Raw genomic sequence first — 103,810 nt, 5'->3', positions numbered from 1 at the left:
CGGGGCTGCTGGGGGGCGGCCAGGCACCAGGGGTTGCTGCTGGGCCCTGGCCCCACTCCTCAGCAGCCCTGCCCGGCCTATGTGGTGCTCTGGGGCCCTGGAAGGAAACGGTGTCCCCTGAGCTTCTGGAGTGGGTCACGGTGGAAGGAAATGGTGTCCCCTGAGCACTTGGAGAGGGTCACAGCACTGCCAGCCCCACGCATTGCGTTTCCTCTTCACCATTAAGTCCCGACACAGAGCTACTGCAGGTGTTGGCGAAACTCTGGCCCCAGGGCTGGAAATCAGGGCTGAACTCTGATTTAACTAGATCTTCTGTGACTTGCTCCATTTATGAACCACCTTCGCTCCTATGGAACTATTATTTTGTTGATTTTTTTTTTTTTTGCCATGACCTTGTCCCGCTGCCACTTTAGCTTTCATGGCCAAACAAAGCCAACAGTGTGCTGAGGCAGCATGGCTTTTGACACCCAGGCTCCGTCCCTGCTCCCCACTTCCCATTTACCCTCTCGCTGGGCATCACCAGTTCCCAGCAGCAGCCCCCAGATCACGCAGGTCTCTTCCAGGGCTAGGGAGAAAGGTAAGTACAGCAGAGGGGACACACATGGACACTGCTGATACATTTCAGAGAGAATGCTTCGAGTGAGTGAAATAAGTCGCCAGCTGCCTGTCCCCAGCCCCTTAGGGCGCTGCACAATGTCCCAGCCAGCCAGCTGCAGGCCCCTCTGCCATCAGGTCCTGGCTACCACCACCACACCCCACTTCCCAAAGCCCCCTGGCAAGATGCTGCAGAAGTTGTTCTCTCCCTGCCCTCCAAGGGAGGTCCAAAAATTCTGCTCCAGCCACCGTGCTCAGGATGCGGCAGGAAATACCTTGGTGCCTGCCTCCCTAAGGAGGAGGAGGAAAGCTGGCCCCCAACAGGTTTGAGAAGAGCACGTTACCTTCTAGAAAAATCATTCTGGGACTTGCCATTGGTGGTGTAACAGCTGCCAGGGCTGTTTGCCTGAACCTAAGCCGGGAAGCTGCACGCACTGTTCTTGGTGGAAAATAGAGCACAGTAGAAGGACAGAAAGGAGAATATAATCCAACATAGTGGAAGAAAAGAATGAACAACAATGACCTTCATAAGCACAGGCTGAATGTTATTTAAGAGGATTTTTCTTCTATTATGTGCTTTACTCCATATACATTTGATAAAACAAACCAGACATAAAAAAAGAGCACCCCTCCCAAAGCACTTTGTAACTGAAAGCACACACCTACACTATTAAAGGGGTGTGTGTCTGCGCACATGTGTAATAAATGCCAAGGAGCATGCTGACTCTAGTACTACAGTACTACTTTTACAGCCTGCTATGAAGAAGCCAAAAAAGATTAAAAGAGTGAAATTACCCCGCGAAGGATCTGTAGCTCTCCTTACGCACAGAGGAGAAGGGAAAAGGGCGGCCAAACTGCTTGCTCAGCACCAAGAACCTCTTAGGACAGCAAGGGCCACCCAAAGTTAGCCTAAACAAACTCGGATGTACACATCGACTCATCTTCGTAAATCTTACATACAAAATAACTACACAAAGCAGCTTGATCATTGTCATTAGCAGAAACTGCTCGCTGGGCTCAAAGTAGTCTGCTGTTCCAAAAACCAGTTCTGCTTTCACAGTTGCTTAAATGGTGCCTTACCAGCTTTAGCATTTTATGCATGAAATATCATATTTCCAGAATCTCTCTGTAAGCTCCACCTCTCCTATTCGGACAAACCTTGCGTCCCTCTGCCTGTCCCTCCAGCATCAGAGCTGCCCAATGCCCCATTCCCACCTTCCTGGGCTTTGGGGGACCACACCGCACTCCTTTGGCTCCCCAAAATGTGGCATTTCTGGGAACCACTCCTGATTAATTCTGAATTAGCGCTTATTGCTAGAGGTCAGTTCAGAACTTTAAAATTTGTTGCATTTTATTTACTTACTATATCTAGAAAATAATCTTGAAATATTTTTCTCCTTTTTCTGTCAGCTTTGTGTTTTAGCTCTACCACAACTCGGCTATGATTTAGCATTGCTTGGCACTGGGGAGAAAAAAAAAGCCACGTAGGACTGTGGGTACAGTTATTCATTAATGGACAGTTAGCTGCCGCCTAAAAATCTTGCAAAGCTAGCAACATGCAATACATTAACACATTTCCTTTATAAACCATCATATCCCCCACCAAACAATTTCCTGTTCTTAGTATAAACAATACTACTTCTAATTTTATTCACTAGCATTCTATGCCTAAAACACAAGAAGGCATGGAGACGAAAGATTTTGCCTTTTGTGAACCCAAAATAAGAGTAGTTGTTATTACAAGTGAAGTATGAGATGTGCCGTTTGCAGCATCACAGGAAGAAACTGGAGACAGTGAAGCCTGTAACTCATGAACAGAGCCTTGCCTTGCTTCTGCACGATCTATCCCAATAATAAAGCACTGGAGAGGCCAGGCTCGCATCCAGACTGTTTCATGGTTATGTGAGGGCAGGAACTGATATGGCCTAATGAGAGCTTAGCAGTTTGGAGAGAAGACTGAATTAGCAGATCTGCAAAATACCATGTGATTAAAGGCGTATGAAGATCACAGACTGCGGTGAACTGACAGACAAACGGAATGATAGCAGGCAGAAGTCAACCAGGTAAAAGATGCAGATGGAGAGGGATTAGGACAGCAGGCTGGAAAGAAAAGATAATGAGAGGATTTAAAGGCAATGCTAAATTTAGCAACAGAGACTTTCAAACAATGAGCAGATGATCAAAGTTACCCAGTCTTCTGCAGATTTTATTTTCGTTCAAAATACAGCACAGAAGACTTTTGATTCTCACAGACAATAGACAGTCTGAAAATATATCTAAAACCAGGCTTTAGGACACTGTGCCTAAGATGGTCTCATGTAGAAACACACTGCTAACTTTTCATCTAAATGGGGCCTGCCACTTCTAAGGTGTATCTTCAAGTTAGAACAAATCTAGCTTTGAATTCATATATATATATTTTTCCTTATAGCTCTTAAAAATATATACATTTACTGCTATTACAAATCTTGATATTGCAGCTTGTGTGGTAACTACTGCATATAAAGGATGCTAACTTCTGAGAGTCATTTCTCTGACCTACAGCACTTCACAGCTGACTCATTCTGCTGTAAAATCAACTGTAAAAGCAGCATCCCATTTTTCAGCACCAAAATTACTACCAAAATCAGCCTCTACAGCAATCACCCTTATTCAGTTGTATGTAACTACTACTCTTGCACAAAGTATTGAAGTGTTAATAAAACAGTGGTTACTGAAAATCATGATGCTTTCTACCCATACCATGAGGAAAACAATTACAGAAATAAACTTCTAATATAGTGTATCTATAGAGGTAACACAAACACACAAACTAAGACACAAAGATTGACGATATGCAGTACAAAAATTTTATTGACATGAGTTTGGGATGACTGTTTTACATATAAAGGTGAACTGGTAGGAAACAGTTTTGTCATTTTTTCCTCTTTCGGATTTATCTTGAGAAAAAAGCTACTGTGGAAATTATAGGTGTGACCATGTCCATAGCTCTCAAAACCATCTCCTGATAACTCAACAGAAGGCAACTAAGTCTGACCTCAAGATAACTCTACGTTTTTCTCTACATACCCAATGAGGTTTCTAGACAGCGAGTGTTGCCACATTATAACAATGCACAAGTAAATAACTGTACTACCATAAGGAGAGACTGGGGAAATATTCCCTTCATAGAGACTCTGTCCTGGGAATATGTTCTGCCTCTGTAGTGGGGAAAAATGAAAAAGACTTCATTTTCACTGCAACTCAAGTATCATTTCACAGCAATTACATCTTAAATCCACAATAGAAATTGATAATTACATAGTAACTCATGTTATCGCTACTCCATTATCTCTCATAATACTGTAGTTATGCTTGTGCTCAAATTCCTTTCCATTAAAATTTGTTTCTGTAAAACACTATTATTTCTTGGGTACTTTAAAAAACACTAATGAAGCATATAATTTATTTTTTTTTACAGTATACAAGAAAAACTAAGTTAATAAATGACCACATTTTCTTCAATTTATCAAAGAATAAGAGTCTGAGAAAAATAACTTTTATTGCATTTTAATTTCTCAATCTCTTTAGTTTTTTTGAAAGATAGAAGTTGTAACACAAATTCATGGCATTTAAGATGAAGAGAAGCTTGGGAGAAACAGAATTGCAATTCAGCAGGCAGATGATGGGGAAATCAAAGTATTTAATATGGCTTGTAGCTGAAAGTAATTGATCTGCACTTCTGATCATTTTAGTTATTGCCACATTCCATTAATTTTTCATTAACTGAAGATAAAAACATGTCTTTAAAATGCATGTACAATAGCTTTAAGCCAGTACTGTACATATTGTGCAACTCATCTGAATGCAATTTAACACGTGAACTTAATAGAATATATTTATGTACAGTATATACACAAACAGAATCTTGTGGTAATACCCCTGAATATTATCACTTAAACAAGAGTCATTTTCATAACAGAAAAAGAAATCTATGAAGGTGGCAAAACTGCCAGTTTCTGACATTTAAAACAATATAATTTCCAGCTGATTTACATACAAATAAAACTGTGGTCCTGTACAAACTTTACATTACAGGGAAACAGTTTATTTTAAAAAAGTATTTACAAATTTGAGTACTTGGTTCTTTGCAATAGACATGATGCGAACACAGAAAATTGTATGGTAGGCAGGTTTACTTATTAGATTTTTCTATTTGTTCTTTTTTGTGCAAATTCCAAATCTCTCTTTTTGTGTTGTTATCTGCCTCTATTTGCCTTGTATTACTGCTGCTGCTTTTTTTAGTATTCTGAGAAGGCTGGGTGATTTTACTTCTAGGTACAGGAAGAAACGATTTAACTCTTGAACCACCCAGCTCTGTCTTTGATTTACTGTTGCTGCTTTCTACAGTTCGACTGCTGCTGAGAGGACGGGTTCCATCCTGTGAATAAAAGAAAGCATTTTTTGTATAAATAATTATTGTAACTTGACCTGAAAAACAACCATCCAACCCTCTGCCCCTACAAAACCTTTATTATTTGCAATCCTTTGCAGTTTAATATGACAGTGTGTTACTACTTGGTGAACTAACTATGGCTTTTTTTTTCTTTCTGCGATTGAAAGGAAATATCATGAGCATATTAAAATACCCAAAGAAGAAAAGTCAATGAGGTTTTTGCATTGGCATTCAAAAATCTTAAATTTAAATCTCAAATATCTCAATTTTCAAAGTAACATTTTTTTTTCTTTCATCATAGCAGAGAAATGGCAGCTGCAGCCACAGCTAAAAGGGAGAAATGGGCATTTAGTTATGCCTTACATTGTTAGAAGGAATTTTAAAAGTAAAATAAATTCACTAGGAACAAATTATATTGGAAATGAGCAGGTCAGCTGACTTGCCAAATTATCTAAGCATCGCTACTATATAAAGCTCTGATTTGGGCTGTCTGAAATTAATGTGTTTAGAGAAACAGTCAAAAGCAGTATACCTAAATGTGGATCTGCAATGTTAAAATTGTTTCCATTCAGTGGAGTCTGTTCTTTGGATTTCAAGTAAAATTACAGACAATATTTTTAGTATTTTGAATATTTGAATATGAAAAAAGATGATGGTCAGGGTGGTAAGTCATCTCATCTAACTTCAGTTTTTTTAATGCTTAGGTGCACAAGTTAAACTATTTTCAGGGCTACCATTGTACTGGCAGAGAATAGGCAGTGTACCTCCAAAAAACAATTTACCACAGTCAGACAGTGTCTGGGTTGATCTCTAGAGGAACCCAAGTCTCTGAACGCCTGTTAAGAGAACACGGACAACAGACTCTGTGCTGGCTAAGATTAATTGAGCTGTATGGTCACAAGTACTCTCAATGTTCAAAAACAATAAAGAAAAGGGAATTATCATCCAAAGAATGAAAACTAAGGTGGAAATAGTATATCTTTACACTTAGTAGGGTTGTTTAACCCTTAAACAATTATTTTTAATTTCTGCAAAAAAGAAGAGCAGATAGAGGACCTGATATATATGTCAGTAGTATTCAGTGTACCTTCCCACTCTGAAGCTGCTCTTAAGGTAGTAAAGTTTGTTCACACTTAGACTATCTTTTTGCAGAGCCACCAACCTTATAACAGTGTGTTGCTTTTGGGATCTCGTAAATAATATGCCAAGACAACTGTAGAGCAATAGATAGCTAGGCAGAGAAATAAAACTTTTAAACAAGAAAATCCTACTTTTCAAAAACTCTGATTATATATCTTCTCAGAATCTTACCCACTGAGAGCTCTGACATCAGAGTGACTCAATTCTACTTAGATAAAAACACTTAGGAAAATATTGGTTTGAAATCTTACGTATTTTGGTAATCACTGCAAAAGTGGGTACAAAAATAAACCATGAGCCAGCAATCTTACATCAAGAATTTAAAAAAGTTTTCAGCTTTTGCAAACTTTTAAAATAGATTTACTTTTAAAAAAAGAAAAAAAAAAGAAAAAAAGAAACCAGAGCTTTTATTTCTCTCAAAATCTGATACAAATAACTTACAATGTTGCAGGAATGTTAACAATACTTGGCCTAGGGAGATGGCTTCATATCAACATGAAAAACGTGTAGCAAATACATCCATTGTTTAATAAATCTTCGTTTCCATTAAGACACATGGAAGAAACTTGGCATGGTGTGTCCAGCGAGTTTCCTAAGAATCATGACAGTTTATTCTCATAATAAACAGGGCACTGGAACATTCATTCTTTGTATCCAATCAGGAACTCAGATTTTAGAGACACCTAAACTCTAGAAACTTTCACTACTACTACAAAACTCTTCACCTACCTTTTGTTTTGTTGTTTTACTTGGGTTAGTACCACTTGCTGAAAATACAGGATTGTTCTGAGAGTTGTTGAACATCAGTAGTGCATCCTTAGAATCTGCAATCTAAAAAAGACAAGAAAATGATGAGTTCTTTATTATTGACACAAGAAATTATGTTTCAGTTTGCCAAATTTTGGAATCTTGACTTGATTTTCATGTAGTTGCATAACGAGAATGTATAGTAGCAATGCATAAATATCCAAAGAACAAGTAAAATAACTTTCCTTTTACTCTCGACAGAATTTAAAGGGGAGGGAGGGAAGGAGAAAGAGAGGGGGAGAGAGAGAGAGTGTTAACATTGACCATTGTCAGAGAAGACTGAACATCTTTTCCAGAGCAATAGTATTTAGTGGAGCTTAAGGGCAGTTTCCTGTTACATTTTATCAAGCTTCAGGGATGTCACAGGAAGGAATGATCCTGTTCTCTTCCTCCTGCCATGTTTCTTTTCTGCTATATTCCATCAAAACTTATGATCATGAAGTAACAGATACAATCTGATCAGCCTTCTGACCTTGCTGAAAACTAGGTATTTTATCCTGGGGCATGGTGACCCGATTCACTCTGCAACTGCAAAAGTACTCAATCCCATCATAACAGAGGCAGCAGGAACATGCAGTGAAAGCACAAATTAGAAAGTTGATGTGCTTATTTTGATGGCAGCCTGAAATTACATCACACAGAGCAAGCATACAACAGCACCCTTACTTCCGTAAGCCTCTACCAGGCAGTTAGGGAATTAACAGAAATTACAACCATGGATGGTTCCACCCATGATGAGGAAACCGAACAAAAGACAGTGACATCTATCTCCTTCCTCATCTAACCCACATTTCCTTGAATTGTCAACAACCAATTACGTTTTAAATGTTATTAAACACAACTTTAAGTTGGTTACCATTTCTTTAAGCACATCCCATTCTTTCAAGGACAGATACCGTAAATCCCTGTTAGCTGACTTAGTGATTAGCTGACCAGCTTGGAGAATGTGACTCATCCAAGTATTGCAAATACTTTTTTTTATTAAAAAAAAAAAAAAAAGAAAAATCAATCAAAACAAACTACAACCAACCAACTCCCCCCAAAAACCAACCAACCAAAACAAAACAAAAATCACATAATGAAGGATTTAATTAAATACGTTGAAAAATCTTCCCAAACATAGCATTTCTTAACAAAAATGTGTTTGTCTTCTAAGGATAAATAGAATATTTAATAAAGCAAAACTAATGAAACTATTGTTCAAGGAGATCCTAGAGGATATAATGGATGGCCTAACTAGACAACAGCCTAGGACTGAAGAAGCGTGTTTGCTCTCTCTGTGTTTCCAAAGACATGGATCAACTACTCCAGTCTGAACACAGCCTGCTGTCACAGACATCTACCTCAGCTGTGCCAGGAGGAAAACAAGGAAAATAAAAAAAATAGCCATAGCTACAGGGAGATCTGGATGCTTTTGTTATGGAAGGAAAAGTGAGAAAGATCCACATCTCTACCTTCTGCTCAACAGGCCTCCCATAACCCCCCAAAATCCATTCCAGCATAGAACTTAGTCATAGACTTATGAGTCTTGCAAGCCGCCTTTACCCTCTTCTGCCAGAAAAAAGAATTGTGCCAATCCATTCTTTCTTGCATGGGGCAGCAAAACGTAATTTTGCCTACACAGCAGATGAGCTTTGAGCCAGTTCTATGATGGCTAATGAGATTACATTAAAAGAAACAAAATGTGCAATGCATACTAAGAAAAACTTTCTCTGTCTTTAGGACTGCAAAAAAATTTCCCAGAGGAAGCAACGATAACATGAAAGATAAAATGGGGAACAGTAATGCAGAGAAGGCTATTGTCTGCAGCGCTTATGAACTAATAAATTTCAGCCTCTACTGCAAAAAGCTCTGTGATACAAGACAGTGAAGGTGTAATTTAAAATAATGTGTATTAAAGCAGAACTCCCTCCTTCAAATGTATTATTTATTAGTTGACTTTGGTTTATTGCCAGCTAACTTTACAATTTTTTTTCAGTTCAAGCAGTGCTTGTAAGTTAAAAATTTATTTTAAGCATGTAGCAAACAGCTGCATATGGTAATTATGTAAATTATTTAAAAGCCTTATGTTTACCTTGCTTATATCAGGCTCAGATTTGCTGGAACACATACTTTGAAGTTCCTGCACAAGATCTACTTCATCATCAGAACCAAGGGACAGTCTTTGCTCTAGATTTAATGTTCTCAATTGATCCTTCTCTGAAGACCTAGTAAAAAAGATAAAAGATAAATCCAAACCCAAAACAAAGCACAAACAAACCAAGATATAGAATTAAAAAAATAAATACTATAAACACCTGGAAAACAGTAATTTCTTTCCAAATGTTTTTACTACTACAAACAGGAAAAATATCTAATTCCTTGGCAGTAACAGTTGTAAATATTTGCTCTTATCATATTAGACCTCCTGTCTATTCAAATTATTCTCTCTAACCCAAAATTCTAAGAAAGGATTCTTCTGCCCACTGTATTCAAAAACTTTCCTTTTTTTTTTTTCTTTTTTTTTTTAATGGAGTAATCAATTTTATTCTCATCTCTTCATTGGACTTAATTCCAAACATTTTGATTTTAAAAAGCCAGCATACTGGAAGCATAAAGTATTCTATGCTCTCTGTTCCTGTGAATATGGTGGCATAAAGGTTTCAGACTAAAGTCAAATCTCAAATGCAGTTCCATGTGACTAATTCATACCCTTTCTTAGAGAAACTCAGTATTATTTAGACTAAAGTGCAGGTATCGTACAACTTCAAATTGCCATTCAGTAAGCTAAAACAGCCAGAGGAGCTTTTCTTTTGTTGTTTGTTTGTTTGTTTTTTAAAATACAATGCCAAGTGAAAAAAGCATAAGGTTGGCTTTTTATGGCTGAATAAATGTTACATAGTACTCTTAAGTCATATGTTATTCTGTTACATAAAAAGAACACAAAGAGCTGCAAGGTTTGAATTACAGAAACTGATTCTAAAATTATACCTAAGTGTACAAATTTTATTTTCTCTCAGACATGAAAATTAAATAGAATTCTTTTATTCAGATGGAAAGACAAAACACTATCAAATACAAACTCTTCATCTGTTCGTTGTTAGGTGCTGGGTTACAACACCATTTCAAGATCTTTATTGTTTTCTACTTGTTACAAATATCAAAGATTAAAACTTACTTTGTGGCAAGAGAAGCTCTTTTCTTACAGTTTGGTTGCAACATAGTCTTAGATTTTACACCTGCAGAAAAGAGTGTTTGACTTATTAGCGTATTATTATGTCTGCTGAATTCTTCAAAAAATCTGTGATAAATGGGGAAAATGTGTTCCCATTTACTGGCTAATTACATCAATAAAGTCTTCCAAAGTTCAGAATACATCCCTTGAAACTGTTCAGAGTAGCATCAGGACCATATGGGACTGCTAAAATAGCAAAAGTGATGCCTTTTTGTGGAAGTCAGAACATCAGATTTCTCTGTAAAGCACCATTTCTGGTTCTCTCAAACAGAAATCACTTATGAATGGGAAAAGATTCAACTTCATTTAAGAAAACCCAAATAATCTGCCCTTACTTTTAATAGGAACAACAGAGCAGAAATGAAAGGCTACTAAAATTAAATTCACCGTGCTTTTTTATTTAAAAAAAAACAACTTATTTACAGATATTAACTCCACTCCAAAAGCATCTCTGCGTACAAAGTACAGTGCTAACCATCCTACTTCAGTTTATGTTCATCTGAGTTCTCCAAATCATAGTGGGATCTTAGTGGGATTAGATTAATCTTAGTGGGATTAGATTTGTTCACAGTTCAAACAGAGAACTAGAAAGCAGAACTGGGACATTAGATTTGTAGTTCAGCAAAAGCAGGTTTCTTTCTGAACAAGAGCTGAAGAAATGAATAGTTCAATTTAACATTAAAAAGTACCAGGCATCAGGTATTTCAGTCTTTTATGTATAAGGCAATTGAGACTAAAATCTTCCTGTTTTTAAAATGAAGGAAAAAAAAAATCCTCTCTAAATTCTTCCCTAACTCTCCTGTCTAAAGGAGAGTTACCTTCATTTTCAGAAAGCAAAAACAAGTAATTTGGTTTTGTCCTCTAGAAGTTTTCATGTTCGATATGGCATTTGGTTACAGCATTCCAAAGTGTCCCTTCTAGACAGATGTGTACTTGCAAAAGAATGAATGCTGCTTCTACATATATCCAGATGATATCCCTTTGTAATAAACTGCTTGTTAGATGGCTTATGATCTTGAGGTGAAAACACATTTCAAAAGTGTCAGCTACTAGTAGAGCTTCCACATCTATACACACCCATAAACCCAGTGACATAATGCCTTACATGATATAAAGATTTAAAAAACAAAACAACCCTCTAAAACATTGTGCGTGTACTCTAAATCAGGTGCAGATTTAAGGGATGAAGGAGGGAAGCAATCAAGTAATGAAGCTTCCTCACAGCCAGTAGTGAGGAAGGGAATGACAGAGCATCACTCTCAGCAGTATGATGTGTAACCTGCTCTATCTCCCACCATCAGACCCAAAGCCTACCTCATTATCAGACACCAGGAAGGGCATTATAAAAAAAAAAAAAAAAAAAAAAAGGAATTGAAATTGATTAGGTTACCTCATAGTGAAAAAGAAACAATTTTTTTGGGGAAAAAAAAGTCATTTTTTTAAATGAGTAAACAAACACAAGTGCTATTTTGTAGCAAATTTTTAATTCATGATGTGGAAAAAAGTTATATTCCTATCTACTCAGTTTAAACCCCCACTTTTTTGTTTGTTTGTTTTTTTTGTTTCCCTACAATTCAAATAGAAAACTTTACCTTCAGTATTTGTCTCCTGCTTATTCCATGACTGGGAGGATAAGTGGCCTGACTTTTTGCGAGGACTTGTACTCACTTTTCTCCAAGAAGCATTCTCTCCTCTTTTCTTACCACAATTTTTGTAGCTTGAAACCATGGATAAAGGAAAGTTTCCACCCTTAAAATCTGCTATGTAATTATCTAACTCTGAAACAAAAATAGAACAATTTTAGAAAGAACTGTTGCAAATGGTGCTTCTTTGACTAATTTGTACAACTCTGTTATGTTTTGTGGAAGTTTTGCAAAAGGAACCAAACAGTTAAAAGCCCCGTTTTGGCAATATACTACTACTTGCCTTTCTGATTGCTCACTCTTACCTGTTCTGGGTAGAGGGCAGCCATGTAAAACAGCTTTATTTAGCAATATACTGAGAGCAGCTTTAACAACAGCCTGTTGACCTTGACTGGGATTTTTTTTGGCTATTGTTTGTCCTGGTACAGACGGTCTCTTCACAGAGGCTCTGGAGAGTATTGCTTCTTGAACTCTGGGAGCTATCACAGCATTCCATAACTTGGACATCCACCTGTAGGTGCACAAACAATCCTTCAGCCTCAGAGAAAATTATCAACCCTCCAGATTTTGTGAGTAATACTTTGAGTAGCACATCAGAGTTTGTGCTTTCAGGATGCACATATATTTTGGACACCCCTTTGTACCCAATATCAGCAAGGAACTGATTTTATTAAGGCAGGCTTTATTTGTTTGCTTTATATTCAATTATTTGACTTATTTTTTTTTCAGATGGCTTTGGCAAACTGTTTACCATCTGATGCTTTTCCTCTTTCAAATGAGAACATAAACCATCGTTTTCTTTCTAAAGCTTAAAGAAAGAATGTCCCAGAAAAATGAGTATTTGTGTATTTTAAAAAGAAAAAAAAAGCAAGCAACCAACCAACCAAAACAAAAACAAAAACAAATTCTCCTTCACCTTTGCCAGAACATGGAAAAGTTTCCATGCTTGCAGGTGTTCATTCATAGCATATTTGCTGCCAGGGTGGGAAAAAAGAGCTATTCAGTCCTGATCGCACCCTTTCTAGTATTCTTCCATTTCCAAACTCATCCAGTTTGCACGACCTTTCTTTTCATACAGCTGCCTTGCTCTCTCTCTCCTTTTGTTTATTTGGTCTATAGTGAATTGTGTTTCCAGGATGCTGTGGATTTTCCAGATTGTCTGGTTTAGAGACTGGGTCAGATTACAAAAAAATTGATTCAATGGGATGTGGTTCTTGTGGGATTTTTGCTTAAGAGAGAAATATTACACCTTTTTAGCACAGGAGTGAAAACTAAGTGTATTAGCAAATAAATTAGTGGTATTTGTCACAGGGGAGAAAGGCTAGCAGTTTCAGGACTAAGGCTTATTTCACACTATATCAATCTTTTTAAAATCAAATACAACTTTTTTTTTTCTCCCCTCCTTATTACCATCTTGTGGGAGGTAGATGAGTAAAATTTAGAGCTACATAGATTATATCAAAGGCCTATATGAAATTACAGGCTATAATGATGCTTCAGCTTTGCAGAAATCCATTCAGAAAAAATGAAGGCTAAAAAGTCTGTTTCACTGAGGTGAACCATATTCTTCATATGCTGATACACAGAAGCCATCTTATTACCCAAAATGATGGCTTTTTGGCTGGTTAGAAAGAAAACTTTTTTTTTTTTTTTAAATTTAGAATGCTTGAGTCATTTAATATATATTTTTCATTAGTTATGAAGCATAGATTGAATTTTTATGACATAATTATACTCTAAAGTGCTTGTATAAGCTTGGTAAAAGTTATATTAGTTCACAAAAGAATTAGTACAGTTAATAAGCTGTAAAATGCATATTTAAAATATTCCTTTAAGCTTCTTAACATGATGTTGTAGATACATTCCATATAGACACAGTTTGCTTCTGCTAGCTGACTTAAGCTATGAAAATAAACACCGGTTTACTATAAATTGCTGAACTATAACTTTATCTCTCACTTTTTGCTTATGTAAGCTTCTGACAGTCTGCAATGTTGCTAGTAGGAATAGTCAGAAATGAATTTTGCAGAGATAAAAATTAATTTAGCCCATTTAATCTAACAGTTAATGGTTAATGGGCTTTACAGTGCCATCCTCTCTTAATAAAATTCCAGCCTGGTGTTTAAATTCAGTCCTATGTTTGGTTTTCATTTGTGCACATTTTGATCAAGTCCCCAGTTCTTTGATGTATCCGATATTTTGGAAAGATATAGTATCACTCATCCCTGAAAAACAGCTGTAAAAAGAAACTCTTCCCCATCGGAACATCATCATTAATTTTCTAGATCATAAACAAAAAAATGCAGCTAAAATTTTCCTCATTTATTCAGTCTACTCTCCAAAACATGTGAAGCTACATGAAACAGCACACAGCATGAAACAATTTCCTGTTATGCCTTCTCTCTCCCTCTCCCTTTCCAGTTGTCTGGTTTTACTACTTACCTTGCACTAACACCCAGCCCAGAACAAACCCAGTTTCCAGATAGCTGGCTACTATGTTAATGAATTGAACTGACTCAGCAAGGCTTTGACAAATGCAAAAAGCAGCAGAATAGCAGGGGAGAAGAGGGGCAAGAGGACAGGAGTGGCTAATTAGATTGAAATATCACCAACCAGTGAGCTGTTAATTAAACCTATTTATTGCTAGTTATATGACTACACTATTAGGCATCACGCTGCTAAACCTGAAGTGTCTAGTAAGTGCTCACTACAGCTGCTCTTTCTGATTGTTTACTAGTAGACAAAAACTGCATTAAAATGAAGAGTCAGGTGGCATATCACTACTGTAAAAGATATTATGGAGATGTGGTAATTACATCAAAATACCTCGTTGTGAATCTAGTCAAGGTTACCCAGGACAAATCCAAACTGAGAAATGCATATTTAAGGTATCTAAGCAACACGTTTTCTGCCCTCTGCTGATACCATTACAATAAATAACTGATTAAGACATTTCAGTGGACACGGATCAAGAGGAAGACAGGAGATAAATGCATGGTGTACTTTATTCATTTATTATTTCATAGCAACCATAACATTTTCAGCCAATGCTAAATCCACATTTAGAATTTGATAATTACTCTGGATATTAGAAAACCTTGCCCTTTAGAAAGAGGTGAGAAAATAAACAAGCAAAATTTATCAAGATCTGGACATAGAAAAAGGTGAGAAAGCTAGTGTATGCACTAAGAAAAAGACCTTGAACTAAGGGTGAGCAGAAGCTGGTAGGGGGGACAAGTCAGAGAGGGAACAGAAGGGACAATCAAGGAGAATGCTGTGAAACATGGTGAGAAAAGTAACATCACATACTCCAAAAAAGCACATCATTTGAGTTCTGAGTAAGTCTGAATCTTAATTAGGGCTCGTTACCTTTCTAATATAGCCAAACATCCTATAATGAAATCAATATACCTTAAACTTCTGTAAGTATTTCTTGTTTCACTTGCTAATATTTGCATAGGTTGGAATGTGAGCAGATGTTCAAGCAATATGTACCAGGCAGGAAAAGACAAATTTTCATCATTCTTCTTTGATTTCACTGGACATCTAACCATGTGCACAGCTAAAAAGAATGTATCTGCTTTATTTACTAAGCTAATACTTCCGTGAAACTGTATGTGTTTAGAAATGATACCAGACATTAGAAAGGGTGAGAAAGCATTCTACTTCTCCATATTTCTCTCATATGTAACTTCAAAAGGAAACTTTACCAACTTGTCAAGCTCAGAATTCTTGATTCTTATTTTGATCTGTTCCCTAATGAAAAGTTTTCTTTACGGTACCGTCTTGGAATGAAGAACAGAACCCTTAAAGGGTTGAGCAAAATTAGCCATTCCCGTACACACACTATTTTAGAAACTCTGTGTTGGAAAATAACTGAAAGGTCACAACAAAAGACTGATTTTCAACCAGTGTTAGACACCCAGTTCCCACTTCTGTCCTTCAAAATTGCCCTTCTGGTAATTAAATACCAAACAAAAGTCTTAAAGCTTTCAGTAACTTCCGCTAAAATACTTCCAAGGATGGTGAGTCAGATGAGTTTGGGGAGAAACATAACTGCTATATTGGTAGGAAATATTTGATTGGCACTGAAGAGGGTCAAACAAGAAATAGAAATCTTACTTCACTGTTGCTTGGCCATGCCCTGGCACCACTGGACAAGAGAAGAAATGTTTTGGCCCCATAAGAGCTTCAGGTGCTCCAAGACGTGATAAGCAAGAGTTCAGCTGGTGCCAAACAGCAAGAATCCAGTCTATGACCTTGCACACAGGATCACATGGAGGAGGTACTTTGCCTCTGAACTGCAGAGAGAGAAAAGATGACTGACACAATGCAAGACCTCTGCTGTAAACACTTATACTGAAGCACCAAGAAGGCCTGTTTTTTTTTTTTCCTTTTTTTTTTCCCCCCCCTCCTCCTGTCATGAGAACCAGAACAGACAAAAACTGGTCAAATTTTTCTATGACATATACTGAAGTCTTCTTGTATCAAACCTTATTTCCCCAACTATGACTCCTTATCAGTGAACTGACATGCCCCTACTTTGTTGTGGGAAACTGAGACACAAATTTGACTGCGTTGCTTTTTATATGGTGTTTAACATTAGAAATACAAGAGGCATTTACCATATCCTATGCAATATGTGTAATAAAAACAGGCCACATAAAAGAATATACCATCACACTGAGCAGGAATGTCTGATCCAGGCATATACTCAGTGGGTTTCTAACTTAGTTTTATATTTAGTAGCAGTGAAGGAAAAATGCCTTCCTGTAAGACTTACATTTTTAGTATGCCTTGTTAAAGGAAAATTATTTGATGCCAAAAAGATCTTCTATCTCATCTGAGTCCAAATTGCAGTCTTCATCATCCTAATCCTAGGATTATCCTCTGGAACAGTTTGAATTAAAGGAAGCTTTAAAAGATGCACTAGGGATAGTATTTGCCAGCATTGAAGCCAGAGCTTCTTGAACAACTAAGAGTCTACAGGTGAACAATTTAATATTAATGTAGAAAAACACTTAAACTGTTCCAAATACATCTCCAAAACAAGGAAAAAAAGAACTTTTAATCTGAAAACATGAATATTAATGCACAAGTAAGTTATTAAAATAAAGAGCAAGTATCTATGAAATAGTCTACTGTTGTACTGTTGAAACAATGAAGGTGCTTTTATTTTCCCTTAGATTTTTAAAACAGATTAATTTTTCTTCTACTTTTTACATTGGTCTCCCCTATTTTAAAACTCAAATCATTTGGCGCACACACGTGTTAAAAAACAAAAACCAAAACCATGTTAATACACTGGGCCTTCATAGTCATTATTTAAGATGAAGATACAAGAAGACATGCTGTTTCTTTTTGTTTTTGTTTTTTTTTCCTCCAAATAGCCACCATCAGCAGACATGCTTTACAGAAAAAAAAAAAAAAAATGAGCCAATTACCCAAATTCTGTTCAAGTTCAGTCAGAGGTAGGAACCTATTAACTGTTAGACTCTTACCTATGAGACTAAGGACTGCTGTTAGACTAAACAAAATAGCCTGAAAATGACATGTTACACAACGCTGCAGGTAGTCAAAGCAGTTTGATCCAGTCCATGCCTACAACCAAGTCAAAATACAGCAGCTTCTGCAACTGCCAGCTTTGCTGTATTTCTTGGCCTTGTACTTAAATGAAGAAAAGTCCTTCTCTCTGATCTTTAATGACCTAGGATCAAAGTGTTCCTTGTCCTTTCATAAAGGGACTTAGATCACACTTTAGATATTCTCCAGTGTAGGCTTGAGAACACAACCTCTATCCTTAAAGGATGAAGGAGAATTCTGATACATACTTTTGCACTGTCCTCTGGTCTGTATCTCATTCCAGCACTACAGCATATTTGCAAGACAGAAGTTTCAACCATCCTACCTTCTTGCCTACACACAATTGCTACTCTCCTCCATCCTTTGCAAGGATTCTGGAAATCATTCAGACTCAGCCAGACAACCGCTCATAACAATTCCAAAGATTTAAAACTTATGGGAAAAAAAAGTAAACATGAGAAAAAAAGAAACTGTAAAAAGTAATCTAAGAGGAGTAATCTGGTAAGAGTTCAACTGATACATTCCCCTTTATTCTTTATATTCTGTATTCCTGTTCTTGCTATTAGAGTATAACTAGGAATGTTTTAAAATTTCCTCACTATCATGACTGAAATTTCATCTTTACAATCTCTACAAATCAGTAAGCTTTCATAAATGAGACTGTGATAGATGGCACAGGGTACAAAAGATGACATCCCCAAGGATAACCAAGATATGTACAGCTGTACACTCTGAACTAACACTAGGTCTGCTGTCCCAGATCAGGACTCTGTACTACTGAGTTCTTCCTATTCCTAGAACAATCTCTCTTTTTAAGCCTGTCCAAAACTCTGTGGCCAAGATTATCTTCCTTTGCAGATGTTCTGATTAAACTCCCCTCCCCCTCTCTAACACTGCCTGTCTACAACAGCTACAATTACACTGGAATGTTTTTTTTCCAAATAACGTTCAAAATTCCAGTTCTGCTTTTGCCCATGGTTTTTTTTTCTTTTTTTTTTCTTTTTTTTTTCTTTTTTCTCCCATTTCCTTTCCATTTATTTACTCATTTTAAAACAGGCTTCCCATCTTTATTCTCTTTGGTCTTTTGTTCCAACTTCAGCAGGCCTATTGGCTCAAAACAACCTCCTTACTGATGTTTCTCACCTCTCTTTCCTGTTTGAATTCCTTATGAAAACTCTTTTTGCTGCATAAAGCTTAGACAATACACATGGGGCATATAACTATCCTATTTTAGATGTACAGACAATTTATTGAGAAAGGGTTTTAATATTTGCTGAACAGATTCTTCCTTATCATGCTCACACAGAAGATGAAAAAAATTACTGAAGGAGATTTCATATGGTGGATAAGCAACTACATGCAGTATTATTCTTGTAGCCAACCTGTGTGTTTATGCCACAGTTACATACCTTCCTATATCAAGTCAAGCATGACATTTACAGATAGACAGTCCAAATATTCTTGGAAATATATCTTTTTCCTGAAACAATTCCGTTATCTGATCAGCTTTTTACATTACCACTGTACATATTTCATAGACTTAATGATAAACAAAATCAGTGAAGCTGATTCAAATTGTGCTTACCTTGTTTATAACTTTTCTTCTTAAAAACCTTTGAAGCAAACCACGCATTGGTTCCCCATCCCACCTAAGCTGAACCCAACGGAAATGCTGCTGGACTAGCAAGTCAGAGCCATGAAGATGACACTTCGCGATTGTCCCCAGTAAAAAGCAGTTTTCATGAAAGTAAAAGGCACCAGAAGCTCCATTTGCTAAAAATGAAACATAAAACATTTTACTAAAATACCCAAATGCCGCTACCTGATTTCGTATTAAGTAACTGTGTGTTGCTTTTATTAGAAAGATAAAAACAAACCACAAATTATCCTTAAAATTTAACATCCTGATTTTAGCTAATCGTATTTTGCAATAAACCACAAAAACTGAATAAATTATGTTTTTCTCCTCCAAGTTCCCCTCCAAGTGTCGTGCATTATAATAAAACCATAGTAAAAACATTTCTCCATACCAAATTCTTTAAAAATACCTCTTTGAATAGTGCAAGGATTTTCCGAACTACGGTTCTCAAGAGGTGTCAGAAAATCTCCTAGTAATTCAGATAAAGAAGCTCTCTCCAGATTTTCTAAAATCACAATGGTTGTCTTGCTTACAGGAGGCTGTTTAACTGGGACAAGACAAGCTGAAATATAAAAATCCCATTAATGTCTACTTATGAAAATTGATTTTTATTTACGTATACAGTTTTAATGCTACTCATACAACAAAGGCTTTTTTATATTTTATTTTTCCTTTTAACATGTTCTACAATATATTCAAAATGAAAAGCATAAAAACAATGGAAAGAATCTCACACTGTGCAGTAAGGAAAAAAAAAAAGCTAAAAATAATCCTGAAATGACTATAATGGAATCTTCATATATAGAAAGGATTTTAGGACACTGAAAATAAATAGCAAGACGATAGCAGAGATCTCTGGAAACATTTCTTTCATTTGCTGCTAATACGTCTTAAGCTTTTAACATGTACTCTTTATTCCATGCAGTGATAAATGGATAAAGAACATTCCATGTTCATATGAAACTTAATCACTTGATGAGATTAACTATTTGTTTGCTACTATCCTCTCTTCAAAAGGTCACTCCATATCTCTAAGAAACTTCTAAACAATCAAAGCTAGTTTGAGGCTAGTTTGATTACAAATAGTAGCATCTGAATCTAACAGGCATTAAAATTATATATTTCATTTTTTCACATTTCAAATATTTTCCGTTATTTTTTTTCTGATTTCAACACCTTATGGCCTAAATAGCCATTGTTATAGAATCATAGAATGGTTTGGGTTGGAAGGGACCTTAAAGATCATCTAATCCCAACTCCCTTGCCATGACACCTCCCGCTAAACCAGGTTGCTCCAACCTGGCCTTAAACACTTCCAGGGACAGGGCATCCACAACTTCTCTGGGCAAACACTTGTCTTTGCAAGTATTCCCGTAACACAAAATCCCAGAACAACGTTTCTCTAATACAAATATTAAACAAAACACTTGTCCTGAGTGTCCTTTGCTTTATTTCAGAACTTTTTGAAGGTGATTCAAAAGATGGTTGTGAAGGAAAATGTTGAGTAACAGTGCAAAACCAGAATGGCTATCAGTTATAAAAATAATGTAAATCACAAATTTTTTAAAGGACATTAAAAGCAAAACAAAACAAAACACACACACAAAAACTCCCAAAGAAATCAAAGAATTTAATGGGTGAAAACAAGAGAGTACCATGATCTTCAACACAATACTGAAAGCGCAAGGACATAGGAAGTCTGGAAAATAACAGGCACATCAAATTATGCAGTCTCAGCTTGTTTTGTTTAGGAAAAATAAACTTTGATAAAGAACAAGAATGGTCTCCAAATACATGGTATACATACATGGGGTGTAAATGTTATGAGGGGAAAGAGCTAGCTAAAATAAACAAACAAAAGAAATCATCATTTAAACCATACATTAAAAATTCAGGCTGGAAATCAGATTTTAAACATGGGAATGTAGTCTGGAACAGACTTCCAGAAAGACTCATTGAAAACAAGAAAAAAAAAAACAAACAACAAAAAACGAGTAGGGAGATCTAGCTAGTTTTCAAAAATGTATAATATGTTGTTAAGAAACTGTAAGATAGTTGCTTGCAGTACCTGGGCATTGAATTCAGTGATGCACTCACTGTTCTTCACTTTCGCCTAAATTAATCACCTGCACTTAGGGGCAAAACTGACACCTCTCTGAGTTTCTGTTGATTAAGAATGATATTAGAAACAGATCAGTTCTAATTACTTGTATCACTTAGGCTTGAACTTGCTCGGTATTTACAATGCTAAAGGTAACGGTACTTCCAAATATGAAATTTTCCAGGAGAAAGCAATTGACTGAGTTCCAGCAGACAAATATACACTTCTTCAGGTGTTAAAGCTGGGCAGCAACACATTAAGTGTTTGTGCTAGGTGAGAAGGAGATTGAGATCAGTCTTTGAATATATTTAGGTTATGACTGAACTGAAGACACTGATGTCAGACCTGTTGGTGATCATAAAGAAATCTTCAGATATTTCAATGCCACTGAAGGAGAAGCCAAGACCAAGAGGGCTTTTCTGGAACCTATAATGCTCTTTTATTTCCAAGAGACCACATTCTTATGTGTCTGGAAAGCTTTTGAAGTTCTATGAGGAGGACATGAGGTTGCATGCAAAATCCCAGAAGTCAAAAGACAACAAACAAACAAACAAAAACAACAGCCAAACAAAAAACACCCAAGAAGATTTGACAAGAAGATTCTTCCAACCAGCAATTCCCTGAAGTTTTGGCTCACTGAGTACTTTGGTTTCCCATCCTACATGACCTTCACTGAACCATACTCATTTCTGCAGTGACTGACTGTAGCTGATGATTGCTGTTTGCATATTTGCAATTTCCTGACTATACTGCCCTGTTTTACTAAGAGGATATGGCTGGGAGGACAGGGAGGACAGGTTTACCAAGTCCTAAATAGAGTCCTCTGGGTCTGATGAAACCATTTTGAGAGAGGAAGAGAGAGCTCTCCTAGGGGAGAAGATGTGACAAAACAATGGGGAAAGAAACAGATATCAGAACAGACTCAGACAGCTGCACAATGCTGAAATGCAAGCACAGGCTATTAAGAAAAGTGTGTTACTGACTTGGAGTAAAGCATTCAAAAAGTAGCTTTCCTACAGACGCAGAGGCTAGTAAATAAACCAGACCATGAATGAGTTTCTGGCCTGCAGGGTAAACACCAAAGCCTAACTGAATTCTAAGTGTTCTTCTTCTCTCCCAGCAGTGTGGTGGCACTCAAAACGGTATGTGGGAATAATCACTGGCACACGTTACCTCCCAGCTGTGATTGGGATTTCCTGGGAGAGCAAAAACTGACATAGACAGAAATTACACCAGGAATTACAGAATCATGGAATAATCTGAGTTAGAAGGGACCCACAAGGATCAGCAAATCCAACTCCTGGGTCTGTACAGGACCACACAAAAATCAGACCATGTGTCTGAGAGCACTGTCCAAACACCTCTTGAGCTCCAGTTGGCTTGGTGTTGTGACCACTGCCTTGGGCAGCCTGTCCCGGTGCCTGGCCACCCTCTGGGTGCAGAACCTTTCCCTAACACCCAGCCTGACCCTCCCCTGTCCCAGCTCCATGCCGTTCCCTTGGGTCCTATCGCTGTCCCCAGAGAGCAGAGCTCAGCGCCTGCCCCTCCGCTCCCCTCGTGAGGGAGCTGCAGGCCGCCATGAGGCCTCCCCTCAGCCTGCTCTGCTCTGGGCTGAACAAACCAAGGGTCCTCAGCTGCTCCTCATACGTCTTCCCCTCTAGACCCTTCACCATCTTCGTAGCTCTTCTTTGGACACCCAATTGTTTCCTGTCCTTCTTATACTGTGGCACCCAGAACTGCACACAGGTCTGCCAATATTGAGAAGGAAAAGTTAGGGGCTGATCCTCTCAAAGCTCTGTCTCAAAGTTTCACCATGATAGAACATGAGACTGTATCCACAGACATACCAATTTCAAATGCCTAAAACCCAGGCTCTTTCAATAGAGAAAGTGAAACATAAAATTCACAGCTTGTGAAATACAAGGCCATCTCAAAAAGTAATGACATGTCACATTTATTATTAACGTGAATGAACATATTGGATGAAAGGTAAAATTTAAATCCTAGCACTCTAGAATAAGCCAGAGTAATAAAAGAAAGGCCCAGCATTTTTGGATGAAAATTAAGTCTTGCTACCAAGGTTAGATTCAAACTATATTGCTGTTTTTTCTTAACAAAAAGTATAACTAAAAACTTATAAAACAGTAATGGAAAAAAAAAAGGAGAAGACTTCAAAGGGGTGAAACCAGCTGCATAGCTGAGAACTGCTTTCAAACAGCAAAACTGTATTTGAGCCAAAATTAATTTGGACAGTACCAAAGAAGAAAAAGTGTCCTATCACCCTTCAGGCTCTTATATTAATACCTTGTGTGTAATATGTTATATATTACAAATTATTTTATATTTCATATACATTGCTGTATATTATTATTTTTATATATTATTATTATTACTGTATGGTTAATATGATGGCGAAATAAAAGAAATCCCAGCTTAAACGTATGAGTATGCAGAATGCAGTACAACCTGCTTATGAACAAACCCTCCAGAGAAAATTTTATCTGGTCCTTTACTTCTAGCATTATTCTATTCCTTTTTTTTATGTCCTCCTTGCTACATCTGACTGATCCATGTGCCTCTGTTCTTCTGGTTCCATACTTATTTTGACCATTCTCAATGTCGTCCTACTTTGGCTACTGTGACCTTTTTTTCACTCTTATCAATCATGCATCGTGAACACACACAGGTACAACCTATGGAGCACTCTGAGAATACTTCATTGTGGAGCACCCAAGTAAAGGGAACTTAGCATACAAGTAATTATTCCCATCTATTAAAAGAAAACTATTCATTTTAACAGAAATTTAACTTTATCCTGGAATAATGAGATACAGAATACAAGCACACTAACATTTGCCTGCCCCGATGACAAAAATTGGGCACAGAACCTCACTTAAGTATCCAGTGAACACGCATATATCAAAAGCAAGTGATCTGGCTTTTTAAGAACTAGTAATTATAACTTCTCTTCCCATATATATTTAAACATTTGAACAGTTACAATAAGGCAATAATACTTTCATTTTTCATTCAGTAGGTTTGAACCATAGCAATCAACTTAAAGGCTCACAAACAAAGGGAAAAAGGAACGAGACAGAAAAAAAAACATATAACGAACTATTAATTTTACTTAAATGTCATGAACTTTTGACAGAGCTCCCTACTGGATTGTCGTATTTATTTCTACCTCAGTTTAGACGCTTACCATTATTCCCCAAGTAAAATCATGGAAAACCATGAGTTCTGTTAAAACATGTCACCCACTATGCAAAATGTTTTAATGTATTTATTTTCTTTGTACAATTAAAAACTTTCCTACAAATTACCAAAGGCAATCAATCTGCTGAAATAAGCTTACCGCTACTGATGAACAGTTCTGCAAGCTGCTCCTTGGAGAAACCAGCATCCACTTCAACTTTAACGATATCACATGTAGATCCTGCAGCCACCTGTTTTTGCTGTGTTGAAAATGTATGGATCTGGTGAAATGGTACATACTCCAATTTGCAAAATGATTTACGATATATGTTCGTGTTAATACCTTCATGCAGGCCGCTATCTGATATGCTATGTAGTCTTGCAAACTTCCTTCTGGACCATGGAAGATGACGTTACGGTATTGTTCAACCTACATACGGACAATACGTTATTCTTGAAAGTTCATAGACTTGATTTTTATTTTTTTTTTCTTTTACACACATGAGAATCAGAGCCTAATAAATGATGAAATTCTTTGTTTTGCAGTACTGGAGTTGATAATTCTTACTATATAAGATATAAAAGACAATGTTTGCGTACCACAATATTTTCAAAGGGGAAGTTCCTATTTATATCTTTATTTGTAAAACCATATGAAAAAAATATTCTTTTCATTAACTTGAATATTCATGTAAGAAGGATATGTCTAGGAATCACAGATAATCACATTTTCACATTAGAATAGATATATCAAAATAATGTTACAATCATTAAAGAGTAGTTTAAGTCACTGCAAAGGACTTATGGACTTAGTGTAAGGACTTTATTTCCAGTTGAAATGGGTTAATTATAAAATTATGACATAGCAGAATAAAAATTATTTTGTCTATCTTAACTGCAAAATTACTTCATCTATAAAAAATAATTAAGAGAATACACACACATCATTGTGCAATATCGTTGAACACAGCAGAAATCTATGACATACAACTGCTCTTCTAAGCAACCTAAAATGTTATCCTAGGACATAGCAGAATTTATGTAGTTTTTTAAACTAATTCTGATTTAATGATCAATGTTAAAACAAATGATCTAAGAAAGTTAACTCACATTACCCAATTATCCCTACATTTTCAGATATTAAATAACTTATAGGAGTTACAGGATATGTGTATATACACACATATATACACACACACATATATACACACAGATAGATATCTTTTATATATATAAGCTGATAATAAAATTAAAGGCTCAAATAATTGCTTACATGATTTCTAATTTACTTTTCCCTCAAAAAGTAGAATGAAATCACTTTGGAAAGAAATAAGATATCAAAGATGTTTTAATATATTTTCTTAAACAGTAAAGTTAATCAGATGGCAATTGTTTAAAGAATGAAGGGAGTGCCCTCACATGACTAAAATTATTGGGAGAATGTTTAGTGGGAATTTTATTTTAAAGTAGCAGCTTTCATCCTACTTAATTTTTTAGAAATCTTGATGTTCCTAGAGTAGGAGGCTTTTTTTAAGTCACCTCTATTAATGTAACAATTTCACATATGAATAGCATGTGGAGAGAAGTTAGCTTGGTACTCACCAGGCGGAGGTAATTCTGAAGAGTCTGAAGATGGATCATAGATGCATAAGTCACACTATTTAGGCAGCCTTCTTGAGGTCCTTTAAAAAACAGATAAGCAAATAACGTTTCTAAATCTCTCATGTTGATAAGCATGTATAATGGATACACATGCTTTTTATACTGTTTCTACAGCGATCTCCTAAAATTACAGGCTATGCAAATTAAAATAACAAAGAAATGAAAGGCATCTAGCTACACAGCTTCAGAGTTATCCATGACATACGTAAAATGGCTACTACCATACAATCAAAAAAGACAGTAGGGCTTTTGTGTGCCACCATATTTTCTAAATGTTGTAAGCCCTTCCAAATCAAGCTAAACAATTGACCGGATATGATTTTTCTAAGGACTGAGTAATGTTGAAGAACAAAACCAGCAGTGAATGATTCTCAAATTATGTATTTCATGGAGTGTTTAAACAGTCAAAACTGAAAAATATGAATTGAAAATTACCAATCAAAAACACTGTGATATGTTCAGCTCTATTCTTCTTCAGAAAGTCCCATGGTGGTTGGGAAAAAATCTGACCTGTTGACCATGAAATGTTTCCTATCAAAAAGAAAAAATGAGAGATTCTTTGCATCTATGTAAAGTATCTTATACTTACACATATACAATTACTTACAGATTGTTTGTATACACTGACCAATTTGACAAATAGACCAGTCTCATGTACTAAATTATACTTATACTATTATTTGATATATGACTGATGATACTGATGTTTTCTGCCAATTAATAGACAAGTTAATAGCTAGATTGTCTTTACATCTTTACATGTAATACACTACCCTGTAAGTAAAAGAACATAATTTGCACAGTCAAATAGGAATAGATTTATTTTGTTGTTGGTGGTAATTTTTTTTTCTTTGGAGAGAGGTGGAGAAGATGATATACATGAATTTTCAGTGTCCTATGCAACTGTTAGTACTACCACATTCTGGTCAATTTTCTCATTATTTTGATTCTTTTAAAATATTTTTATATTATACATTGATAAGTGAAGCTACATAAAACAGGGGTAGTTCTGTTCTACCTAGGCTGATGATTTACATTCTGGATTCACTGTACAGTCTGGGTGTACTGTACAGATGATAGTGTGGGCTTTGGTTTAACTCCGTTTGTTTCACATATAATACAGATACCTCCTCTGGAGTACTAAACCGAGTAAAGGACTAAATGTCGTAGGACCTTATGGTTGGTCCCCAAGATGATGTTAAAGTACCATACACAGTTAAAACAAAAGCATACTTTCATGCCAGCAATGTTCAAAATTTCATACTTAGTATTGGCCTTTCTTAGTCTGACATCTAAAAGATCAAGAAACCTAAGATATTTTTATCTTACTCTACTTCTTTATAGTAAGTAATACTTAAACAGTGAGTATAAAAATGTTTTATTAAACGAATGTATAGACATGAAAGCACTGATAACATTCAGCAACTGTCACAAGTAACTTTTAGTATATTTTAAACTATGGCATGAAATAAGATTTCACGAATTCAGGAAAACCATTCATTTTTGCTTTTATTACACCAATAATCATACCTAGTTTGACAGATAATATACTGCTTGCACTGAGACCAATGCTGGATTCTGCAGCACTATTATATGACAGGTCTTCTAGGCTCCTCCATCCATCAGAAGCGATTGCTTGGAAATGATTTGTCACTGCCTGATTTACTGCTTTCGAAAAATCATCCCATGATGTCTGTTTGCGGATATTTAAAGCACATATTGTGTTTTCTGTATCAAATTCCTCTGTACCACAATGGGCTGGTTCAATGCCACTGACTGAAATCCTTACAGGTACATTAAGAGCATCTATTGAAAAACAGAAAAACAAAAATGAGAAAAACTGTAAAACTCAATAAAAATTACATTATTAAAGACCAGTAACACCTCATATTTAAAAGGAAAGCCATAACATAACTCCTGCTACAGAAGAGCAGATGTAAAAGCAGAGCGCAAGTCATCACCACAAAATCAGAGCAATAATGAAAAATAAATATCAAGGTGTCTATTACAAAAAAATCAGTATTATCATGCTCAAATAATTAGGGGAAAGATGAAATTTACTTAATCTTTGTTTTCCTCTTCATAGACCAATTTATTATAAGTTAAGACAGTAGCATGCTTCTTAATATTTCAGTTTATTGTGGTTGTGCGCATTTTATTATCAATGCAGAAAGGAATTTATTGGCTCTAGTGCATAACTGGAAAATACAGTCAGTTGGGCCAAATGTCTTTAAATAAAATCTAAGAAAATTAACTTAGAACTGTGTATTTGATTTGCTATTGAATAAACGCTAATAAAATTTTAAAAGAAGAAAGTAGAAAATTTACATCCACATACAAGAAACATACAATAAAACCAATTTAGTTATTTTGAAGCTTACTCTTTGAAAACTGGAATAAAACTCAAGAGAAGCAGCAATCTGTATAGATTAATCAGATTACTAAAAATGAAAATGAAACTATTTTCAAGCTTACTGCAAAACCAGTACATTTCAGAAATTATTCATGTAATCTAAAATAAGTGCAATGCAAAAAAATGATGTCAGCTTATCCTGGAATCTTGCAATATTATCTTGGTTTTGGTTTTGAGTTCAGAAGCCAAATCTTCAGCTGATACAAACCAATGAGGATTTTCTGACTTCACAAAAGCTCTGATTTAAATACATTAGCCAACCATAGGGAAAAGATCACTCAGGGGCATCCTTCAGATATAGGATTGTGAGAAATGTATCAAAGACTTGCCCTTCTGATGTCTGGACTTCATGGAAATGAGTAATGACTAGAAAAAACAGAGGGGGTTCTCTACAAGGGAACAGCCCCCTAGGATGGAGTTACAGTGTATGCCAAAACTTCAGTGCAGGTGACCTCTACAGAGTAGCTGGCAATCCTGGCCCCCAGTCATTCAGATAGGTCGGTGCACATCTTAAGTGTCCTACATGCATGTAACTCCTTACAGTGAAAACCTTACTGGATTGTGAGGAAGGCAGAGGATGGCACATACCCAGTTTACCCAAAATGCAGTCTTGACTTGGTGAGGTGTCCATCCATATCCAACAGCATTATTTCCAAGCTTCTACAGATCAGATACTGTGTGTGCATGTGTGGGGGGAGCTAATTATGATTGCGGTGATGTGAACTACAGGCTTAACAAATGAACTATATGGGAAATGCAGTGCAAAGGTTCTGACCTGATAAAAGCAGTTGGATTCATGATAAGCCTGACCAGACTGACAGGAGATTAGGACTGATGAAAATAATACAAGCATCTATTTAGCAGGCTACAGATTCAGCCATTGGAAACTAGCTTCAGTCTGATAAAGAAGTAGACCATAGAGGAGAAGTTTCTATCATAAAGTGAGCTGTGCACCTATGGTAAAATGGTAGGAACCTAGATGTTATAATAGCTGAAGATGAAAATCAGAAACAGCTCAGAGAAAGCTTCTTTAGTTTGTTGATAATCAATGAACTTCACTAATTGCAGACCTACACCCCACAATGCAAACACAAAAGAAAGTGAATAAATCAAAGCATACAAATCTACAAAGCTGGTACTTCTGACTATACAGAAAAATAGAGAAAACAGAAATTGTGAGTGGATGGACTAAGTTGTAACTCAAGAAATACAGGGGTAAGCCAGCTCTACTGGCCATTAAGAAAACTTACAGACAAGGAATTAGACAGGTTCCAAGAAAAGAACAATCTTCTCACAGAAGTTATTCATGTGGGTAAGAAGAAATTGCTTGAAATTTTCTCTAAGACTTGCGTTGAATAATAAACAAACAATCCCTAACACTATAAACAAGTGACAATTAAAACTGTGCTTTTAAAGACTAGATGATTGTCTTAGCCTGAGGAAATATGACAGCTATCCAACACTCAGTGATTTTTTCTGCAAGAATTTGATTAAAAGATGAGAATGAAGGTCAAAGAAGATAATAGCTTTGGAAAAATTAGCTACTAATATTAAATTCAGAAATTTTACAAGGATATGGATGCATATGTACAATATATACCATCTTTTCAAATGGATTAAAAACATGAAGATATAAATCATGTGACACTCTCCAGCAAAATTTTATCATACGCTTTTGCAAAATTTGGAGAATAGTAACTTGCTGAAGTAAGAAAATTTTGTGGTGACAAATTTTTTTATCCCACAAGGTTTTTACTAAAACGATTTTTATACATTATTGATAGCAATTACTTACTTAAGTTTTCTAGGAGATGTTTACAATCATCAGTAGCAACATCATGCAATGTTCGATTACACTTATCTTTTCTTTCAGCCTCTAGTCCACCATGGCTACAAAGGATTTCTAGACAGTTCTGCAAAGGTAAGAGCTGTATTATTTAATTGTCCATTTGCTGCATTGCAGAGTTCTACCAATATGCAATTAAGACTCCTAACTGAAATTCACATACATGCATTTCCAAAGATCAGCTACAGAAATTCTATATATGAGTGTCCAAGCAATATTCCTCATTGAGCTGAAAACAAGGTGTAAAAATATTTTATACACCAGTCTTGAAAGTATCAAACGAAGATTTTGAAAAAGCACAACATAACACAACCAGGCTTCTACAGTCTTCAAGCATCAAGTGCAGATCCATTGAAATGAGCAGTTCTTAACATCTGGCCACTAGTTTAGATATTCACATAAGGCAACAGAAGCCCTACATCACAATACAATACAACAGAGACATTTCAATACATCCTGTTTTGAAAATCTGTTCCTCGATGTTCAAGCAATACTAAAAAGGCAATTCTAAAGCTTAATAAAGACTAAATCAGGAAACTATTCAAACGAATCCATAGAACCAGTTTTCACTTTCCATTTCAGCAAGTATAAGATTCCATTATGCCTGACATCTTACTGGTACACAGCAAAAGAAAAACAATCTTTTAAAATCACCTTGCAAGCCTCTCCTTTGGCAGATAAACCCAAATTTCTCCAGGCATAGTAGCAATGCAGTGAAATAATAACAATGCATTTATACTAAACTCAGAGCACAAACATTTTGTAGATCATACAGTGTAGATACCAACAGCATGATTGCCTTTTAAACTTTGAAGACTGAATATATATATATATATATATATATATATACACAGACACACACGCACATATATATATATATATATATAGAGAGAGAGAGAGAGGGGCATGGTTGACAAAAGCAAAAAATCATTACAGTTCATTAGAAATGAGCTACAAGCAGATAAATTTGAATTGGTATAATCATACCGTAACCAAAAAAAATCAATTATATGGGTGTTTCAAAACTAGGAAAAAAAAGCCCTCACAAAACTACATTTCAATTTTTGATTTGAAATCAGTGGTCAGAAGACCAGTTAATTCCTGATTTTTAATGATCACCCATTCAACAACAACACAGGTGGCTTGCATGAAAGCATTGTCATCTTCAGACATGCCTTCAAGGACATATCCTAACCAAAAAATATGCCATCACTAATGATACTAATTATTATTATATTGTTAAACTCTGAATCTAATTGTAGAAGAGAAACAAATCTCAAAAATACAGAGAAGCAGCTTATAAATGTTCCAATCGTTCCAAGTTTGGCTTTTGTTACCTGTTTCGTAGCTGCTGTTACAGAAAGAAATCTGTCAGTACATATGATACTCTGACACATTTCAGTCATTTAAGCCCTATCTTCCCGTGAGATAGATTTTACTATATAGCAGTTCCAGCACTTGCCAAACATTTCAAAAATTAATTAGGTCACTAAATTCTCCATAAAAAAAATAAACAGGAGGAAGAAAAACAAAACAAAACAAAACAAAACAAAATCCTGTATATTCTCATCAGGTTTGTAAGTTAAGTGTTTCTCATATGAATGTAATGAGTGGCAGACAGCAGAATGGGGAGGATTAAACTGTGAGGCTAAAAGTAGGAAGTAAGAAGGGAAAAAAAGAGGTGGGAAAGAACAAAAAATGAGGCTTATTTCCTCAGCAGAATAAGAAGTTTTGTTGACCTGCAGAGCAGCAACAAGCAGCTAAGATGCCTTACAATAATTCACCTGTGAACGTCTTATGCCTAACAATCTTGAACTGCTGTGCAAGTGCCAGAACTGTTTACATACAACTATCATGTAGTGTCATGAAGGACACAGCAGAGGCAGTACAGATAAAGGATTAGAGAACAGAGATGAATTGTTAATAGTACTTAAAAGATGTATTAAGCATTCTTTAGCTTCTCAATAGCCCAAACATTTTTCTTGAGTCAAAAAATGCATTAAATAAAATAAACAAACATACCTTAATATACTAACTCTCAAATCTGTGCCTATTATAAATTTTTCATAGCAAATTTATCAGGAAAAAAGCAAATATAATGGCAGATATTGAATTAGGCATGCAATCACAAGACACTTTTTGAAATATTGCACTGCATTATCCTAATTCACTCTGTTCTGTGTTTAGTAATTGTTCTTTATTTTCTCCTTGGGTAAAAGTGTCACAGTAAGATCTGACTGACAGCTGTCATATAAATAAATCAATCTTCTCAATAGTCAAGAACACTATTCCATGTCCAGAAACGTTCCTGTGTGTAATCAGTTAAACCTGTCGTATTTGTCTCCATATTATCAGTTTTCCTGCCCCCAAGCTTATTAACTGCCTGATAAAAAGGCTGCCCAAAATAAGTAATTAAATAATGTATTATTGCACAGATGTGATTAATATTTCTTTTCCTGCAGGGAAACTGTTTGTAGTTAAATTGTCCCTAACTGCAACTGTAAACTATATCCATTTAACATCTTTGTTAAATACATGTCACCCAATAACCTGGCATTTAGGGTGGGATTCACTTCAGCTTAACTTTGAAAGTCTGAATCTCAGGTATTCGTGTTTCAAAGTGAAATCCAAAGTATTCAAAGTATTCAAAGTGAAAAAAGGATTTATCTTGCCTAAATTCTAGCACATTACTGTAACTTGTTCACATAGACTGACCTTAAAGCCTTTTGATGCTGCTATGTGAGCAGCAGTCCAACCCTCTTTGTCAGCATGGTTGATGAGGTCTGCAGAAATAACAGGTTTTCCTCTACTGCTACAGCCATCTTCTCTCTTCTCCAAATCAAAGTAGTCTGAATTAGGCTCTATATCAGGTAAAGAGTTCCCATTGTTTGGCTCTCCATAGTACATCAGGAGCTTGAGACTGTCAACATTACCAGAATCCACTGCTGCGTGAATGGGTGACCAGCCATCCTGAAGAAACAAAAGCAAAAAGCACACTCCCACCAGACACATAGGAAAATGTCTGCAGAACTCATATCAGCAATGAATCTGAATGGAATGCTCTGTTTGGAAATTGACAAGATAGGCAAGAGTGACAACATAATCTTTTGGGAATATGGAGTTACTTGTATATGTTTGCGGTGTAGGAATGAGAGGGAAGGAAATGTAGCACACTAATTTTGCAGTTTCCTACAAGGACAGGGCAATAGATGGAGACTTCAAGGCATTTAGAACAGTGTAAGTAACAAAGGACTGTACTTGCTGTTAGAAGACTGCTTCCTTACTACGTATCAAATTAACATGACTAATGATCAATAATCTGTATCATATCGCGTTAATCAATTTACCAGATATTTTCATGTGTTTGACATCTCAACTTTCTCTCATCTCAAGTAAAAAAATATTTACTTTTGAAACCCATCATAAATGAATCCAAAAAATCCCTTATATGCTTAGCAAAATGTACTGTGAAGCTAACACTCTTTTCTGTTTCTGGACAGCCTACACCCCACATTTACTGTCATGCTTACTTCAAAATCTTCAGGAAAAAAAAATCAGGAAACTACCTGAAAAGAGCAGTACCCAGATAGTACCTAGATGTTAATTTTGAGACAGTCCTCCTCCTTTTCTCCTGCACACTTGATTTCTTTTTTGCCATATTCTGTCATTTGTGATATGAGACATTACAATACTGGCTAGCAAATCTGGGGGGTGGGGTGGGGGTGGTGTCCCTCGAAGACAACAATACCTCATAACATAAAAGGTGGAAAAAAAATCTTTATCTCCACCTTTCCACCTTAAAATAATTCAAAACGGAAGAGTCCTGTTTTGCATGTCTGGTGCTGAAGAAGTCTGTAGAGCAAATTGCAGACAGAATCTGAAGTATGTAAAATGATATGGAAGTCATGTACCTCAGGAGATTTTAGACAAAACACACAGCTTAACAAAAAAGGAAAGTAGGATGAAAAGAAAATAATACTAATTTCAAATGACATGACATATTCCAGCTTTAAAGAAAATTTAAATATTTCCTAGGTGTTTGTAATTATTCAGGATTATACAACGTATTTTAACTTATAAACTACTTTCACTTACACTGGTTTTTACTGTTCGATCTGCTCCTCCTTTCAACAAGAGCTTAATACAATCATTATTTCCATTTTTGCAAGCCAGGTACAAAGGTGTCTGTCCTCTTTCAGCAGCATGGTTAATATCAGCCTGATACATAATTAATAATTCTGCACACCTACAGCAAACAATAAGGTAGTACAATTATCCCATATTTGACATTCAAAAACTTTAAAACTTACAATATTTAAATATCTATTTTTTTTTTGGGGGGGAGGGTAAAGTACTGATTGTAGAGATACAGATCAACCCATGATTTTATTCATCACATATACATATGTATATAATTTTATACTAATGTACAATAAAGATGGAAAATCAAGTTACTTTAAACCCATAAATCTTAAACTAATGTAGATGTATTTATTGTTATTATATAAATGTTATTTAAAACAATTTCACAAGGCAAATAAAAAACTTTATGACAGCTGAGCAATAAAGTAGCATTTCTTTTGTGACTATTGATGTTTAAAATAGTTTCAAGAAGAAAACAAACAAAACACAGCAACTCCCATTCCTCTTATCAAATTACTGGGAGCTTTGTTTGTTGGTTGCGCTAGCTTTAGATACCAGCAAATGAGAAGCAAACTGGAAGAGACAGCAAAAGGGACAGGATGGTTTGGGGTGTGTTGGCAGCAGCTGCTGGAACAGGGAGGATAGAAGACGAGGTGCAGTGCTGAGGAGAACTTGAGATTCATCAGGGGCCTGAGTTTGGATCCGAGATCCTGTACTTCCTCATGACCTTGTAGCAGTAAGTCCAGTTCTCTTCCTGATTCTTATAACAGGGTTGTCCCCTTTTCCCCTTCCAAACCCAGCTTTTCAGCAACTCTGAAGACTTTACAAAAATCTTAATTCTCTCCTGTTCCCTCTGCAGTTCAAAAAGGTTTTAACGTAAGATAACTCCCCATCTCCCTTGCTAGGTATTTATCAGTCTATAAAAATAAAAGGATAGCAACATTGAAGCCTGAGAGCAACTAATGCAATGCCATATAACTAAAGGTAAGGAAACCATATTAGAGTAAACAGGATGACAAAATATTTTAAACAATATTTTATATATATGTAATAAAATAAAATATTACATATACATGAGAATGTAAGAAATTACAAAGGAAAAAACAGAAGCACTTAGAAAAACCTACTCTTAGTAAGGGTTTTATTTAGTCAGAAAATCAATTGTTCAAGACTTTTTTGTTTTACTCCAGTGTGAATGACCAAGCTGCATTTTCTGAAAATGTTCAAATAAACTGAAAGAAAACAAAATTAACATTCTACTTTATCATATGTTGAACATGCACCCTAACCGTATCATCACAAACAAAGAAATTGTGTTAAGATCGGCTCATAGCAAGACACCTCCATGAAGCACCTGCAGATTGAGTTTTGAGTCTGCTGTGTCAGAAATACCTGTACTGCCATTTTGCATTGTATTCAAGCTGTTGTACTGTATGATGCTAGCAGGTTCTTAAAAATCTAGCAGTTCTAATTCTCTGACACTTCAAGGAAGACTAATTGCAGGTTCGTAAATAACAGCTTCAAGAAGACATTGTTGAATATCCTACAGTGTTCCCTGGGGGACTAGATGACTCTGGAAATGCTACGCTCACTTTTTATGTTAAGAGCAGTTAAGGTCAGCTTGGTTTGGACCATATGGGAAATGCTTTTCAAAGTGTTACTTGAGAGCATTTTCTGAATTACCAAACAACCCCAAAGAGCTGTCAATTTTTTTCCTGAGTCCGTAACTATGGCTGGAACAACAATATTGTCCCAGTTCACGAGTAACGTTAACTGACATGTCTGTCACAGGGGACTGGCTAGCAAATCTACCACAGACAAATAGTGTGTAATTGATAGTAGTTTATTGTTGTCAATAACCCCAGATTCTTACTGCTGTAGAAACACGAGTACCACCGACTATGCAACAGAACACTCAAATGAAAACAGACTACAACACTGCCCCAGATTTTGCCTATTACAGACTTTTGCTGAGCCAGAAATTTCAAGTGATCAACAAATAAAAACAGCTAGAAGCATTTGCAGTCTCTGATATTTTCATCTGGCCCTGTTATTATTCTACACTCACTTTTACGATTTGGTTCATGTTTAATATCTAAGAAAGTCAAAGGAAGAAAAGCGTTTCGGGATTTCATGCTACATAATAACTCTCAGAGAAAAAGAATATGAAGTCTGAAATATCATAACAGCAGACAATATAAAGCAAAGTGTGAGGCTAAGTCATAAATAAACAGCTTCCTATTGAAACAAACAAAAAAATCTAAGATATTTATTTTAGTGAGAGAAAATAAGTTGTACCTTTGATTCATCTTATCAAATCACATACATGTTTTACAGATTCTATGTAAAACACTGAAACATTTCATTAGATATGTATTTTTGTGCTCAAAACACCTACTGGTGTGTTTCTGGTTTAAAGACTTCCAGCAAAAGGTATTCCTTAGTTGATAAGCTTGAAGTTCTCTAACAAGTGGCAACAATCTCTGATATTCCTTATACACCCATGGAAGATCATAAGAAAGGATAGGGACAACCTAGTGGGACAAGGCCTATCACAGTGTAACAACACTCTAAGACTTTGACTCCTATATGTTATTGTATCACAGAAAAAACAAATGTTAAAATTCAAAACTAAAAAAAAATAAAATCAAAAATTGAAGATAAACAAAACCAAACATATATAAAACAAATGTAACGTCTGTAATAAAGACCCCTAGTCATACTGATGTACTTGATACAGTTGCATCTTTGCATCTGTAAAATAGCTTTATTCTGGATAAGGGTGCTCTGGAAGAGGTTATCTAACAGCTGCTTCCAACTTTCAGTTCTATTTCCTATGATTCCGTGATACACAGTAAAGCTGCAAAAAAGAAACACGGGGTTAGCTTTCAGCTCCTCCACTTAAAGAAAATGGAGGAAAAAAAAATCATCTGGATGAATTGTTGTGTACTGGTTCTCAATATAAAGAGATGACAGAATTCTCAAACCACGCTGTCATAAAACACCAATCTTTCTAAAACAGGAGCTTCAAAGATAAAAGGAAATTACTGTGTGTTCTTAGAAATATTCTTTGACTCATACATAATTTTCTGTTTTTCAAAATTACTGATACAAAAACTTAGACATTAAAAAAACTCTTTTGGTTGTTTAAAGTATTTGATTCCATCACTTTTAAGAAAATTTAGATAAATGTTCTTTTGTCTCTATATATGATACATCACATTTCTCTATGCTTCAAAAATTTAGTGCACAAATGATTTCTTTCCTTCTTCCTCTGTTAAACCTGTATTATGGCTGAGAACATGAAGAAAATTAAGAAATTCAAAGGTATGACTACCATGTAGACCAGCATCACATTGTGGTTACTAAGACTAAACATGTTTAACAATCTTAAGAGCTGCACCTGGAAACAAAAAAATGGGTAAATATTGAAAACATAACAGTATATGAATATGAATTTGAGTGGTTGCTTTCAGTAAATAATATTTAAATGCACTTACAGTTAAGAATACAATAGGAGTGCAATGTAAGGAAAGTATATAAAGTAATGTAAACAGAATACAAAGAGAGTAATAGCTGATGAGAAAAATATTAAGACTTCACTTACTTGACATGTCCCTGAGCAACTGCTGAACACAAGGGTGTAAAGCCATTTTTATCAGCAGCATCAACTTGTGCTTCTGCAGTCAGCAGCAATCTCACACAATCTATAAATTGAGAATAAACATAGACTGATGCAACAAAAACAAGTGGTTAAAACTACCAGAAGATGAAACCTGCTCAAGGAGCATCATCTTGGAGCAATAGCTGCCAGCCTTTATGACTACACGCCACACATCTTAGCAAACCAAAGTAGAAGCTCAGGAAGGAATTTGCAGGAGAGAGATAAGGAGAATTGCTCCCTTGGGGCACCACCGCTCTACTGCAAAAAGGGCCTGGATTGGATTCTACTGGGATCCAAAAACATGCCCATTAATGGCAACTCCCATTGTTTGTGTTAGCTAAATTTAGGTATTTCTGAAGCTGGAAATTTGAATTAACCAGCAGCCCCCAATGGCAGCACAGTCCCACTGGCAGCCATGTGACAAGTCCCCAAAATGACAGCCACAGTGGAAATGCTCACAAACTGCACGGAACTCAAACAGCAGGCTGGCAAACCTTCTTTTAGGACACTTTGACATGGGATTGCAATGACTAATAAGATCACAAAAGCAAAGAAAAACCAAAACTTTTCCTATTCAGATGTTTCCAGAATAACATGGTACAAATAATAGCAGCCTGACTCCACCAAGCTAAATTAAATTAAGACAATTAATTACATAGTAATTATATTGATGTTCATACATATGTTGGAATATCATTTAATTCAATAAAGCTTGAAGAAAATACTAAATCTCCACTATATTCTTAAAATTGTTTCTACACCAAGATAAAACAAATCTTTTGTAGCTAAAACTACTACCTTGAAAATAAGCTCAGCTTGAACACCAGTTATAAACTGCTGGCCCAGTTTCTGAGCAAGCTTAATGCATCCTGTTACAGCACTGAGTAAGATCCTGGAGCCAAGCTGTAATAGTAAAGTTCATCTCTAGACACCAGAAAAATACCTTTAGAATTATTTAGAAATCTGACTGAAACATTTCTGAAGATACTCACTGCTGTCACAATTCTTTCAAATATTAATGGCAGATGTTGTGGAGCTGATTAAATAAATAATTTAAGATTAAGAAGTAAGATTCTAAAACACTGAAAATCATAATATTGCAAATTAAGATTCTTAAATACATAATCTGATTTGAAATGGCACTTCTTTTTTAAAGTTGTTTGTCAAGATAAACTACCTAATTTAACCTGTAGTATTTTTAAGTCATGAAGAAGCTCTCTGTCAACTAAATTTAACTAGTATTTCCACATGTAATACAATACTAATTAAAAGCAAATTATATTTTCAGTAACTTTGCAACAGGAAAAAATACTTCAACGTTGACATCATTTTTACCTCTTTCCATTGTCAATCCCAGTCTTACATTGAAAAGGATTCCTGCTTGCTACACTAAAATACTTCTAAAGTTTTTGAAGGATATTGATTTTTTTTTTCTTCTAGCAGTTTCAAGTATTTGGCAAGAATACTCTTTGGTTTCTTCACAAAGCATACGTTAGCCATGCAAAAGCAACGAAGAACGCACAGAACAAGACCACCTTTCCAGAAAGGTACAGTTAACTCACAATTATTGATTGGCAGATCATTCAGGTAGTAGCTTATCTATGTGAAAATAATGTTTCTGATGAAGATCACTGAAAAGAGCTCTTTATTCTCCAGGCCAGGTGCAAGCATGAGGAAGCATAGCTACTTTCATAAGGCATACCATGTAAGCTAGCAAGGTCTACACAACCTGTTCTGGTAGCACATCACATAAAAGAGCAATAATCTCCAAGAAGCCTGCATCCTCTGGATGGATTTTAATTGGGATTTGGATGAGAATAATTGAGGTCAATCCAGACTCATTAACTCCAGTTCACTGCTGTCTGCCATAGAAGTAATCAGCAGTGGGGAGGACTGGGCAGAAGGGCAGGTACAAGACAGACACTGATGTCATCATTTATTAAAGGTTTTGGTCAAAACAAAACGTGGAAGTTCATTAGCAAACACCTGGAGACTTTACTGCTCTCCATCAAAGCGGGGTAGTCAGTTCCTCCAGAGTGCTGGCAAACACCATGCAGATATATCCAGTGGCTTGGCAGAGCTGACTTCACGTAGCTTTATGTCTTTGCACCTCACCCCATTCTACTTCCCAAACCATTCCAGTTTTTCCTGTCAATGATGGTGCCACAGCCTCCAAATACTCATGGTAGAGGAGAATTGATTATACCAAAAAAGCATGTGATTAGCACATAGCTGAGTCCAAAGGATATTATTATTGGATAATATTATTATTCTCTTTACATCTCTGTTTCAGGAACTCTTACTGCTTAATTCTCTCTTTCTGAGCCACCTCGTGAGTGGCAGAGAATGGTCAGGATTGCCACCACTGGTCAGGTATGCACATGCATGGGGCTTTGGGCAACCAGATCTATGGCAAGGGAGTTGGGACTGGATGATCTTTAAGTCCCTTCCAGTACAAACCATTCTATGCATCAGCCATGTGAACTGCTGTGCATGTTATCAAACACATAATAGATTCAAGTGGCTCCTGCTTTGTTAATGGATCAAACCAAGATAGCCTGACAAACAATCTGTTCAGCTCTCCCAATTTAGTGGTTAAATCATAACAACAACAGTTTCCTAGTGCCCATTCAAACAGAAATAAAGTACTTAGTGTATATTTTTAGGGTGAAGTTTTTTCTCTCAGATCCATGGAACTGAGGACAGTGTTTGTGCACAGAAACAAAGAAGCTGCTATGAGCTTCATGTGCTGGAAAAAAAAACCCGAGCTGCAGCTCTCAAAGGGCAACTGTTTCTGAACAGGAAGGCTATCCTTTTTGCAAATAGAACAGATTAGGAAAGAATATTTGAGTGTTCTCTTATCTTGTATAGCTGTCAATTTTCTCTATAGACTGGGCTGCAAGCACACAACAGCTGCTGCCACAGTCTTGGTTACAGTGTGCTCTACCTTTATTTAGATATCTACAGATCTTAAATACTATATGTCTTCACTGAAAGCATGTGGAGACCATTTGCATTCCACTCCTCCCAGACTCTGCAAGATGGTGGTTGTTTCTGAAGGGAGGTACTCACTACACTGGCCGCTAACAAGTCTAGAGCTACTCTTTTCTTCTGGTCAAGTACTTCCCAGGAGAAAGAAAAAAATCTGGTTAGTTGACTTAGAGAAAACAAGGGGTCCCTAAAATCACTGTATCTATTTAGTCACTAACTCCAGGATGAATGTATTCCCAATATATCATATCATGCTGTTCTCACCCTCCAGGTTATGTGTTAAGTCTTCCACAGAAAGAAAGAAAGAAAGAAATCAGTCAAAAGACAGTAACTTACCATTGACAATCCTACTTAATATAATGAAAAACTTTGTAAAATTAATATGGTTTTATCCTTTTAAAAACTACATCAGTGTCACTTCTTTCCATCTTTTTAGTTAAGAAAGCTATTAACAAAGACTTTTTAAAGTATGAGATTTATCCCTATAATTCCTTTCTTAAATCTGTATGTTTTTACATAACACTATTCTTAAAAGTCTGCATTTTGAAGAGCTGCATCTATCCATGCACTTGGGAACAAACTGCAAGTAACAAACAGAGGATTACATATTAAAGTTAATCACAAAAACCTTTCTCCCAAAATACTATAAATCTAATTGTTTGCATCACTCTCAATTTTCACATAATATATTAAGAAGACATCAGTGTTGCTGCTGTGTGATTCTCTCATTCAAGAACTCATACAATCCACTTAGTCACTAAAATCCAATTTGTAAAACAAAGTATTATTCACATCCTGTCAACTATAAATAGAAGTGCAACACTAAAACTATAGTTATATATATACATATATTTTTTATCTTAAAAAGTAAAAGGTACCAAACAGCTACAGGATGCATATGTGTATGCTTGTTTGTGTTGTTTTGTCTTCATGCTTCTCCAAGTGCCTATTATTTGAAAATTTGACAAGAAAACAAGAAATCAAGTTGCCTTTGCTGTCAGTAAGAGCTGCTTAGTAATTGTAACTGCAAATCAGGGCATTTGCTTAGAAACATATTAGGAATACAAGATGAGAGAAGAAGAATTGGGGCAAGCACTGTCATCCACAAACACCACCAATGGACATAAATCTAGGAAAATCTACAGAACATCCATTCAGTAAGGGGAAAAAAAAATTCCCCACTGTATAATAAATGTGGACCCTTAATACTGAAGACAAAAAGTTGCAAGAAATACTAAGTGCCAAAGGAAGTAAATAAAATAAAGGACTTTTGCAATAGTACAAGGGTCATTGCAACAGCAAAGAATCTGTCAGATGAAAAGGCCCAGATGTTACTAGGAGATAAACCATAGCACCTAGCAAAGAAAGACAAAATGCATTCTGAACAAAGGGAAAATTCGTCCTACCCTCATGCCTGGTAGCAAAATTAACCCTGAATGTATCAGAAAACCGTATACCATTTGCCTAGCTATGGATTTTGGAACCTAGCTTTACATTCTGATTTTAAAAATACTTCAGAAAAAAAAGGAATATTTTTCTCCAAATGCTATTTTAATAAGTGAATCAGATATTATGTCACTAACAGATATGTTGTTAGATAAAATAACAAAGTAGTCTTGAATGCAGTGGCTTTTAAGGCACTACATTCCACCTTTTCTTGTAAAAAATAATCCTCATTTCACTAAAATTTAGAGAAATTTAGAGAAAGTTGCTGTTCAAAAGCCTTTGTTAATGGTGTGAAAATTGTTGCTTGGACTTTGTATCAACAAAATTAGTATCTTTTACTATATATTTTTAAATCATTTTATTAAGGTACCTATAAAATATGAAGACTGGCTGTTGGAAGGTTCAGAGATGCTACCTCCTCAAGACTAAGGGCTGGAAAAGTGGAGAAAAGAAAAAGAAAATTGTTAACTACCTCAGTAGAACATAGGGAATGAACTGAGGCTATTTCATCTAGTTCAAAAATTAAGACAGTTAATTTTAATGATTTCCCAAGTAACACAATACTCTGAAAACATCTTCCATCATTTTCAATGCTGCTGCAGAAACAGTGGTGATGACGTATTCTGCCTTGCTTACTCTAAAGCAAAGTTTGTTCTTTCAAGTTTTTGCCTTTGTTACAAAAAAAAAATAAATCAAATTTGTCAAAGAACTTGGTGTGAAGATACCTGGTGGCTTTTTATAGGAAGGGAGTGGAGAATTAGAATGGATGTTCGTGCAGAACTTTACCACAAGCAAGAATGCCTTTCTGTGTTCCAAATTTTTTTTCCAAAAATTTTGCTTATATATATATGCTATACTATGACTTTTGTCATGTAAACTATATATCTCAGTTTCAATTTCATATTTAAAAAAGTGCATTTGATTATTTAATATTAAAAGCTAATGAAGTAAGACTTCACATGAACGCCGTAACAAAACTTGGAATCTCTTACCTGTATGTCCATTCGTAGCAGCAGAATACAAGGCAGAATAGCCATCTTCACAAGAGTAATTAACGTCCAGTCCTTCTTCATTAAGCAGCATTGATAATAAAGTGACATTTCCCTGGGCAGCAGCTTGGTGAAGAAGGGTGGGCCTGCCACCCAGGGGGACAGGACCACCACTTGTTAACAAAGGGGTTAGGGAGGAAGACCAGCCTGTGAGTTAAAGCAACAGAAGTTAGAAGGAAGACACATAAATAAATAAAGCTTTGCATTTTCTGTGCTCTTTCAAAAATTAAGAAGGATTTTCAAAATGACAGAATTCGTTAGTTTAGCACAAGTTATATGACAATGCTTTATCTGGAAGAACATAATCTGAAGAATAAAAGCTTTGTACAGGGGTGACAAGCTGTTAATGCAAACAAATAAGATTTCAACAGGTTAATGTAAAACTTGTTATAAATTGTAGTAGTGGCTGGATGTCTGACAAAATTCAAAATTTATATTAATAAAATTCAGAAACTACTGAAAGTTTTCTATAAGTTTTAATTGGATATCCTGGGAAGACTTTTTTTTTTTTTTTAATTTAAGTACCTAAGGAAAGATTTCCAAAACAAAATGTGTTTATTTTTATGTGAAAATTTGTTATTCCTTACAGTCTTAGCCCAAACCTCAGTATTTATATCTCATCCATAGTTATATAGACAAATAATGCAGACAACCCTTAATAACTTCAAGTGACTTTCAATAACTTTGTGGGAAAAAAATAATTTGCAGAAATAATGCAGAAATAAATACAGAGCAACACCTTAAGGTAATAACCATTTTACTTAGCAATACTTAAATGATATGTTATAAATGTCCCAGTGTGAATGAATAAAGGTTATATAAAATTCACTAGTGAAAGCTTTCAAGTTATGCAGCTCAAAGACAGTATTCAACCCAAAGCTTTGAAAGCTTTGGAGTTATCTTGGTTAAACGTTGCATTCATTACTTTTCAGCTTTAGTAGGGAGTTTGTTAAGAATATGAAGTTTGCTGCATAAGGCATAAAAAATTTTGTGCATTCTTCCTTGACCAAGGACTGCAAGAGAAAATAGGAGAAAGATCTTTTCTTATTTTGTATATTACCTTTGGAAATTCCACATTCTCTGTTTCCCTCTTGAATAAGTAAGTTTATTCATATTCTGTAGCCACATACAAGATATTATCTCAGACTGAAATCTGACAATACAAGGAAATTTTGACTAGATTTTAACGTAGCTCTGTGACACTCAACACTGAAGAGGAGATGCAGGGCACTACCTCCAGCTCCATCAAGCTGGTTAAGTGCTATCCAACCTTCAACACCTAGAACCAAAATAGTACCCTGCTAGGATAAGCTCTACATTTTAGAAAAAGAAAATTAAATATGGAAATTCCCCCCCGAGAATTCTATGGATGTAACAGATTTGGGAACCTTGCAAGATCCAGGCAAATTTTAATTAAGTTCCATACTTACATCAGAAACCATCAGCTGAGCAGCACTTATAAAGAGAGCATAGCTTGATCCCAGTTCAAAACAACAAAAAACTATGTGCTGAGTATTGTTATATTTGTTTCAAAAGCTCCCTGAATTTATCATTTCAAATTAAATTTACAAGCTTAGTATGTAAAGGAAATATATTTGCAGTATTTTCACAATGTTAGCTTACTATTCAACTCTTTTACTTTATAGAGTATTAAAAGTTAGCAGTACAGCTGTGAAGTTACCTTATAAATTCAGCTTTAAACTGATGAAAAACTCTAAATTTAACTCCATCCATCTTTATATCACTTCAATTCTGAAGTTACCTTTTGACTACTAATACTTTTATTAATATTTGTTTTTACAAAATTTTTAATGAAGAAATTTGAAGGTTTTCAAAAGTTTGCAGAACAACTAAGGAAGATACAAAGTAAACATCTTTTAAGTGATAAAAAATACTACATTTACAGCTCCAATAGTTGAGAACAGCTGACTTAAAAAATCCCCAAAGAACTTAAGAATAACTTTTGTTCATCCTCTCCATTATAAAAGTGCCTTTATTTTTCTGATTTTCTATTATTATTTGATACTAATTGTGCTGCTGTTGTTAGTACATACATCAATGTTTTTTAACTGGCAGTTGATATGTATTTTTTACTGTCTCAACATGGTAGTTGATAGTGGACGCTGCTTGTGTGGCACTCCAGAACAGTCTTGGTTCAAGCTTCCTCCTCATTTTAGAAATTAAATCTGATTCGTATTGGATTTGGGAGAGTTTGGGGAGACTGACTGTAAGCTGTAAGCATGAAGTCCACTCTGCAAAGCTGTTTCGTAATATGAATAGCATTGCTGGGAATTCTTACTTATTGAAAATAGTGCAAGGTTTTTTTTTTTATTATTGTTGTTTTAAAGCATTAAGGGAAATAGAAAAAAAAAAAAAAAGAAAGAATGTTTATTGTGCCGTATGTGGTATCTTAATTTTTGTTCCAACACCTTGAAATTACATTGTGGCAATTCAGCGATGAAATTCATTATACGTAGCTATCATTGGATGAAATCTTTCTACACAGAAAGATACAGAAACTGGATAATAAGATACATGTAAGTTTGGCTTCTATTATCAATGTAGATGAATACAATCAGGCTGCATTTAAACAGAAAATAAATACATCAATATTAGGAAATACCAATAAATAAGGAACATCATTACAGATGCATAAAGTTAGGAAACGTGAAGCATCTGTGAAAGCTTGTAGGACATGCAGTGATGAAGGGCAGAGGGATAGACAAAAACAGCTTCTGGCATCAGCTTCAGAATGTGGAGATGGTTAATTTCAGAGCTCAGATCAGTGCCTCATCCCCCCCCCCCCCTTTTATATTCTAGGCCAATTGAATAGAGAGAATAATTAAAGAAATCACTATAGAAATGAGCAAAACAAAAAAACATACTTCACTGAAAAGTGACATAAAAAGCGCAAAACCAAGAAGAAAGTGAAAGCAGAAATCCCAGGGGTATGAAAATCCAACTGCCTAGATTCATTTCCATTTTGAAGTCTTAGAGCCATTGAAATGTAGGAATCCAAACAGAGCAGAAGCACTTTGGCACCAGTTCAAAGGCTGCTGAAGTTAATGAAAACACTGTCGCAGATTTTGAATCAGGCCATAAATGTTCATTGTAATTTCTTTATGTGCAGTCTGTTCAACATTAATGACAAAAGCTGCTGTCTTTTCTTACCAGGAATGAAAAGAGCAACACAGTACAGTGCCCCACATTTAAAGGAAGGTATCACTGCATTAATTTAACAGAACATGTAACTGAAACTATCTGATCTTATATTTTGAGTTTTCTCTTAATACTTGTTTTTTCTAGAACCAAGACACTCCCTTACTGAAAATCATGTTATTGATAAAAGCAATCCGACCTAACTAGGACACTGTTTTCAAATTAATAAAAGGAATACTTTAGTGACTAAGCTATTGCCAATTCTTCTGACTCCACAGTAAGAAGAAAGAAACGTGAATTTACTGATAAACCAAAAAATATTAAAGTTGAGGATTCTTTCAATTTCTTTCAACATTAAATCTGTTTCACATTTTTGTAAAATATTAACAAATTCAGATTGAAGCTTACTGCTTACTACTTACTATACAATAAAATATGAATAAGATTTCACTATGTTTTGCCTTAACTGAAAGAAAAATTGAAATTCCAAACATTTTCAGGAAAAAGAAAGTAAATAAAATAGATTAAAGCCAACCAGAAAATTAGCAAAACTAACTGAATCTGTGACTAGAGGGCATGAAAAATGCAGATATGGGAAAGAGGTTTCAGTAAGATCATACTCAAAAAAAGAAACTGAAAAAAGAAAGTGAATGAGTGACATTAATTCAGGCATTACTGGCCACATCATCTTACTTAAAACAGTGTTATTGAGCTTGGTCTAGCTTTTTTCTAAGGCAAAGTCAATTTGCACATAGATTTATTAAATCTGTTTTTTTTTCCTCAGCATAAAATTTCAAGGGAAATGTCTTTCCATAATTGCATAATGTCTACTGTTCAAGGTTTATTTAGTTCTAGTGCAGCTCACAGGAACACTTGGCCCAAATAGATAAAGTTCCCCTAAAAACAAATAAAAAAAGAAACAGGGTTGGATTGTAGAAAAATGCAATCAAGTGTTAGTCTGGGTTAAAGTCAAAGGAGCTCCCGAATATTCACCTGCATATTGCAGACAAATTTACTAACATTCTTTCGGCCTTATTTTGGAGGTCAGTAAAGGAGGGCTATTAAAATAACAGCTTTGATAAAATTAACAAAATAAAACAGTAGATCACCAACTATAGTTTAAGCAATCTTTTTTCGCATACTTCTGATTATGGGATATGTTTCCCATTTTCAGTTGTGAAAATTCACAAAAAGCAGTGACACTTACAAAACACTAAGTGTCAAATATTCAGAACAAGGATTATGAGATTAAATGGTCCCAATTGTTTCTATCCCTTCCAATAGCAAGTGAAGAGTGAGTAAAGCCTAAGTTACAAAAGGCAATCTGAACACATAAAACAGTACAATTGAAAAAAACAACAGTTTTTGACAAAAATCTCATGTTTGAGAATTGCCTTTAAGAACTGTCATGAATTTCACAAACAAAAAATTTACTATTTTGTGGAAGAGTCCTAATTAAAGAATGATTGTTCTCCTAAAAACGTTAATACTTAGAAGCACAAACTAGTACATGCAGTTATGAAGTCAAGTGGTAAACTTGTATGTTTAAGGTAGAAGATTTCTTTCTTTCCTTTCCTTTTTTTTTTTTTTTAAGAAAAATCAAAAACTGTTTTAATTGATCATCTAGATAATGTAAAACTAACTGAAATCTACAGCCTATTTCACACTGGCAGGGTTTGTGCAAGACAGCCTCTAGCCCGCAGAAACTATTAACTTTGAAGCTGATTTTCCCAATAATTAATTTGTTGTACATTGACAGAATCTTAAATTCTTTACAAAGTTATAATTCCATTATGCAGTCTAACAGCTCCTGAAGGCAAATGAGGTTCAGATAATATCTGGAATACTGGAGGACTAATGAACTATCTGACATGGTAATTGGACTATCAAAAAATAAAGCTGAAAATTCAGGGCATCTATATGAAAAACAATAAACTAAGAGGCAGCCATCAAATCCCACAGCTGATGACTTTGAGATGTAGTAGACAAATGGAGGATAAGATTTTTGAGGTCATATTTCCATGTCATGCTCCAGAAAGGAGAGAAGATTCTGACAGTATGGTGTAACTGGCAAATGTTAAAAGCATAACTATATGAGTAAGATTTCACTATGGTCTGATTTAACTGAAAGTAAAATTGAAATTCCAAACATTTTCTGAAAAAAAAGTAAATAAAAGATATTAAAACTTCAGAAATGTGCTGAAAGTCTTCATTGAAGTGGAATAGGAATAAAAATTCCTAAATAATGCAAACCTTGGAATCTCCTATATATACAGATACAGGTTGCCCCATGGTGCTGTCAGAACAGCTTCCCCAAGACTAGAGAGTTAGTCCAACTGTCTTACCAACTTGCCAACTGCGTGGGGCAACCACCACCAGAAAGTGGTCAGCTGTGTGATGGAAGCACACCAACTGCGGGGGGCAGTTCATACCCTATAGATGAGATAAAGATACTCAAGTTAAAAGGGACTAAAGGACCATAACTGAACTGAAAATAACTGTATGAAGTTTCAGGTCATTCAAACATTCTTCAATGTTAACAAAGATTTTTTGTGTCCAAAGTGCTCAACTCTGCAACCATCTTCTTACTGCAGTGCAAGTGAGGGTAAAGAAAGGCTTCTACCTAATCTTTCAGTGCTATTGATCCCAGCAAGGACATATGCTGAAAAGAATTTATAGGAGATCTGCAATTAACTCAAAAGGAGATCAGGGCCTTCTTTGTTCATTTAGCTGTCATCAAGAAGATATCCTGAAGCTGGCAACAAATGAGGCTTGAAAGTCTTCACCACAATGCAAAATGAATAGCAGATACACGCACCGACTGCAGACTTGAACTGTTCACATAACATTTAGATTTTAATGTTCTCCAACATCAAGCCTTTGCTGATATCAGTTGAAGTGAACCTGTGAGATGCCACGTATAGCTATTAATAAAGCTTACAACTATGAATACCTACCAAAAAAATACAGAAAAAGGAAATAAAACCTCAATATATTTCTGTAGGTATGAAGTGCTATATTTCAAACTGCACTGTTAGCCAGGCAATAATGTACCTTAAGCTGCAAGCATTTAGTGCCATAGAAGAAGAATACAGCTATGCCCTATTTTCTAAAAGATTCAAAAAAGCACTGAAATGAACAGAAACACATATTCCATGGAAGATCATCAGCACAGAAAAAGTTCAAAACATTATTTCAGACTAAGAAAGCATTTTGTAGTCCAAAATAACAATATTAATAAAAGGTAATTTGCTTAATATTTCATAATCCACTGCCCATTTGCTCTAGATGTTAGAACTATTTACTTTTAAAAAAACACCTTCAATTTTGAGACCTCCTTGAGGAAGCAAACTAATTAAGGACATTACTAAATCATGCAAAAGAATTCCCATACCCCTGGAATGTGGAAAAAATATAAATGGAAATTTCAGTGCTTAGAAAGGAAACTAAAGAAAAAGGTAAATAAAGCAAATGAGAAATTTAGAGTAAAAAAAAAAAATACTTCAGAGGGAGACAGTTTGTAGCATATCAATCCCTTTACCTGATGCTGTTACCAGGAGGCTGTCTGAATCACATGGTCTACAGGATGAAGCACTAACAGGGTTTATGGAGGAGCTACAGGCAATGGTGGTGGGAATGACAAAGGAATTTTCTGAACATGCAGACTGGTTCAGTCCAGGGAAGTGGGAAGGCCAGGCACCCACCTGAGATGTGGCTATGGCTGGTATGGCACAGCCTGCAGGTGCCACAGATAAATCTACAGCAGGTTTTGGTGGCAGCTGAGGTGAGGACTTAGAAATAATTTCCTCATTTATTACCCTGATTCCTTGTGGTGAACTTGAAAGAGGTGAGGTCACGGTTTTGCTGTCAGTTTTTACACTTGTATTTGGGGATCGACTACTATCCATTAAAACCTTAAGCTGTGGGTGTGGTGGAGAAGGAGTTTGCGAAAGCCCTGGTTTTTTAGGAGGAATAGGCGGAGGATTTCCTCTGTCAATTCTTGATACACTAGGCGTCTTTAAATTCATTCTACCGACGGGGGGGTAAGTGCCAACTTCCATTGAATGTGACGTCCCAGGCCGTGACGGAGGGCCGCTCTGAGGGCTGGTAAATCTTGAAAGGACTTGGGTGACAGTATTCCGAGCTACCTGCTTGGCAACTAGGTTGTCACGACTAGTAGGAGATACGTCCCTTGAGGGAGGGCTTTGGGTTGTGTTTCCATTTTGGTCTTGATCGTTAGCATTTGCTTGAAATCTAAACCTAGCTGCTTGGACTCGTGGATTTAGGCCTGGATGGCCAGTAGCATTGGCAGACGGTGAATGCAAACTGTGCATAGATGAAGTTACTGAGTAATTCTGAGTTGTGACAGTTGGTGTGGAAGGAGTGCAAAGGGAAGTACTATTTGGAAAGGGGGAAGTGCTACTTGGTAAATCAGGTGATGAGCCTGTACTTGGTCCATTTTCCTCAATTCTGTTTTGACTCTGTGTAAGAACAGGAGTTGCAGGAGGGACAAGTTCATTATGTGAAGACTGCCTATCAATAACAGGTTTCACAAGTGCTGCATTGGCACACACATTCATTTTTGTATTGCCAGACGCTAGTGGGTTCACTGTGGAAGGCTTCACAGATACAGTCAAAGGCAACTTCTTAGTATTCTCAGTGCTACTGTCCATAACTACAGGATCCGTTTGGCAGGCAATAGTTCTTGAACTCAGCTCTTCTGTTTCAACAGAAACAGAAACAAGGCTCCTATCTTTATTTTTATCTTTATTTTTAAGAGAAAGATTAGTTTTACTGTCATTCTCCTTCTTTAATTGCTCAATCATTTTTATCATTTTATCTCTTTCTTCTCTGAGGTCACTGGTGTGTGCTTCCTCTCTATGAAGTTTGGCACGCAACTGCTCTCTCTCTGTGTCAAATTCAGACAGCTGCTTTTCCATTTGAGCCTCCATTTGTGTACTCCTTTGTTTCTCAGCTGCAAGAGACTCCTCCAATTCACTAGCCTTTTTCTTTTCCTCTTCAAATTTTGACATCACTTCTTCCAGTTTCTGGGCTTCTTCTACTATTCGTCCAGACAACTGCTTACACTCTTTCACTAGCATCAATACTACATGCTTGTTCTTGCCACGTTCTTCTTCAAGACGAGCAGACAGCTTTTTGTGCTCCAGCTCAAGATTCTGTAACTGAGATTTTTCCATTTCCAGCTGTAAGAAAACATATAGAAAAATTCTCATTAGCAAGATGTACTTTCAACATAACCTAGTATTAATGTGACATTAATGTTTTAACCTTTGAGAGTATGCCTAAAATGAACCTGTCTGCCCAGGAAAGTGATTTGTGGTATGTAATGCAAGTGCCTATAAGCAAGAGAAAAAGACAGGCATCCCTGAAGAGCAATGCAGAGACTAAGTAAAACTATCTACTTTGCTATATCGATAACACAAAGACTCCACAAATTGATTAAATTCTCGTGATTTCTGAGTGAGGAGCTGCCTGTTCTCCAGAAAGTAGGCAAGCACTGAAATTAGACACCTGATTCAATGACATGACAGAGTCCTCTTCTCAGTAAAGGAATTGGCCACAATTAAGAAATGAGCTTTGCAGAAAAACTTCAAGCCCAGAAATGAAAGTTTAAGTTCTAGACCTTCCTCAGACTGAAGAAGATTAATGTTGAAAAACATAGTCCATGCCCACAGCAGTTGTCTTACTTACTAACATTTATAAAAATACATTCATTTTAGAGAGCAATTTTTTGGTGTAGTCACAAACATTTTCCTGTACTTACTAACAGTAGAATGTCTCGCTGACATCAGTGATGTATAATCTACGCTGTAGGCTAGGAACAAAAGACTACCTATTATGTGCAGAAAACAGATGAGAATAAGTTTTCCACTCATTCATACAGTCAACACTTCTAACTAACTCATTTTGCCCACTAACTGTTCTTTTATTCAAAAAGAATAGAAAAGCACTTCTCATAGAAAAGCACTGGAAAAATACAAATTAACGCACTGTTTTATAAAATAATTACTAATAGTAAGGCATACCAAATTACTTTGCATTTTCCCAGGTAAACTTTTACACGTCAAACTACAACAGAAGAAAAATTGGCTTCTTTCTTCCTACTCTGTTTACATGATGATGCAGTCATTTCCTGTATGACTCATCTGGATAATAAAAACAGACAGTGACCATTCCTTCTCCTGTGCTCTTTTTGTCAATTATCAATTCTGCTTAATACTTATGTAGAGATTTATACAGGAAGAACAATTCAGAACTCTACTGATAAAGTGCTTTTTTTAAGTGGGAATTTTTCCTATGCTGGAAAAATACTCTCAGGTACCTAGAAAAAAATCAAGTGCTCATGTAAGTTTTATTTTGACTGCAATAGGAAACTGCTTCATGCTTCTACGATGTGATATGAGAACATTTCAGTGTTAAAAAAAAATCTGGTGAAAGCTGTGGCAAATAGCAATATATTTAAGATTCTACTTGGAATAAATGTTTCACTTCAGTAGTTGGACAAATATCAAGAGTAAAGGTCCAGATTTTAGTATCCTGGTCAAATTGATATGATTTCAGAGCTTAAGACACTATAGTACAGTGCATATATTTACTGTAAACAGTAATGTGGGAAATGAGATGGCCTAAGGTAATAGGTATGGAATATCTTCTCTCTCATTCATTGCTTAAAATTTGTCTTGGTTGCTAAAAGAAAAAAACACCACCAACAACTACAAAAAAAGCAAAAAACTAACAGCTTCCCCTGCCCACCCTCCAAAAAAAAAACACCAAAACCAAAACCAGCCACGTGCTTTACCAAGAGCTTTCCAGAAGCCTGCTGCTACAGCACACTATTCCCTCTCCTTTACAACAGTAGATGAAATTTCTTAGTTCTTGAAATGTTTTCCACACCACTGTAGATGTGTCTGAAATTAATTTTAAATTAAACTGCATTTAAATTACAACTAATATAAATGACGTCTTAAAATAAGAGCTTTGTTACTCTCTGGTTGTACCATATAGTAGAATTGAAACTCATGCTATCAAGGGATGAGTTCAAGAGAGACAGACTGCAGTTGGAACAGAAATAAATCCCACCCGCTATAGCTCATTGTCCCCAGAATAAATTTTCCCCACATGTTAAGTAGAATTCAAACACAAGAAAATGATGAAAAAGTAAAGCAAGAGAAATGACAAAGAGGGCATAAACAACAAATCCTGCAGGAATTTGTTCTAGTTGAACGTGTCTCCATCTACCAACACTTCTAATCATGTTACCTGAATATAAATTTCTCCTCCGTTTTCTTATGAAGAATAGGAAAAAGCATAAACAGGTGGTGGCAAAATTTATGTGAAATATTTTAGTAATAGTAAAATTTCTTCCTGAAATCATACCATTATAATAAACACCAGTGAACTAAGAGAAAGAAATTATTATGGGAAATTATATCTACACTGTAAACATCACCTTGGTTTCAAATACATCAAAAGCTGTTTAGCAGTGGAAGAGCTCCACTGTGGTTTTACAGCTTCATCCCAGGTTAACCAACACAATCTGTGTAATTCAATTCACACAACCAAGTTCACCTGTCTTTAAAAACAGTAACAAATATATATATTATACATATTATATAATATATATAATAATATAATTATAAAATATAAATAAAAATAAAAATAAAAATTAATATATATAATTATATATAATAATATACATAATATATATATATATAAAACAAAACACATAAGGTATGACTTTTCATCGCTAAACAAACGATATCAGCAACAGTACCTCTTCAGTTATGTTAATGACAGTACAGCTGCAAACTAATTTAAGAAGCTACTATGATGATACTGTATTTAGGAGTGGTCCCATTCACAGTTCTTAAAGTGGAGGAAAATCATGATTTTTTCTCAAGCATTTCATTGTCTGTTTAAAATTTCACAAAACCGTCCCTCACGGACAAACACAACTAGTCAGTAACAATGGTGCATCCAATAATTTTTTTTTTCAAAAATAGGTACAAAAATCATGGGAAATGTAAGATAATTTATCTTACTTTCAAAAAATTACAAGTAAATCTTAACATACAACTGGGATGAAATTGGTTTTCCAAATTATTATCTTATTTGTAAGCATTGCATATAAAACAAGAATCCCTAACATATATATATACTTACGTACATATATAAATATATATATATGTTCCTGTATTTGATCTCAAATTGACAAGAGCAGCATTAGTTTCTTATTTTACTTTATCTCCTATATCTCCCCTCATCGCTTTCCTTTGTCTGTATCTGCTTGAATTTAAAAAACAAACAAACAAAAAAAACCCACATCTATGAATATTTACACTACTTTTTCCTTTAGATGACAGATTTGGAACTAGTTGCAATTATTTATGAGTTTGTGAACTAACTACAAGGTGAGTTTTCGTGAAGTGTACTATATGCATACACTAAATCATATCAGTAACGTAAACATCTGGAAACGTGCCCAAGAAGGCTCTGAAAGGCAATACAGCAGGATACTGAGAACATTGGTAGGGACCAGTAAAGAACTGACCAGGAAAGGCCCTTTAAAAGTGAGAGACAGAGGGCATGTGTTGTGAGAAATGGTCAAGGGACCTTGCTTAGACCAGTGAAAGAAAAGACTGATGGATGATCTAATAGCAGGATACTACTACTAAGGGCTCTTACAGCAATGACAAAGCCAAATTCTTCTTGGCAATGGAAGGTGGGACCCTGTAACAAAAGGGCAACGAGAAATTGCCCCTTAAGACATTCCTCACAACGATGGTAGTGCAGGAGGGCTGCAGTATTGCCACTCCTGGGGATTTTCAAGACTCAGCTAGACAAATTCACAGATGACCAAATGTACTGCTGGTAATAATCTGCGTTAAGCACAAAGTTATACTAAATCCCATCAACAGGCTTCTTCCAACCAACATGCCTATCTATGAGCATGCATCCCAATACTAACTTATCTGCAAACACTTGACTGATCAAAAACTGTCATTTTGATGATCTGGTTTTGAGTTTCCAGAAAACTTCAAAATGAATTTTGTCAGCAACTCCAGGAATGGCATTCGAAGAGATGGAAGGGGCTGGAAACTTAACACAAAGCAGATGACATCTGGGGATTAGGTGTTTGGTATAAAGTAAGCCCGTAACTGACAGTCGTTTGTGCACCTCTTCATTCTTCTACATTCCTGCACATTGTTATGACTTACTTTTTAGGATCAAGTAATGATTTTATTTAAAGAATACCTTCAGGGTCACTATATTCATAGGCAATAAGTCTCCAGGAAAAAGAGCTCACTCAGAGCCTGTCTGAGTCCAGTGATATCCAGAGACAATAGTCCCCAGAGCTGTACACAGACCTCACCACTTAGTGCAAGAGTGAGATAGTGAGGCAATTTGAAACATGAAGATAGAGGCATCACACACCTAGAGAAGGAGGAACCACTCCTAGAGGAGGTACAGCTGGCTCTGTATTTAGGTCACATTTGTCTGGGCTTAACTTTTTTTCCTTACGCAGGGTCACCATATTTTGTTGCACCTTTCAAGAAATCCCTCAAAATACTTTCATTAACCTCTTCCACAGGAGGGTTTCAGAGATGGAGAATAGACAGGAAAATGTGGAACTAAGGGAAGGTAAAACACTGAAAGAATAATTTATGTGGAGGTTAATGGAGATGGTTAAGAGAAATGTTATCTGTTTCTACAAACGAAGAAGTTTAAGAGGGTGCCCTGTTGAAACAGCCTTTCTAATTGGCTTAAAAAAATAAATAAATATGCAAGTTCTGTAGAGAGTCATGCACATGAGTTTCACTCAAAATCCCTATTTGTTATAAGGAACAAAAAAGCATATGAGTGAGAGTTTCAAAACAATACTTTTTTTTTATTTTATTTTAAATGTAGTTCTTTAAAGCTTAGCTTAAAAGTTGGACCTCTGAAGGTCCAGCCCCCTGCTCAAGCAGACACATCCTGGGCAACCTGCTGTAGGTATGTCAGGAATTGCCCAGGAATTCACTTTCAAAATGACACTGTTTTGTTTTCAATATGAAACTTTCTCTCTTTCTTTTTTTTTATTTTATTTTTTTATTATTTTTTGGCGTCATACTTGTACCAAAATAATTTTCTCCTTACACCAAATGTTCTAAATATTCAAAAAATATTTTTTAGTTGTGATTTACTTTCTTAATGTTTTATGAAATAGAGCCACCTAATAAGAAAAACAAATAAATGATTTATTTTATGCAGTGTAGGTTATGCAACATAACAGTAGCTCCTCTAGGTTTCAATGGAGTTAGTTTAAAAATATATAGTGACAATGTTTTCCTTTAGCTCATGTTAACCTGTCTATTTATATAGTGCATTGACTTGTAATAGTTCTACTTCATTTATTCCATAAGTAGAGCTAAATTCATGGAACTAATGATGTGTACCACAAAATATCACCAGACAACTAGCACCTCACGACATATGACAACTAAATGGAAAAAAAATTAACACTCGTGACGATAATCAAGTCAGACAAAGGAGCAAATTGAAACATATCATGAAAGAACAAATCAGGAGAGGGAAAAGGAAAAGGAAAACTGATAGCAGGGTACCTTCTTTTGTCTGTTTTCAGCAGCAGCCAACTGAGCTGACATTCTTTCTTGCATTTTCCTGCAGTGAGCCATAACGGCTTCTAAAATGGAGAGAGGGTTCATGCAGATTGGCTTCTTTTCTTTATCACCAGCACCTGCCTCAAAGTCTCTCTGCAGAGCCAGAAATGGGTCACTCAGATTAAACCTTCCGTATCGTTCCTGGATAAAAACCTCTTTGCGCCGGGCCTAACAAAACGAAAACAAAACATAAAACAATAGATAAAGAAGTAAAACTAAATGCATTCTTTGGAGTACATCTACACATAGAACAGACTTAAATCACTGAGAAAGTTATACTTACACATATTTTTAAAATGTTTTCTCTAAGTATTTCCAATTTCTAATAGAATTGGACAGATACATTGCACACAGATTTCATCATTGTCAATACAATTTGCTACATAAAATCCTTCCCCGTCTCACTTTAACACAGAAATTTCAGTTTGGAACAGTTTCAGAAATATCACAAAATAACATCTTGTAAACTGGCTGATACACAGAGTAGAAAGGGAAGAAAAACATTCTAAAACAGTTTTCTATTTCAGTGTATTAACATTATGTTAGTGAAAGACATGAAAACATGTTTAATGTGTTTACTGCAGTACCAAAATAAGAATTTTTAAAATAAAAAAGTAACAGCATCTTTACACATACAGAGATTCGCAACGATCAAACAAGCAGAGAGCAAAAATACCTCCAAGGCTCTTTGAAATTAAGACCCTTCTCAAATCTATGCTCAAGAAAAACTTCATTATCATGCGTTTCTACAAGCTGTTATTTAAAAACACAATTATATTTCCAAAATACAGTACAACACTTTATTAGCAAAACAAAAATATTACACAATAAAGATCAGATGCAATTTTGCCTGATAATTTTTTGGTTCTTCAGCCCAACATGTAAATGAGATCAGTTTCAGAGAAGGTTTTTTATACATTTAGTACACAGTACATGAAAAGGCCACATATTAGTACCAACTTCTAAGGCTTTTTATAGAAAATATTGTTCCAAAATCTCATGCTTAAGTCTCATCTAATTTGTGAAACAAACAAACAAACAAACAACAGAACTATTGAAAGATTTCTAAAGATTTTGTTATGGTGTTTTTGTGCCTGCATATGTAACAGGAAGTATAAGGAAGCGAGCCAAACCACTGCAGTACAAACTTTGGAGGAAAGTGAAGTTTTGTTACCTTAAAACTAAGCCAACCACCAGAGCAACTCCTTCAAGTATGCCTCAAAAATCAGAACAAAAACCACAGTGCGGAGAAATACTTTCAGAAAAAGGAATCCCTCAAAAATAAGGGCTGAGTTATTTACGTGTGATTTGTTTCAAAATCAGGAAGCTCAGTTTTCAGGAACAAGCAAAACCAGATGAAGAATAAGCAAATTTTGAGGTGTAAAAGCAGAGGAACAGGCTAACCAAATGGGTTAGGAGACCATTCCAAAAGCCTGATGTTAAAATTGTAACATATGAAAAGGTCATAAAAGGTGACACATATTCAGGGCATGGGAAACCAAAGAAGAACGTAAGAACCATGTGAGAAAAATTCTCCAGAGACAAACTACAAATAACATACCTTAGCGAATGCCCAACTTTTGCCTATATACAGAGCACAAAACTGAGATGTTGCAGGAAATTAAAAGGTAAAAGAGAATTTAACTGCAGCAGATGCAAGTGAGCATTCTGATACTTATTCTGATGCTTGAAATATTTTGTCTATTTTCCAATTTGATAGCATAAATAGAAGCTGAAAATATTAACAAACAAACAAAAAGCACAGCTCAGAAAAGCTCTCAGAGTTCATTCAGACAGAAAGTTTAGCTGGGATTTAAAGTCAGATGGGGATTGGCTGAAGAGACAAAAATAAGCCTACAGAACCAATTTTTTTTTTTTTTTTTTTTTTACATATATAAATTGCTTTGCAAATAACCCCTAATCAGCCTAAGATTTCAAAGCTCTAATTTTTATCTTATATTTTAAAATAAAATAAAATAGTGGGGAGGGGCTATATTTGCAGCTCCTGCCTTTATACCCAGGAATTACAGGGCATTACGTAGCTTAGGAGTTCAACCTTCACATAAAGGAAACAATCAAAACCAAAAACCTGACTCTAAATGGATTCAAGTGCTAAGCAGGCAAACAAGATGACAAACCCAAGCAGGTTAAGAATTTAAATGGAGATGAAGGCACAATCCATACATAAATCATCGGCAGTGTACAAGCCATTCTGTTTACATATAGAGAGAGACATCAAAGTAAAGGAAGTGACAGTGAGGTAGCAGCTCAGCTGTAAATAAAAAAAGGCCACCAGAGCTTCCAGCCTGAAACCCAGAGACCAACAGCAAGATGAGAAGCAAAGTCGATTAACGGATCTCAGAGGCAAAGGCAAAACAGTAAAGGGACTGGGTATTCAGGTTCATTAACTAAGGAAAAGATGAAGCTGTATAGAAAGGATGGACTCCAGCTGAATGAAAATCACATCGATCTGTGACATTAAGAATTAAAGCAGCTACAGGAAAATCTGAAAGCTAACGACTGTGGAAAAATCAGGAAGCCTAAAACAGCCCGTGGTTTGGGATGACTGATGCAAAATTCCATGTTCCCAATACACGATATTTGAGTTATAACTGATACTGTTTGTTAGGTTAGGTGACAGAGCTCACCTGCACACCCACAAAGGAGCACAGAGAGACAATAGCAGAAGGGGAGCCTGAATAAAACCCTGCTGGGCCCCACAGGGCCGTCTCCACAGCTCAAAGGAGCACTGGGGTACACAGTGGCAGGGGAGAACCTGAACCAAGGACTTCCTTGTCTGGGCCCAGGCTGTCCCAGCAAAACCATCAGCCCAGAATTGTCCAGGTGTGAAACTTGTTGCTTTGAGTCAGTAGGAGCACCTCTACGGGTTGCTGCTTAGGGGTGGGACATAACATGGGATGTAAGGAATAGCAGTTTGGGATCACACAGGACTTACAGTGAAATGCTTAGAGAAGAAACCAAAGCAGGGCAAGGGAGAGGTTCGGGTGACTTTGGGATGAAAAAGAGTAGGAAGACAGAGTGGTAAATGGATAAAAAGGGCAGTCACATTGAACTCGTTTGCTGGTCAGTACCTGGTCATGCCCTGTGCCTGATCTCCACAGTCCAGCTTGTCTTACTAACTTCATTCCTAACCCTGTCCTGGGTGAGGGCTCCTGTTTGCACATGTACATGGGGTGTGAGTGCAGCAGCTGGGGTCAGACCATGGGGCTGAGGACCTGCGTCTCCATGGTGCCAGTGACTGAAGTTAGAGTGGGTGTGTGAGTCAGTGTGTGATCAACAGCAGAAGTGAAGCCTGCCCAGCCCACGAGTGGGTGAAGTGGCCTGGGAGCAAGGGCGTGAGTGGGGCTCCAAGGGCCAACTCTGGTGTGAGAGCACCTGTGTGTCTCCAGGTGTGAGAGCATGAGAGGTTGGCTATGGGACCAGGGGCATCATTTCAGCTGTGTGTATGTCTGTGCGACGGTCTACGCCACCAGCTGGCATGGGGAGGGGCCTCCAGGGGCTCCCATGTCCTGATACCAGTGACTGGGAGACTGGGACTCACTACTGGGCACACTGAGCAGGGGTATCCACTTTGTACATGTATACGTGGGTATATATGATTACATGTATATTCACACACCTATACGTGCACACATGAATACACACGCACACATTTCTCACTAGTGGATTCCAGCTTGTCCAGACAGAGAGGGGAGCAGGAGGAGGCCACTGGTGCTCCCTATGTTCATGTGTTTGTCTGTACCACTGATCATGTATATACATCACATATAATGTGTGTGTGTGCTGGGCATATACATCTTCAGCCTTGCTACTGGTTGGACGCGGGGACACAGAGCTGTAGAGCCGTAGCAGCCCTGCCCCTCTCAGGCTGTTGGATCCAGCATGATTTATTTTTCTCCCTTACTGTCACACAAGTTTCAGTACAATGCTTAGTAGAAATCATATAATAAACAAAACAAATCCTGAGAATCATTAAGAGAAAATTAAAGAACAAAAGAGCAGCCATCCTGTTGCCAATGTATAATTAATGTTTTGCCTGTATCTTGAATATTGCATGCAATTGTCACACTCAACACAGGGGGGGTTATGTGGCAGGACCAAAGAAGGACAAGAAAGACAATCAAAAGTTTGGAACAGCTGCCACATTAGAAACGATCATCCTGGCTAGAGAAGTTCTGCTTAGAAAATGGTGGAGAAGATATAAATATCTACCTTAAACATACAGTTATGAATGGCAACAGTTAAGACGAGTAAGGGGTTACGGTTTAATTATCTAATTCAAGGATTGGTGGGCATCCAGTAACTCCATAGAATACTTGGCTAGATGGACCTTAAATCTGAAGCTGTTTGGCTGTTGTGATATTGTACATAGCTCATGTAAAAACGAATAATTGGAACAGAAAGGTGAGAACACCACCATTTTGACTATTATGAAGGCTTGGTAGATACAGAAACATCAATTAACATTTGTCTGTATTTTCAGTTTTTATCATTCTATCTTAGAAGCCACAGTGTTGGTCCTAAAGTAAGACTGATCTAATAAAAGACACTACAGTGGCCTCTGGCTATCTGCTCACTATCCAGGATGACTTTTTGATCAGAGCTGAATGTTAATATCACTGCTCATGTTCCCAACTAGTCTCAAACACATCAACAGGGGTGAATAGAGCTGGAAGTAGTCTCCATCATCTCCTCCTCTTGTCTGAGCAGGTGGCAACTGCCATCAGGCATGGATAAAGCCCTTCGTTGCACACGAGACTCATTTCTCTGTTCAGCTGAAACCCATTACTTATCGAGTATTTCTGGAATTTGTCGTGCCACAGAAAAATAAAAATAGAAAGTAGTTTAATTATAGACGCTTTGAATAAAAGAACATACTAAAAAAAATACTGAAAAGAAAAACACTGAATGAAGAATGTCAAAACACTAATTGAGGCTGCCAAGACAGTATAACAAGTGTACGAAAGCACCAGAGGCTTTCGCAGGCATTTTACCATTTCCACAACGGGAACTGCAAAACAGTAAATGAGTATTCTGCACTGAGGAGAGCTGCAAAAATACTCAATGCATTTTCTGCTTTTCAAAAAAAAAAAAAATTCAATTACCTTTAGGTCGTAAGAGAAGAGGTTAAGAAATTAAACATGGTCTGATAGGAAACTGAAAAGGTCTGTTAACTTTAACACGAACATTTTTCTTAGATCATCCACTTTCCTTTCCCGCTGTCTTGTTAATTGAAAAATTTTTAACAGTTGCAAAAACACATCTTTTTGTATAACACATCATAATATTGATTAAGCTTCTAGTTGCTGTTGTTGTTTTGTTTTTAAGTGACAGAAGTTAATACAAAAATCTTTTAAATCATGCTATTTTCACTTCTGAATCATGCTAACCCTAGCTTTCAATACATTCTACTGACAATGCAAATAGCAAGGAACAGCAGAAGGTCATGTTGAGTGATTATCATGATTAGATTTAAGCAGATGAATATTAATACTAAGTGTTTAATATAAATCACCTCCTCATCAAAATATTGTATATAAACCTAGAAGAATAAACATAAATAATGCACACCTATCAAAACTGAAAGCATCACAGTTCTTCCACGTACAAATGCCTATTATAATCCCAACATGATTTATGGCAAATTTGTAAATTGACAAATACCTACTTCACATTAAAACCCAAATATTTTAAAGGAAAAGACAATCTGGAGATTTTGAAATAAACTACAGAACGTCATGGAACATTCCTGAGTCATTGGGTATGCATTTGAAGTTAGTTTTCCAGAAATTATACCATTAGCACACACAGAAAACCACTGACATTTTAACATACATATAACACTGTTCTTAGAAATCTGCAGAGTTTGTCCCCCAAAATAAGTTTCTGGGCTCCTGCAGTAGTTACTATATGTAGATACTTGCTAGAGCATTACATTAAAAAAAAAAAAAAAAAAGAACGAACCAACTGTGCTCTTTCCCCAACATTACCTCTTTCTCTTATGTCAGATGGCTTGTAGGCTTTGAAAAGCATAACCATGGCCTGATATAGGCAAAGAATACCACTTCCATGCTTGTCTACTAAAAGGAGAGCTATAAAATGAAAAGGGAGCAGCGAGCTGGAACAAAATCACCTTGACAATACCTAAAACACAAGTCTGAATTTATATCAATTATGTTTTTATGCAGAAGGAAGTGCCACATTCAGTTCTTTCTCAGTGACATGCTTTTGAGTGCAAATCATCTATTTTCTGTGGAAATAAAAACTTTTCAGTGTAACACTGTCTGAAGTATACCTGGGGCACCTTGCTCTAGGAGATCTCAGAGGTAAAAACACCTAATTTGTGAATGCTGGAGCCAGGTGCTTGATTATACATTTGCCTTAGCCAACGTGGCAGAACCTTTGGGCATGATAAGGAGCAGAACTTCTGGTATGTGAATGAAATAGGTCGTAAAAATGTAGGTGTCTTTTGACTCCATGAGGCCCTGGTTCCACAAGGCAAAACATTCCACAGTAACAGCAGATAAAAGTACTGATGCTCGTTCACCCATCACCATGTAGCACTCCCTCATTGAGGCTGGGAAAGCTCCCATGGGACAGCTCTGTCACCGGGGTGAGGAAAATGCACACATGACAAACCCCAGCCTTCTTTCCCTAGGTAATTTTTCCACAGGATCCACCCTACAGTTTTTCTCACAGGGCAGCTGATGAACAGATGTGCCAATACACCTAAGGGCAATGCAGTAGCAAATTGGGAAAAAAAAGGTAAAAAGGAGATAAATCAGAATACCTTAAGCTAGCATTGTTACCAAACACCATCTCATGAAGCTAATAATAGATATGTATAATCATTTTTTTTTGTATATTGGTCCTTTAGCCCTTAAATAATAGCTCTGTTCTGTCACACTTCACCAATACCTTAGATGTGAGAAGCAGAAACGCTAGAATTGGAATGTTTTCTCTCTTACATCATCTTTTAGTACTGAGTTTCAAGTCATAGGAGCTAGTCGAAATATCAAGATACCTACTTTTGATGGCACTCGTTATCTGAGGAATGTACAATCTAGTGTCACAAGGGTAATTAATTCTTTAAAAGAGTCTGCATAATTTGGTGGCTGAGCTAAAACAGCATTAGCAGTGTCTCAAATTAACTTAAATTGCAGAAAAATAGATAGAGAAAATAACATTTTAAATGTCTGCTTGTGAATAATTAACTGAATGTATTTTCAAACAGCAAATTTTCAAAACCAGAAGAAATATGCACCCACTACAGGAACTAATCATGACTGCTGCACTGTGAAAGGTGTTATATGAATTTATGAACTGTCAACCTTATTCTCCTGTACATACCCATTTGCACATTAACTAATATTTTAATTAGAGGGCCAAGATTAAAGTGTTTAAAGGTATAGAAAGGTGTCCATGGGAAATACCATTATTTGCGGCATATGCCACTGTTATGCAAAATGGTATCTTAAGATAAATCCTCCACCTGGAGAATTGCTCTTGAAATTGATGGTAAGCATATACAAATTAAGAAAATATCTAAAAACAGAAAAAAAAACTTTAAATCATTAATTCAAGAAATTCACTACTGCAAAAGGGCAAAAGCTTAGACAGATTTACAACAGCTTTTCAGTTCAGTCCAATATGAACATCACATTTATACACAACTTTTAAATCCTTACACAGGGTTTGAAGCAAAAGACTAAAATAAGACTGCAGCTACCACTTATAGAACAAGAGCCTGAAGTTTATCTATGGGCAGGCTGGCCTACAGCTTTTTGTTAGATCAAGGATGGACTATGAGTTTACATGCAAAAAAATAAAGCAGAATTGAAAAACATCTTCAGAGAGGGAAAAAAAAAGTCAAGATGTCTTCTTTAAGAGGAAGAGCTAAGTAGAAATAGGGCTTTTCAGTGTAAAACAATGACAATAATGGAGACAAAACATGTTAGAGGTCTGCACACTGAAAGGACAAGTAGCAGTCCTCCCGTGATGAAAAGAGGAGAATACCACTTGGACTCAAATTATTTTCAGTGAGAACAGAAAAGCACTGAAACATGTTGCCCAGGGAAAATGTATAACCCCTGCCACTGGGAGATTTCCAGGACTAGATTGGATAAGATCCTCAGCAACTTGATCCATCCTTGACATCAGTCCTGCTTTAAGCAGCAGACGGGGCTGAATGTTCTCTCTAGATGCCTTCCAACCTAAATTATTCCATAATTATTGATTTATTCTACAACTTTTTTTTTTTTTTTTTTGCTAACATATCTACAAGAAACTCCTCAAGTCACAAACAAAAGAAATAAGCTCTTGGAGGAAGCAAAACAACCAAATGCTTATTGGTAGAAGAGGTCTTATTTCTTGCCTTGAATCATGAAAATACTCATCATAAATTAGCAGAATTTTTAGTCTGTCATACTCTCAAAAATAATAAAATCAGCACTGTCTGCTGTGCGACACAAGGGGAAGGTTTTCTCTCAAGTCTTCTCTCCTAGGTCCGCAGCCAACAAAAATCTGAAAGACAAAGCTGTAAAATAAACTACTTCATTCCTTGGTCTGACTCCTACCACATAGAGGAAGACACCTCACTTCCCCCTATACTGTTTTCACACTATTCAAGTCTCTCCTGTGCACCTATTTGCCAGTTCCCTCCTGGCCACTTCCATCTCTCAAGTTGACCCTTTCCAGTCACTGATCCCATTTATCCATTGGGGATGAAGACTGGCAGCGGGATGTGTAGAGAGAGGAGCAAAAGGCATGGAGGTACCTGGGTGATGGGCTGCAGGGCGAGCTGAAAATCCAGCACAGGCACTGGTCTGTAGTTGCTTATTTATTTTGTTCCCTGAAGTGCCACAGAAACATCTATTTTCAGTGACTAGACTTAAAATTACAAAGTCTAATTAGATATCTTTTTGTCCCCCGTTATTTAAACAAGAATGTAAGGGAGTGAGGAGGAACTTCATGCAATACCTATCTTACTGTGAACCTAAAGCTAAAAGCAGAGCAAAATAAAGAAAAACAAATATGACCAATTAACATATAACCAAGAAATAAACCCAATGAGAAAAAAAATGAAAAAATAATCACACAATATAAACTATGTTGTTAGTTTTCTCTTGGTAATAGTCTAAGTTGATGTTAATTGCACACAATCACTGAAATAAGTTTTAATACTCAGTTTATATAACTAGTAGCAGAATATACAAGCAGTAATATTTTTAAGGTTGATACTGCACTTTTTTCCCCAACGTGCTTCTGAGTTTCCTCTTCACTTACCTGCCAAGTTAAAAGTTCAACAAGTCTTCCATGCAGCAACTGAAGATAAATATCAAAAATAGCACTGCATGTCCTACAGTGCTGTGGAACAATGGAACTGAATTAAAGCTGCTCCAGAACCCTTAAACAAAATTTCCTTCCTTTCAAAAGCATTTGTTCCTCTGATTAATTTCCTTTTCCACATATACTAAAATTGTTTCAGCAGATGTTGATAGGTTCATATTATTTTCTCTTGCCATATGTATTGGGGAGTGGCAAGAAGTTTTCTGACACTAATCAGCACAGAATAGGAGGCAGTAAAAACTTATTCTACATATTACATTAAGGAGGGTGTGTGCGCGTGACATCTTGATTCTGAACAAAACTGAAAAGATAACAGACTACTTAAAAGAGGAAGTTGGCTGAAAGAGAACATGTTGTTGAGGCTACTTGTTTGAGCCAAAAAGAATTATCAATGAATACATAATCATAATAAAAGCAGTACTTTCAGAGATACCTGGTAAATAAAAATGTGTCTTACTATGATCTTACTATGAGTAATTAAGAATGACTGAGGGTTTGGGGGCTTTTTTTTTTTTAAATGCACGTGTAAGTGAATTTTTTCCAAGTACCACAAGATGTTATTTATGTATAAAACATTTTACAGAGCAAATGAAAAGTGTAAATGTCAATGACTGCTGAAGAAACAGAATCCTGCAGCATGATTTTGTCAATGAACATGTGATGCTCAATTACTCCTTAGAAACTTAACTACAGCTTACGTTCCTTTCTTTGGCACTATGATACTGTGTATCTATGCAAATTTGACAAGTGAGTTAGATTTTAATGAGCTCAATATAATGCCAAAAATATTTGACCAATAAATTCAAACTGTTTCCATAGTAACTGTCAAATACCCTAAGACAAAAGCTTTCATGTACACTTTTTGGATGTTACAGGGGCTGAAAAAAATGGAAACTCTCTGAAGAGCAATGAAGAGCTTAACAGGCTGCTAGTTCAAAAGGGGTGAAAACAGTAGAAGAAATTGAGAAATAAGATGACAATTGGCAAATTAAATAAAACCAACGTATAGGTTGATTACACTCTAACAGGACTATAGAATTGCTTCTTACTATAAAAAGTGCTCTTCACGGATCACTGATCAGGATCATAAGAGAGTCTTTTTGTAGAGGTACTGGTAAGGAAAATATAACTCCTCCGTAATTTTTAATGTAAGGTACTCATACTCATAAAAAGCATTCAAAACTGTCTTGGGGCAGTGTCCCATGACAGCCAAAGACTGCCTACTCACAGCCATCCAGATAAATCAGTGAAACTCAACTGTGAAGTAGGCTGCATGAAAGTGTAGATATAATCAGTTTTTCCAGAAAAGTTATCTTAAGCACGAACCATTAAAATAAAAGTAACAACAAAAAGTTGTGTTATTCTCTCATTCACAACAGCCCACAGAAATTTCCAAAAATTTGTAACTTGCAAAGTGTCCCTTTCTCTCAGAATTGCATAGCTCTAAATCCAAGTTTTTAAAAAGAATTTTTCAGGGTAAAAAAAAAAAAGCTCTGGATGGATGATGACTATATGTTGTTCTACAAGGCTATCCTTAGTAACCTCCATTCAAGAAGATGCACAAAAATCATTTTAAGGCACAAAAGGTCAAACCTTAACTAGTGGTTGATGAGAACAGCGGCAAACTAAACTTTCTCCATTTCATGCCAAGTATCCAAATATTAAAGTGGTTCACAAAAAGCTGTACAATTCATTCTTCTCTACTTAAAATCAGACTTAACAGAAGTACAACATGCCTAGCAGTAACGTCACTTCTTAATCAAGTCTCTACGTACAGGAAGACAGAAGCTTAATTAACACTTAAACCTGACTTACAGTTTAACAGAAAGCACTGAAGAAGCAGCTTACAGTCAAGGTAACACTCAAGCCTGAATCTCCTTTGGGGTCTGATTCCATGAGAGAATATCCCCTGGTATCACCAATTTACGATTACCCCAGTAGTGCTAAGTCTACTTCCATTTCTCCCTGTTACCTGACAAAAACGTCCATGAAAGAAAGAGGCACACACAGAAGAGATAGACATATGTTTCCAATTTTTCTTTACTAGTTTTCCCCCTTAGAGTAATGAAAATCCCTTGTTTTGAGGTTGGAAGAAGAAAAGGATATAAAAATGTAAAGGCCATATTACAAAGCTAAGATCAGTTACTAACACATCAGTACTAAAAGAAGAAAAAGGAAAAAACACAAATAAACCAAGACAGTCAACATAAAAAAAATATATACACATATATATATATTTTTAAACACAAATGTAGAAGGTGAAACTCAAGCCTCGTACTGAGTTTCGACATTCAGAAAAAGAAAAAGCTCAAATCATGGAACAACATGTGTTTTTAATTGAGAATAATCATCCAGATGTTCTATATAAAGATGACATTAGGCCTATTTTATGACAGCTTTGTTGTCTGATGCTTAAACATTTAAAAGTTATAGGCCAATATTTTGTAAGGAAGTATCACTGTTCTATGCTCTGATTATCTAACCACCCAGACATTTATTATTTATGAAAATAATACAGATTTTCATCCTGATATCGAGTCTCGATGGACAGAAGAGAATTAAACTTTCTGATTACTTTACACAGCCACGTAATCTACACTTCTCTGCACATTCAAATTTATAGTTCAGATTGATGCAAATCAGTTCAGAATTCTTTGTCTGGAAATCTGACAGGCATTTTTCTGAAGTACTGAAGGAACTCTGATTTCACCTCTACCAAAGAAAACAGGACTTCAACCTCCATACTTAGCAGGTAGAAGTTTCCTCAGCACAGCAAGAGACAAAGCATACTAAAGATATAACAAAATGCTGTAACTAAAATCAGTCTGTTTCTTTTCCTATTTAGATTTTCATATTTTCAGATTATCAAAATCTCAGTTAAAATATAACTCTTATTACTGTATAGCAATTAGTAAAAATATCATCCTATATTACTGCATAGCAATTACTTGATTACAAGACTAATTAATTAAAAAGGTCAGCAAACCGTGTGTTTACAATGCTTAACGGTATGGATTTACTTGAGGTAAAGTATAAGATTTCAGAGTTTTGAAGTGATTTCCAGCATCCACTTTGGAAAAAAAAAATTGGAGAGTAATGTGTATTACGTCCAAGGACAATTTTATTTTTGCCACTATCCCTGGAGAAGAGGTTGAATGAATGAATACATCTAACTAAATCCATTTGATTTCTTGAACGGAACATTTTAAAGTAAACAGAATCCTCATCTGCATTCTGGATTTGACACCCTTTATTAAAAATTTAAGGCACCTTCCCAGCTAGTACTCTCTTCATAGATACTTAAATTATTGATTTTAAATTAGCCATATAACAGCTTATATTTCCACAGAACCTAGCTAAAATTTTCTCTGCTATTTCATAGAGAACTCTATAATCACTGTTGCTCTGTTTTCTCAATTTTTCCATTTATTTAAACAAATGGAATGCTGGCCTTTATAACAGACCTAGCGCTAAGTATTTTTAGCACTCTGCCAGAGCTGCTAAGACAGATGTCTCTCTGGGAGAACTGCAGGTGGAAAGACCTACCCACCAGGCAGAACAGCATCAAAACAGAGCGAAAGGGAAAAAAGCACAGGGACACATAGACCCAAACGTAACAGAAGTAGTTGATGTTTTGTGAATATTTCTGAATATTTGAAAGTCACCCCACTCAAATCTCTTATTCACAGTAATGAAAATACTTTTATAAACAAGTATCATAATTTAATTTGAAAGATCCGAGAACAAACCCTATGTATTTTTCTTCAGCAACAGTAACAGGAAGAAGCACTAAAATAAATTGCACACGAGGGATGCACACAGAAAGGAAAGAAGCATTATGTATCAGTTGCACTTTAGTATTGCCATCAACAAAATTAACTGTGCCATTTATTGGCATAGAGGAAACATCCTGTGTATGTCCGCGTAACTAAAAATGGAAAATTACAGTTAATATAACAATACAGATAGGCTGTCCCAGTTACATTTCTCATTGTCAGCAATGAGAGTAATGATGGCAGCTAGAGAAAACAGTTAAATAAGTCACTGTAACAATGAAGTCTCAGCTGTATTATTTATAAAGATCACAGAAACCAACAGTTACTTCAATACAATGATAGATGTTTTTATTATTTTTAAAAATGTGTGCATCTCTACTTGCTAGAGTCAGTTGGATTACACATGCCCACCAATGGGAATAGGGCAAATCAAGTAGGAAAGGTAAAGCAATTACCCAGATAAGCAACCAGCAGAATACTTTCAGCTAAATCAGTAGTTACATGCCTGGCAACAATACAGTTATTCAGATCTTATGTCAAAACCAGAAAGAGAATATTATCAGTTTAACAGTCATTGCTGGAAAAAGACAGTTCCTAGCAATTTTATACTAGTTTCATACTACTAGTCTCCAATTTTAGGAGAGCCTGGAATAAGGGTGTCTACCTGAGTAGTAAAGTTTAAGGTTAGTAAACAACGCACTGAAAGTAGTGTTTTTGTATCATTTAACAACTGTTTTTCTTTGTTCAGTGCTTACTATCTCCCTTTGGCTAAGAGCAAATAACTGAAGAAGTAATGTAACACTACTAAAAACTTATTTTGTCAGTGGCTTCTAGAAGAGGCCTTTGTAGATGTCAAAAACAAATAAAAAAAAAAACAACACCCAGGATCCGTCAGATCAAAGTTAATGAATCCTGCAATTGCTGCTATTATATCCCCAACATCTATTGGAAAAGGCATGACGTGGTTCCATTCGTAATGAAGTGCCAAATCTAAGGCTGATACTTGAAGGAAAAATCCACTTGATATCTTTCACGATGAAAAGAAAAGCATTTACTGTTAATTATCCACACTTACAAAGCCAATACTACAAAAAAAAAAAACAACCACTGAATATAAGAAAAGTAAATACTTTGATAGGCAAACAATTTTTTTTTCCAATATCTCATCTTTTACATAGGATATTAATATTTAAAGCCAACCTACCAATACCAGAAACAGTATTTCCAAACTACTGAAACACAGACTCTGGCAATATCAAGAAAAAGGTATAAGACTGTCCTTTGATTTAAAAACAAACACACACACACATTTTATAAAAATGTAAAATCTCTAACATTTTACACATTTCCTGAACTACAGTGTTAGGATTCGCTGTCCAACGCGTATTGATTATTTTCTTTAAATGAGACAAACAAAAGCTATTTTCTAGCACTGTACCCAGTCATGCAATTCTTAAAAAATGAGGCTCACATAGATATTTAATAGATTACTACTTTTTACTACTACTAATTACTATTTAATAGATAACTACTTAATTGATAACTACTTTCTTGAAATATTTAGCAATACAGCAGAGTAACAAAAATTTATATTAAAAAAAGTTTATCTTGCATAGTATAAATTACAAAAGATACAAGACATAACCCATGATTTGAAAGATTTGAACATCTTTTAGGCTGTGCAAACAACACTTTTTAAATTAGGTGAACAAAGAACACACTGCATTGTTTCATAGAATCCAAGAATGGTTTGGATTGGAGGGGACCTTAAAGACCACCCAGTTCCACCCTCCTGCCATGGGCAGGGACACCTCCCACTAGACCAGGTTGCTCAAAGCCCCATCCAGCCTGGCCTTGAACACCTCTAGGGATGGTGATGTTCCCACAACTTCTCTGGGAAACTTGTGCCAGGGCCTCACAACTCTCACAGTAAAGAATTTTTTCCTTATATCTAATCTAACTCTTCCCTCTTTCAGTATACAGCCATTACACCTTGCCCTGTCACTACGCCCCCTGACAAAGAGTCCCTCCCCAGCTTTCCTGCAGGCCCCCTTTAGGCACTGGAAGGCTGCTCTAAGGTCTCCCCAGAACCTTCTCTTCTCCAGGCTGAACAACCCCAACTCCCTCAGCCTGTCTTCATAGGAGAGGTGCTCCAGCACCTTGATCGTCTTCGCGGCCCTCCTCTGGGAAGAGGGCACTTCCTCTGGCCTCTTTAAATAAGAGATAAAGAAAGCATTCAAAACTAAGCACTGAAAATCATCTCATCTATTAACCTGAGATTTATTCATACTTCACAGTTTTCTTACAATCAATCAATCTGAAATAGCTTGAAATACCGAAACTTTAATTATGCTTGCTTATTAAAAGTAACGATCCGATGAGTAAGGACACAAACTACAGATCACTACATCCTAAATATTCAGTAAAAATTAAATTTTTGAAAAGAAATTCAAACACAAAAATGACAATACAAGCAAGGCATTACCTAATTATTCTACAGTTCACTTTTGCTACCAAGGCCAACGGTTACCATCATACTGTCTACAACAATAACCTTCTGTTACACACAATTTAAAATCATCTGCTCCTCCTTCTAGCTAATCACCATTTTTCAAAGACACCTGCTACAAAACAGTCTGTCTTACTGGCTGCCAGAAACCTCTGAGGCTGCCTCCTGTGTGCTCCCAGCTCCATTCTTTGGTACAGGAGAAGAGTGGGATTCACATGGAAGTTCACCTTTGAATTTTAAATTCACAACAACTTATCACAATCAGTGCAAGTAAGATTCTTCAAAATGTATATGTGGCATAGTTTCCCTTGGCAGATCACACTTAATATAAATGTAATTTTTCCTCCCTATCAGCCTATTTGTGAACAACCAAACTCTATATGGTTTCACTCCCTTTTCTTAGAGCTCCCAGATTTCTTCTCCTCTAACCCCAAAGTTCATTCCAGAAGTATTGTCATATAGTACAACTCTTTGATTTTGCACAGTAGTCCATGATCAAAACTTTATTCAAATGCAAGTGACAATTCTATTTTAACATTTAATTTACAGATCATAGACAAAAAGCAGTATCACCCCATCACAACATGCAGAAGGCAGTTAACATAAAAAGGATGCAAAAGCTCTAGCTAAAAACAAACAAACAAAAAAACCAAATTTTCTTGATTAAAACCTCAACTTGTAATAGGCAAAAAGTCTGCCTTGGCCAAGTGAAGGAAGTTCTTGTACTGGACAGAATTTACCAGGAAGCAGACAGATCAAATTATGTAAACACAGTTTGCAAGTTTCTGCAGCTCCCTTTCCAAAACTTTTGCTTATTACTTATCTGAGGTGCACCTCCACCCCTCCAAGGAATAGCTCATTCGTTACTGAAACGCAGAACCATGCATGAAAGGCTCCATACTAAGCATACGTATCAAATTTTCTACTATCAATCTAGATTACCTACCAAACCCAAAAGTTGTTAGTATACTGCCATCACAAACACAATATGATACACTAAGGTTTTTTGGTATTGTCTGAACTCCACACATGAAAGAAAAGAAGAAAACACAATAGGGCTTTATAATACTGACGAAACACCTACAACCAAATTCACCTTGCTATTCTCATACTGCCCGCCTGATCCTGCCATCACATACATAGCACCTGTTCATTCGGTGCTCACTTAAGCTTGGAGAAAAGACATCGCCCCAAACCAATGTCACTGATACTGTAGTCACCTTTGATTAAACAAAAATATATCTGTTGTTGGTGTTGACAAACTTTATAGTCAATTTTTTTTTAATTTCATCGGGGATTTTTCCCCCAGAGTATCTAGTATTTGCATTTTTTGTCACACTAATTAACACACACCTTAGAAGCAAGATAAACATTTTTCACTTTACCATGCACTACCTACTGAATTTTAAACATCCAAATAAAACAATTAAAAGAATAACATTAAATAAAAATCTCAACTATGACGGATTTTAAAAGAAAAATAAACTACTACTGATTTAACTTCATGAGAGTCACCATCAAAAGCAGCATCCGGACTTTCTAAGTCCATTTTGACAGCTAACATTAGCACTTCGTCATATGAAGGTCAGTGCACTTTAAAAATCTCCTCTGGAAAACAGGAAGATGCAGTAACCATGTTATGGCTAAAGAAAAAAAAAAAAAAAAACACAAACACAAAACCAACCACACAAATTAATGCTGTATTTGAGGTCACAGCTGTGTGTGGCCAGTGCCACGCCGTGAGTATGTGGCCACTTTACCACCTCCGCATTAGGAATATATTATCCCTATTATCCCCTTGTTAAAGGGGGCCATTTATTTGGATAATTGACAAAGATGGAGGAAGCAGCTACAGTCAAGTTTTCCTCTTTTTTTTTTTTTAAAAACTATATGCATTTACAATGGCAATTAGACTATGCTATTTCTTATTAACAAAATAACTTTAATGATTTAAAAGATAATCTGATCTTATTTTTAATCGCGGTGCAAACCTCACCATGGACCTATTAAAATAAAGAAATTACAGATTCAAAAAGAACTATCAGTGTAGTAGTTATTACAAAGCCAGAGAGCTAATTAGAAAGATTTATAGAAAGATCACCCCCCTTGAGGTGAATTGTGATGTTGCCCTGCACAGAAAATCAACTGTTCACTTGGAGAATAAATCTGGAAATTTGACCTGAATGTCACAAAGGTCTGTTGTTCCAAGGATGCTGGTCCTCACAGCACTGACCTTCTACAGCAACCTAAATTGTGCTAGATGGTAGTAACTATAACTGTTTTTAAGTCTGAATTTTTGACTTCCAGTTTCCAGAGTTCCCCAAAAATGTTCCCCAGAAAAGAAATAGGGTTCTAATAGAGATTGATTCAGCAAAATACCAAGGCTTTTGTATTGTAAAAGTCAGAATATACTATAACAACATAGTATACTAACAACAACTATACTATACACGTTAAGGGCAAAAACAACAAAGAAACCCCATAGCTTTTCTTTATATCAAAACACCAATCTATTTTATTACAGCAATAATAGGAGACATTGACCCAGTTAGATAATGCTTCCTGCTTCACCAACTGAAACAGCAGCCCTTTTTTTAGAAATAGGAATGCTGTGTGTCATTATGTATCTGCAGTTATGCATATTATAAAAAAAACAAACAACGTATTGTAAAAGCTGACATATACAGATGTCATTTGCCTATTTCTTATGAATGCAGTTTGGATTTGAAGTTTGATTTTCATTTCAAAACAGACTTCAAAATATCAAAACTTTATATAAAACACAATGGAAGCTCAACATTAAACAAGATGTTATGCACAAAGATGCCATAAAAGGATTTAATTATTATATATGACACCTTGGGTGTGGTTCTCTCTAATTAATCATGTGGCACAAATTCAAGTGCCTTAATAAAATCTATTACATCAATAATATTAACTTTACTAACTGAATTTCCTTTTTTTCCGCCCCCCCCCCAGTGGGATGAGTAGTTAATTTAATAAGATTTCTTCCCATGATCCCAAACTATTGCCCTTTCTCACTTTTAATTTTTATTTTCCACTGATTAGACCTTTTTGAAATTTTCTGGAAAAAAAAAGTCTATGCAAAATCCTAAACATAAGTGTTAAATGAGGAGTTAGTAGCCATCTTCTCTGATGCCTACTAATACCAATAGGAAATTAAGCTGAAACTCATAAAATATGAATTTCTTTTGTGATACAATGAGTATGTGTAAATGAACAGTCAAAAAAGAAGCATTTGAAGACAGCACAATCCTGAAATCCAAGGGCATTTCCTCCCTTTCAAAAAGCAATATTACAGCAGCACTAACGGATACATGATATCATTTTGGAGTTTAATTTATTTCACTAACTCCTCAAACCATGCATAATTTTACAGCTATTTTCATTTAAACAAGAGAAACCAAGAAAAAACAGAAGTTATGAAAACAACACATTCAAAAGATTATTATTTTAGATTTCTATGAGCTATTCAGTAGTAGAGTTTTCTCCATATATGACTGTGGCTCAGTCCACAAAAAACAATGTCAGTAATGTTTTCTGCTTAATCCAGCAGAACCCACACAAGCAAATTACACTTTTACAACATAATATGAATTAACCTTCAATCATGAAAAGGAAATTTCCAAAATAAGCCAAAAAAATCATTTAAAGCAAGATTTTAAGTGGTTTAAGCAATAGCTCCCTAACACGTATAAACTATAAACATGTCAATAAGAAAAAACAGCAAGGCACAAATTCCAACCCATATCTTATCCAAGAAGATTTTTCTGCTCCTTAGTTCTTACCCCTTAACTCTGAAAGAAGCCTCTGTTCCATTCCACCAGGGAATACAGTGGATAAGGTGTTGATTGTGATGATATGATGCGTATACCAAGAGAAACCATTTGGCACTGTGCTCCTGTAAGTGTCAGTTTGACAAGAAATTCCACCTATGGATGTTGAAGGTGTTTTTTGAAACTTATTTATTTTAAACATACTTGGCCTTGTAGACAGAGAAAGTACATTAGATCTGTCTCAGATTTTCAGCACATGATATGGCTTCACACGAAATTAGTGAAGCAGGAAACAAGAGGTCAGCGTAAGAACACATACAATGGGGAAAGGACAGACTAACAGATGCCTCAAGCAGGTCCTGTTAAAATGGATTCATCTTAATGCTAGAGGCAGGTTATGAGTAGTACCACGTGAGTCAGTCTTTAATTATATTCAGTGTTACTAGTTCTTTTGTGATCTGTCAAGACCAGTTCTTTCCAATGTCAGAATCTTCCAGGACAGACATTTCCAATAGATGTATAAACAAACACTATTGATTGCACAAATTTTACAAATGCTCAGTGAAACCCTGCAAAATGTGTATGGATAAGGGCACATATATTTAAGAACGATGTATTTAAGCTTTAGTGATTATAGAGAAAAAATCTGATATGACAACCACAAGATGAAGTTACTTTCTAAGAGGAGATTAAAAGACCCAGTTCTTTAGTCTTACAAAAAGACCAATAATATATGAAATAGCTTAATAAATGTATACATCACACAAACTAAAAACTGACAGGAAAATCACCTATGAGTAAAAGACAATTTACATTGTCTACTATATGGCTTGAAATTAACCAGTTCTGACCTATCCAAGAAATTAATCTTTCAAACAAAAGCCTTGCAGTATTAGTAGAATAAAAACAAAAAGAAAACAAACAACAAAACACACACAGAAAACCACTAAAAAACCCACCCCCAAACTTTACTAATTTTAAAATAGAGCTTTATCAGCTTCTGAAATAACAGAAAAAGTCATTTGCATTTCCTTATGGCTCTAAGAATACACAATGTATGTCCATTTATCAAAATGAACCAAAGTCAGTACTAAATTCAACACAATTCCAATGGAATTATCTCATTATTCTTTTTTAAAAATTAGAAGAAAAAAAAAGGAACTATATCTGACTATCTAGCAGCTTTTTTGGAGGGTTCCTTAGAGGCTCTATCCGCTAGTACTGCTGACTTGTGGTAACTGATTCTCAAGAAGCCAGAAGATCCCAAAGTATCATATTCCAAGATATCAGGCTACAGATCTTCAGCAGGTACAACTTCCAAGTTTCCCAGTACTGGTACAGTTAACCAGGCACATTGCCTGGAAGATTGAGTTCCATATGGATTTTGTTTAGAGGATTTTAGTATGACACAGGGGAAGTGGAAATTGAGATGCAGGAGAATAAAAGAAAAAAACACCACCGTTTTTCAACATTTATATACCATATGTGAAATGGAGCAATTTTTATATTGATCTGTATTAGCTATCAAGAACTACCATGTACATACTAATATACTGCCCATTTCAGCAGGTACATGGGAATCCAACGTAGACTTTTTCTCTCCAGAGACTGCGCTCCACATTTTTAGCATTTACTCTCATTAAATGTGTTTGTTTGGTTTTTTATTTTTTTTATTTATTTTATTGAATCTCAATACATCCATTACTTGGTGTGCAGTGTAGTAGCTTGGCCATGAACATGTAGTAAAGAAAATTGTCTGAATATTATATTTGCATTCCTGCAGCCAAATCCAACCAACCAACCAACAAAAAAAAACAACCATTCTGAATGGAGGTGTACACGTTGTTCCCCCTTTTACAAAATCTTAACTGGCAGTCACAGAAAATAAGAGGTTCTCATCTGGACAACTGAGATGTGAAATTGTAAAGCGGCTTGATGAAAAGGCAATACATTTCAATGTATGCACACACATGAAGGCCCAACACCAAATGAATTCAAAGTGCAGTAATCCCCCAGAATCATATTGCTTCCAGCACCTTATTGTCAGTACAAAATGAAAATTGTATTTTATAATAGAGTTTTATACTTATAAAGTCTTTAGTTATTAATGCAGGTGCATCAGTGACAGCTACTTTAAAGCTCCATTTGCATCACGATGTGAAGCCACCACAAAACAAATTAAAATTGAATAAAAATGCATTTGCAATTGTTACTGTGACATTACAAATGGAAAACGTTCCCACGTTACCTGATTATCATTGCATATACTACTAATATTTAGTATTAATATATTTTATTACATTCAGTTTTTGCTTTAAGAGACCTTAAAGGGCATAATTTGCCTCTATCCAACTGTGAAGCTATAAGTATTTTCAATCCATGTAAGACTGTTTTCCCCCTAAACCTGCACTCTGTTTGGCAGCTCTGTTTAAATTGATCGGTAACAGAATAAAATTTAAATTTGTTACAGTCATAAAAATGTATCATCTTATTATTAAAATACGGTTTTGTTTGTACATTTCCAGTCATCTTTCTAAGTTGACTTTCAGATTGCATCCTCTCGAAGCAGAAACCAACCTTCACATGTGCCTAGCACACACAAAAAAACACCTAATCAAGCACCTGTAAGTGCTGCTAGAATACATATCCTGTAATTTCCCTTTTTTTAACCAAAAAAAGCTTTTTCTTAATTGGACATAACCATCCAACTTTGTCACTCCTCCTGTCTCACAGAATGATTGGATGTACAAATATATAGAACATCAGAACAAACAAAGAATGGACTGAATTCTCCGTTGAAGTCATTCCTTCATTTCACAAATAACAGATTCTACAGCATAAAAGAATTTATGGAGGAAGTCATTTTCACATTTTTGCACTTCTTTCACTGAAACTTTATTGGTATTTTACACCAAAATTATACAGAATTACTGAATGACAACAATTAAACAAGAACATGTTTTGTGATTACTGAGATTTAGTCAACCTAAAGCTTAAAAATCATAATTTATTCTTCCACTAATAACATTCTATGCTCAGTACAAAAGAATTGGCAAAAGAGAAAGTAAAATATATATATATATATAAACCACAACAACCCTGTAACTTACCCGCAAAGCTTCAATTACAAGGTCTCGTGCTTCTAGTTCTCCTTCCATTATACTCAAAAGCATCCGCAATTCTGGCTTGCTCAAGTTATCCACATCAAACTCTTTTTTCTGTAACAAACAAAACACTAATGAACACACTAATTAAATGTTTGTAATGGTTACTGTAGATATGAAATGAAGACATATCAGCATCCTAATTATGGGTTACTCAAACATCCATGACTGTCAAAGTTGAGGTGGCTTTCTTTGTAGCACACAAAGTCAAAATAAACAGTCTGTTTCTTTTCATTTAAGGTGAAGAACTTAAAAGCCCACCAGCATGACATTGCTTCAAATCCTACACTGTTGCAAGAAACTGACCCTTGAAAGTCTCATAATTGATAAGGGTGAAATGATAAAAAAAATTAACTTCGTTCCTATATACAGCCTTACAGTGACAGAAACATTTCAGCAGACCTGAATAACACAACAATGAAGGCAAGAGAAGATGACAGAACCAAATTACAGGACTATATGTGAAGTTTCGAAGCACAGCTTGAGAAAAGACGTGAAATCTTATCTGTACACTTAATTCACAGTCCCCTTTTTTTGACTGGAGGATATAGTTCAGGCTTAAGAGGCACTGACAAACAACAATTTATAGCAACAATTATCTCCTCACTCTGCAGTTATCAAGCTTCATATAAGCCTGACTTCCACTTCTGAAAAGGCAGTAGAATGAGTTTATAAGATCACTGAGCACACGTGTAAACACTGTCTGCTTGGAAAGTCAGCATGGCGCCTGTAAAGAAGTTCCTGCCTCATACTGCTAGGGTCCTGAAAGGCTGTCAACAGACAGGTGGGTAGAGGGGATCCTTTACTGCATGAAGTTCTCACCCGCAGGAAAGGAATTGGACAGCTAAAAGAATTACGAGAGAAGGAGTAACTACCGCATGAGGAAAGACCACAAGGGTGGAAATCTTCAAGATCTGTATCCCCCCATGCAACCTCTGAGTGATCTGCTCTTGATACAAATCACAAAGGTAGGGAATAAGATGAATACGAATTTGTTTTGTTCACCAAACTCCACAATGCTAACAGAAGGAAACAGTGAAATTAGAAGGAGATCATTTTAAGGGAGAAAAAAAACAGCATCTAGTTCATGTGTTAGATTCAGCTGACCATTGTGATCTCCCATACGCTGTTCACTGCGAGGGAAATACTACAGTCCTTGCGATGACACAGACGTGTCTTCTAGTGAAGCCCCGAGATGAGGACACTCATCTATCTTCAGTCTGAAGTAATCAGCTGCCAAATTAGCTAACTGCCTATCTGAGTATAGAGTCTGCTCTCCCTGGAGGAAGAAGTCAAATGTAAGAGTTCAGCTACCCAGGAGCTTAGCTTCCTCTCAGGAAAATCCAATAAAAATTAAGGTACCATTTCCTCTTTCTCAAGGCAAGAAGAGAGCAAACAGTTGTCTTTCCCTCTGGTTAGAGGGACAGATCAAAAGTACCCCAAAGCTCTAACTATATTAGATTTACTCCGGGTTCCCTTTTTACTTTGCAGTTAAAACACAGGTGCACAAATGGCTAGTGAGAACTGTGTGCCAGAACATTAGCTGTTCATATTCAACGTACAGTGGGCTGAGCTTCTTCATCTACTTGAACCACATGGATCAAGAGAAGACCGATGATTTCTATCAAATGTAACTGTTTCTGGGACAGGGCCATCCACTCCAACCAATATTTCTAGACTGACCAGCAATTATCATCCACCAACAATTATCCTCCAATTTTGCTGCCTGGCTCAGCTATTCTGCTGATACAAAAGATCCTTCATGCCCATGTTTAAGAAAAACAACCAGTTTCTTTCTCTGAAGGCTTTTTCCCAACATATGCTGCAGCAGCCTCTCACAGTGCTCCACATGGCCCAGCAATCAATGGATATGCATGAAGTGCAGTTACTGAAAGCATGCAGCTCCTCATGAAATTTGACTAGATTTTGCCTCATAGGCTGCAGCAGATTTCACTCTCTGCACTTCTAACCACTAAATTTAATTGTCAGATAGCAAGACCCACTTACCCACCCTCCTTCTTGTATGAACTACTTCATAATATCTAAAGGCTGAGGGACAACAATGGATCTATTCATATAACTTCCTTTAATACATGAAAAACCGTCTCAGTTTTTCAGATGGAAAACTGATGCAGAGACATAAAGTTCTTTTTCCAAACCACACAGAAAGCAATGTAAAAAAGCCTTAAGTCTCCATTCAGTGGTTTCCCTTTCAAAAAAATACCTGCCTCCTCTGACAAAAAATAAAAGGCACCCAAGACTTCTGATAGGCACAGCCAAAGTTAAGAGAGGCATCCACAAAAGCACAGTGCAAGAAACGTGACCCTACTCTTTTCTCTGAGTCAGTAAATTCAGCTTGTCAGGAGGTAAAGCCCAGGGCAGCTCTTTGTCAGAAGACCGCCTGTACATCACAGGTGAAACATTTCGTTCCTACAGTCTTCGACAAGACATAAATGAAAAGACCTTTACATTCTTTACAAACCAGAGGCATAATTCAACATATGTGATGCAAGATGAGCTTTTTTAACTAACCATCTGATCAAGTAATTAAAGTAAATCTTACTCAAGTACATACCACAAACTAGAGAATGTGAAAAGACAGCAACAATGAGCAATTCATAAAATCGTAGAACCATAGAATATCCTGAGCTGGAAGGAATCCACAGGGATCATTGAGTCCAACTCCCAGCTCCACACAGGACCACCCAAAAATCAGACGCTATGTCTAAGAGCACTGACCAAACACTTCTTCAACTCTGGCAGGCTCGGTGCTGTGACCACTGCCCTGGGTGCAGAACCTTTCCCTAACACCCAGCCTGACCCTCCCCTGTGCCAGCTCCATGCCGTTCCCTCGGGTCCTGTCACTGTCCCCAGAGAGCAGAGCTCAGCGCCTGCCCCTCCGCTCCCCTCGTGAGGGAGCTGCAGGCCGCCATGAGGCCTCCCCTCAGCCTGCTCTGCTCTGGGCTGAACAAACCAAGGGGCCTCAGCCACTCCTCATAGGTCTTCCCCTCTAGACCCTTCACCATCTTTGTGGCCCTCCTTTGGACACTCTCTGATATTTTATGTCCTTCTTATATTGAGGTGCCCAAACTTGCACACAGTACTCGAGGTGAGGCCGCACCAGTGCGGAGCAGAGCAGGACAATCCCTTCCCTCGCCTGGCTGGCAGTGCTGGGCCTGATGCACCCCAGGGTGCGGTTGGCCCTCCTGGCTGCCAGGGCACACTGCTGCCTCATGCTCAGCCTGCTGGCAACCAGAACCCCCAGACCCCTTTCCACGAGGCTGCTCTCCAGCCTCTCATCTCTCAGGGCTGCCCCAATCAAAAGTGCTCTCTGTTAATTTAAAGTTAGATGTAAATAGACAAAAAATTTTAAGAGAAAGTCATACCAATGACATACACAGCTTAATTTTTATATTTTTTTTTTTTCATTTTGAAAACTTGACTTGAAAAATAAGAACTAGCAAAGCCACTTCATACATGAACAGTTCTAGCACATCAGACTAAAAGCCCACTTAGCCTCGCGTCCTGTCTCCAGAAGCAGCCAATAGTGGATGACTTGAAATCAGCACCAGAGCAGGACAAGCACATAATGATACTTCCCAGAAATACTCTTCCAGCCTCCACCAGTTTTCACCTTCTGAGCCATAAATTATTATTTTGCACATAGCAGTCCCTTGAAGGACATAGATTTTGTGAATCTGCCCCTTTGCTTTTTGAATCTTTATGTAATTTTTGAACCCACAGCCTTCCCGCAGCTCATCGCATAGCTTGTGTGAAGAACCACCAACTTTGCTGTGAGTCTGCCATCAGCCACTTTTGTTTGATGCTTTCTGATTTATTAAACATACTTTTGGCATATGATGAAATAAAACTAATCTTCCTCTTAAACACTTCCCTGCCATCTTCTGGGGACCAAGGTGTCAGTCATGGCAGGCTTGCGTGAAGTTCTCTCATCCAGATGGAACATTTTTGGCTCATATTACAGAGAAAACTGTTGTTTAGGCCTAGGAAAGTAATCTTCCTAATATCTTCCAGTGGAGCAGTAACACTTACGTCTCCAGAAAAGAAAGACTCCATTAGTAGCTCATGGCTTATGTGTCATCTGGGGTTTAGCTACAATACCTCTGGTAGAGTGCCAAGCTGTAACAATTTAACCAACAATTTAACAACTATATAACCAAGCCATCCACTATATTTGTTTTACAACAGAGATACATGAATATGTTGCCCCAGGGTGAAATTTGGCATACACAACCAGAACATGGCCGTTTTTTTTTCTTTCCTTCTTCCAGATTTTAAAATGTCTGGTTTATTTGATTTATAAGGATAAAATATCTGAAAAACACTGTGTTCTTTTCAGTTCTCTACGTCTCTAAAACTTCATGTTATTTTTTTTCAGACCAACTTTGTAAGGGGTTTGTGTTGCCTGGCAGCAAGCACACTGACAACAGAGAAAACAGCTAATTAGCTAAAAACTCAAATACCCGTGTACTCATCACAAAAGAGTATAGGGAAAATGCTAACCTGCACCATCTAAAGATAAACTGAGCTCTACTATGAGCCAAGAAGATGACATAAGCATAACCTCCAAACAAGAGAAGGCTGAGTTAGGATACAGGGATCGAACTGGAGAGGAAAACTCAGAAAGGGATGGAATGGGAAGAGCACCAAGAGACAAGAACAGAAGGGACTCCTTCCCACATACAGAGCTATTTAAACCAGAGATAAAAAAAAAAAAAGTCTTTAGTGTTAGATTTATCCCCACTGTGCCCCAAGAACAACAACATTTCTCGTGAGGGATTGGCAGTACCAATAGCTTGGTTTTACTGACCTAGCCCAGCTGATACCGTTGGCAATTTCAGGAGCTAAAGGTGCCGTTCCTTGTGCGACCATAGCAGCCGCTCCAAACTGTGCTGCCTTCAGCACAAGTGTGAATTGGGGCAGCAGGAAAGCCACAGCTTTGTACCTTCCCTAAGCAGAACCAGGGCAAAAAGCACAGTAGCTGTGGATTAATCACAGATGACCAGAGAAAACAATCTCCTTCCTGCTCAGAAAGCAGCTGGGTGGCCTTTTTAGAGATGGAGCTGGGTAATAGCCCAGGACTTGGGAAAGAAAACTGTGAAACATGATTAAGGGCTTAGGTGGAACAACAGGAGGGGAAGAAAGGTTAAAAAGACAAAAAGAAAAAGTGGTGTATAGGAAAACACATAGGGAGTCCTTTCAGAAGGGAGGGAAAAGGTACCTATCCACATTTGTTACATATTTTATGTGATGTTCCATTAAATACACACAAGAATCCTCCTGAAGATTCACAAAGCAGACTTCCAAGATGAGCTTCTAAAAATAAAAGGATTTGCTATTACTTATTAGGTCGTACAAAGCAAACTTTTAATATCATAACGGCCTCACAGCTGTCAGACCCACAAAATACTTGTACCAGGGAAACACAACCCCGATTCACACATTTGATGACACATTTGCAAACAACCCTAATGTCCACCAGGTAGAACTCACCTGACCAAGTATAAGCACATTTCAACTGATTCTACTTTGTTACCTACATGTAAGTATCTGGTGCAATTTTAGGTATCTTGGGGATCAGAGAGATTCTTTTGGAGGCAGGTAGATATGATACAGAACTTAGAAGAATCACCCACACCATTTGGGCTGGTAGAAGGTCAGCTGGGATACCCAGCGCATGCATGTGGATCACTAAAGGAAGCCCTCGAGACAGGATTGAGACACCGAAAGGCAGGTGTCAGTATGTGAGTGAGGTGATGAATTTCCCGTTATTGCCAACAGAAAACCGATCAGCCCAGTCAAAACTGCCAAGAAAGCTGTTCAGCTTACCAGCCACCAGAACTATTTGCTCAAGGCTCCATTGGCAGTATCGGTCGGATTTCCACTCACTGTAATAGGATAATTAACACTGTGCATACATGTAAACATTTAAATTTAAGTGCCTTGATCCCACCAATACCTCCAAGAGTCATCTGTCAAGACACTTCACTTAAAGCCAGAGAAATTTCACAAATATGTTTCCAAAACAGATCATTCCTTGTAACCACTTAATTCTTTCCACCAACTATAAATGGAAGTTTCAAGACCTAGCTCAATGCAAACACGGGGATGTGCTCAAATGAATCCTAACCCTCTTGTAGCAAAAAAACTCTGCAAACAGAAAAAGTGAAAGAAGTAGCTACAAAATCCATATAGCATTCACAGATACTTAAGAGAAAGCACGATTTATTGATTTGGCTGTGGAAGGCCTGTTCTTTAGGCTGAAACCAGAGTAAGAGTGATGCCATGCTTCTCCAGAAATTATCTGATGCAAGAATACATGTCCGCTTCCCACCCCATCCAAAGTGAACTTAAGAAGTGAGATGAGACCTATAGGAATGATCTTGGCAACAACAAAAACAACAACAACAAAAAAAATAATATGAAGGCAGAGAAATATCTTTCAAGGAAAAGCAATACTGTGGAACTTACTCCTAAACTCAGACCAAGTTTCTTCCTGAAAAGAATATCACCCAACTTTAACATCCAGGACTTAGACAAAATGTCATACAGCCACACCTCAGGGACCTTGAGGGTACTTTAAATGCATTTAATTACGCCCATCCATTAGTTCATTGACTTATTGGACTGTTCAGCACACAAAGTTACCAGCTTACACTGCTCCTCTCTTCTCCAAGCACAGCTCCCTTGCTTTCTGTTTTTTTTCAAAGGCTTTCTTTAAAAGGCATGGGGGAGGTTTTGTTTAGCTGCTGTGGATTTTTTTTTGGCTTGGGCTAACTGCAAAACTTTTAACAGCTCCAGCATTAACCATAAATATACCTCAGAACTGAGAATTGTATTTTAGAAACAAACAAAACAAACAGAGAAAAAAACAAACAGCCCACAGCCCCCCCAAAATTAGTAAGACACTGACCTTTACACATACCCAGATATTCTCATAGCTGTTAAAACACGTTTGCAATCTATGAACAGCCACAAAGGTACTTAGATACCTAACTTGCACTGAAATCAGAGATGCCTAGTCTTTTTTTATGAATCTAGGCTTACAACAGTCCTTCGATGACCATGCTTAAACTGCTACTAAACTTGACAGGGAATTCCTGTTCAGAAAGTCACTTACTTGAAGGCCATTTCTACGGCAAATAGCATGATTTGATCCAGGTACAGGTTCACATTCTTCAAGTTATCTTTAGAACTATTTTTAAACCTTTCAGAATTTCACACCTTTCCCTGTGCTATGTTAGAACCAAACCCCAATGCCCAGGAAACCTATAATTCACACACCACACAGGCAGTGCCTCTTCCCTAAGCCTGCTTGACTCCTTCCTGTTTACATATTCAAGGATGACACTGGTCTTGTAAATCTACAGCTCCCTTTCTGGGGAGGAGTGGGTGCAGAGGCAGACCTCCAGCTGTTGTCTTCCGAAACTGAGCTCTTTCTTTACTTTTTCTGCTTCTTCATTTCCATCTCATCCTGTCTTGCTATACCACCTCTGAGACCAAAGCAACGCCTCTCTTCCCTACACTTGCACAAACATCCAAGCAGCTGGGAAAAAAAGCAGGACGTATTAAATCCCACAGATTTGCCCCTCCACACCACTACCTGGCTCACAGCACTGCCCCTCTGCACTTCTCCTTTAGCAAGAGACAGTGTGACAGGCCCATGTTTGGAAAAGAAAGGAGCATTTACAAAGTGGATGACATTCACTGGCTTTCTTTTTCCATTCCCCCAGACCCCTGCAACAAGGGAAGAGAGGCCATGCTGCCAGCCGTGGAGCTGAGCAACACAGAAAAGGCAGGATGTAGGCTGGGCTAGCGGGAGGCAGAGCAGAAAAGAGGTTGTGGAGCAAGGCTTGAACTTTACCACTGCACGATGGATGGATCGTTACCAGCCACTCATTACAGGGGAGATGCAAAGCAGTAGCAGGACTGAAACAGACCGTGCTGTGTCTGCATCTCACCTACCTGTTGGAACACCCCAACAGCACTGTGCGTCTGACCAGAGGAAAATAACTTCTCTGAGCATTGCCACTGCACTGTATTCAGATGAGGATCGTGGTAGTTAATCAAAATCCTTTTGGAAGCAATAATTTTCCAGGGTGCAGTCCCTACTAAGAGACCCAGTCTTTGCTTTTCAAGGGTTATGGTCTCATTTTCTGCTACATGCAGTATTTTTCAGCTAAGAATCTTTCCAACTTATCTACATCAGCCAGTATAACTGACCTGATCAAACCATTGTTTAGCATGTCACTACACTGCCCACAATGGCAATTCTACTACAAACGTTCTTGCAGATCGATAGATACTGAATACACCAAGCTAAGTATAAAATCCTCCTAACATGTCACCATAAAGTGTCATGGAACTTCTCTCCATTTATTTTGTTTAGTCATCAATTTTTAATCCACTTAATATTGGCATTTTTTTTCTGTAGTGCAACTTCTTATGCTGTTACTTGATCCACAGCAACCCAGACTGACCCCGAATGATTTTTTCGGGTATGTAAACATCATTCTCAATGAACTTTTGACTGATGAAGGCAGCAGAAAGATCCCTACTCATTTTAGAGAAGTCAAGATATCATTCCACCAATGTGCTCCATACGTACAGCCTTACAGCCAGCAGACACTACTGCCTTCTGGAGAAAAATACCGTTTGTGCTTTTGATCATTGGTCAAGCAAAATCAAAACCAGAGATTTTACTGAATAACTTTAACAAATTCTCTGATCTGTAAGAGGCTTTTCATGGTGTTTGTTAAACCTGCACTGAAACAATGATGTGTGACAAGACAGCCCTCCATGCACAGCAGGCTGGTGTTCAATGTTTCAACAGATGGTCAAATTGAATTATTTCTTGCTATTATACAATTATTACTGGTAGATATTATGCAGATGGAAGTTATTCAAAGATATTTTAAAACACAAGCATATTTTCCCCGAATTCTAGTCCAAATTGCACCACCACAATTTCACTGGCTCAGCCAATCAAGCTGTACAGGTATGAAAAAGGACCAAACCATTTCCATCCCATTTTTGTCATCCTTATCACAATAAAAATACCAATATTTTGCGGGAGAGAAAGCCCACTTGGTGGGCTTACCAAGAGCTGTGCTCCATCCAAGGGAACTCAGAAGGACAAGACTCTCAGCTTTGCTCCTAAATGTAACACTATAGAACAGCCTAGGCTTTTCTATCACCTTCTCTTGGGTGAGAAATCTCTCTCGTTCTGTCCTTTTCTACAGTGCTTCTAAAAACAGTAAAAAACAGGTCTTTCTTTTCCCCCCCAGTGATGTTACTGATGATGTACCTGATAGTGTACTAAGATACAAGAGTTACAGCATGAAGATACCCTACTGTATTGTCCTGCGGTGTACAGTTCCTGATTATACCATAAAAATTGCACATTAGTGCATTACTATTACAAATGCTATTCCTACAGTTTTCCATTGCACCAGTTGTGCAATCAGGACTCTGAGAACTAAATCTAAAACTGTACAGAAAACAGTATTTCACCATAACTTGAGTTTAGCATGACTTACAAGACAGCCACCTAGATGTTTATTGTCATCCTAAATGTAAGCAAGATGATTCAATTCATAATTTTATATCTTGAATCTGAAGACAGAAAATAAGCTACTCACAGTAACCGTTCAAAAGGAACACTGGAGTACTGTATAAATATTTTTTAGGAATCTTTTCATTGCCCGTAAGTGTTCTTTTTACTTCCCTATACCAAGGATAAAATGAAATCGACAATTTAACATTTATAATAGTAAGGGGAAAAAGCGTGCAGTGTAGAGCTGTCACTCCTTCATGACAATGAGAACATCAGATTGCATGAGCAGCTCATACTGCATTGCCTAACAGGACAATATTAAAGCAGTACTTGATTAAGCTACTTTTTTGAATTCTGAAGGTAGTAAGAACATGAAACACTAAAGAATTTAGTATAATTTTTACTCAGAACTAGGACTTGAAAGTATTTTATATTTTGCTTTTATGAATCATCACCTCAATATTCTTTTATATCAAAGCCATGTCATTGTTTTAAAAGACAGCGATGTGATTCACTTCGTAAGGTTTACCTTTTAATTTTTTTAAAGTAAAACTCAATTTCTGTGACAGCGCAGGAGTTAAAATGTGCAAGGAAAATTAACTGGAGAGCTGGAACATAGCTTCAGATAAGAATTTGTGACTACTTGGAAGAAAAGAATATGTATCGGGGTATATAGGGGTATATAGGGGTATATAGGGGTATATAGGGGTATATAGGGGTATATAGGGGTATATAGGGGTATATAGGGGTATATAGGGGTATATAGGGGTATATAGGGGTATATAGGGGTATATAGGGGTATATAGGGGTATATAGGGGTATATAGGGGTATATAGGGGTATATAGGGGTATATAGGCACACACACACTAGTAGTACCCTCAATTTCCCAGAAACTAGCGCCATCCTGCTTTCTGGGGTTGTTGCTTTCAGAAAAGACCCAGCCTAAACCTCGCAGCTCCTCGGCTTTATTGCCCCCGACCCGGCGCTCGGTTGCAGGGCTGGGCGCTGCCGGGGGGGCTCACCTCGGGCTCTGCCGGGCGATGCTCAGGAGCTGAGCCCCCCGGCAGCCCCCCCACAACCCAAAGGGGGCTTCTCAGGGGGGTGAGGAGCCCCAGGGAGCTGGGGGCACCGTGTGGGGCTCAGCCCTGCGATGAAAGGAGCGGAGCGGGCAGACCCCGCGCACCGCCATCGGCTGGCACCGGGGCGTCCCGCACCCCTGGGGGCTCTGCCCGGCTGCCGTGGGGGGGGTGGGCTGGAAGGGAAGGGAAGGAGAAAAAAAGGCTCCTGCGGGCTCGGCAGCCCGGGGAGGGTTATAGGATCGACGTTTCTCCCGGCCCCGGGCGCTGTCACCGCCTCAGCCCGCCCGGGGAGCGGCGGGAAAGCAGCGGGGGGACCCCGGGGGGACCCCAGCCCCCTGCCCTGCCCAGCCCCGCTCTCAGACAGCGGGGAAGGAACAATGGGGGGAGCCCCTCGGGTGGGGAAAGGAGGACGGGGGAACCCCCAGCGCCTCTCCCTTCTTCTCCCCCCTCGGCCGCAGCCGAGCCCCGTCCCGCCCCGGGGGGGAGAAGGAGGGCGGAGGGACGGAGCGGGGGAGGCAGGTCTCCGAGCGCCGCTTCGTCCCATCCCCGCAGCACCCCCTCGGCCGGCCGAGCCGGCTCTAACCCTCCGCGGCCCAGCCGAGCCCGTTACCGCCGCCGTAGCCGCCGAGTCGTCCCGGGCGCCGGAGCCGGGCTCGCCGCTCGCTCCCTCCGTCGCCATCTTCCCGCTGGAACGGCTCCGGCGCGGAGCGCGGCGCGGAGCCTTGTGGCAGCCGCCGCCGCCGCCGCCAAGGCGCTTAACCCCCTCCCCGCCGGCACCGAGCCCACCGGCAGCGGGGAGCTTAACCCCTCCGCCGCCGCTCCGAGCCGCCCCAGGCGAGCGAATCCCGGAGCTGGGCCAGCGGGAGCTCCGCTTTCCCCTCCTCCCCTCCGCCCCCCGCCATCAGGCGGAGGAGGGGGGAGCGGGACCCCGCAGCAGGCTGCCCGCCCGCGATGGTGGCTGAGGGGAGTGCCCCTGGCACGGCGCGGCCCGGGTCCCGCGCAGGCACCTCTCGCCTCCTTCCCTTCCCTGCCTCCGCCGTGGCTTGGGAGGAGGAGAGTGGAAAGAGAGGGTAGAGGGGGGAAAGAAAGAGAAGATCCGGTGCGGTGGGCTTGGCTCACCTGGCCGATTAGATCCAGCTGAAGTCTTTCAGGGAAGGGTACCGCTCTCTTTCTGGGGGGCCTGACAGGAAAGAGCACCTTTCCCACCGCCTCCCCTGTGGAGGGGGGGGAACACACATGGCTGTCACCAGCCCTTGTTTACAGACATGTTTTCGAGCCGAAGTGGCTTCAGAGCCTCTGTGAGGTGGACCTTCGTGCAGGCCTAGTGCTTTGAGGCCAGGTTAAAGAAAGCATCCCTGCGGCAGCCCTAGAGCTCATCCAGGCTTGGGGCTGCCTTTTGCCTTTCCAGACCAGTACCTAAGTCAAAGCCTGCTTTAACCCCTCCAGAGGAAGGTTCAGGCCATCATGTTAAGCCCACTACCCCATAGGCTATCTGCATGTCTGCCCCCCAAGAGCATACGCCTTCCTCCAGGAGATGTTCCTCAAAGCCTTGCCTCAGCTCTTTTCCCCCTCAACGAGAACCCACCTGCCTAGCTATAGGCCAAATCTGAATGAACCCTTCTCTAGAAGAAACAAATCCGTGACAAGCCAAACTTGGGACCTGGTTATTTTACAGCCTCATATAACTTCCACATATAACACAAGTAATTCCAAGGAGCCTTGCTGGTCTCCTTGTCTAACAGGGACACCTCACTTTCAGGTTTATTTCCAATTCCTTTGGCACCATGACCAGGAGAAAGAGACTGATGACTTCCCTTGATCAAAGTCAGCAAATGTTCTTCTAAGAATGCTGCACTTGAGGATATATGTAAAAACATACATGAACTTTCCCCTATACATAGCTGGAAGGGGAACCAATGAGCAATGAGAGGAATAAAAAACCGTGATACAAATGTAGGCTGAACAGTGCAGAATTCATTGTACAGGATCCATTACAGTGCACAGAAATTCTCCAGTCAAATAGATGCACCCTGGGTTTAGGAGTTTTTTAGGTTTTTTTTTTCTTCTTCTTTTTTTTTTTTTTCCTTAAAAGTCATACAGCTTTCCTCCTACTCAAGTTTTTCATTTTCTATAGCTGTGGTGAGTGCTCACATCCCTTTCACTGCTGAAGCAGAGAAACTCCATTGATGACAGAGCCTAAACCTACTTATTTTATTCAGTTCCCAGAACTCTAATATCATTTAATTGGTTTCATAATATATTGCCACTGCTTACTTTATTGAGAGCAAAGTACCATACATTACTAATTATTTATATAAAGTTCTAAGAGTATGTGGTGCTTTGCCATTGAGAATCTCATTGAAAAGTCACTTGTCTCATATGGATATCATCATATTTACTCCTCTCCAAAATGATTTTAAGCTTTTTAACTGGTTTGAGAGTATCTTTTATTGAATCCTGTCCACCATTATCATGGCCCTGTTGTTTAACTTGTGTTGTAATCATCTGCTCGCCAGCACAGTTACCGAAGTGTTTTTCTGCCTGAGCTGGTACAAAGCATTCACATGACATACCATGTAAGTTTTATATTCTTTAACTCCATCTGCATCACAGCAGTAATGTAGCAAAGGATGCATCATTTATCTCTTGCTCTGCTGAGATCATAAACTCTGGTTTAACTGATATTTTATCAATTACTGAGTGTACATTTATCAAAATAACAATGCATATTAGATTAGTCACAGCTTACCATCTCAGACTTGAAAACTGTTCTCTCTTTCCTCATCTGAAGATAAATTTAGAAATGATTTCTGAGAGAGAAGGGGGTGGAAGACTCAGATCTCATCCAACAAAAATTAATAGGATAGATGGACCAGCAACACTTCAACTAAAAGTCCACCCCCAGACAACTAATATCCAGCACATCGTTGAAGTGTTGGAAGTAGTTTGACCTACTGTTGTGGTCGAAAAGATGACAGGCGTGCTTCTGAAGGAGGAATGATCTAGATTTCTTCTTTATGCCACTAAATTAATCATCACAACATTTTGAAAATATTATTGATTTTTGTAATTGTATGAGCCTCTACTGGATGTTTGTATTTCTTAACTCTTTCCCCTAATGACAGCAACAAGACATACTGGTGGCATGAGAGCACTAAAATCCGTATTGAATATTACTAGCTGCTACTGAGAGTAGATTCTCATGCAGTGTAGCAACCATTGCTGCATCAGTGATGGCAGTGGGGCCCTAAAGTCTTTGAGATTTTTCTGCATGAAGAATGGCTTTGGACTTGCGACCAACTCTCTATTTGGAAGTGGTTTTTTTCTTTATTGTTAGTGCTGCATCACTGGACAAGGTGTCACTTATTCTCTGGTTTCTGTTTGTGCTACCGACATCTTTTCTCTCAGAACTGGCTTTACACCTTCAGTGGTATAACATCTGCACACATAACACGTGAATTCAGAGAGGGACAGCATGACTTTGTGACTGCTCCCATAGTGCACTATCATTGCTATGCCTGTACTATGTGGAATAGAACATCTTAATGCATGGCCAAGCCAGAGCCTTGCTAGCAGGAGAAATTGCCAGTGGTTTTTACAGATAATTTTATCACTACAGTAGGGCAAAGGAGTTGCTTTTCTCTGGCAAACTAGAGGTAATTTACTCTTTTTCTGCTGCTCCAGTTTTCTTGTGTTGAGCGGCAGAAAGAAAGGCCAAGCCTAGGAGCAGGCCTTACAGCTGAGCTTTAAATGTGTTCCTCTCCTATGATTAGAGACCTGGCACACAAAGGTGGGATGTCCACAACTCACAGGATGCAGCTGCTGTGCTGAACACTGCTCATTCCCTCCATTAGCACGCAACTGCTGTGATAGAAAATGTATGCCTTGGCTGTATGTTGGCAGGGAAGCAAACTGCTATGTACCTAAATCATACAGTGTATTGAGGCGTTACCTCCTTGCTACTAACCATTTTCATGCAACAACAACAAAAATGCAAAATGATATTTTTGTTCATTCTTTTCAAAAATAAAAAATAAAACATATATATACATACCTGTACCTGAATTTAAAGCAAGAAGGAAATGTTGAACCCCTGGATACCTCAGAAATCATTGTCTCCTCACAATCTTTTAAAATGTCACCCCAGTGCTAACTTAAGGCATTTCTGCCATCACCCTCATTTAGGACTCATCAAGCCATAATTCATATGAATTCAACATAATTCAAATGCTGCACTGATTACCACTTCAGGGACCTTTGTTCTTAGAGACCTGGAAGCAACACAGAACACTCTGACTGTTGAACCTTAACTAGGATTTTATGAAGAAAGGGTTATTTTCTCTAGAAGATGGCACTCCACTGTCCAAGTGAAATTTAATAGAAAGAGAATTGATATTCTAGAAGCCATGTTGGCTGTTTCCAAGGATGTTAAACTGACATCAAAAGGGAAGGTGAAAAGAAGATAAAAATCAAACTGTTGAGAACAAAATGGAATCTCCAGTGAACAACAACAGAAGAGAAGCTCTAATTGGCTATGCACAAGGAGCATAGCTATTAAATAAAAAGTATTGGAATTGTTGATTTATGAGCATAAATTCAACAGTGCTGCATATTACTATAAGCTAGTGATGTGATTCACATGACTGGAATGTTGAAAACTGGCTGTAATCTGCTTAGAAAGGCACAAGTGGACAAAAAGGGAAAAACTATCAAAATGGTGTGTGTCAATATTACTGACATCTCAGAAAATGTTATTTGAATGTTTATGAGTAACATTTTAATATTTGAAACATAAACTGAAATATTAGTGTCTACTGCAAACTTCACATCATACTAAAGGACAAAATGACAAGATTTTAATGTATCTTTTACATATAAAGAGAAAACTGCTATCGTTGAGGTTCTACCTTGAGTGACATCATTCTGACAGTAGCATAACATTTTGGGAATGTCTAAAACTTACAGGTGACAATTCAAGAAATTTACCTTGAGCAGGGGAATTCTGAATGAGACTTCCTTTTAACACAGGTGGAAAGAAAGCTAGATCCAGCTGGAACCTAACATTTTAAGAGTTTGGTATGCCTAGCTTTTAGAAATCTGAGCCCAGAATGGAATCTGAAACTAAAAATGGGTACAGTCTATGAATTTGAAACAACATTTATTTTAGAGTAAGTTTAGCAGTCTGTTTTATAATATATATATATATATATATATATATATATATATATATAAAATCACGTTGATCTCCCTGGAGCTGAAATCTATACATTTCTATTAGGCTATCAATATGCTTTAAATCTATGCTGTAATGTCTGAAATAGTTGGGTATTTTTTAGCTTTACATCTGTTTCACTATGGAAAATGAGTTATTCATATTTGTTATTAAGACTAAAAAGAGGGTGCAGCATTTTAAGTATTGGAAAGGTATGGGAGAGTTAAAATTATCAGATGGAAAATGCATAAAAATGTTCAGAAAAACTAAAACCCCTGTAGTATTTCTCATTTTCACTCATCTTCTCATGAAGACTGGGTACCAGTAAAGAACACAAAGCAGATCTGCAGGAGATTGCTAACTGAAGAAATAAAGGTGCAGTAATCAAGACTTCTCAGAACCAGTTTCCCTGTGCAGACCTGATGACTAATGCACTTTTACAGGCATCAGCACTTCCAGGCAAAAAAAACACATTTTTTTCTGGACATAGGAAAAATGCATGCTGCTGTGATCACTTTGGCTGTAGTGGCAACAGGCAGGGGAATTCATGCTGCAACTGCCAGACTTGGAAGAGTTTGTTCCTTCACTGGCACGAGTTATGCAGTGATCTGCAGTGCTGGGAAGTACACTACCCCATTTTGGAATTTAACTCTTAGCTCACAAATCACCATACTGTGAAATAATTTTTTTTCAGTGATTGTTAAATCACTTTTTTTTCAGAATCTCTCTTTTTTTCCGCAAGAACCCGTTGATGTCTCTCCCTACTGTTTTGGCATTTCTCCCTTTTCATTATGCAAAAGCTTAATTTTGAAATTTTCTAATGCTGCTGACATCCTAGGAACAAAATTGAATGACTGAATGCTCCCGTATAGGGATGAAGCTGTACCAATGCCAAGATGGACCACTGTATCTAAGAAGAAACTCAGCTGGAATTGAAATGATATTGCACACAGTGGAGGCTGCCCTTTCTGCCAGAGCTCAGCTGTAGCTCTGAGAGCTCACTGTGCAAGTGCAGTATTGTGTGTGGGCACTCAGTGCATGAAACAGTTTCAAGAGGAGCTTTACTCTGTAATTGTGGAAATCAAATCTCAAGGGAGGTTAATCAATTGCCAAGAAGGATCAGTTCCAGTAAGGTGGTAGCTACCTTAGCACTTGAATTAAACTTCTATATGGGGACTTGGTAATGAAATGTTGTTTGTATTGAAATGCTCCACTAGGGAGAAATTCCCTTGCTAATGAAACAAAACTGCTTCAATAGGTTGTTAGCTCCACCACACATGTTGTAGAACTACAACCCGGGAGAATTAGCTCCTGTGCTGCTGACACAGAACAGAAATCATTGTGCTGAAGAGTTAACACTCTCCTGGAAAACATGCATTCGCTAGAATAAAGGAACAAAATTTCTTGCCTGTAGGAAAGTAATGCACTTATGGATGCAATCCAACTTTGCAGTGTAACTCCTTATTTATACTCTCAAAGATGAAAAATAATTCTGTCAAAAGACAGACATCTGAGAGTGTGTGAGTGCCATAAACTGAACTAACATCATCTTATTGCCAAGACTCACAGTGACCTGAAATAAAGATAGGCAGCTCATATGTAAGTCCATGGTTCAAATTTATGGCTAGCACAAGAGCTGATGAATGTTTTAATCAAGAAAAAAAAAAAAAAGTTTAATCATGAAATCACAAGTAAAAAAGGTGAAATTAAAATTCACGTTGCTTTCAGCGTGTGTGTAAAATTCACTTAGTTACATATAAGTGAGGCAAAGAGGAAAAGCACTGAGCAGAAGAGAGAAAACCCTTTCTAGTCTCTCCTGGTAGGCCCAAGCATTTTCCAATGTACAACTTCACCAAACCCTTTAAGTAAGATGGATCATGGATTCTGCCTCAGCTGTACTGTTTAAATTCTGGATATCCATAAGGTAATCTTTTATTAGGATTTTGCTCATCATTCAAGACTGAGATATTTTACATTACTTAGGTTGTATGGAACTTTGGTCCTCAAAGTGTCAGTTGGCTACTTAATAGGGAATTAGGCAGGAATGACATTCTAAAAATGTGCATGAACTAAATGTGTTGAAAAACAAACAAACAAACAAAAAATGAACCGACCAAGCAAACAAACCAAAATAACAATAAAAAAAGTGTTTAGGCTCCAAAGTTTCATCAACTTTCCATCGATGCTAGGAACTCTCCTACCTCCTGTGCCTTGACAATTTTCTCTGAGATGTCAAGACTGGGCATGAACATAAAAGCAAGGCTCTATAGAAGATCTGCTGCAGCCAGAAATCTGTACGAATATAATGACTTTACAAAATATCTCAGAGCACTGAATAATCTTGCTGAAGGACAAAGGTAGAAATAAAAAAATAAAAAATAATAAAAAAAGGAAAGTTGGTGGATTTGCAATGAGGAATATTTACATAATATTTGAACTTTATTATTTTAGAGCAATTGCAACTATGATTCATGGAAACACAAGACAGGATTGCTCACAGTCCTGTTAATAAAATGATTATTTTAAAATAAGATTTTTTTGCTGTATCTTTTCTACCCAACTGGTGCTGACTGTGTTAGCTTAAAACTAGATAAATTGTGCATTATTTATAACAAAATGAAATACATTCCTACACTGGTATTTTTTTCCTTAAGGGCTAATATAGTAGCTGCTATTAAAGCATTACAGTATCTTTCTGAGTCAGAAGTTATCTGAGCAGATATTCTGATGGAAAAATAAAGATTAAGAAAAGCTGATCGACTTGCTAAGGACCACAAAACAGTTTGGAGACTGTAACTGAGAAAGGAAAACCTGGAATACTGGTTTGCTCTTATTGAAGTGGCCATCTGAATAAATACATACATTGAATTAAATGAGATTTACATGTCCCTGCACCAAGGTAAAGAGATTGCATTGGAAGTGAACTGGTACTTTTTTTTAAAAAAAAAAAAAAGTAATATCAAAAAGGAATGCTTTCACAGCTGGGAAGGACTACATTTCAGGGAAATTTGCTCTACTCTGTCCTGCATATATCACTGAGATACGGCGGTATTTGTATAAAACCCCTCGCAGCTCAACTCCTCTTTCAAATTCAATTTATGGTTTGTACAAAAAAAATATTTATTGTAAAAAAATGAAATAATAAATAAATAAATAAATAAATCGGCCCTGTCGGAGAAGGCAAACTGTTCCAGTTAGAAGTAGAAATGAACCCACAGAAACACAACCGTTGGAAACAAGGCTTTGTTACTGGAAGATAACAGGAGGACAGCCGATGCATTTCAGATCCTAACAGGTGTTTCAAGGTACAAAAAAAATTACCATGTGCGGCATTTGGCATCTGTTTAGCCGTTGAAAAGGCTTTTCAGGCATGTAACCTCTTAAGAGAGATTTGTTTTATGGAGATCACTCCAGAAACAGCCAGAATAGAGCAGCCAGCCTAGCCCAAAGCTGCTGTGGCCCTGGCAGTGCAAAATGCTCCCTCTCTTGCCTTTATGCGAAGCCCCTGCGGAAGCCTACGGGATGCTGGTTGCCAAGCAACACCCAAAGCAATGGTTTTTACAGCATTAGGTATTAATTATTGCCATGGGCCTCTTCTGTGGAGGATCCTGAAAATATGCAATTAGGCACGTCACAGGGTAAGGCGTTTTGCGTTCTGATGGACAAGCTTTATTAATCCGCAGAAAATTCAGAATTTGACAAATTGTTCAAAGGTGTCTGACTGTGCCAAGCCTAACATTTGCTTTTTATCATGCTAGTTTTCTTGTAATTGCAGCTAGGGAATTTCAGCAATGATATGGTTACAGTGAGGTGTTTAAAGGTTCTGAGCTAGAATATAATATTGCTTCATTTTTTGCCCTGATTAAAGTGCCTAGACCTGAATTGATCCTTACCAGTACCTTATTTTGAGTAGCCCAGGTCCGTAGCTGAGCAAAAATGGGAAAGCTTCAGAATATGAATATGAAAGCTCTACAATAAAAATATTTAATAACAACACCTTACTACACAGAATCATAGAATCACAGAATCATTAAGGTTGGAAAAGACCTTCAAGATCATCTGGTCCAACCATCACCCTACTACCAATGTCACCCACTAAACCACATCCCCAAGCTCCAGGTCCAACCTTTCCTTGAACACCCCCAGGGATGGTGATGCCACCACCTCCCTGGGCAACACATTCCAATGCCTGACTGCTCTTTCTGAGAAGAAATGTCTCCTAATTTCCAACCTGAACCTCCCCTGGGTCAACTTCAGGCCATTCCCTCTAGTCCTATCACTAGTATGTCATTCACTCACAATGCTCACCTAGTAAGGCATCACAGGCATAATGACACCCTTTCAGTGTTATTGGGATGTTTACTCATTATATGAGACAGGTTATACCCCCTGAATCATAACAGGCAGCCAAGAAGAGACTCCAGTCATCACAAAGAAAACCAGTAAAGCAAGTTACTATTGGAGGTGAAAACTTAACTAGCAGCAGCATATTGGAAACTCCTGCAAAGTGACAATGACGAAATGTAATCAACAGCAAAGCAAATAAATTAGTTTCTCAGCACATGAACTGAGTAATAAGAAAATTAGAGAAATTATTAGATGTTTATCAATTACAGAATGTGAACATGATAATTATTTTCTGGTTGAAGAAAGAAGTTGAGACTCTGGATGGAGAGTCTTTGTACACACAAGTCTTTGTACACACAAGGATGCTTTCTCCCACGTCTTGAATACATTAACATTTGTGCAGAGGGAGCATGCAATGCAACAAAGGTCAATGGGAAGCACTTTGGCTTGGCCTGCCTGCAAGCAAGGCATGTGTTAGAGAGTAAAGCTCCCCCTCTGTTCTCTGAGTCACCTCACATTGGATAGATACGTGGCAGAAAAATGTCATGAGTATTGATGCCTGATAAACTGTCTTGGGATGCTTCAAGAACTGAAACATTAGTCATACTGATATTGTACAGCTTCGAATGCCCACAGAGCATGCTAGCAAGCAAAATTATCAGGTAGGCAATAAGAACAATAAAATCAGAAAAAGTATGAACCTGTCTTCTTCCAGTAGGTGGTGAAGGGTCTGGGCAGGACATTCCATTTCAATCAAATGTGGGCAGGAGGCATGAATGTTTCACAGCTCTTTGTCTCCATAGCAGTTCTCAGCTCAAAAATGTAACCACCCAGTTGTTGGTTCCACTGGTTCTTGGTTGTTTTTGTTGTAGTTGTTGTTGTTTGTTTTGTTGTTTGTTTGTTTTTTCCCCACTAATTCTAACTAGAAAGGTATGAGGAGCATTCATTTCGTTCACCATTTTGATGAATACACAAATGGCAAAGTTACTGTCCTTTGTTATTCACAGGGACAAGTGCTCTTCCATGCAAGCTAGAAGAACATTATTTTGGACTGTGAGTTTCAAGCATAGCATCTTGCCAATAGTATATATATTCACCTTGTAATGAACTGGTTATTAGAGAAATCACTTATTAAAAAAAAAAAAAAAAAGAGAAAAAAAAGAAAAAGATTGTTCACAAAAATGTGTTGCAGGCAGAGAAAGTTAGAAATTTAATTAGTTTTCTTGAAAAAGAAGTGTTGTAATTTTGCAGTGAAAGAGAGTGCACATGTCAATAACATCATATTGCTCAAACATTTGTCATATGGAATATATTTCTACTAGCTAGTAGAGATTTTCCTTTGGTAATACTTCCAAAGCAGGTGGATCTGCTGTCACTATCTAGTTCCAAGGAGCCAGGATGTACTGCATGCTGGCAACCATAAATTTCAGGCTGGTTCAGTGTGTGTTTCTGTAGTAGAGCCTGACCAATATAACTTGTTTACATGACAGAACTCACACAACATCCTACTAATAAGTGTGACTCACATCCTGCTTTACTTGCAACACTGATTTTTGACTACCTGATGCAATCTTATGAATCTTCATTAAAACCTCATTTTTCCTTATACTTGTTTGATCAACATTTGTATTTTTTCTCACTTGTCTGTTTTGAAAGCATTAGATAAAAATGGAAATGAACTGTGTATCAATGTTCTCTATTTTTCTTATATTTTGGGGTGTAGCTATATTACTTTGAATCATCCTGTAAAACTCCTAGTCATCTGACACCGTGAACCCTGGGCCTCAGGTCAAGATTTATTTATTGACTATAGTACATTTTCTTCTTTCATTTTTCTCATTAGAAATAGCTAAGACTTGTTTTATGGTTCTTTGACCAGAAAATTTCCTGAATCAGCTATTTTTACAGACTAACCAAAACCTTCATCTCATTTCTATTTCAGTGTCTGTCTGTGATATTGTTACTTTTAACCCAGTTGTCTTGAGCAGTGATTTCACTCAGGCCCAGATCCTCAATGAGACCTGGGTACCACCTTGCCTAGCAAGCTTGTTGTTAGTTTTGGAGGTGCCTGAATCTGACAAGAAAGTGGCCTTGGGTTAGAAATTTACACATAGAAAACAGGTTATTTTGGAGAAGAGGCAGCAGCAGGACATTTTCAGGACTTTTTAAAGTTCTGAAGACTCAGTCCTACTTTGTGGATCTAGAGTTCAGAGAATACAAACACAAGTAGTAATTCCAGGTGTAGAGTGATTTACCTTCTTTTGCATCCTTGAACTTTGTCAGAGCTAACAGTAAATTTTGTATTTATTGGAGAAAACATTCTTGGCTGTTGTAGAAAATGAACAGCCAAAAGAACAAAATGGTGACAATGCACATCAGTTGCAGAGCTGACTCCAACTTGCAATTAAGCCCAGTACATATTTTTAATTACATTAAAAAAAAAAAAAAAAGCTTATCAAAAAATTCCAAGTTAGTGTTCTACAGTGCTGGATAATAAGAGCTTAACCCACTTGTCCCCTCTTGTTCACTTTTTTTTTTAATAGCTTTGCTGAAGGTTATCCTACTATTTAGCAAAAAGAACCATTCTTGCAGAGAGTTTAATCAGCAAGATTACAACTGGAGAGACATCACTTGTTCCAAGAACTTAGAACTTAGAGAAGCACAAATATAAATGATAACTGGTCTCTAGCCTTAAAATGTTAATAGAAGAGGCTTTGTCAAGTCCTTAAGTTTAGTGGATATGCCTTTAATAAAATGGCAGCATTTGTGGCTGGGCTACAGATGAACTGAAGTTCAAAGTCAAATAACCTTCTCTGGGCTTTCAGGTTGATTTCACAGATTTGTATTAACTGAAATGATATAAATCACAGAATCACAGAATCACAGAATTGAAGGGGTTGGAAGGGACCTCGAAAGATCATTGGGTCCAACCCACCTGCCAAAGCAGGTTCCTTAGAGCAGGCTGCCCAGGTAGGCGTCCAGACGGGCCTTGAATATCTCCAGAGAAGGAGACTCCACAACCTCCCTGGGCAGCCTGTTCCAGTGCTCCGTCACCCTCACCGTGAAGAAGTTCTTTCTCATGTTGGTGCGGAACTTCCTGTGCTCTATCTTGTGGCCATTACCCCTTGTCCTGTCCCCACAAACCACTGAAAAGAGGTTGGCCAAATCCCTCTGTCTCCCACACCTCAGGTATTTGGTGAGATCCCCTCTCAGTCTTCTTTTCTCCAGGCTGAACAGACCCAGGTCTCTCAGCCTTTCCTCATAGGGAAGATTCTCCAGGTCCCGTATCATCTTTGTGGCCCTCCGCTGGACTCTTTCCAGGAGATCCCTGTCTTTTTTGTACCGGGGAGCCCAGAACTGGACACAGTACTCCAGGTGAGGCCTGACCAGGGCAGAGTAGAGGGGGAGGAGGGCAGAGTAGAGGGGGGAGGAAAATGTTATAAATAAATAAATGTTATAAATGTTATGTTATATTCACTGCCTGTACCACAATTTCTATTTCTGCAAACTCATTTTCATAAGCCTTTTTTTTTTTCCCAGCCATGCATGTTACTGAATAGTAGCACATAG

At 37.2% G+C, this 103,810-nt stretch overlaps 1 protein-coding gene across 1 annotated transcript; it reads right to left on the bottom strand.

The window, feature by feature from the left end:
• Positions 1-4,768: 4,768 nt before the first annotated feature.
• CTTNBP2 (cortactin binding protein 2) lies at positions 4,769-91,542 on the bottom strand. The gene is made up of 23 exons (XM_035544011.2): positions 91,292-91,542; positions 79,971-80,078; positions 57,353-57,577; positions 50,269-51,931; positions 43,512-43,715; positions 38,026-38,125; positions 34,371-34,521; positions 32,991-33,245; positions 30,225-30,342; positions 27,547-27,822; positions 26,452-26,547; positions 25,957-26,036; positions 24,698-24,784; positions 24,515-24,614; positions 19,465-19,617; positions 19,002-19,189; positions 15,956-16,134; positions 12,139-12,344; positions 11,783-11,968; positions 10,134-10,194; positions 9,051-9,183; positions 6,899-7,000; positions 4,769-5,014 (listed from the first exon to the last, which is right to left on the bottom strand). The coding sequence occupies exons 1-23, from the start codon at positions 91,358-91,360 to the stop codon at positions 4,769-4,771; spliced, it is 4,986 nt and encodes a 1,661-aa protein (XP_035399904.1). The 5' UTR covers positions 91,361-91,542.
• Positions 91,543-103,810: the final 12,268 nt, after the last annotated feature.

This window comes from Cygnus atratus, chromosome 1 (genome assembly GCF_013377495.2).
Source record: "Cygnus atratus isolate AKBS03 ecotype Queensland, Australia chromosome 1, CAtr_DNAZoo_HiC_assembly, whole genome shotgun sequence".
Classification (NCBI taxonomy): Eukaryota; Metazoa; Chordata; class Aves; order Anseriformes; family Anatidae; genus Cygnus; species Cygnus atratus.
The sequence above is the reverse complement of the archived record's forward strand: the minus strand, read 5'-3'. Positions and strand labels throughout refer to the sequence as shown.

What these genes read in the sequence shown, in the direction of transcription:
- CTTNBP2 (XM_035544011.2), bottom strand. Translation starts at nt 91,360, where the DNA reads ATGGCGACGGAGGGAGCGAGCGGCGAGCCCGGCTCCGGCGCCCGGGAC. An exon ending in GTTGCTCAGGGACATGTCAA is followed by an intron (nt 34,522 to 38,025) that starts GTAAGTGAAGTC and finishes TGTTTGCTGTAG; the next exon opens with GTGTGCAGAATTATTAATTA. An exon ending in AGATAGCGGCCTGCATGAAG is followed by an intron (nt 24,615 to 24,697) that starts GTATTAACACGA and finishes TTTTCAACACAG; the next exon opens with CAAAAACAGGTGGCTGCAGG.